The sequence below is a fragment of the Antechinus flavipes genome, chromosome 3 (genome assembly GCF_016432865.1).
Source record: "Antechinus flavipes isolate AdamAnt ecotype Samford, QLD, Australia chromosome 3, AdamAnt_v2, whole genome shotgun sequence".
Lineage (NCBI taxonomy): Eukaryota > Metazoa > Chordata > Mammalia > Dasyuromorphia > Dasyuridae > Antechinus > Antechinus flavipes.
The window spans coordinates 520,313,114-520,457,292 of NC_067400.1; the positions used below are offsets into that span (position 1 = coordinate 520,313,114).

Sequence of the window (144,179 nt, forward strand, 5' to 3'; positions counted from 1 at the left end):
ACTCCAATCACCCTCCCTCTGACTTTTCTGTCCAAAACATTCCTCCTTGGCCACCACTCCTCTGGTGCTCTTGTCTTCTTCCCCTGTTAGAATGTAAACTCCTTGAAGTTGGGGAACTCTTATTTGTTAGTAGTACATTTAGTAACAGTTCTTGGAACACAGTAAATGTTTAATAAATGCATCATTCAGTCATTCACTTTCTTTGTGGCAACTCTATGAAATAAGTAGCACAAGTGTTATTGTTCCCACTTTAAAAATCAGAAATTAGGACTGAGAAAAGTGAAGTGATTTGCATAGTGGTCCCACAATTAGTAAGTGTTAGACTGTGAATCCGGGTCTCCTTACTCTAAATCTAGCATATTTCCCATTGCTCCAAGCAACATCTTACAAGTCACAATGGGAAACCTTATGAGGCAAAGTGTCTTGCTCATTGTCATACAGACACAAAGCACTGGAGCTAGGACCCTGTCTGTAGATCTCAGATCTGGAGCTCCATCTAAGTGGCTACTTAGCAAGTATGCAGTGAGGAGCTTGATGTCAGAAAGACCTGAGTTCAAATCATGCTTCAGAAATGTACTAGGTGCCTGACCTAGGCAAGGAACTCAATCTTTCTTAGCTTCAGTTTTCTCATCCATATAATGAGGTGTTTACTCTCCATGGATTCTAAGGGGTGTGGTTTGGCTTTTTTTTTTAGCTCCAAAATCTATGATCCCACAAGTATTTGTTATTTTATTGGCAACTCAATAATGAAAAACCTATCATTCAACACGAGTTACCTATTGCTCCATCATAGTATCGAATAATAAAAATGATTTAAAAAAAAAAACCCAACCCTGGTATTTGTACAGAGCTTGGAAGTTAACCATTATACATATGAACATGGATCCACCCTGAATTTTTTCATGGTCCTTTAAGTTTCCTGTAGTTTTAATTCTTCTAAGGTCATAGTATTTTTTAAATAATAGCTTTTTGCTTTTCAAAATATATGCAAAGGCTAAAGCAAAAATTGACCTAATTAAAAGAGATAAGGAAGGACACTATATCTTGCTAAAGGGTAGCATGGATAATGAAGCACTATCTATATTAAACATATATGCACCAAGTGGGGTAGCATCTAAATTCTTAAAAGAGAAACTAAGAGAGCTGCAAGAAGAAATAGACAGTAAAACTATAATAGTGGGAGATCTCAACCTTGCACTCTCAGAATTAGATAAATCAAACCACAAAATAAATAAGAAAGAAGTCAAAGAGGTAAATAGAATACTAGAAAAGTTAGATATGATAGATCTCTGGAGAAAATGTAATGGAGACAGAAAGGAATACACTTTCTTTTCAGCAGTTCATGGAACCTATATAAAAATTGACCATATATTAGGACATAAAAACCTCAAACTCAAATGCAGTAAGGCAGAAATAGTAAATGCATCCTTTTCAGACCACGATGCAATGAAAATTACATTCAACAAAAAACCAGGGGGAAGTAGACCAAAAAATAATTGGAAACTAAATAATCTCATACTAAAGAATGATTGGGTGAAACAGCAAATCATAGACATAATTAATAACTTCACCCAAGAAAACGATAATAATGAGACATCATACCAAAATGTATGGGATGCTGCCAAAGCGGTAATAAGGGGAAATTTCATATCTCTAGAGGCCTATTTGTATAAAATAGAGAAAGAGAAGATCAATGAATTGGGTTTGCAATTAAAAATGCTAGAAAAGGAACAAATTAAAAACCCCCAGTCAAACACTAAACTTGAAATTCTAAAAATAAAAGGTGAGATCAATAAAATTGAAAGTAAAAAAACTATTGAATTGATTAATAAAACTAAGAGTTGGTTCTATGAAAAAACCAACAAAATAGACAAACCCTTAGTAAATCTGATTAAAAAAAGGAAAGAGGAAAATCAAATTGTTAGTCTTAAAAATGAAAAGGGAGAACTCGCCACTAACGAAGAGGAAATTAGAGCAATAATTAGGAGTTACTTTGCCCAACTTTATGCCAATAAATTCGACAATTTAAATGAAATAGAAAAATACCTCCAAAAATATAGCTTGCCCAAACTAACAGAGGAAGAAGTAAATATCCTAAACAGTCCCATCTCAGAAAAAGAAATAGAACAAACTATCAATCAACTCCCTAAGAAAAAATCCCCAGGACCAGATGGATTTACATGTGAATTCTACCAAACATTTAAAGAACAATTAATTCCAATGTTATATAAACTATTTGAAAAAATAGGGATTGAAGGAGTCCTACCAAACTCCTTTTATGACACAGACATGGTACTGATACCTAAACCAGGTAGGCTGAAAACAGAGAAAGAAAATTATAGACCAATCTCCCTAATGAATATTGATGCTAAAATCTTAAACAAAATATATGCAAAGATAGTTTTCAACTTGTGTTCCATATTTTTCTTCCTCCCTTTCTCCTTCCCCTCCGCCCTAGACAGCAAGTAATCCAATATAGGTTAAACATGTGTAATTCTTCTAAACATATTTCCACATTTATCATGTCTCACAAGAAAAATCAGATCAAAAGGGGGGAAAAATGAGAAAAAAAAAAGCAAATAAACAACTACAACAACAACAAAGGTGAAAATACCATGTTGCGATTGACAATTAGTCTCCACAGTCCTCTCTCTGGATGCAGATGGCTTTCTCCATCACAAGACTATTGGAACTGGCCTGAATTACCTTATTGTTAAAAAGAGCCAAGTCCATCACAGTTGATCATCTCATAATCTTATTGTTGCCATGTACAATGGTCTCCTGGTACTACCCACTTCACTCAATATCAGTTCATGTAAGTCTCTCCAGGCCTCTCTGAAATCATCCTACTGATCATTTCTTATAGAACAATAATATTCCATAGCATTCATATACCATAATTTATTCAGCCATTCTCCAGCTGATGGACATCCACTCAGCTTCCAGTTTCTTGACACTACAAAAAGGGCTGCTACAAATATTTTTACACATGTGAGTCCTTTTCCCTTTTTTATGATCTCTTTGGGATACAGAAAGTCATTTTTCATTAGTCTTACTATAGAATGTAATGTTTTAAAAACCTATTTTCTCACAGATCTTTAAGATTTAAAAAGCCCTTTCCTCATAACATTGCTACAATGTAGACACACAGTCATGTAAAGATAAACACTATCATGTTGAGGAAGAGAAAACTAAGGTTCTGATAGGGTAGGTATTTTGCCTAATGTCACAAAGGAAATAATCAGAGTAGGGATTCAAACTCTTCTGGTACTCAGGCCAGGGCTCTGCAGTATCAGGCTTTAAAGGGCTTCCAATTCCCTATTCACTAGGCCTTCTTGAGGGCAGATTAGAACCAGGGACTCTAAACAGGTAGTATAGAGTAGGGTAAAGAGTTCTGAACTTGATGTCAAAGAGACTCAAATTCAAATTTAGCTATTATAGTTACTATGTGAGCTTAGGCAAATCATTTAAATTAAAAATAAGAAGAGGACTCAGCCAAATCTTAATTTTGCAGCCATAGCACTAGCAGTAGCAGTAGCAACAGCAGCAGCAACAGTAGTAACAGTAGCAGTAGTGGCAGCAGGAGTAGCAACAGTAGCAGTAGCAGCAGCAAGAGTAGCAACAGTAGCAGTAGCAATAGTAGTGGTAGTAGTGGCAGCAGGAGTAGCAACAGTAGCACTAGCAGTAGTAGTGGTAGTAGTAGCAGCAGGAGTAGCAACAGTAGCACTAGCGGTAGTAGTAGTAGCAGCAGCAGCAGTACTAGCTGCAGCAGTAGTGGTAGCAGTAGTAACAGTAGCAGTAGTGGCAGCAGGAGTAGCAACAGTAGCACTAGCAGTAGTAGTAGTAGCAGCAGCAGCAGTACTAGCTGCAGCAGTAGTGGTAGCAGTAGTAACAGTAGCAGTAGTAGCAGCAGGAGTAGCAACAGTAGCACTAGCAGTAGTAGTAGCAGCAGCAGCAGTACTAGCTGCAGCAGTAGTGGTAGCAGTAGTAACAGTAGCAGTAGTGGCAGCAGGAGTAGCAACAGTAGCAGTAGCAGCAGCAGGAGTAGCAACAGTAGCAGTAGCAATAGTAGTGGTAATAGTAGCAGCAGGAGTAACAACAGTAGCACTAGCAGTAGTAGTAGTAGCAGCAGCAGCAGTACTAGTAGTGGTAGCAGTAGTAGCAGCAGGAGTAGCAACAGTAGCAGTAGCAGCAGCAAGAGTAGTAGTAGCAGCAGTACAGCAACAATAGTAGTAGTAGCAACAGTAATAGTAGTAGCAGCAGCAGCAGTAATAGTAATAACAAACACTAATAGCAGAAGCAGCAGCAGCGGTAGCAGCAGCAGCAGTAGCAGTAGTAGAGGCAGACTTTTCCAGGGTCACACAGCTATTAAGCATCTAAGGCTGAATTTGAACTCAGGTCTTCTTGATTCCAGGCTCTGTTCATTTTATCACTGCCTAGCTGCTTAATGTGGGAACTTATTTTTCCATTGATTTAACCTCAGAACTTTTTTTCTTTTGATAACTATTTCAATATAATTGGTTTCCTTTGCTACCCTATAAGTTTAATTTAATTTGATAATTAATAAATTATTTTGGTGAGGTGATTGGGCTTAAGTGACTTGTCCAGGGTCATATAGTTATTAAGCATTAAGTGTCTGAGGCCAGATTTAAACTCAGGTTCTCCTGACTTCAGGGCTGGTGCCCTACCCACTGTGCCATTTAGCTACCCTGAAGTTAAATTATTTAATGAGATTAAAAACATTATTCTGGGAAGGTATCCATAAGATTCCTCAGCTTGGACTCAATGACTTGTAAGGGCCCTTCCAGGCCTATAATCATCATATGATACTATAATCCTAAGCAGGCCTTGAAGAGGACTCCATTACAGTGATTCTTGGCAACACCATGATGGTAGCACTGGGCGTGGTATAGGCAAAAGGGTATAATAGAGAGGGTAGTAAGCTTGGAGTGGGGGAGGGAATATCAGGCTCAAATTCTAGCTCAGACTCTTTCCAGTTGTGTTGGCAATTTACTCTTAGTCCCAGTTTTCTCATCTGGAAAATAGAATTAGTAATACTTGCCTTACCTGCGTTTTTGGTGACAATGCTTTGTAAACCTTTCATAGCTATAGAAGCATGCTCCCTTGCCTGAGGTCACACAGAGAGTTTTGACAGAAATCAAACTCAATCTCTGAATCTTTCCAGAGGCTTTTTTGTGAGCTTTTTATAGATGACTGATGATTTGGGAGATCACAGCATGGGCTTGGGATTAAATGATCTAGAACACTGGTTCTCAAACTTTTTGTCCTCAGGACCTTTTTACACTCTTAAAAATTATTAAAGAACCTTCCCAAAGAGGTTTTGTTTCATATGTGTATATATATATATATATATACATTTATATATATACCATATTTAACATTAAAACTAAAAAAAATTAAATATATATTTATTAATTCATTTAGTAATAATAACCCCTTTGCATATTAAGATAAATAACATTTTTAAAGAAAAACAACTATATTTTTAAAAGAAATGAAATGAGAAGAGCAGCATCGTCTTACATATTTTTGCTAATCTCTTTAATGTCTGGCTTAATAGAAGACAGCTGGTTTCTCATATCTGCTTCACTTTCAGACTGTGTGGTTTGTTGTTTTGGTTGAAGTAAATGAAGAAAATCCAGTGTCACACAGATATATAGTTGGAAAGAAGAGTATTATTTTAATAGGCAAGTAACATTGTTATTAGGAATTATTATTATGAAAATAGTTTTGACCGCATAGATGCCCAACAAGGGTAACACCCATGGGTCCTCAGAAGACACTTTGAGAACAGCTGCTCTAAATTCCAACAGCAATGGGCACAATAGGCACAAGGGGGTTGAGTGACTTGAGTGACTAGTAGTAGCAGCAGCAGTAGCAGAAGCAGTAGCAGCAATGGTAGTAGTAGTAGTAGTTAGTAGTAATAGTAATAATTTAGCTTGTCCAAGATCACATAATACAATTTAATAAATTAATGTTAATAAGATATCCATTATGTATAAGGATTCATTCTAGAGGATGGATATACAAAGACTAAACAATAACAGTCCCTACTTTCAAGGAGCTTATAAATAAATACAAATAAAGAAGAAAGGACAAGATATAAGTATATATAAGAAACTGATTAAGGGAATTATCTGATTAGCTCAATGACTTTATTCGGTAGTGAGCCTTTGTTTGAAACTTCTGAAAGCATCTCCCTATGGAGGATACAAACACACCTATTTGCTCATTGACTCCCTGTGAGAAGACAAATGACATCTCCTAATGACGCCTCATTGACTAGGATTGTCTCCATCATCAATTGGTTGGAGCCATCCTTTGGTATTTCCTGAAGAGTAGCTTTTACCAGTAGTAGAAGCAACCCCAAAAATTAATCAGCTAATTCCTGGAAAGATGGAATGTTGCAAAAGTCCTCTTTGTGCTGATTGATAAAAGGGAACAGACAGACTTCCCTGACTTTTTCTGTTCACTTTTTTTTTTGTATGGAGAACTCCCAGGTGAGTCTTTAATAGCTTCCTTGCCACAGGGGCAGAAATGGATTTACTTATTTGGTCTTAGAGAAAAGTTCCCAGACAACGTTACAAAGAAATCAAGTCACAATATGGAGAGACAAGGAGTCTGGGCTTGGTACTTCACCATTGTAGTATTATTGGAATGGTGTGGTTTGATGAGAAGGGGGATAGGGTGCCTGTCTAGCAGTCCCAAGTTTTCCTTTTAGGAAATGATAATTTCTGTGGAGTAAGAGAAAGATTTCCCCAAATGCATTGGGAAAGGGAATAAGCATTTATATAGCACCTACTAGGTGCCAAGCAGTTTACAAATACTCTCATTTGATCCTGTTCAAGATTACCCAGCTGGAGTCTGAGTTCAAATTTGAATTCAGGCCCCAACTAGCTACTTCCAGCAATATTATCTATCTAGCAGCCCTAAATTGTATTTGTTTTCTAGGAAATAAGAATTTAGCTTTACAAGTACAGTCCCGGGACAGAATGAAAGGAAGATAGTGTGCAACCCTATGGGAAAGTAGACTTAGCAGAATATTGGGGATTGCCTTACTGTCAGCTTCAAATTCAGTTCCTTTCTGAGGGAATTACAAAACATGGGGTGATGTGTTATATGTTGAGGAGTTTAGGATCCTATAGAAAGGAAGAAACCACCAAAAAGAATAAAATTGTATTATTTCTGCTCTTGCTTGAGGATCACTGATGTGAATTCTGCATTTATTTATGGATTTCTGCCAGTCTTTTCCATTTTCTCTGAGGCAAAATAAAGGCTGTCCTGAAGGGGACATTTACAAGTACATTTAGTCCTTTTCAAGAACTCTGGAGAGATCCTCTTACACCTATCAGGGGGGATCTAGACATAGGAGATTTTCCAGAGTAAATTCTGAGTGGGAGCTTAAGGAAACAAGAAGATATGATATTTGAGGGCTTATCTCCCAGTCCATGTAAGCCTGGAGCTAAGTAATTCATTACAAGCAAATAAAATATAATGTGAGGAAAGAGAAAGCACTAAGGAAATAAGCAAGGCAATCCAAAGGACTTTTCTTTCACTTGAGTAGCTGTTGTTGTTGTTTGTCCTTCCTTCTCAATGGACTATGACATCAAGGAGATAATACAACAACATGCAAGTGAATTATATTTAAGGGAGGGAGGGATGTACAAGGTCACCTGCCTCACTTTTCCCTCCAGTGCCATCTGAGCCAGATAAACTTCAAGACGACTAGAGATGGCCCTGGATATAGAGGGAGATCTTGATCTTTTTAAGTTAAGGTTTTTGATAGGTCTCAATTTAAGGACTCTAAGAAGAAAAGGCCAAGTGAGCCATTGCTAATGGAAAGCTGAACTTAGAATTAGGAAAACCTGAATTCAAATCCAGCTTCAGGCACTGATCAGCCAAGCTATCTAACCTCTCTGTGATTCAGTCTCCTCATCTGTAAATGGTGATGAGGACAGAATGAGATAATATTTGTAAAGGGTTATGTAAAGGCTAGCAATTATCCCTATCATCATTATCATTACTCCAGGTATAGGAGATAGACTCTGTAAAGGCATAAAGGCTGGAGCAGCTGAACTTGACATTCTCTGATTCCAAAGCATAATAAGTGGCTTCTTCTGTCTCACTAACACTGCCTTCTCTTTGCAGGCCTCAGTTTCCCACTCTGTGAAATAACAGTAAAAACTCCAATTTCCATAGCATTTTAAAGTTCCCAAAGATGCTCTCCTCATGATTAAGGTGTAGAATATCATAATCCACATTTGACAAACAGGGAAACTGAGATTTTGAAATAGGAAGGTACTTGGTTAAAATCACATGGATATTAGTAATGTCCTGAAATATTAGGGTTAAACAAAAACACCTTTAAGGATTCTTCTGGCTCTGAAATTCTGTGATTAAGGTTTTTAAAAATTATCAATGTTATTCAGTCATGACTGATTCTTTGTGATGCTGTCTGGGGTTCATTTCACTGATGAAGAAACTGAGGCAGAGTTAAGTGGACTTGCCCAAGGTCACACAGCTACTAAATGTCTTAAGCTAGATTTAAATTCAGATCTTCTGGCTTCCTGGCTCAGCACACTATCCATTGCACTATCTGACTGCTCTAAAACTTATTCTCTTAGACATAGGAATTCTTAGCTTCATTTGGGTCACAGACCCCTTTGGCAATCTGGTAAAACTCTAAACCCTTTCTCAAAAGCATGTTTTTAAAAGCATTAAATTTAATACATAGGATAGGAATAGATAAGATCCCAACTATAATGATATCTAGTTATCTATAGGCAGGTGGGCAGATGAGAGATAGAGATAAATAGATAAAATTCTATTAATGGATAAATGGATCGATGGATCAATGCATGATAGGTAGATATTTCAAAAGTTCAAGAACTTGAGATTAAGGATCCTCTCCCTCTATCTACTTTGTAGATTTACTCTGTATCTATTTGTACAGACACTGTTGTCTCTCCCATTAGAACGTGAGCTCTTTGAAGGTAAGGGATTGCTTTTGCCTATTTTTACAGCCCCAGCCCTTAGCACAGTGTTTGACCCACTGTCACTCTTAATAAAAATTTGTTGCTTTGACTTGACTAGGGAGCTCTTTAGCAGAGAACGAGGAAGGTGTCCTTTCTAAGGTGTTGGCTTGATTTGGACAAGCCCAAATTTGCAAGATAGAAGTTCTCCACTGGGATTGTCCCTGCTACCTCTGGCTGCTCTGAATAAACAAAATAACAAAACCCTAATTCATGGGCCCCATGAGGCTGTCTCAGGAGTGAGAAGGCTGCTGGGGGTGAAAACTCCCACCCTCCCAGTCCCCCAAGGAATGACCTGGATCAGCAGAACTTGTGCCCAGCCACTCCAGCTGGCTTGTCTCAGGAGGCAGGTGTCACTGTGTCAGCTCTACTGCCAAGCTGACCCTTCACATCTGGCACCCTGGGGGGGAGGGGGGATTGAGGGGGGGAGAGATGTGTTGAAATGAGACAGTTACTGAAATGGGTGGATTGAGGAGAGCAGGAGTTGGCCCATGTCTCCGGGAATGACGCAAACCACAGAGGGACAGAGCTCTGGGGTGGAATGGAGAAAACAGATGGGCTTAAACTATAGGCAGGGCTCTATCCAAACAGCCCATACATCACTGAGGGAAGGGGCCTGAGAGAGCTTTCCTCGTGGACAGATAGTTATGTGGCTATTATCAAAGGAAAAGGGAAGGTAGACAAAGGTTCATTCTGAAAATTTTCCCTTCAACACTCAGAATTAACATTCAGACCACTGGCTCAAACTCCAAACTGTTTTTGAGTTAAAATTTAATTAAAGGAGAATATGAACTTAATACACCAAAGGAACATGACAGGTGATGAGCCAATGGGAAATCAGGGAATACAGCCCCAGTCTAAATGGCAACAGGCTTTGCTATAATCTGTCTGCTTTGATACTCAGGCTCTATTAGCACTTGGTTAGATGGGTCACTATGGCCTACTTCAAGGATTCTGACCTTACCCATCTTCCCCCAGATTGCAGATCCTTCCACACCTTGGTTGATTTAATAGAGTTGCTAGAGCCAAAAATAGTTCACGTTTTGGTGGCCATTCTTCTGGGGATTCAACTCTCTGCTTGGCTAGGCTGGTCTTTGGATGATAGATTTGTTGGATGCTACTCAAGGCTTTTCCATGTTAGTAGAATCTGCTGGAGCTTGTGTTTCCTTGGCCTCAGAAAACCCAGGATCACCTCCAAGCACTAATAACACAGTGCATCAAGACTGTTACAGGGAGACCTACCACTTAGGATACCCCGTACATCTCCATTAAGTCAATTTTGCAGTATCAGGAGGCAGCAAAGGGGCATAGAATCATGGATACTCAGAACTGGGACCCTCAGAAATACAGAGGATTAGAGGACCATAGGTCTGGAACTGGAAAGGTTCTCAGATATCTTCTGATTCAAACCCCTCAAAGGGAATACAGGCAAAGGGAGGTGATGTGATTTGCCCAAGATTATACATGGAATATCATAATAAAAATTTGAACCTTGCTCTTCCTATTTCACAGCCATCTACTTCAATCCTTATCACTTCAAAAAAAAAAAATAGATTTAAGAGTCAGGAGGAGTAGGTTCTAGTCCTGACTCAGATAGTTCGGTTAAGCCATCAGCTCATTCTGGGCCCAACTTTCCACCTCTGTAAAATGAGTAATAATATTCAGGGGTAGGTTGGCTAATGAGAATCGATTGCTAAATATTCAGTGTAATCATTTATATCTCAGATATTGGCAACTACTGATGTATCAAGGTTTGATTTATTGTCTCATGGATGATCCAGACAGGGATGTCAAACTCAAATACAAATAGACCCCTACTAAAAAAAACCACAAATTAACATTATCTGTGTTGTATTGCATTTTTATTTATTTTGCTAAACATTTCCCAAATATATTTTAATCTGGTTTGGGTCTTGGGAGTTTTGTGGCAAGATGAACTGTAAGTCTGAAACCTCTGGTCTAGGTCTAAGAAAATATGAAAAAACATGTTAATGGTTCAGATGAAACAAACTTTTTCTAAGAACTAGTTGCTAAACATTTACTAGCATATTCTTAAATAACATACACTTTAGAACTCTAAAAGCTTTTTTTGTGCTGACTCCATTAAACTACTTCAAATTCAAAATTTTATAATTTTTGCAATTTAAAAAATAGGATTCATTACATATTTCTTTCTTTAAGTGGTGCTGTACAGAACAAAATGAATTTTTTAAAAATCACTCAAGGTCAGTATTATGTGTGGTGCAGTTAAAGAGTTTGCCCACAGGAAGCATGTATGTAAAGAGCTTTTTGTTATTTCCTAAATAGCATTAGACTAGGTTTCTAGGGGACAGCTAGGTGGCATAATGGATAGAGCTGGATTTGACTTTCTGAGTTCAAATATGGTCTCAGACACTCACTAGCTATGATCCTAGGCAGGTCACTTAACCCTGTTTGCTTCAGTTCCCTTATCTGTAAGATGGACTGGAGAAGGAAATGGCAAATTACTCCAATATCTTTGCCAAGAAAACCCCAAATGGGGTCACAAAGAGTTGGACACAACTGAAAAAATCTCTGAACACAATCCAAGACTCAGTGTCTGAGGGAGAGAGGCAACTAAGGGTATGGTCATAGAGTGACTACTCTTGGGTGAATGCTGATGACTGAAATTGTGGTTCTAAAGGGCATTTGCTCGTAAGTCATGGGCTCTAGCAGAATCCCTAGGTGTGCGTCTATATCAAGTCTGGTCCAAAGCAACTTAGAGGAAGGTTAGTATGTTCTAGGACAAAACCAACACATGTTTGTATATGTATGTGAATACTTAGGGCTATAAGAGCCCTGGGGTCCCCATGACACATTTCCATTGGCTATTCCCCATGCCCAGAACTCTCTCACTCCTCATCTCCTCCTGAATTCTTTGGCTTCCTTCAAGCCCCAGATAAAGGTCTACCTTTTACAGGAACCGTTTTCTGAACCCGCATACTTCCAGTTAGTTTCCCTATGAGACTTGTCTCCAGTTGATTTTGTCCATATCTGTTTGTATGTAGTCATTTGCATGTTGTCTTATGTGAGTTCCTTGAGGGCAGGAAACATTTGGGAGGCATATCTTTGTATCCCCAGTGTTAACACTGTACCTAACACATAGAAGGTGCTTGCTGGCTTGACGTGATTTGAAACCATGTCATATAAGAATCAATTAAAGGAATTAAAGCTTAGCCTACAGAAAGGAATATTTAGAGAAAATAAAATGGCAGCCTTCCATCACTGAAGGACTGGCATAGAGAAGAGAGAACAGAATTATGCAGCAGTGTGGTGCAGTAGAAAGAACACTGGATATGGAGTCAGAGGACTTGGGTTCTAGTCTGAATTTTCCACTTGCTGTTTAGGTGATCTTAAGTGAGTCATTGTCTTTCTCTGGGTTTCAGTGTCTTCAATCTGTAAAATGAAGGGTTGGACAAGGGGACCTTTAATCCTATGATCCTATTTTATATAGGATATAAATTTATATAGGATATATTTTATATAGGATATAAAATTTTATATTTTATATAGAAGAGGAATCAGCAACAATCAAAGTTGTTCGAATCTGGAATATCCTTTTTCATAAAATAGTGAGTTTTACAAAATGGGAAATATTCAAGGAAAAGCACGATGGCAATTGTGCTCATTGAAATAATGTGAAAAAGGGCCAAGCATTAGGCAGGAAATTTGGATTAAAGATACCCTTCTGTCTCTAAGAAACTGACCACTTGTCAAGGATGATGGGATTCAAGCACTGAGGCAGAGTTTGGACTAGCCCAGGGATTTTTTTTTTACATTTTTTGTGCCATGACCCTTCTTGAAGATGGAAGGAATCTATGGAACCTTCTCAGAATATGTTTAAAAGCATAAAAGAAAAAACAACATTACAAAGAAAACCAAAGATTAGAAAAAAATAAAGATTGATTTTTTTTTCTTGTCCAAGTTTGTGGATCCCTGCCTCTAAATCTATCTGTGGATTCCAAATGAAGAACCTTTTGCATGAGATGATGTCAGACGTCCCTCCTAAATTCTGTGACTTGATGTGAATCCTCCTTTGAGCTGTGGAACCAATCCCAGTCTCCATGGTTTAACTGAGATTACAGCCAAGGCAGGAGCCAGATGGAACACTGGCTATGGGATGGTGCAGCAAAAGGCCATTTGTCATTGTCCCACATTTGTACTCATGCTCTATATTCCTCTAAGCAGAGCCTGGAGTCAGGAAGACCTGAGTTCAAATAAAACACTTAGAATCTCTATGTGATCCTGGGCAAGTTATGTAGCTGCTTTTTGCCTTAACTCACTGCAGAAGGAAATTGGCAAACCACACCAGTATCTTTACCAAGAAAAACCCATAGACAGGGTGGTCCAAAGAGTCATGAAGAGCCAGACACTACTGAATAACTGAACAATAATAAGTGTACATAATAGATAGAGTGCTAGGTTTGGAATCAAGAGGTCTTGAGTTTGACTCCTGTCTTACATATTTACTATTGTGTGCGCAAGTCATTTCATCTTTGTCATTGTTATTGCTGAGTTATGTCCAACTCCTTGTGATCTCATGGATTATAGTACTCCATACTCTTCTGTTCTTCATTATTTCCCAAAGTCTGTTCAAGCTCATGTTTGCTGCTTCCATGACACTATCTATTCATCTCATTCTGACATTCCCTTTTCCTTTTGTTTTCAATTTTTCCCAACATCAGGGTCTTTCTAATGAGTTCTATCTTCTCATGTGGTCAAAGAATTTAAGCTTCAGTTTCAATATTCAATTGGACCATACTTAAGAGGCCAACTCTCATAGCCATATATTGCTACTGGAAAAAAATACCTGGAAAAATTACTTTGATGTCCCTACTTTTTAATATATTGTCCAGATTTGCCATTGCTTTCCTTCCAAGGCACAAACATCTTATAATTTCATGACTGCAGTCACCATCTGTGGTGATCTTTGAGCCCAACAATATAAAATCTGACTCTACTTCCATTTCTTCTCCCTCTTTTTGACAGTAAATGATGGGATCAGTTGCCAAGATCTTAGGGGTTTTTTATGTTAAACTTCAAGCCAGTTTTGATACGCTCCTCTTTCACTCTCATCAAGAGATTTCTTAATTCTTATTATCTGCCATCGAGTGGATCTTCATATCTGTAATGTCAGTGATGAGAAGGGGCATATATATTGGAGAGATATGACAAAGGTGAAATTGATAGGCATTGGCAAGGGACTGGATTTGATGGGTGACAGGGAGGGGTAAGAAAGGCAGGTTGACTCCTAAGTTGGAAGCCTGAGAGACTGAGATGATGGGGTTACTTTCTACATTTCTACAGAAATGGGGGATTTGGGAGATATTAGAACTTGTTAAATTCAATTTTGGAAACAGTGAGTTTAAGATATCTACTGAACATCTGGAGATGTCTAAAAGGCAAATGCAGAAGTATGATTGGAGGTTAGCAGAAAGGTTGGAGTAGGATACACAAATTTAAGAAAAGTCAACATAGAGAAGGCAATTATAAACATCAAATGATGCAGTATAGAAGGAAAGGAGAAGAAAGCCCCGGGACATAACCCTGGACACCTTATGGGTAAAGAGTGTGGTTTTGATGAGGATTTAGCAAAGGAGACTGAAAAGTGATCAGACAGATAGGAGGAGAACTAGGAGAGAGTGGTATTCCAAAAAACCTAGAGAAAAGAGATCATCAAGGAGGAAGGGGTGATGAGCAGTGTCAAAAGCTGCCAGAAAGTAAAAAAGAATGAGGAACAAGGGGGAGAACAATATTAGATTTGGCAATTAAGAGATCATTGGTACCTTTGAAAAGAGTGGGTTTAGTGGAAAAGAACTGAGGGGTCAAGGAATTGGGAGTCATGGTGTGGATGAAGAGACAGAAGTAAAAAGCTAATAAATTATGATTGGATAAAGAGATTTCAGAATTCTTGTATATGGAGGTGGTTCATTTGTGGATGATGGCAAGATCAAAATATGACCATCTTTGCATATGGCTGAGATGGAGTGGAGGAGTAGGTCCTGGGAAGTGAGTACGTTGAGGAACTGAGTGGTTAAGATGTTTGAGGGAGAATCCCCCTCATATGAGAGCTTGGGAAGAGAAATTATAAACTCATTGAAGGAAGGAGAGTGACTTGAAAATCTGCAGACAACAACTACGAGGATTATGATTGGTAGTAGATATGAATAGTATGAGCTTCTAAGGAAGAAAATTACTGAGTAATAGAGGTAGGAAAAAAAACCTGTAAGCAGCAAAGGGGAGCAAGAAGTATTCTATGTCCCCTACCTTGACTGTGAGTCAAAGGAATAAGTTATAATGCTGGAAAGGGTGACAAAGGAGACCATGATTATTGGGGGAGCCAAGTTTTAATAAGAACTAGTTAATATAAGAACTTAGGAATCTATTTAAGATGTGGGGAAGTTTGTTGCCTATAGAACAGGAATTCTAGAGGGTAGAGTGAAAGAGGTGGGTGGTATTTGGTTGGAACGTTAAAGTAGGAGAATTGAGGGGGATAAGAATGAGGAATAGGGTAATGAAGCATAAGGATGGGATTTGGATGATGACTCATAAGTGTTTAAAAACACTAGATCATGAAGCGCCAATCAAATATGAAAATATTTATCCTTGAGGAGAGGACATCAGTCCTCCTCCCAAAGGAGCTAGGAGATGGAGAGAGAGGTAAGAGTAATACAAGTTGAGAAGCCGTCTTACCATTCTTCTCTCCAAAGGGCAGAGATTAGGGAGAAAAGGACAGAATCTGAGGCAATGAGGGGAAATTGGGAAAAGGCAAATGTAGGCTTGATGTCAGGACAAACATCCTAATAATTAGAGCTGCCTGAAAATGGAATAGACCAAATCAAATAGAGTACCTTGGGAGATGGCAGGTTCCTGCTTATCAAAGACCTTCAAGAAAAGACCAGATGACCAGCTGTCAGGTACATTATAATGATGAAATCCTTTTGACTATGACTTGGATTAATGAGCCAAGAATTACATCCCTCCCAACCCTATGATTCTTCATGAAGTTTGCCTTAAGGAGATGGAAATGTTAAGTAGTCTGGTGAAGACAGAACTTAGGAGAGGACCTAATTGTTTGATCAATAAAGAATAACTAAAGTAGATAAGGAGGGGAAGTTCCATGTAGTCTGATACATATCTTAGATTTGGAGAGAGCCAATTTTGAAAGATTCAGCATTACATCCCATGGTCTAAAATTCTGCGGAGGGAAGTTAGCTCAGAAGTAGTAGGAAGCTCTCAAAGTTTGACAAAACAGACACAGAGAAATGGGAGTAGTCTAGGCACAGGGAACTCACTGACCAAATCAATTTGGGTTTTTTTTTTTTAAGTTGAAGAAAGAAGAGCAAACAATTGAAGATGAAAACAATTGGCTTTTTAAGAATGTCAGGAATTCTGAAGTCCAAAATAAGTTAAAGTTTACAGTGAATGCTGTAGAACAGAAAAGGGTGGGTTTTTTTAGAGTTATGTTAAAGTTGACGTCTGCAGTAGAATGATGTCCCAGTTTCTCATCCTGTTTGTTCATTTTTTTTTAAAATCAGTACCTTGAATGAAGATCAGAAGGCATGCTTATCAAATTCTCCTCTGTAAAAATATACAAGTTGAATTTGATAATCTCTGAGGTCCCTTCCAGTTATAAAAAATAGTAGGCATCTATAGCTTTGCTGAATTACTATTGTACACATGCATAGGTACCTGGGAAGTCTACATGTATAATGTACTTTGAAGCAGTAGCTCATGGTTTAAAAATAGAGACTACCCAATGGCCTAAGGAAGGGCTGTTGCCATCTGGCAACAGAAAGCATCCTGAGGCCTCTTTTCCACCTGCAGGTCCATATCTTGGCATGGTAAAGAGTTGTGAGCTATGTGGCAATCTTGGGAGCTAAGTTTCACATAAGGGGTCAAGCAAAAGGCATTTTCAAAAAGTGGATTTCTTCCCCAATGAGAACTGCTCATCCTGATTCAGAAATTAAAAACTTAATCAACTGACTTGTACAGGGAGATGGGGCCCCCTCTAGTTACTAAATTTTCTGGTTAACTGAGAATTAATAAGATATTCTTGTGTTTCAAATCTTGCTAAAGTGATTTATAAAAACATAATACACTCAGGATGCCAGAGCTGAAAAAGACATTAGATTTTAAAACACAGAATGTCAAAGGTGGGAAAAACCTGGTTCTAGTACATTTTTCAGTTTACAAACGAGGAAACAGCCTCCTAGAAAAGGGAGGTGACTGGTCAGTGACTGGGCCGTCTCAAACTCCTACCTCCTAAATCCGGGTTCTTTGTAAACCTCCAAAGTGCTCTGCTAATCTGAACAACTGTTCTAGACGCAGTTTGTATGAGAAAAAGACCATCTTCTCTATCAATTGTTGGCCAAATAGCCCTCAACAGGGAAGGCAAGCCATCTCGGCTGAAGCAGCAAAGTACTGAGAGAGAGACTTGGAAAATTAGAGGACAGGGAGAAGAGAAGCAGCTTATCTCAGGCAAATCAAAGCATCATTACCACTTTTCCTGAGGCCCAAGTGGCGATGGCCTGAGACTCTGAACCCGAGAGCTTGGGAACAGCAATGTCCTTCAGACCACCAGTCCTACTTCCAGCTCAGGCACAGTGGGCATCAGGATGGGGAGAAATAACTGGGAAAAGAGATCCACCTTCCTTCACAGGACCACCAACTGAGGCCGGGAAGGTGAGCCCAAGAACTCTGGGAGGGGCAGCAATCCCCCGCACTGCTGGTCCTGCTACAGGCCATCCCTTGTTGATGTCAGCCTGGGAAGCAAACCCTGTAAATATGTGGTCCAGCAATCACTTCTGTGGGAACCACAGATCGGCTACAGAAGGCCTGGAAGGAGGGAAAAAGCTACCAACATCCTTAATATTGTCACATCAGAAACCGATGCTATCTGCCTCCAGAGAGAGAACTGAGGGACTGTGAGTTCAAATGGAAGCATACTTTTAAAATTTCATTTTTCTTGTTGTTTTGCGACATGGCTCATACGGAAATGCTTTATATAGCTTCACGTATAATTGCTTGCCTTCTCAAGCAGTTGAGGTGGCTCAAGTTTAAATCCTGGCTTTATGTAACTTTGGGTAAATCAATTCACCATTATAACCTTAAATTAGGTGGCAAAGTGGGGCAGAACACTGGGCTGGAGTAGGAAGATATGAGTTCATATCTAGCTGCAGACACTTTTTAGCTGTGTAATCTTGGGTCATATCTCCTCCTCTTTTAGTTATCCTCCTTGGGATAAGAATGGTACCTACCTCCTTGCATTATTGAAAGGCTGGGTGTAAAAAAAAAAAAAAAAAAAAAGGCTGAGTGTGTTGGGTATAGGGTGTTAGATTAATACCTCTGATTTAAGGGCTGCTTTCCTCCTTGGGGTTCATCTAATCTAACCTCTCATCTATGGCTACGAGAAGCCACACGTGGCCACACTGTGGTAAACAGATGGAATAAACCAGGTTTAGGATAACTGAGGGATCTCAAACCAGTGAATTAGTGGGATATCTTTGTCAATCATGTGAAGAATTCCCCAGGGGGAATGGACAGATGTGGACAAATTTTTCCAACAGCCATGAAGGCAGCTGAAGCAGGTGTTGTGGAGCACTTGGAGCTCATCAAAGAAGCCATAGGACATCAAGCCATTACCAATCTTTTTGACTCTGTCCTGCCACTGAACATCAGTTCAGACTCTGGAAGGGAAAGTGAAGCTGACAACTTTGTACACCTCTGCCTCACTTAAATCCAATTTATGCATGAGTCAAAAGATTACCTACACTATTCTACCATTTCTAACTATCCAAAGTTCTGTGGTGACAGGTAAGTGATGAAGTAACATGTATGGATACACTGGGAGCTGTAGTCACAACTCTACATATAAACAACTCAGGCCATAAACTCATCTTCCCACTGGAAGCAGCGGTGGGATTCAGCAGTCCTCTAAGTTCACCCAATCCTAGCCTGATTACCACAGCAGATGGGGATCCCACTTTGCAGTCAAAACCCCCAAAGGAGTCTCCAAAAACTTCTGCAAGATGATCTCACTCATCATCACTACCTGTGATATGCCCACACTTACAGACAACACACAAATCTAGTGGGCCTGAAAGATCAGGAGCTCTGGGTGCGAGAGAACTCGGTGAGCATTACATCCGAATGGAACAGCAGCCCCGAGTGAAACGAGGCTGGCAAATGAAGGCCAGCTTGCAGAAGTCAAGAGCTGGACACACATTCTTCTGGAGTGGCCACAAAGAGGGGGAGCCACGAAACTGGGGAAGGTTTTGAAATCCAATCTAGTCAACAAGCTTGAATGTCTTCCCAAAGTAGTGAATGACAGGTTATAACAAGGCGACTGCCACTTGGAAGGAAAGGCCACACCATCATCAGTGCCTAGGCTCCTAACATGACGAACCCTGGTGAGGTCAAAGAAAAATTTTATGAAGGGCTGGAGACCCTAATCATCAATGTGCCAAAGGAGGACAAACTTGTAATCTGGGGGACTAATGCTCCAGTAGGCTCAGACTATCAAGTACAGCAGGGAGTCCTTGAGAGGAATGGAGCTGGAAACAGCAACAGCAATGGTCACTTACTACTGAAGACTTGTGCCCCCCACAACCTTCTTGTGGAAAACATTGGCATTTAAGACTATGTGACTGTAAAGAAAAGAGACAGGATGTAAGTAAGAATGAGACAAAGGCAATGGACCTATCATAGACTTATCCTCTCCAAGCTAAATATTTGCATTTAGCACAAGTGCAGTCCCAAGACAAAAAACAAACAAAAAAAACTATTAGAAGAATTAATACCAACAGATTAGAACACTTCAATGAGCGAGACAGTTTGTTGCTAATCTGGAGGGAAAACTGAACCAACACACAATTGACAACACTGGAGCAGAGGAGTGGGAAGTTTTTGGAAATTTGGGAAATCAGCTCATCTGGGCCAGAAAAGCTGCAAACATTAAGGCTGGTTTGATGAAAATGATGGAGAAATTCGGAAGCTGCGAAATGAAAAATGAAAACTCCCTCAGGGAGAACTCCACAAACTCCTGCAGGATAGTTCATCCATTTCTAAAAAGACAACATTTAATTCCATCAAAAGTACAGTACAGGTGAAGCTTGGAGAGATGCAGGAATTCTTGGCTCAGTAAAAAGGCAAATGAAATTAATTTTTCATGCTTATAGTATCACTCAACAGTGCTTTTATGATGCCCTGAAAGCTATTTATGGGCCAAAGATCTGTGCTGCATGATCCTAGAAAGATGGGCTGAACACTTTCATAGTGTTTTCAGTACTCCTTGGTGGGGGGAGAGAGGGGGAAGGAGTGGGAAAGACTTGGGACAAGTTTGTGCCTTAGAAGTCGAACTCAATTTTTAAAAATGAACCAAAAAAGCAAAGAGCCCTGACCTTAGAAAGCTTTTATGGCAACAGGGAGGATCAGAACACAAACACAGACGAGGACAGCAATGGTAAAATGCCTATATGAGAAGTCTCAAAATATAAACTGCTCTTAAGCTCAAATATACACAGGCAAAAAATTTACATATTTTATGGAGAACTCATACAGGGCAAGAGCTCACAAGGTGGTCAGAAAAAGTGACACAAAGACACTCTCAAGGTCTCTCTTAACTTTAGAACTGATCGTATGACATGGGAAACACTGGCACAGGACTGCTCAGTATGGTGTGCCCTTATCAGAGAAGGTGCTGTGCTCTATGAGCAAAGTAAGATTGAATAAACTCAGAAGAAATGAGAGACACACAAAGCTAGAAGGTTCAACCTAAATGTCTATGGGATTACTTGTGCCTGACTTGTGGCAGAGCATTCCAAGCTCATATTGGTTTGATCAGCCACAGCCCGACGCACTGTAACTTAGCTCTACCATAATAATGTCATTTTGGTACTCTTCAAAAATGAAGGACAACAACCAACCGACTTAAAGGCCACAATGAGAGAATATTTATATAATGCATTGTAAACCTTAAAGCACCATATAAATGCTAGTTATTATTATTAAAGCTGTATGATCCAACATGACTGATATGGAAATGTTTTACATGATTGCATATATAAATTATATCAAACTATTAGGTCTTAGGGAGGGGGAGAGAACAGAAGGGGAGGAGAAAATTTGGAACACAATTTTTTTTAAATGAATGCTAAACATTGTCTTTATAAGTAATTGGAAAAAATAAAGCTCTGTAACTCTGGAAAAGTAATTTAACCTCTCTCTCACCCTCAATTTTCTTATCTATAAAATGAGGAAGTTGGATATGTTGGACTCTAAGGTATCTTCCAGCTTTAAATCTTATTTAGTTCAAGTGGGTCAGGCCCAAGAGACCTAGATATGTGGAGTTCTGGAGGTAGAGCCAAGATGGCAGACTAAAGCAAGGAAATTGCTCAAGCTCTCCCAGTTTCTGTTGAAAATCACATAAAACCAAGCCTCTGAATAGAATCTGACAGAATGAAACCCACTCTCTAGCTCAAGATAAATTAAAGGACTTCAAGAAAGGTCCAGTCTCACTGGAGTGAAAGGGGTACTCAGCTCAGTGCAGATTGTCTGGGAAAGCCAGTAAAAGGGTCTTAATCACAGCAGATCAGCAGTTGAAATCCTCAGTCATGGCTCAGTTACAGAGTAGACCAGTGGGGCAGCCTCCAGGGCCAGCTCAGAAGGCAAACTGCCAGCCTGGGACACCAGATGGTTGCCTGGAAAGAGCAGGTAGAGCTACTCCCTGCTGTGAGCAAGACACCAAACACTACGGGCCCCTGTACTCAAAGGTTAAGGCTCAGAGATGCACAAGAAACTTGGAATGACACCCTTCTTATCCTAGGAACAGAACTCAATTTATCTAGCAAGATAATACACCATGACCAAATGGGATTTATACCAGAAATGAAGGACTGGTTCAATACTGGCATAATTGACCACATCAATAACAAAACAGAAATCATATGATAATCTCAATAGATGTAGAAAAACTTTTGACAAAATATAGCACTCCTTCCTGTTTAAAAAAAAAAATAGAGAGCATCAGAATAAATGAAGTTTTCCTTAAAACGATAAGCAGCATTTATCTAAAACCATCAGCAAGCATTATTTGCAATAGGAAGAAGCTAAAAGCATTCCTAATAAGATTGGAGCAAAACAGGAATGTCCATTATCATTATTTAATATTGTAATAGAAATGTTGGTTTTAACAAAAAATAAAATAAATTAAAGGAATCAAAGTAGGCAATAGAGAGATAAAATATCACTCTTTACATATGATATGATGATATATTTAGAGAATCCTAAAGAATCATCCAAAAATTTACTTGAAATGAGAACTAGCCATTTGGAAGGCTGAAAGAATTAATGGGCATGTCTGCTGAGATGCGATCAGTTATCTCAGGGGATGAAGATGGGGGAAGATTATGCAGGTCAAAAAGAAAGGTCCTATAATACAACAAAATATTGATAGAATCTTTGTGGTAGCAAATAAAAGGAAATAGATGCCTATTAAGTGGAGAATGACTAAAGAACTTGTGGTACACAAATGAGGAAATACTACTAAACAACAAGAAATTATGTCTATGAAGAACTCAAAGAAGCATAGGAAGATTTATGTGAATTAATGGAAAGTAAACTAAGTAAAATAATGACATTATATACTGTCAAAGGAAAGAGCAAAAAAAACCCAATATTTTTCCATTATAATAATTAAATTTGGGCCCCCCAAAAGTTAAGAAAATATATCTCCTTCACTTTTGTGCAGAGTAGGGAATCAGAGGTATGAAATATTGCATAAACTGTCAGACTTGATTAATGTGCTGGTTAGTTTTGTAACTTTTTTTCCTTCTGTATGATTTGTTACAAGGTTTAGCATTCTGGGTAGGGGAGAGGAAGAAATGTATTTGGAAATGTCGGTGAAAAAAAAAAAAGACATAAGCAAATATATTAAGAAAATAGTGAAGAATGTGACTCGTAATCAGCAAATGCTGTCCTAACATTAAAAAGGGGAGAAGAATGTATTCTTTCAACTTCAACCTAGTGAGCGTGACTTCAATTACTGTCAGAATTCTGGAACCCTTGAATAAAGGCATGATTTGTAAGGAAAAAAATTATTTGTTTTTTCTTGGTTCTCCTCCAGACTGTCTTGACTGCATCAGTCTATTTGCTATGTTGGCTCTGCAGCTAAAACCAGTGTAGTTACTGTGGGTGAGTGTCCCCAAAGCTCCATCCAGGGCTCTCTTTTCTCCTTCTGTACTTTTTCCCAAGGTGATTTTTATCAACTCCAATGGATTCAATGATAATCTCTATGCAGATGTCTCTCAGATTTATTCAGGCCAAACCTCTTTCCTCCTCTCCTGTTTCAAACTTCCTTACACCAGAGTCAACAGGCAATATGGTAGCTGGGCACAGAATCTGGTCTCAGACACTGGGTGTGTGACTCTGAGCAAGTCATTTGACTTCTGTTTGCCTCAGTTTCCTCAACTGCAAATTGGGGTTCATAAAAGCGCTTTTCTTGCAGGGCTGTGGTGAGCATCAAACGAGGTCACATTTGTAAAGTGCACAGTGCCTGGCAGGTAGCAGGCCCTTACTAGCTTGCTGCATTGCTTTCCCTTCTACTGGCCATCTCAAAACAGATGTTCAGGAGACACTTCAAAGTCTGCATGTCCAAAAGTGAACTCACTTATCTCTACCAAAAACATCCTCTTCCTAATTTCCCTATGATCCCTAAGGGTATCACCACCCTCCCCATCACCCAGACTGTGGGTTATCCCTTACTCATGTCCCCGCTATCCAATCTGATGCTAGCTCCTTCTGAGTGCAACACCACACTCTATAGCCCAGTAATACTGGCCACTTTGCTCTTCTTCCACTGGACACTAATTGCCTCTCTCAACTTTGCATTTTCATTGGGTTCCCCCAGACCTGGAATTCTTTTCCTCTTTATTTGTCTCTTGGCTTCCTTGGCTTTCTTCATGTTTCAGAAAAAAAAAAAAAAGACCAACCTTCTACAAGCCATTCCAGAATCCCCTTTTATACTAGGACCTTTCCTTAGGCTTATCTTTATTTTATTTATATCTTTGTATATAATTGTTTTCATGTAGACTTTATTGTATTTAAGCTCCTTGAAAGCCGGAACTGTTTTTTGTTTGTTTGTTTATTCCACAGCTAAATTTAGTGTAGTTCCTGGAATATAATAAGCACATAAAAACGCTTGCTTGTTTGATTGATTTGTATAATTGATGATTACTACTAGCCATCATAGTTTTTTATCATCATTAACCTAATCTCTACTTTTGACCACACTGCTCTACTGGTATATTGGAGGAATGGTATTAGAGACTATCTAGGCTGTTCTAGTGAACATGCAAGAAAGATGCAAACTGAATAGATGAATTCAAAACTGGTTAAAGACAGCAAAGCAAGAAGGGGCAAAAGTATTTATTAGCACATGGATGTCAAGCTGGAAGGAAGTCACTAATGCAGTTTCAGGGAGTTCTTCCTGATCCCAATCTATTTAATCTATTAGGCATTCCTAATTTGAATGAAAGCATAGACGCTTATTATTAAACCTGTAGTTGACACAAAATTGAGAGCAATAACATGCTGAATGCATTATACAATTGGGATCCAAAAGGATCTTCCTGACAGATCAGAATTAAGGAGTCAATTTATCAAGATAATATAAATGTATTTTTAATGTACTCATTAACTCATTGCACGTGGATATTCCTCTCCAATGGTAAAAACAGCAACCAACCCACACTTTCTCACCCTGTGGAATCCTAGTCATAAATCTCTAATTTTTCATTCCATCTCTCCCTCTGCCTCAACTTTTTCTCTTTAACCTATCCTTTGCTCTCATTAAGACCTCCAATCCTCTAACTTTCAGGGTTTTCTTGGGCCAGATTGTTATGAATGAACATATTTAAAGTGTCCTATAATCCTAAAATGCGAATTTTTTGCTAGCTATCATTATTAGATACATTGTCAACATATATTCCTTTACAACATGCTATCTGTCATTGACAATGATTCATGAAGAACTGGCATAAGATGAAATCGAATATGGATAAATGTAAAGTCTGACATTGGGAGTCAAGTTTTAATCAACAAACATATTAAGTCACTGTACAAGATGCTGGGGATATAAATACAAATAAAAAGAATTCTTACCCTCAAAGAATGGCATGCAAATTCTACTGGGATACATGATGTATCCAGAGAAGAATAGTCAAAGTAAAACTGATGGAGAGAGAACAGCAAGTTTTGAAGGAAGACCAGGACTCTGGAAAAGCATCCCAGGCCTGAGGGACAGTTTGTGAGAATATAGCAGAGAGCGTCAAGTTTTAGGAACCGTTAGTATACTAGTTTGGCTGGAATGTAGTTGTTGAAGGAGAATCGTGTGAAATAAGGCTGAAAAACATTTTTAAAAAATCAACCATACAAGTACAGGATAAGGGAAATGTGGCTACATAACAGTTCTTGTGAAAAAGATCTTTAAGTATTCACAGAATTACAAGATTTTTTTTTTTTAAACCACAATATCTATCCAACTCAAACTCCCTAAAATACAATATAACCAATCACTGATTCTGTGGAATGTGCTTCTGTTGTGGTGGACTGAAACGTAAAAGAATCAACAATATAACAGAGAAGCCAAAATACAAAAGGAGATAAGGCTAGATAGATAATACAACCATAGAATGAAGGGATAATAAATTCCACTTAGTCTCCATCCTGGAATATTATATTCAGTTCTAGGTACCATATTTTAGAAAGGAACCTGTCCAAAGAAAGTGATCAGAATAATGAGGGAATTCAAACCATGTCACAGAAGGAACCACAGATATTTACACTGGAATGTTTAGGGGAAATTAAATGGAAAGATGAGGATCCTTCAAGTACTGGAAGAACTGTAATGTGTTTTGTTTGGACGGATTTCAGCTTGATATACAGAACGACTTTCTAACAATTAGTTTTCCAAAAGCAGAGTAAATGGACTGTCCCTGTTAGTGAGTTAGTTATTTGTGGAGACACAGTAGAATTCCAGACGATATGTAGAGTTTGGATCAAAGAACTGCTGAGGTTTCTTCCACTTCAGGGCACACAGCACCTCCCTGGATTTATCTGACTTTACTGTCTGTCCTACCTTATGTTTACTACCCATGTGATCTTGGACAAGTCACTTTTAATTTCCACAGACCTCAATTTACAAATGAAGATCTAAAAATGCAAGGTTTTGACAATGTGACCCCTGAGGTCCCTTCCAGTCTTACTTGTTATCACCTGCTTAACAAGACATCTTCATTTCCAAATATATCTCAAACTCAATCTGTCCAATTTATCACCTTTTCCTTTTAAACTCACCCCTCATTTTAACTTTCTAATTTCTCTTGAAGGTGCCACCTTCCTTCCAGTCACCCAGATCTGCAAGCACACACATCTTCAAATCTTCTCTTTCCCTTCATCATTTGCCCATCTTGGCCAATTCTACCATCCTAACATCTCACATTTGTCCCTTTCTCTCCGTTAACAAGGTGCCTCCTGGTTCAGGCCATCATCAGCTTCTGCCTGAAAAACTGCTTCTACCTAGACTGCTAGCTTTCGGGTTCTCTCCATCCTAATGTCCTTCACACAGTTGCCAAAGTAACCTTTCTAGTACGTACCTTTCTGCATCACTCCACTATTCAGAAACCTTTAGCATTTCCCTACAGCCTCTAGGACAAAGTACTAATTTTTCCTACTTTTCAGGGCTAATGGTACTCTATCTTCCAGTCCAAGCAGCCAACTTGCTGTTCCCCAAAATCATTGATCCAGCTCCTAGTACCTATGTGCCTCTCACAAGGCCTGGGATTAACTCTATCTCCTTAAATACACACTTCCTTCAAAGTTCAGTTCCTGTACCAGCACCTAGAGGAAGCCTTTCTATATCTTCTCAGTGGTTAGCACCTCCTCCCCCTTCTTCATGCTGTCACATACATGTACCTATCTCCACATCTCATCCACTCGGCAGAATGCGAGCTTCTTGAGGGCAGGGATGGATTTTTGTTGATTTTATATCCCACAGCTTAGCATAGCATTTTATAAGTAGTAAGTATTTAATAAAAATAGGAGGGTTGCTTCCTACTTTAATTCTGATTACATGAACTATCTGCACTCCCTGACTTTGCTCACACCAATTTCAAAGTCTAGAATGTCCCAGTGAACACAGAATAGGGCAGAAAAAGTTAGAGGAGGTCTAGCCATAAAGAGCTCTTGGGATAAAAGAGTAATATTTCAAGAAATGAGGAGACAACCAGGAGGGTGGGGGTGGGTGGGGAATAAGAAGTCTGAGAGCATTTGGGACTTGGAATGGAGGAGAAATTGAAGGGTCAAGGTGGGATTACGAGATGAAAAAAGTAGGAGGTCGGAAGCCTTACCAAGTTTCCCTGGCTAAGGACCATGGCAAGCAGTGTGTGGGTGGCCTACATGGTAGAACATTAGAACCTGGACACAGATACGAACGAAAGGCAATGTCATTTACCAGTGAGTAACCAGATCCAACCCGAAAGACCGACAGTTTGGGTACAACGTGCCCTTCAGAAAGGGCATGGTGACAGCCCTACCTAATTTATAAGACCTCCAGGGCAGTAACTCAGAAAGCAGTACTGCCTCTCACACGACAACGAGGCAGCCTCACTCTGTTCCATGGTGGTAAAAACTGTGTTACGGCATCCTCAGATCCCATAACCAATGAAAGGAGACAAGTTTACCCAAACGAGTCCTAACAGAGTACATTTCTGGCAAACACACTACCATGCACTCATTCTGCCTATGTCCTGAGGAAACTATTTAGCTTCCTTATATGGTCCTTCTGCTCAATGCTGTCCTGTATGGTAACGAACGTTCCTGCTGGAGGAATAAAGATTCCTCAGGAAGAACACGATTCTTCTGCCTTTTGTCACTAGAGAGAGGAGTACCAGCAGAAGAATGGAAAAATCATGGGAAGAGAGATCTGGGTTTGAATTCTGGCCCTGACACTTACTGGCTATGAGACCTTGGACTGACCAACTTCTTCTCTGTGAGCCTCATTATCCCTCATTTGTGAAAAGGGGGAAAAATTTTTGCGCTCCTTACTTTACAAGGTCATTTCAAGAAAGACACTCTATAAACCCAAGTGGTCTAAGTCCCTTTTTAAGATGGTGGAGTGTACAGAATACAGAGCCAATCTAAAACCAAAGGATCTGGGCCCAGTCACTTTCTTAGCTACATGGCTTCAGGTCAGGCAAGTCATTTCATTTTTCTGGGCTTCATTTTCCTCATCCACAAAATGGAACCCATAACACTTTTACTACCTCTCTCCTCTGGGTTGTTCTGAATAAAGCAGTTTATAAGTAGGGAAGTACTGCTGAAATATGAGCTGTGGTTAATGTTACTATGATTTATTTCACTAGAAAAATTGGCCACGTTAATGGAAAAATCAACAAAAACACTACAATCTTCTAGGCTGATTGCTGGCATAAAAATTAAAGTAGATAAGTTGTAAAACTTTCATTTAACCTCATTAAAATTTACAGTTTCATTTTCTCTACATATGATACACCTTTTAATATATTAAAGAGGCATTGTACAGACAACAGCCTTTCTGGAATATTTGCTATTCGTCAATATTTGTGTATATCCAGGACATAAAGTCATTTAAACGATGTCAAGAGGAGGGGGCAAAGGAGAAGACTTGACAAAAGTTTTCAATTGATAAAATGTGCAATACACACAAGGCCCAACTTAAATCAACGAAAATTCAAATAGCCACTGAGTAAAACAAAATCCAATACATTCTGCCAGTAAATATATACCTCTGAATTTCCTCCCCTTGTTTGAAATAGTAAAAACTCCCTCTGAAATGCATGCTGAACATCTCTAGCACTTGGATGTCTCACTATTCCCTCAAACTGTCACCAGTAAAATACTAGGATTACCTTGTGTGTCATCAGACACTTTGGCAGTCTGGTAAAACTTATGAACTGCTTCTCTGAATAAAATACAAAGGATTACAAATGAAATTGATTATAAGAGTACTGAAGCTTCACCCTCCTTCCATTCATCCCTCTATTCTGAAATCAATACATTCTTTCATAGATTCGAAAATATTCCCTAAATTTTACACATGACTAGACAAAGTCCCCAGACCAGCTTAATTATTTGCTCAAGGTCAAAAAGCAAGTCAGTAGCACAACCCATGTTTCTGATTCCAAATTCAATGTAAATCACAGCTTTCCATGGATACCAGGCTAATTTTCTCAGTGGATGGATTTGGCCCCGACTATTTCTTTAATGAGGGTCTATAACCACCCCTTATTTCTTAGCCTCACTTTTAGGAACCTCCACAATCCAGCACAGCTTTCTGAGTCCAATCTTAACTCATCCTACCAACTAGCACAGAATCTTGAACACAGAAGGCCCTTCATAAATGCTGCATCAAATACTAACTCCCTTCTTCCAGACTGTTTTTCCTCAAGCCAAAGTAGATCATTTACACACACACACACACACACACACACACACACACACACACACACACACACCCTTTGTATTTGCTGCCTTTCTGCCTCCATTCATGATAGTCACCAAACTTGAAATGTCTTCTTTTAACCTATTAAATTCTTCTCATCCTTTAAAATCTTAACTCAAATATCACCTCTTTTAGGAAGCCTTCCATGATTCCTGGTAGCTGGGAAATGGCCTCTCTCTGAAGTACTGTTTTCATACTTCTCAATGACAATTTTGTATTCATCATTTGTGTGATATAGATGGGATTATATCCTCTATAAGACCAAGATAGCAGAGTTTTTTCCTACACTTGCTTTCTTCCCCAATACCAAGCACAGTATTCTAGAAAGTATAAGTGCTCATTAAATATTTGTTGACTTAAAGACAAGGGCCAAAAATTCTTCCCTATTTAACCAATCTTTAGATTTCTAGATGAACAGCCAGTATAGTGCTTTAAAACAATGCAGCAACCAGCCAATGACCTTGGACATACTCCAGGCAGGGCTAACACAATGTCTGAGGACATGATTGCAAAGAGATGTTGTCCTAAATGAATTAAAACTGATGCTAGCTGGAACGAAGAGGCATCCAGCAGAGCCACAAAAAATGATGGAGGCGGCAAATAGCTTGTCTCTTAGACCACAGGGTGTACAGTTTTAACCTTTATAAACTGAAAACAAGTCTGCCTCCTGTTAAGAGTTTAAATAACTGCACACATTACTGCTGTCCTGTCAAATTAAAGAACACATTAGACAACTCAGTTTAAATCATTTTTTAAAAAACAACCCCTCAAATTTATCAAACTTGTATAAACAACATAGCACAGTATTACCTTAAAAAAAAAAACACACACACTAAGATTACTTGCTAAGCTGTTTTTACAAGGGGAACTTTTGCAGACAGTTCAATATTTAGGGAGCTCATTGACTATGTAGCAGAGATCACAGGATTTGTGTGATCCCAGCAAGACAGTGTCTTTAACAGAGTAGAGTTTTTCTATCAAGGATCAGCTTTTTCAGTGATCCCAGTACAATATCCAAATGACTAAGATCGCTGTTAGTGGTTTTTAATTCAATGTTACTGTTTAAAATAAACTTTCAACACTAATAATAAAAATAAACATCTTAACAGGCTTCTTTCTTCAGAGGTAATAGATTTTGTAAAGGCTCACTCAAGAGTCCAGGTTTCCCATACTTTCTGAACAAAGGCCCCATTCCCATTAAGAAACAGTTATGGAATAAGCCAACCCTTACTCAGCTTGCACCACAGGCCTCAATATACTAATATCCTTACACATAATGCCAAAATTCACCCTGAAAACCTCATCTTAATAGTGCCCCTCGGGGCTACTTTGGCTGGAAAGCCCTAGGTGAAGGTTATTAATGAAGCTCATTATGAAGGCTGGGGTCAGTTATAACCCTCACTTTAAATAGCAGACAGCTGATTACACTACCTACTACCTCAGCCACCGTAATGATTCCTTTTCAGGACGTAAGTGGCAAGTCAGACGTCTCCAAGGCTTTGTCTGTTACTCAAGATGGGGAAGACTACTTTGCCAGCACTGTGTACATGTCTCACTAAAGCTTATTGTTAGCAATTGCCACGCTTGGTTGAATCCATTCAGATCACTCCACTAGCCATAAGAAAAATCACTTTAAAAAAATACAATTACAATAAATGATTTACTGATTGTTTTAAAGGATTATTCCCTCAAAAGAACAAGTTAAAAATGTTCCCTTGCTTTTTTGACCTGCAATGTCCTTTTCTCCTTTAGGCTGCCTCCCTGTGACCCCTATATTCCCAGGCAAATACACAATGGTCCCAACTAAAGGTCCCAAAGGACAGTGTGTGCACCCAGCCTGGGGTAGCTCCCCAAGCTGTCCTGAGGTTGCATTTCCTTCAGAAGAATAAAAGGTTTTTCCATCCTTAATGCCTGTTGTGCACAGAAAGGCTGCACCTTAGTCAGACTGAACTTTGTAGGTGCTGAAAGAGGAGGGGGAAGAGAAAAAAATTAAAATCACCCGACAGAATATGAAGCACTAGCTGTGTCCAGAAAGATGACGACTTCAGCGTTCACTTTAACCACCTTCTTACAGAGTCAAATACAACCATAAAATGTTTTTGTGAGCTCTGCCTGGGGCCCTTCCCAAACTGTGGATTGTAGGCAAAGGTCTAGAGGGCTTTTGAGAAGAAGACCCAGTGCTAGTCATCTGTCTCCTGGTTGGGGGCCAGGGGTCAGGGTTCTTTCTAACAGGAAAAGAAGATGACAGGGAGACTTTTATTATAAGCCTTAGTGAGTCCAACCAGATTTAAAGGCAGAAAGAAAATGGCTAGTTTCTTCTTCTTTTAGGGAGGTCAGGCAAAGGAGAGTGGAAGAGGAGAAGGACCTAGGAAAGAAAGAGAATTCATCCAGTGAAGTTCAAGGGGATGCCCCAGACAAGAAGGAAGAAACAAAGGAAGCCATGGACATCCCCAGGGCAGGAGGGGGCAGACAGGTTGGGATGCAGCAGCCATAAAAGGACCTCCTAGACAAGTCTGTCACTCATCTCTTCCAATGGAGAGCAGATCCCACTCGGACAGCATGAAGGCATGCTATAAACAATATAAGAATGTCGCTAGAAGCAGGCAGGCTTTGGAATGCCCGCTGGTCTCTGTCTTCTGGGAGATGCTCTTTAAATCTGCACCAAAGAGCTTACTATGCTCACATACACAGTAAGCAAGCTGAAGTGGAGGTCCCTGTGATCGCTGGGTGGAAGAGTCTGCTCCTCCGCAGGAAGAGGCCGTTTACTTCTTCTGGAAGAAGCCTGTAATAGACACCTGTCTGTGAGCTTTGCCAAGAGCAGCAGCTCCCTTCTTGAGGCCCTTCCGTTCCTCCTTAAGCTCCTTCTTCACAGGCATGGAGGGGGGTCTTTGTAAGGATGTGGTCTTCCCTTTAAACTCTTCTTCACTGTCTGTGCAGGACTCACTCTCATAAGTCTTTTCTGTCACTGTTGTTGGAAAAAGAATACAAAAGGCATCACAAATGGGCATTTTTCAACAGAATGGGGTGGACTGGATGATCATGAACTCCCTTCTTACAGTTCTAAATCTTATGAGTCAGAAGTCAACCAATAAACATTTATTAAGCGCCCAGCATGTTCCCAGCACTAAATCAGCCCTGAGGATGTAGTACCCTCTCAAAGGGTTCACAGACTAATGGGGAAGACAACCTGCAAACAACAATGTATAGATATGCCATGACAGGACCAGAGAGAAGCACCAGCATCAGGGAAGTCAGGATAATCTTTCTGTAGAAGGGGAGGTTTTAGGCAGAACTTGAAAGAAACTGGGGAAACAAAGAGGCAGACATGGGCAGGGAGAGAGGACATGTCTGTGTGTGTGGTGAGGGTTAAGATGCAATAAAGCTTGGATGGGGGAGGGGGGGGAGGTAGAGCTTTAAAAAGTAAATAGCAGGCTTTAACCTTGATCTCCAAGGTAGGGATGGGTCAAAAGCTGACTGAGTAGGGGGCTGCCGTGGTCACACCTGCATCTTAGAAAGAGGTGGAGAGTTAGGCGGGAATGGGCCAAAAGGAAGGGAGGGTGCATATGGAGGAGATGCTAGGAAGGTAACATCGTCAGGCTTTGAGATATACAGGGTGAGAAAAAGTGAGGAGCTAAGGATGACTGGAAACATGTTGTGCCTTAGACAATAACAGGGAAATTGGAAAAAGGGATGGGTTTCCAGGGGAAATGTTTAGTTTTAGATAGGTTAGCGTTCAAGATAGGCAGGTGAAGATAAGGGAGAGCAGGTCAGCAAAAAGCCCGGGGTGGGAGAGGTGGATTTGAAAATTGTCTGTGTAGAAACAATATAAGTAAATCTATGGGAGCTGAAGTAAAGTATTAAGAAGAGAAGAAGGTCCAGAACAGGCCCCTAAGGGACACCCAGCTTGAGAGGGCAAACCTAGATGAAGATCCAAGGGGAAAAGGGGACTGAGAAGGAGCAGTCAGATGGGAGAACCAGTTAAAAGCACTGTCACAGAAACCAAAGAGAAAAAAATATCAAGGAAAAGAAGATGGTAAGACTGTGTCAGAGGCTGAAGGGAAATCAAGAAGAGTAAAGACTGAGAAAAGTCCATTACATTCGGCAAGTAAGAGGGTTATAAGTAACTTTGTAGAAAACCATTTTGAAAAAATTCACTCTCTACAGAGTGAAGAAATAAGAGGAAAAGAAGGGATTATACCTATTGTAGACAGAGATGCCTTCTCATAAAAAGGAGGTGAGATGTGGGATAATAAATAGCCAGAGAGGATGGGACAATTAAGGGACTTTTTCTGAGGATGAGAGATCTTCGAGTCAACTTATTCTATTTTTAAGCAGCTCTATCTATAAAGAGACTTTTCCTTCCAGGCCCAAATGTGCTTTTCAGCATTTCCCTCTTACTTCTTCAAGTTCTTCTCTATGGAGCCAAAAAGAACAAATCTATTGTTTCTTCTACATGGCAGCCCTTCAAAGAACTGAAGACAGCTATCTTGTTCCTAAATTTCCTCCTCTTCTTTTTCTTTTACAAATTAAACAATGTCAGCCCCTTTAATCTGAGCTCATATAATATGGTCCTTAAGTCTCCCACTAGACTGCTCACCTTCCTTTGGACTGGCTCCAAGTTGTCAATGTCCTTAAAATATAGGGCTCAGAAATAAATACAATCTTCTTAGAGATATGTTTAAAGTAGGACAGGAAACAGGAAGTCTATCAACTCCCTTGGTTTAGGCAGCATGCCTATATCAATCCATCCTAGAATCACAATAGTTTTATTCAGTTACTATGTCACATTTTCGGTATGGGGATCAGAGTAGATGATCTCTAAGGTCCCTCTAAATTCTAATGTTCTATGGAGTTTTTCTACTGAGATCAAAAGATAATTCAATAAACTGTTTAGTTTTTGGCTTAAACCAAGCTCAAAAGCACAAAAGTAGGAAGGTCACAGCTGGGATAGAACCCACATCTTCTGACTCCTATTTCACTCTATCTCTGCCTTTATTAAGACTCTTTGGGGAAGACCATTTGAGCACCCCCTGCCCTTAGCCCAATATTCCTCTTACAAGCAAGCTGACATGCTCATAATCCTAGAGATCATCCCAGAGAACAGGTTCTAAGTGTGTAAAGGTTGCTTGTTTTCAGAGAATCTCTTGTTTGTTCTCAAAAGCCCAAGCTCTTTTTCTGACTCCTGCTAAATGAGAGACCAGCACTCTGTGACAAGTCAATCCATTTTCAGGGGATTTCCACAGGGAAGCGTGCCTATGTGCTTAACAATTTTGATCCATCTCCCCCCTCTCAGTACCCCACACCTGCAGAAGCAGTATGATCATTCTGAAAACTGACCAGGGACTGTTTCTGTTAACTCTGCATCTCATATTAGGGAGCTTTTAAGTATATTATGAAGGGAAAAGAGGAGAAAATGCACTTATTAGTAGCAATCTCTAAGATAAAATTCTAAAATCTATAGTTTTACTCATCTCTGAGTACATGTGATTCTCTATTCAAATAGGGCACAGCTGACAGAAATTAATTATACTTTCTAGTCAATTAGCTCATGAATATATGGAATGAAAGAGCTTAAATGTGTTTCTGGCTGCCTTAATTGCCAACATGACTACAGTGCAGTGCCTAGGGCAATCTTAAACTAGTCAGGACAACCTCATTTTGTCAAGCTTTTATTCAACTGGAGTAATTCCTCCTTCCTCTAAACTTTTAGGGGATATGATACATCATGCCTAACATTGTACTTATTTGTCTTTGTATCTTCTGTAAAGTTGGGGAACACTAGGACAAGGGAGGCTGCCATCTATTTTTGTCCCTCTTTGTAAAGTACAGAAATTTCAAATTGAAGGGGACCTTAAAGACTGTCTAAGATGTTGTGAGAGGCAATTTGAAGCAGAATTCTAGACTTGGAGTCAAGAGACAAATCATCTCCTCTGAATGTCAATTCCTTCATCTTAACAGCAAAATGGCACCTGATTATCAAAGTCACTAAACCATTGCAGGGAAGTGCTTTATAAAAATCTTCAAGCATTTTATAAATGGGGATCACCATTATTAGATGCACTCTTCACTTTTACTTGAAGCATGAATCTCTTCTACAAAATCCCTGAAGGTGGTTAGGGCTACACAAAAATAACAGAATCATCTGTCATAAACAATTCTCTGCAGAGGATAGTATATGGCAAATCTTCACAAAGGAATCTGGAAGGTGGCCTCTCACCTCTAGTTTACTATGACTGGGATCATTCACATCATTTCTGCATGAATAGTTAGATCATGATCCATCACTAGAACTTATACATTCCCTTAAGAATTTGAAGGAACTTACTACCTTATAAAATGGCTGGTCTCATTGCCAGGGAACTCTATGTGTTAGGAAGCTTTTAGGATGCACTGGAATCTGTTTCCCTTCAGCTCCCATTCAAATATTCTTCCTCATTCTTCCTTTTGGGAAGAATACAGAATTATCTATCACTTCCACCTAGGCATCTGTATACAATGGAATATGGTGCTTTCTAAATGATGAAAAGGGTTCTCTGCAGCCAGGGCACACCTTCTCAATTATTTACTTCCAATACTAAGGAAAGCAAAAAGTGAAAAACTCTAATGAAAGTTCAGACCTTACAGATTCATTTGAGGAGGAAGAAAACAGATCATCAAGTTCAAATGAGGTTCAAAGAGGCCCAAGGTCACAGAAGTAGTAAGTAGCCAAGCCAGGATTTGAACCCAGGATCCTTAGGAGATTCAAATCCAGTGGTCTTTCCCTACACTCTGAAGATGAATCAATAATTTCTTTGAAGTCTTCATGCTCTCCTGTAGCATCCTACATATGCAGCTTTTCTGAGCGAGCATAACAAGGGATCGTTTGTGTGGATAACATCTGATTTCTCCTTCACTGATGGGTGTGCAGTTAGAAATCCACATACTTGGCCTTTCCCTTCATCCTAGGGGAGGGGAACTTTCCAAATACATCTCAGGGGGCTAAATTCCCTGCCTTTACTATTAAGTGAATTAAAAAGAAAAGTTTAGCCATTTAAAACCAGCAGGACAAACTCTGATCAGGCACAAGAAAGGACAAGCCTCCTTGTGTTGGTACATTTGGAACAGGCTGAGCAAAAGAAGAAAAGCAAAAGTCCTTTGTTGGTAACAAGAGCCAAGATACATTAGGTTAAGCTGTGGACTCAAACATTTCAGGAGGAAAAAAATCTCTATTGGAGGAGCAGAGTTTTCATTGTTGTATCCAAGGCTCTTAACAATCCTGTCTGGACTGAGGAGTGCAAAAAGGCCCACAGCATGCACCTGGCCAAAACTGAAGAGCTAGATTTTGAACAAAGCCACAAAGAATTAGCTACCAACCCCCAGTGAACTCATTTCCTTCACATGGCCATGTTTTATTTTGCTTCTCTTTTTGGCATGAAGAAAGAGAAGAAGTTTGGGCTGAGTGTGTGTCCTACTTCTATTCTCTTTTTTCTAAAGGGAGGGGGAGAAGACCAAAAAATTTAAACACACACACACACACACACACTCTCTCACTCACTCTCTCTCTCTCTCTCTCCATTAATGATGAAAAACCATAATGTTTAAAAAGGCACCGAAAGCCAAAGTCAAGAAACAGGACAAGTTTGGATAATTTAACAAAATACTACTTTCTAACAGTATACATTGCAATTAAGACTTAAAGGGCAAAAAAAAAAAAAAAAAAAAAAAGACTCAAAGGGCACTTTTCCAAAGAGCAAATAAGGCAGCAGGAAATGGATGTTGTTGGAAGACTTAGGATCATAGAATATAGAAATAGACAATAGGTCATTTAGTCCAGTCTCTTCATTTTACATAAGAAAAAAGTGAGCCCCCCCCCCCCAAAGTTAAATAACTTGGTTAAAGTAATGAATAATGAGCGTAGCTAATAACTTTCTGGGGAAAAAAGCCTTCTTTCCTATGAGAGGGCTCCACAGAAAATTGAATTTTAAAATGAAAACTAGAAGGCAGAAAGGAATTTTTCTGGTAAATTCAGTAATTAGTAAGAATACTAATCATGTTAACAAATTAGCTTATGTTTTACATGGCACCTTAGAGTTTATAAACCACTTTCTTCACAATAACATTTGCATTGCTTACTAATAGAATCATGATTTCCATCTGTCAGAAGAAACTAGTAGCTAATCTAGAATCACAGTGCTAGCTGAAGGCAGTCAGGCACCAAAGCTTCCATCCCCTGACTCTGGTGGCTCCAGGACTATATCACACTGATTGTATACACAGTCCCTGTCAAAACTAGGAAACCTAGGATACTTGGACCAAGAGCAGTGGAAGGGATAGGAGCAGATGCTACAACTCTCTGTGTGTAGAATGCTGGAATACAGGAAACTTCACTGGGTATCAGGCCATAAGGCTAAAAAGAGCATATTTTTTATGCTCATACTTGAGCCTTCTAGAAACATTTTTTTTTGCTATTTTGTCTCATAACCCCTCAAAATAAGAACATAAAACAAAAGGAAAACTGGATGATACAATGGAAAAAGTGCTAATTTTAGAGTTGAAACCAAATCTAGAATTCTGCCATTTATGACTTGTGTGACCATGAGCAAGTCACCAACTCTCTGGGCTTAAGTTTCTTTGCCTATAAAATAAGAGGGGTGGGCTAGCTGACCTCTAAGGTGCTTTCATGCTTTAAGGTTAAAATCCTCTGAAGGAAAAGTCCCCTCCTCAAAAGAACAAATGAAGTGGAAAAGCTGAAGGAGATTCCTTGCCACCCAATTTCTTCATTTCTTCTCACTCTTCTTGACTCACTAATAACTCAGTTAATCTCAATGATCTTTTTTTTTTTCTTTCCCCGTATTGAGGCAATTAGGGTTAAGTCACCTGCCCAGGATCACATAGCTAGGAAATGTTAAGTGTCTAAGGCCAGATTTGAACTCAAGTCCTCCTGACTTCAAGGCTGGTGCTCTATCAATGATCTGTTTAAAAATACAGATCATCCCATTTGAGTACCAGCCCTCTTTCCTGTATTTGGGGACATTATGCCTCTTACCTATGCAGCCCTCCTCATCCTCAAAGGTTCTGGATTTCAATACTCTCTTCCGTTTTCTTTTCTTTTCTCCACTCGTGGCCTGAAGGACCAAAAAAGACAAAGCAAACATAACTGACTGATAAACAGTTTAAAAAGAATGACATTTTACAAACTTAAGCCACCTACGACTTTAGAGCTGGAAAGAGAAGGAAGGAGTCTATGAGTCTACAGAAGGAAGGACAGCATGCAGTGCAGGTACAGGAGCAACAGGAATTGTCAGAAGAACGGCAAGAAGGCCAATCTGGCTAGACCACAGGACATGAAAAGAGAATGAGATTTAAAAGAGATTACAGAAATAGGGTGGGACCAGGTTGCAAAGGGTTTTAAAAGCCAAAGAGAAGAGACTTCTGTTTTGATCCTAGAAGAAAGAAGACCTTGGAGTTTGCTAAATAGGGAGGGGGATGGCCAGATACCTTTAGTACAGAGATTCTAATCTGGATGGAACTGACAAACAGATTTTGGGGAGGGGAGGGAGACAGACTGTAAATTTGAATACATCTTATTTCCCCTGACTTCTAACTGAAAATTAACATTTCTTTCAATTAAGAATTTCTGTAAAAACTGTTCATTTTAAGGAGTCAGTCCACAAGCTTCACCAGACTATCAAAGGAGGCCAGCCACAAAAAAAGATTTAGAACACCTGTTTTAATAGCTGGGTGAAGAATGAATGGGAGGGGCAAAGGATTCTGGTCTCAAAACTGTTATGCACCTGCTCCTCTGGATTTCCTCTTTTCTGAGGTTTTATGCCATTTCTCTCTCTTACTTCTTATCCCTTTCTAATGCTCCTTTCACCATCTTCTTCAAAAACTCATGATTTCTACTAGTATGACTCCTAACTGTGGGTGTTCCTTAAGGAAATTTAAGGACCTGCCTTTTTTTTTTTTTTTTTTTTTTAAGGACTTGTCTTAAATCCTTCACAACTTAACACTCTCAGAAACTTCATCTACTGCCATGAAATTAGCTGTCACCTCTATGCAGTTAACTCACAGATTCAGAGCTCCAGCCCCAGTCTCTGCCCTCAGCATCAGGCCCACATCACTAAACGACTATTGGATATTTCAAATGGATGTCTTATGATTGTTCAAACTCAATATGTCCAAAACTAAACTCATTATTCTTTCTTCAAAACCAAAGTGTCACCCTCCTTTCTAGTCTTCTAGGTTTGCCAACTTATCAGTATCTTTCTCCCCTCACTTTCCTTTCATCCCATATATCTAATTAATGGTCATGTCTTACCAGTTCTAGCTTTACAACATCTCTCTTAACTCATTCTACTTACACAGCTACCATCTTAAGTCAGGTCCTCAACTCTTTTTGCAAAAATTATTATAATACCTTCATAAGAGGTCTACTTGTTTCATGTCTCTACAGTGCTGCACACTGCTGCCAAAGAGATTTTCCTCAAGCATAAATATAACCAAGCCATTCCCCTACACAATCAACCCAATGGCTCCGTACTGCCCCAAGAATAAAATATACCTTCCTTTAAAAAATTTTTAAATTCTTCTCAATCCAGCCCTAACATTTTCAGGTTTATTGATTGCCATCAACCTTTCTTCCCTTCACACTTGCCTTTTTTCTGTTTCTCACCCATAGTACTTTGCACCATCTTTTACATGAAGCCCCTTTTAAGGACAAATGCTGTAGCCATCTTTCCCAAACTATTTTAATTATTCCATCTATTCTCACATGTGTCCCCATTAGAACTTCAATTGCTTGCTTGAGGGCACAATATTTGGCACATAGCAAAATACTTGTTGAATGATTGAGGGTAGGATCAGGGACCTAGAGACAACGGACTCTTAGCTGATGCAGAAAGGATTCAACAGTCCCATATTACTGTTGCATTCTGGGTGAAAGGTGATGAGGGCCTGGACTAGAGAGATCCTGGGAATACAGAAAAGGACAAATGCAAGATATATTGTGGAGGGAGAAAAAACAAAATTAGCGATTTATCAGAAATATGGGTGCCAAAAAGTGAGGAAGCAAGGATAATACGCAGGATCCAAACCTGAGTGATGGAAGTGTCCTTTGTAGAAATAGGAAAGGGGGGATTTTGGGAGGGTCAAAGATGATGAATTCTGTTTTGGGCAAATTAAGCTGGAGTGACATCCAGTTCAAAATGTGCAGCAGGAAGTTCCAGATGTAAAAGCTCAGGAGAGAAACGAAGCCTGAACATGTAGATTTGGGAATTATCTGCAGAAGAGGTTAATAAAACTCATGACAGCTGATAGGCAGACAGCCTAGGAAAATATACAGAGTGAGGAGATAATACTGCAAGATTACAAACCAAAAATGGATATCTAAACATCAGACTTGCGAATCAAAAGATCTGAGTCCAAATTTTGATTCCTGACAATTAATCATTGTGAGATTCTAGGTGTAAACTCACCTCCCTCAACCTCAGTTTACTCATTTATAAATTGAGAAGTCTGAATTCAACATTCTCTAAGGTCCTTTTTAGCTCTAAATCTATGATTCATGATCAATGAGGACTAAGAAAAAAGGCGAAGACAGAAGAGTAACATTAAACAAACTGTTAATCAGTGGCAGAATACAGCCTTAAATTCAGAGTCTAAAGTCCTGTGCTTTCTTGCTCCCATACTGATTTAATTCCTCTGGAAGTAGCTTCTCATGGTCCTTCTATCCCCAAGATACAACCTTTCGGGATTTTCACAGTTAGGGAATAGAATATTTTTGATCACATAAACATACATATTTTCCAATTTAAATTAACATGCATTTATTAAACACCTAATAAAGACAAAAAGAAAAACCATTTCTCCTCCTGTCGAAAGAGTACAACCCTTACTATAGTAGCTAGCATTTATGGAGCATTTTAAGATTTACAAAGAGTTTTATATATGTTATTTCAATCTTATCCCTAAAACCACTCTAGGTGATAATCATAGCTATGATTATCCTTATTTTACTGATGAGGAAACTGAGACAAAAAGGCTTAAGTGACTTGCCCAGAGTCACACAGCCAGTGTCTGAAGCAGGATCAAACTCCATTCTTCATGATTTTATGCTTATGTTCAGCACTTATTACTATTTTTTCTGGCACATAGTATGAAATTGTTTACTGATTAACTGATCCTAAAGGCAGGAGGGAGTCACTGAAGCATGTTCTTTACTGAAGTATCATCATCAAACATGTTCTTTAGGAAGGTCATTTTGAAAGCTGATGCAGGCTGAATTGGAAAGAAATGAGACTAGTAGCCAAGAGACCAAACAGAGAATACTGATGAACAAGTCCAAGTAAGACATAATGAATTTATTGAGAAAAGAGATAACACAGAGTAGAAAGTAGATACCCAAATTTTAGTCAAAAGATTTAGGTTGAAATTCCAGCTCTGCCAGTTACCAAGTGACTGAATGTTTAATTTTCTTTTTGGACATTCATCTTCCTCATTTGTCAAGTGGGGGATAAAAGTGGAATCTGCTCTGCTCTTCTAATAGACTAGTTGAAAAGATCAAATGAAACTATTTAAGTACTTTATAAATCCACAAAAGAAGAGGAGAAATCATAGAACAGTGAAAAAAGAGTCCTGATTTTAGCAGAAGATCTGGCTTTCAAATTCTTGCTTTATCGCTTATTAGATATATGACCCTGGATGAGTTACTTAATTATATGAGTCTTAGTTTATTCATCTGCAAAATGAAGAGGTTAAACTAGATGGCTGCTGAAGACTATTCTAGTTATAAATCTCTAAGCATATGATTTTTGGATCTGTTACATCATTATAAACTATTATTCTTTTCCTATTTGCTAAGCTATGGTACTTCTCAACCTTCCTACAAGAGAGCTGTCAGAATGCAGTAAAAATGAGCCAAGTGAATTTGGACTCTTTAGTCTCCCCACTATTCTGTTTTTGGGGCAAATGGTTACACATAGTAAAATGGCTACAAGAACTCATGTCCAAACCAACTCATTCTCTCTGGCCAAAAACCCCAATCTAAGAGAAGAGAAAAGGTATAGCACAATTCCTGGTATGGTGGGATGACAGCTATTTAAGAGCATGTGGGTAGATTAAAAAAAGACCTTCTTCAATTGAAGAAAAATTCACGACAATAGTTAAGAGGAGCAGTGACAACTTACTTATATGATGTTTAAATGTTCACAGAGCACTCTCCTCACAACCCTGTGGAGTCAATAGTGAAACTGTTCTCCCCATATTACAGATGAGGAAAGTGAGATTCACAGTGTTGATTTGTCCACAATTATCCAAATAGTATGTGTAGTATGGCAGAGAGAGGCCTGTGGAAATTTTAGAACATTGGATGATTGAGTAAGATTGAAAGGCAACAGCAAGTCCCAGACACAGACATTTACCTTAATGGAAGGAGGCTCTGGCTCAATCTTCAGGGCTGGCTCAGGAAGAGGAGAAGGAGGAGGACTTGAAGGTGGCAACTCAGTTTCATAAGCCCCTGGAGAATCTGGCACAACTACAATGAAAACCAATTAGACACATAAGAACTGGATGCACTCCCCATAAATATTCTTTTTCTGCTTACACCTGACTTTACCAGGTCCAATAATGTAATTTCTGGTCAATATCTCTTAAAAACTACATGTGTTAGAAATGATGAGGTAGCAGATTTTAGAAAAAGACAGAAAAACTTGCATGAAATAATGAAAAGTGAAATAAGCAAAACCAAGAGAACATTGTTACAGTTAACAGCAATATTGTTCTAAGAAAAAGTTGAATAAGTCATTTTGAGTATTGCAAATACTCAAATCAACTACAAAAGACCTATGAAGGAAGGTGCTATCCACCTCTAGAGAAAGAACCGATAAATAAACATATAGTCTGTTTTTATATATATGCACATCTTTGTATCTAACAATAAGTAGCCTTCTTTAGCAGGGCAGGTAGGGGGGAAAAAAGATGCACAGCAGAGAAGAAAAGAAAACTTAAAATGATGTATAGTTTTTATTACAAGTTCCCCCCAAAAAGTAAATGGAATGAAATGGAAATTCATGGTTTTATACTGAATCCTCTTTTCATGTTATGCTGTGTACACAAAAATGTTCTTTTTGTTTTTAAATTCAAAATTAATAAAAATTTTGAAAAAAAATTACATGTACTGTTGGCATCATACAAATAAAAATAAAACTACACAAGTTTTTTTTCCTTACCAATCAGAAAGTAAGCAGGAGAGTGTGTTTTTAAGTTGTTTTGTTTAAATGAAGGGAACATATAAATAGCAGAATATACTGAATGGTTCTCTGCCACTGGCAAATATAATGTCCTTCAAACAATGCCTATTTCAGATTTCTCCCCAACAGGGACATCGTCACATGTCTATGGTTGGAACTTGAGGCTTGTGTTTTTCTAGTACAACCACAAATTTATAGAATTTCAGAGGCAAATTAAAACATATATGACTATGGAAACACATCCAGAGGGTCAGAACTAGAAGGGACCTCACTATATAACATATGCAAAGCACTTTGTAAGAAGGTGCAACACAAATACCATCAATTATTATTACTGTGGTACCAAGGAAGGGAACTTAAGAGATCATCTAATTCAAATCCTCATTTTACAGAAGAGAAAACTAAGATTTATAGAAGGGCAGGACATGATCAAGGTTACTTTACTGGGAAGTAGCAGAATATAGCCTTGAATTCAGCTCTTCAAACTCTCAGCATTCACTTCCTTCCATATTGATTTTGCTCCTATGTGAGGAAGCTTTTCATTGTCCCTCTGTTATTCACACTCAAAAAATGTTCTACATTGAGATTAGCAAGAGGGAGAAGTTGTTACGGAAAGACATGGTTGATCAGCCAGTCAGTAAGCATCTAGTAAGTGCTTACTGTGTGCCATGCATTGGACTAAGCACGGGGGATAAAAAGAAAGGCAAAAACTGGTTCCCTGTTCTTAAGGAATTCACATTCTAATGGAGAAGGCAATATATAAATAATCAGATGTATATACTGTGTTTCCCCGATAATAAGACCTATCCCGAAAATAAGCCCTCCCCTTACTGTGTAAGATTCCTCTAAAATAAGCCCTCCCCCGAAAATAAGCCCTATTGAGATTGCTACTGTAGTGAAGGTGATCCCCTGTGCTACACGCTACATTACGGTACCCTCTGTATGCACCGTCCCCCATCCTCCCCCCCCTCCCCCCGGGGTGAAACGCATGCCACAGCCCAAGCTGCATCCAGAGCTGCAGCAGTGAGCATGTCATCCTGTTCTTCCCCAGTGATTTGCTTGCTGGCGCCATTGAGAGCAGTGCCGCGGAGGAGAGCTGAGGCAGGACAACATAAAAACCCGGTATGTAAGCGGGAGTGAAGGGGCATGATGGAGGATAAAAGGGGCATGATGGAGAATAAAAGAAGAACTCGGGGGCATGATGGAGGATAAAAGAAGAACTCAACCAGCACTCACCACGCTAAAGAAATGAAGAACTTCCTTGCAGAGAGAAGAATAGATCAAGTAATGATTCCTGCAGGAATGACTGTCTATCTCCAGACCCTTGATATTGCAATAAACAAGCCATTCAAAGACCATTTGCGCATGGAAGTCAATGACTACATTGAAAATAGAATGGAAAGAAATCAGCGTGGAAACTTTGTGAAGCCCTGTCTGCAAGAAGTTGTGACTTGGGTGAAGAAGTCATGGGATAAAATTACTGACAGCTGTGTTGCCAAGGCACTACGAGCAGGTTACCTGGACAAGACATGTTCATTTAAAGAGAGCTATATTGCTGGACATGACAGATTGGGTCCACTTCTTCTGAAGGAAATAGAGGCGCAAGACATCTAGGACGGAATTCAGGATATGGACACTTATGACGATGTTGTTGAAGATGACATGATCATTATTGAATAAAGGGACTTTTTTTTGTTCACATTTACCTGTTTATTAAAATTGCTGTCAATGTTCATTAAAATAAGCCCTCCCCTAAAAATAAGGCTTCTGGTGTTTTTCTATCCAAAAAAATTAATAAGACAGTGTCTTATTATCGGGGAAACATGGTAAGCTTTTCGCAGAGTAAAATCTAAGTAATCTCAGAAGGAAAGCATTAGCTTATGGAAGCCTTTCTATCAGAGGACAAGAAGGACAGTGTCACTGAGGAGATCCCATCTGTTAGCAAAAGTGCAAAGCCCATGAGTGGAGAGATCAAAAATCCTCAATTGACTTATTGCTCAATCAGCACATGAAATTTTTGGGCAGAGGTCTAAGTGGCTGTTTTACCTCACCTGCTCCCTGAATTTCATGCCTGGATTCAAATTAAACATAAAATCTGGATTACCATTCTCCCCACTAACTGGGTCTACCAGTATTAAAAATTATGACCATACAGGCACTAGGACAAACGACCTGCAAAGGTGAAGAAGAATGAGCAGCAGCCAGCACAAAATCATAAATTATCCACTGCAAGGATGAACTGAGATAGTAAACTTTGTAATAAAAGACACAGAATCACAATGGCTACCCAGAAGAATATTGGACTTTAAACTGATACATTAGAATAAGGAGTCCAAGTAGGAGAAAGAGAAAGCAGAAAAACAAACAACTTATAAATTGCTAAAGATGCTAAAAGGTAAAATATAGGTGCTAAAATGGACAAACTATAATATTTTTGGTTTTGTTTTTCCCCAAGGGGAAAGAAAATATGTTACATTACTCTTAACCAAACACTCCTCTTCTCAGAACTCGGATCACACTTTGGTTTTCATTTTTTCTAATGTATCCCTTATTAATGTACACTTAATAATGTATAATTATTAATGTACTATCCCTAGCACAGTTTTCCATACATAGTAGTTGCTTATATTTGCTGAGATCGTTTCTGGCCAAGACAGCTGCCTGAACAGGGAGGCGGACTCTGTGGTTCCCACAAACCTCTCCAGTCAAACCCTGAAGCTTTTTACTAGACTGAATAATGATCAGAAAATGTAATATGAAACGATAGTGACTTCTTGCATGCCCTAAAATGTCCAAGAAGTCAGTTAAAAGATCAAGGGCAATAGGAAATGGGACAATTGTTTAGGGTAATATCCCAGAACAAAGCACAGCCAAAGACAGGCTGGGGACACTAGGGGCTGGCAAAGTTCTGTGTGCATGGAGGCAGCATAACTGGACAGAAAATCCTAAAGTGAGGGCTTCCAAATAGAGTAGAGACAGATGGGGAACAACCCAATAGGGCAACACTGAGAAGGCGTTCCCTGAACACTAGAATAAACAACAATTGATTCTAAGAGACAGCAAAAAATAATAGAAAAGAATCCAAAAACATCTTTCTGAAATAGAAGAAAACATAAGATAACTGATATCAAAAAACAAACAACAACAACAACAACAACAAAAACTTACCTGGAAAACAGCTTATGGAGAGATTGTTTTAAAATCAATGGACTATCTTAAAGTCATGTCTAAAAAACTGAACATCAATCAATACATTCAAGAATAAAAGAAAACTGCTGATCTAAACTAGATCTAGATCCAGAAAGCAAAATAAAAATAAGAAGGAAGAACTCCATCTTCTCATGGAAGAAACCTCAAAAGAAAGTTCTAGAAATGTCATCTCCAAAAAAGGACCCACTTCATAGGAAAAAACACCATCATCTTTTGGAAAGAAGCAGCACCAAATACTAGGGAACTGTGGCTAGTAGCAAACAAAAGACTTCTACAAAAAGTCAATGCAGATCCTGAAATTAAAATATTCCAAAGGGTAAAAGAGATGTAGGCTGATAACCAAGAATAATTTAATCTGCATATCTACAGGGGAAAAAATGAGTCTTTAATGGAAAAGAGGATTTTAATGATGAAATGACCAAAAATGAGCAGGAACTTCAAGAAAATAAACAAATAAATACAATTAAGTGCACAAATAAAGAAATGAATAAATAATAAATACTTTATACGGCCCTTTAAGCTTTTAAAATTTTTACAAATTATGTCATTTGGTCATCAAAGCTATTATGAGATAGGTACTATAATTATTCCTATTGTATAAATACATTCTTTGCCTTCAGAGAACCATATATCAACTAACTTACTAGTTACATGTAACTAAATTACATGTAAGAATGTATAAATGAGGAAATTGAGACTGAGAAGTTAAAGGGACTTTCCTCTGTCACATGAATTTAAATACGAAGTCAGGTCTTTCTATCAATAAATCTTGCACTTAGAAACAAGAGTGTTCAGAGAAATCTAGAATGGTAAATTTAAGCAAATGGAAGGAAATGTGGGAAGATGGAAAACTAACATCCTAATTGTTCTTTGAAAACCTTAATATTTTCAAAGGATATTAAAGTCATGAACTCAAAAACAAACAAACAACCCAGAGTTCTAAAGTATACTTAGTTCTGTTCTGAGGATTTTAAATGGAGAAAGTAAAGGGGATTGAAAGAGGAAGAGAATAAACCTTTATATTATTTACTATGTGTTATTTACTGTGCTTTACTAAGAATTCTTCATAAATATTATCTCATCTGAATCCCATAACTCTGTAAGATAGGTGCTATTATTATCACTATTTTACATCTGAGGAAACTGTGGCAAATGGGGTTCCCCAGGATCACACAGCTAGGAAGTTTGAAACCATAATTGAACTCAGATCTTCCAGCTGCCTCTATGGAAGGTAAAAAAAAAAAAAAAAAAAAAAAAAATTACAGAGTACAGAAAAAAGGAAGAAGGGCATGGAACTTGCCATTTCTCATACTTGAGGGATATGAAAAGAGTACACAACTGTAGAAGACAAGAGAGGGCAGCAAAAGAACCTTACTCTTCTCTGAAATACTTCTGTTGAATACATCAAAAACAAGGCAGAGCCTGAAGTAGAGACAAATCAAATTTAACAGGGAGACAAGGTAGAGAAAAGGTATTAAGATGGAGGATAATGACTGGGAAAAAACAATCACAAGCAAAAGGAATTTCAAATTACCTTGGGTACTATGAACTGATGAGAAGTAAAGCAAACAGAACCAGGAGAACAATTATACAAAGACAGTAACACTGTAAAGAAAAACAGCTTTGAAAGACTTGCGAACTCTAATCAATGCCATGACCAATCATAACTCAGGAGTTCCTCAGAAGAATGGAGCATGTTATGTATTTTTAGATGGCTATAAGGCACAAAAAGAGTTCTTTTTTTTGGACATTTGTTTTTGCTTCACTATACTTCTTGAAAGGGTTTTGTTTTTCCTTTAAGTTTTTAAATGGGATTGAAGGGAAGAGGAATTAGCAATAGAGATACTTTAGGCTTCCTGACTCCATTTCTTAAATGTCTTGTGTGTTCATTCATTATTACCTTTTTGGAAGCTAGATCACATCCTGCAGAAGAGAGAAACTTTGTATTTATTGTTTTTGTTGTTGAAAAGGGATCTTGGGGCTTTGTTGTTACAAAGTAACTGTTTTTTCATTGTTTTGACTCTTATTCCAAAATAGTTTTTAGTCTTAGTTGCTAGTAAATCCCCTTTATCTTACTCTCATCTTTTATATTATTATTTACTGGAAAAGAGGAAAAGGAAGAGGAAAAGGAAGAGAAGCCACTGAAACAAATTTTTTAAATCCATAGAAGAGAAGGAATCTCAGAAGGAAGGCAGTTTTGAAAGTAATATATAGTATGCAAAAATATAAAATAGTTATGTAGAATTTATTATAGGCTTTTAAAAATGAAATATATGTATGAAATATATTCATGGTTTCATCTTTGTGTTCTGCTATAAATATGGAAATGCTATTATTTTTGGTGTTTTAGGTTCAAAAAAACAACTTACATACACATATCAAAATGACTAAAAAAGTTCTTTGCCTTCAGAGAACCATATATCATTAACCTAAATTACATGTAAGAAAAATAATAAAATAAGCCCACAGTCAAATCTCTCAAAAGAATTATGGCTTGTTAAAGGTTTTTCTCCCAGCAGCCCTCTCAGACCTCCTGGTCATCTTTTAGAGAGAGGAGTCCCTATAGAGGTCTTCTCCCATTCAGCCCCTACTGCATTTTAATCCACTGAACCAAATGCATCTGTACCTTTCCCTGAATGCTACTGTGTCAGGAAAATGAGTACTAGAAGCTATTAACAAATTTGTTTGGGGCTGGAGAATGAAGAAACTTAAAACATCTACAAGACAAATCAAGGGCTCTAGTATTTTTGAAAAATTCATCAAGACTGCTTATAAAACAAAAACATCAAAGTCATTTCTCAACTAGTGTCTGAGGCTCCTCATGGTGGTAACTTCGAGAGCAGAGGTGACTTTTCAATGATGTCCAACCTTTTATTCTCCAGATTTAGAGTTTAAAGAACATTTGGTTATTGTTATTTTTTTTACTGCTTATAAAACAAAAATAGGATCACCGGAGCCCAAGGTAGAAAGAATCTCAGGTGCTCTCTAATCAAACCATGCTAATCAAGATGTAAGAAGCTGAACCAGAATCATCTCACTTTTTGAAGTCATGATTCCAAGCCAAGAAAGAGCATGGCATTTTGTTTGGGACATCTCTTCTTCTGACATCACGCTTATTGGACCTCTTTGAAGTTCCCACTCACCATTCCTAGTGCTGTCCTCTTGAGCCAAGCAGAGTGAGTCTGTTCGCTCTTTCACATGTAAAAAGTTCAGATTTTTTATAAAACAGATAAATTTATCCAAGGATTATCTGGAGGAATTCTTTCAGAAGATAGCTCTCTGGCCACATTCAAAGCACTGGTATCAATTTTCTGCCACTGGAATTTAACACCCTGAATGAGCTGGCATGTAAATTCAAAGAGCTCCCAGTAATACCTATTCCAAGAATATGAATGGAAAATAAAACTCAATGATAAAATTTTAAAAATAATATTTGTTGAACTGAAGCAGTCAAAGAAAAGCTGTTTAATAGCTTAATGAAATGATTCATTCTTAGAATCTATTTCTAGGTTTTTTAAACTGACTTTTAAAAGACTAAATCAAGACACTTAACCAATCACTTTTCAAGTTAAAAACATCCTTATCAAGCATACAATCCATTCTATTAATTTATCAGCACTAAAAAAACAGAAATGTCTGCTAAGACTTCATTTAAGTTATTTGTATAAGTTTTTTTTAGCTCTGAGAAGCATAATAATGGCAAAAATTGTTAGAAGGGATTGGAAAATTCCAATATAAAGAATGAATTCTCTTTGACAATTTAAAATGAATTATCATCCAATCACAAAATAGAAATCTAGCCCCCACAGACTATCAAGATTCCCAAGTACTTCAGAGGTCATTTGGTTCAATACATTCTTGAAAAGGAATCTTTTCTAATATTCCTAATAATGACTCCCTAACTTCTACCTGAAATCCTTCACCAATAGGAAACTGACCCTTCTCAAGCTTGCCCATTTCATTTCTGAAGAGTTCAAATTCTCCCACCTTCCCTTTTTTCCCTTCCTTCCTTTTTGTTTAGAGCTTTTTGGTTTGTTTGTTTGTCAAGCCAAAATCTACATTTTTGCAGTTTTCTTCCACTGGTCTTCTTTCCACCCTTCTCTATCTCTACAGATATTTAAAAATAACTAAAATGTCATTTAAGTTTTCTTCTAGGTCAGGGGCTATACTAATGTGCTTAGAGAGTCCATGAAATCTGAGTTCTACATTTGCTTCTATCACTAACTAGCCACACTACCATAGGACGTCACTTTAACTCTTTAAGCCTCAGTTCATTCTTTTGTTAAATGAGAGGATTAGATTAGATGACCTCTAAGAGCCTTTCAACTTTTAAGATTCTGATCCTGTGACTACTGAGTATGTTCAGGACAAAGAAACCAACAGTTGGAGAACAATTACATAAAAGAGAACTAGGGAGGTGAGAATGTAAAGACAGCAAGGGTAGAGTCTAATGTGAACTAGTAGGGAATATTTACTAAGTTCCATTGCTTAATTTAGAGTTTTGCTGAGAATATACTGCATGAGGAAATATGAAATAAACACACATATAGCAAAACAATGAAAAAAAATCAAAGTTTGAGATCTTAAAAAGATAATTTTAAAATGGCTTCTAGAAAGAAGGAAGGAAGGGAAGGAAGGAAGGAAAGAAGGAAGGAAGGAAGAGAGGGAGGGAAGGAAGAAAGAAGAGAAGGAAGAGAAGGTGGGAGAAGCAAAGAAAGAGGAAAAAAACTTCATGCTAAAAAATACCTATGGATTATTTTAGATTCTTAAAAAATCATCTCTGATAGAAGAAATATGGAGCTTCTGCTCTATGGATTATGTTATCCATCCATATCTTTTGTACTTTTCACTTTTTCAAATTAGCCATTCTTTTAACCATTTTAATCTCTTGAGTAGTAGTCCTTTGATTCAATGATCAAAATCTATACTTGCGTGAGAAAAAAAGTGCTCAACACAATCAAAGCCATCACCTCATTTAGTTTATTCCTCTAAGAGTAGTGAAAAATAATTTTTTTAATGCATTATTACAGGAAATTGATACATAACTGATATAAGGAACACTGAATAAAGGAACAAAATCACTGATATCTAAGAACACAGTCATTCCCTAATAGACAAATGATTAATGAATAGTTTAATTCAGTAAGAAGGTAGTTCTGAAAAGAAATTCAAGCTAACCATAACTATATGAAAAAAATGCTTCTAATGACTAATGATAAAAATAAATACAAATAAAAACAGCATTGAGCTTCTATCTTACACCCATCAAATTAGCATAAATTTTTTTTAAAAAGGAAAATGATAATTGCTGGAGGGATTGTGGGGTTAGGCATGTTCACTGATGGAACTGAACTAATCCAATCTTTCTGGAAAGTAATCATAACTATAACTAAAAAAAAAAAAATCACTGAACTGTGACTTAACTAATTAACAACAACAGCATTTTATACAGAGCTTTAAGGTTTTAAAAGCACTTCACAAATATTCTTAATTTATCCTCATATAAATCCTGGGTGATAAGTCCTATTATTATTAGGCTTAGAGAAATCAAATGATTTGCTTAGTCAAATAACTAATAAGCATCTGAAATAAAACTTGAACTCAGATCTTCTTGTTGAAAATGAACCTTATTATGTTTCTTCCAAAAGCCACTCTCCTTGCTACCTTCTGTTTCTGTTGAGGGTGTTACTGACTCTCTGATCACCCACGTTTTCTCTCTTTCTTTCCTGATATCCAATAGGATCCTGGATTCTTTGTTTCCTCAGTATCTAAACCCTTTTCTCTATACCCACATCTGCCACCTGAGTTCAAGCCCTCACTGCTTTGTATGTAGACTATTGTAGTGACTTCCTAATAAGTCTGCCTCACCGGGCTGACGCATGCTCATATGAGGTTATGTTTGCTACGACCTAAAACTAGGCCTTCAGAGACTATGTGGATAGAGCTAAGCTACTTAACTCTGAGTTCCCTAGACCTGCATGCCATCATCTGTAACTCAATTAGGGCCACTATGCCAATACAAGTGTGCTCCCCTCTCTAATATGCTTCCCAATTCCTACTCTGATGAACATTAACATTCCCTTTGAAAAGTTACCTCTAAATGTATTCTCTATCTATTAAGAGTGCAAGGTCTCTTTCAAGTTTGCATCTGTATCCTCAGAGCTCAACACAGGGCTTGTCCCACTGGAAATATTGATAAGTAATCTATCCTTCTAGATAGGCAACTAACAGAGTTCAGTAAACTTAGGACATAAATCTATTAGAGGAGAAGGAATACCTCAGAAAGAATTGTCTAGGCTTCAACTATATGTGCTATCCTACCATTTAGCTAGGAGAATTTTGCTTCTTTGTTTTTCTTAACCAGAAGTTCAAAAGAATTTCCAATTATTTAAGTTTAAACAAGAATTTGCTTACCAAGGAAGGATTTTTAATTGTGTGCCCCTAATTAGAACAACCTTTCTTATTACATCTAAAATAAAGTCGCTTTTGGAGCCTAGATAACCATATAATAATTAAGCAAAAGATGAATGATCATAGCAAAGATTCAATCCCACAGACCAAGGATGAATAACTCTCACCTTCATCTTCACTGCTATCTGATTCCGGAAGTTTAATTCTTCTCCTCTTTTTCTTCAGATTTTCAGTTTCTTTTGCGTCATCATCTGAGAGTTCAGCCCGCTTTCCCCTGTTGCCATCCAAGAATAAAAATGAGCATGTTTCTTCTCACCATCTCCCTTGCACTTCTTCTCCCTGTCCCACTTACAACCATAGTGTCTTTTAGAAGAATAGCTGGTGGAAAGAGGGTCAGCCCAAGTGACTGGGATTGAGCTGCAAGAGAGTAGTGAGTAAGGGAACCACCTACCACTTAGCAGGTACACTGTGCTCAAGAGGAGTAGCAGGAGAACCCCAGAAAAGCCTGCAGTACCAGGCACCGAGTCACCTTGGTGATCTGTTCCCTCTACACGTGTGCCTCTCTACTAAGACAATCTGTAAGCAAGCTCTTTGTGTATTTTAGTGAGATAATATGTCTCAGGTTTATGGAAGAATATTTTGCTTGTTTGTTTGCATTTCAATAAGTGCCTCTGCTTTCTAAAACAGAAAAGGTTACATATGGCAAGAATTCATTTCAATTTGAAATGTTTCATCAGTTTTGCTTAATAAAGCTCACAAAATGATCATGAAAGAGGGAAGAGAAAACTGAGAGCAAGTGAACAAGACAAAGATTGAAAGAAGACTAGACGGGGCAGCTAGGTGGTGCAGTGGATAGAGCACCAGTCCTGAAGTCAGGAGGACCTGAGTTCAAATCTGGCCCCAGACACTTAACACTTCCTAGCTGTGTAACCCTAGGCAAGTCACTTAATCCTAACTGCCTCAGAAAAAATTAAAGAAAGAAGACTAGACAGTTATTTAAATGCAACCGGAACTGAATTGCATTGCCATTGCCACTGATCAGAGGAGTTTCCTCTCTTACTTAAGTGACCTTTCAAAACCTCTCTGGGATTACTTCTATGCATCCTGCCAGACTTCTCTTCATTCAATGAACAGTTGAGCAGTGACAGGCATTGTAAGGGACAAAAACATGTACAAGATAAGGGACTTTAAAAACCTCATAATCCTTTACATAAATGTGAAAAAACTTCCTTAGAGTTTGTTAGAAAAAAACAAAAAACAGGATTTATCTGGTTAGGTGCAACTGTGTCTGAAGATAAGTAGGTGGCTGAAGTGACCTCTTAACTGAAGTCCCTTCAGAGCATGATTCCCAAGGATCCCTTAAAAATTTCATGGGAATTAGAATTATCACTGTTAAACTGTACATATTTGCTCTTCTCTTTTTTCAAATGTCTTTCCATTATCACTAACAAGTGTGTCAAAACAACCAATTATGAATTCACAAGTCTGTTAAAAAGTAGATCTTTTTTGAGTATTTGGATGGAAGGGACAGATTAATATGAAGTAAAGAATACTGGATTTGGAGTCAGAAGACTTAACTTCAAATCCCAGCCTTGCCACTTACTACCCCTATGTCCATGACCCAGGTGATTTCCTCATCTGTAAAATGGAATGTTCTCTGACTTCACAGGATTGTTTTGAGGAAAATATTACATATACTGCACATAAATATTGATAGATATGCATATATCTATATACACACATATATATATATACATATCCACCTACCTATATGAGTGTATATGTGTATATAAAAATATAATATGGCTATTTTCATAAATATTACAATATATGATTCCATTATACTAAGTATATAATTAGTGTACCTTGAGGAGGGACATGTGTAATGACCCACTTAAAAGGAATAGACAGACCTCTGTTATTATAGATATAACTGTTGGTTCACAATCTCAGCAGACACAAGAGGTTCTAGAGAAGGGAAGGGGATAAGATTTAGATCTAGAAGGGACTTTAGAGATGACCTAATTATCCAGTCCCCTTATTTTATCGCTGAGGGAAATAGTTCCAAAAAGATTAAAAAAATTCCTGCTGGAACTCATGGAGTTAAAAGCTGAAATAAGAATGCCCTTATCTGAACTATCAGGAGCAAGATGGAAATACTATGTGATGATGAGCTTTAGTAGTACTTATTCTTTATGCTAGACTGAATAAATATGGACTTAAAAGGAAAGGAAGCTTCAAGGAAGATCATGGGATTCTATATTCAATAGTTTCTGAAATACTCTAAAGTAGATTTCTACCCTTTCCCTAACAATGTTAAACTATTGATAAGTCAATATCTGGCTTGGGTCAGTGGAGGGAAGGAAGCAAAAATGTGGCAATATATTCTAGTGGCATTGGGAATGAGTTTATAAAAGAACGCTAAATCCCAAAAGCCTTTTAAGAATGCTGACAGCATCCTTGAGAACATAAAAATATAGAATAGGTTGAACCACAGAAGTTCGACTTGGAATAAGACTTAGATTCTCTAGTCCCTAACTGGGAGGTAGCAGCCTGTCATTCACAAAGCTAAAGGACCAAGAAGTATAAAAACCACAAGTTCTGTACAGTATACTTTGTAAATTAGACATTCTACTAGTATACAATAGTTCTTCCCCACCTCCTGCCCCTGGAAACTCTGCCAGCCCCACTTACAGAGCCAGCAACAGTCATCACAGTGAGTAGTGTACCCATAGTTGGGAACATTTTAATCCATCCATATCACCTGTTCATGGCAAGGTGAAGTCCCTTGGATAGTGCTCCAGCTCAGCCTGAAACCTCAGGAGAACTGGCTGACATCCGTCTGGCAAATAAACAGGCCCAACCTCCCCACAAAAGTCAGACCTTTCTAGGGCCTATCGGTCCTGACGGAGTCGCTCAGAGGTTCTTTCAACAGACTTACTGCTACCAACTATGAGGTAGTGTCTCAAACTCCTGGACCCATTTTTAATAGCTTACGTGCTTTTTAGTTTCTCTTCTAATTACCTTTTACCACTTGAAAAATAAACTCATTGATAGAAAAAGTAAACACAGAAAGTCTTCTCTTAAACTTGACTGGAAACAGTATCCCTGAGTAAACCTTCAATTGGCAATTTGAAATTTAAAAAAGAAAAAGAAAGAAAAGAAAAAATAGGTGTACTTAGACGGTGACTATAAGATTAAAATAAAGGTGGGGAAACAATGATCCAGGCCTCAAAGGGTTGGCTTCGCAAAATACACTAGTACTGCTTGTTTTTTTTTTACTTCACTCTGGCCATATGGATTTATTCTATGGTTCTAGGGAGGGTTCATCACTCACCAAAAAACCACTGTTGTCAATGAGCTCAAGCTCAGACCTCCTGGCCCCCAACAGAGATACTTTTCCACCAAGCTCCACAAAACTTTCCTACCTTTTTTTCTCCTTTTGCTGCATTTTAACAGGCTCTACTTTCTTGTAGGGTTTCTTCAGGCTTCCACTGCATGCCAGCTTTGGTTCAGCGACAGAAACTGGAGGCTGTTCCAATGTTTTTTCTTCCTTTACTGCTTGTTCTGAATCCAAATTGACTTTAAGTTTATCTGTGAACACAGCAGGATAAGTTATATATATATAATTTAAGGGTAATATTATTCTGTCAAGCAATACTAAATTACCTTATTATCACCTTTTGAATCAAGCACACTGGTTAATACTTTCACCTCATAAATAATCAGTATTAGGGGTGTGTGTGTGTGTGTGTATGTATGTATGTATGTATGTATTTGAGTTTTAGTTCTTTTAGAAAAGAAATCTAATCACTATCACTTAGAATTTTATTATTTATAAACGTGAACCATTGCTCAGCTTTTTTCCTTCATTTTCTCTAGAGGGCATATAATACAATTCATAACCAAAGCTCTACAATTTTCCTAACAAGGGTTCATCCATTCCATTGGAGTTATTCCAGTAATGGGGAATCCATGACCTAAGAAGATAGGTTATTGCATTACTGCAAAGTTCTAAAATGAGCCTAAACTCACATCCCTTTATCTTCTAGTCAATGGGCCTAATTGTCCCTGATGAAACCACATAGATAAGACTAATTCCTTTTTCATATGATAGTCTTTAAAAATTTTTGAAGACAGGAATCAAATCACCCTTTTATTTTGTCTTCTTTTCTCTGACCTAATCTCCCCAGTCTTTGCCATCTTATCTTCTATGAAATGTTTTCAAGGGAGGAATCAAGTCACTCCTTTATTTTGTCTTCTCTTCTCTGGCCTAATCTCCCCAGTCCTTTCCATCTTATCTTCTAGGAAATGTTTTCAAGTCCCCTCCCCATCTTGGTTGCCTCTCCTAAACAGATATAGTTGATTTTGTTAATATTCCTTTTAAAATGTGGAAGTGAGAAGCTAAACAAAATACCCTTATTATGAAATAACCAGGGAAAAGGATAGTAAGACTATCGGGCTTCATACTTCTACCAGTGAAGCCTAAGATCATATTAGCTCTTTTGGCAATGACCCTACTAAGTCTTACTGAGCTTAAAGTAATTAAAATGTCTAAGTATTTTTTTTAATGCTATCTGACTACATCTCCATCATCCTTGTACAGTTGATTTCTTTTAACCTAAACAAAATTTTTTTTGTTTATTCAAATTAAACCTTCTCTTTTAAACATCCTTATTTTCTCTACTTTCTAAAACTGTCACTCCCAACTTCTATTCCGGATTTTTCCCATAGTAAATATTCAATAAAATGTCAGAAGACCATTAAAGATTGACAAAGGAATAAGAAAACAACCAAAAGAAAACAATATGAAGTTGTTTGTGAATTTGAAAGATGGAATGGTCCAGCATCACACTCCAGACCAAATTAAAAGAGGTGGTAGGGTCTCACCTTCTTTATGGCTGAGACCTGACACTAGCTCTCTTTTCTCTTTAAGGAATCTCATGTCACCAATGAAATACAATTAACATTAAATGGCAAAGCAAGATCATCCACACATAGATTCTAAAACAGAGCCCAAATACCAGTCCTGAAGCATAACCCATTACAATATAATTCCACTGGCTAGAAGATAAAAGAATATCCAAATAGCTATTGTGTAGTGCACCAAACTAGGGCAAATGCAAATTAAGATGGACAAGGGGGGTGGGGGGGAACTCTTAGGGATGCACCAAAGCACAAATTCAAACAATGAGGCCTAGCTGTGGGAAACCATCACAGCACACAGACTAGCCTGGCACACAGTGGTCAAAGACAGTTTGGGCTCGGTTAAAAAAAAAACAAAAAATCAATCTGCATATATAGTATAATATTGGGTTCAAAAAATTTGCTTTGGAACCAAAAGCTAGGCCAAAAGGAGAGACACATTTTCCAATTTATCAAATTGTATGTTTCAGTGATGTTGACACTTTACTGGATCACTAATTTCTATGCCTTTTTTCCCTCGAGCCCCCACAGGAGTCATCCAAAGTTTCTAGAAGAAAGTGTTTCTAATAATTCTCTCAGAAGTACCAAGGTAGCATTCAGACTATCCATCTTTTATCGCTCTATCTCCATGAATGAAACACCTATTTTCTAGTCATGTAGTGCTCAAGGATTTATCATTTTTCACATGGAAGTCATGGATATACCAAAGTCTATTCCTATCCATCTTCTATGAAGTTCTTCTCTATGAATAAGTTTGAGTTTTCTTTGAATGTAGACTCTTTGCCGTCCACAGGTTTCATTAGGAGAATACTAATTGGGGATCACCTAAAGTGTTATGCAGTTTTCTATTTTTTTAACATTATTATTATTATAGCTTTTTATTGGCAAAACATATGCATGGGTAATTTTTCAACACTAACCCTTGCAAAACCTTCTGTTACAACTTTTCCCCTGCTTCCACCCCCACCCCCCACCCCCCGATGGCAGATAGTCCAATACATGTTAAATATTTTAAAGTATATGTTAAATCCAACATATGTATACATATTCATATGGTTATCTTGCTGCATAAGAAAAATTGGATCTAGAAAGAAAGAAAGAAAACCTGAGAAGGAAAATAAAAATGCAAATAAACAATATGCAGTTTTCTAAATATAGGATTTACGGATGCTTGCCCCTTACTCAATTCTGGGCTCAGATCTTTGTCTGCCTGCATCAATTGTCTAAGACAACTAGGTGAGCTGCTGTCCAACTACATGGCACATTTCAACAAAGATGCAAAAAATATGTTATATTCTACAGATAAACATGTAGTGAACCTAATATTTTAACTTCAACATGAGTTGAACATTTTTTGTCTCATCTGGTTAGAGACTCCTCTACTGTTGAGACTACCATATGAAAAAATGGTGAGAGATCAGGGAGACAGATTACAAAGCAACAAAATGAAAACATGCCTAGTAATTAGCCTTCCAAAAGCAAAATGAACTGCATTGAGAGCTCATCTAAAAATGTGCAAGCAGAGATGAGAGTATTCTTAGGGGGAAGGGGGAGGAAGGTTTGGGAAAGTGAGGGAGAGAAAGGGATAGGATGTCCTAGAAGTGATTCAAGAATTTTTTTTTAAATTTTTAAAAGTTGGGAGGAGCTTCCCAACTTTAAAATTCTATCATAACTATATAAAAATATATATATATACACATACATGTATATATATTTTTTGCTGCAGCAATTGGTATTAAGAGACTTGCCCAGGGTCACACAACTAGGAAGTGTTAAGTGTCTGAGACCAGATTTGAACTCAGGTGACTTTAGGACTGGTGCTCTATCCATCACGCCCACCTAGGTGCCCCCATAACTATATTTTTAAAAGCTTTTTATTTTCAAAACATCTACTGTTTTCAGTATTCACCCCGGCAAAACCTTGTGTTCCAAATTTTTTTCTTCTTTCCTTTTTCCCCTCCCCTAGATGGCAAGTAATCTAATAATGTTAAAGATGTGCAATTCTTCTATATATATTTCCACAATTATCATGCTGCACAAGAAAAATCTAATAAAAAAAGGAAAAAATAAGAAAACAAAATGCAAACAACAAAAAACAAAAATACTGTATCATCACTACATTAATAAACAAAAATCACATTTCCATAGCATAAAATATGTGCTTTTCTCTACAACAATCCTAGAAAGTAGGAAGTACTATTATCTACTTATCCTTAAGTAAACCATTTTATGGCTAAGGGTAAGCGGTACTCCTAAAATTCCATGACTGATCTTTAAATCTAAATCTCACTCTAATGGGAGTTTTCTTTTTACTCCTCACCCTAATCAGGATTTCTCTTCTCTAAAAATGATATAGAAGATAGAATTACTGATAATGAAGACACTGCCCAACCTCTACCCACTTCAAGGCCTATTTAATATAGTCAGGCCACTTCTTTGGCAGAATAAACAACCCATCTGCCCTTTCCAAAAGTTCATTCTGAATACCAGGCACCATAGTAAAAAATGTTAGATGTTATGGTGGAACAGGGTTTACTGTCCCCTGGAATAAGACAAGGGGGAAACAATAAAAGCAGCACTAGATTTTGCAAATGATAGTTTCAGCTACACACTGGAAATTATACAGATGTAAATGTAGGGAAAAAACTGCTGGTTGCATACTTGTCTTTCCTGCTGTACCCAAAGACTAGTATTTAAAGATTATATACAAAAGAATGGCAGATTTGCCATTTATGTATGACCTCATTCAAAGCATAAGTATGATACAAAGTACCCTTCATCTGAAATCAGAAATGTAGGTTCAAAATGCATTTCTGACTTATCAGCCATGTGATCCTAAGAAAATGATTTCTTCTCTCTGAGACTCAGATTCCTCATCTATCAGATGGAATAATCCACTTGAAATAATTATCTTGTTGGATTACTATAAGCAAAGCACTACAGAAATCATAAAGGACTGAACAGTATAGAAGCATCGTTTTCCTTAAGACAGAAGGACTGGACTAGATCAGAGTTTTTCACGTGGGACCAGATGTGCAAGTTTGTGGATAGATTTCAGGAGTCTGTACTTGAATGGGGACAAAAATTACATCTTTATTTTTACTAACCTCTAACTAAAATTTAGGCCTCTTTTCAATTATAAATATTATAAGAAGTCTGTAGGATTGACCAAATTCCCAAAAGGGGTCTACTCTCCAAAAAGATAAAGAATCACTATCTAGAGGCTTTTAATCTATTCATTAACAGAAACATCTAGGAAGATAGACATGCTTACTCATAGCAGCTTTCCCAAAAAAGTTGCTCATCACATTCCCTTTTCCTTGTGGTTTGCTGTTTGCTGAAGATGCCTAAAAGAACAGAAAAGAGTTTTTCCATGATTCTGGTGTCAAATTCATCCCATCTATGCAAAAGTAGTCTTTACAAACATCAGTTGACATCATTCAGCATGGAAGAGTTCAAAAATCAGATTGGATCTCCATGGTTCAGACAAAAGACATATGAAGTGAAGCCAACTGACAATAACATCAAGAGATGGGAGAATATAAGTGGTTAACAATTACTAAAGATTTTAGAAAAACTTCCAAGTTCCTCTTAGTAACTCATTCTAGAGATATAATTAGCAAATGCATTTAAAGCCATTCTGAAACCTAGATTTAGAGTCAGAGGACCTGGACTTACGCTATAGTTCCACCATTTCCTAGTGGAGTTATTAAATGCAATCTATTAATCCACAGATCACACTAAAAGGGCTCCCATTTATTAAATATTTTACAAAATACTTCCTTAATAACCCCATGAGGCTGATAGTATACAATTTATGAATCCTGCAGGCTTTAGGAGATGAGAAAACTGAGTCCTACTCCATAACACAATTGCAAGATCAAACAAAATAATAAAGTGAATACCCTCTTTAGATGTTTCCCTGGTATCACTCTCAAAAAACAAGTACTATTAACTGTCATGTTTTTCAAGTTGTACCAGTGGAACACAGGATGTGTGTCCATCCAGTCCCCATCATGCCACAAAAGCCTTGAACAGAGGTCTAGCAGAAGACCCAATATTTCCCGGGTGAAGACTAGGTAATAGTTACTTGAAAAAAGCCTTATCACTGAGCATATCACTCTTAAAATTGTTTTTTAAGCCCCAGTAACTGATGAAGATAATCAGTAAAGTATAAAGGAATTATGGTCCATACTAGCAGAGATAACAGTCACAAAATGGAAACCTCAGACCTTTAGAAATATTTCTTTCATAAAATCTTCCTAGTTTGATAGAAATGCTGCTTTTAATTTTATGCAACCAAATTTCTCTTTAATGATGTTTAAAACATGTGAGCAAAATGTCATATAGTAGATGTGTACAAAACAAACAATTGAGACAATGAGAAAACACATCTAGGTAGACACCCAATTGATTTATGAACCTTATCACTATATCAATGCATCTAAAAGTCAATGCATTTATATAAACTAAAATGGAGAGAGAACAAAGAAAGAACATTTACAGGGTAAATCCATGAGCATTCCAACTTGATAGAAAGAGAAAAACTAGTCTGTCAGAGGATCACAGGTAAAGAGCAGAAAGATCATTGAGTCCAACTTCCTCATATTTTACAGAGAAGGAAATAGGCCAAGAAGTCAAAGGACTTGCTATGAAAGCTAACAAAGGGCAGATCAAGAATTCAAATTTAGGTCTCCCAATTCAAACTCAGCAAGCATTTCTTCCACTATATCATGCTCTTTCTCTCACTATGAGGTAAAAACTACAAGCATTACTAGACTCAAGCTGAAGTTATTAATGTTAAATTATCATCAAATATTAAAATATTAATTAAAATATTTTAAGTAGCAGGATGTTAAAAGACAAACTTACATCACCCAGGGAAGATGTGAGATTTAATGACTAACTTACATTTGTTGCCTCTTTTGACTCTGTTTTAGTCTCCTTATTAGCATCTTGGGATTTGGAAGCCATTTTGGAGGCAAACATTCCCATAATTCCTTTGGGATGTTGTGAGGTTTGTTTGGTAGCAGGAGGACCATGGCCATTGGTGGTAGGCCCACTGCTGGGTAGGGCTTCATTTGATGTATGAGGATCAGCCTGTCCAAGTTTCTCTGAAGAAGAAATCTCATCAGGAGTTCTGGGGACAGCAGCTGCACATCGGATGGCACTAAACCTGGAACAAGAAAGGATTCTATTAATTTCATGTCATGACACTATGAAGCCAATCTCAGTCTTCCTTTCCATCTTAACCTTCCCCCAAAAGAATACTTCTCAATTAATTCCAATTATTTATACCATCTTATGGAAAAGCAACCCAATCCAGAATGGAATATAAACCAGCAAATAACAACAACAAACCTTAGCACAGCCACTATTAATGTGAAACTGAATATCTTCACTAGACTTTTAATCCTAAATCCACAGTAACAAATTATTTTACAGATATTTAATAGTTAGTAAATATGAAGCTTCCAAGAGGCTTATACATTAAAATTATTGGCAAATTTCTTTGCTAGTGTTATTCATAATTTAGTACAAAGAAGTAGCTGGCAACTGAGTCATCCAGCTCCAAAAACCCATGGCTATATATCCCTTCATTACACTTAATTTTCCTTTATAGCAATACATGAGTAAGAATTCCAGGACAAGTGCAGGACAATGCTACAATATTTTATACAGACTAATCAAGAAACAATCTCATTTTTGTACATTTCTTTCTTTCTTTCTTTTTTTTTTATTTTTTTAAATTTTTTATTTAATAATTACTTTATATTGACACTCGTTTCTGTTCCGATTTTTTTTTTCCCCTCCCTCCCTCCACCCCCTCCCCTAGATGGCAAGCAGTCCTTTATATGTTGGATATGTTGCAGTATATCCTAGATACAATATATGTTTGCAGAACCGAACAGTTCTCTTGTTGCATAGGGAGAATTGGATTCAGAAGGTATAAATGACCCGGGAAGAAAAACAAAAATGCAGATAGTTCACATTCGTTTCCCAGTGTTCTTTCTTTGGGTGTAGCTGCTTTTGTCCGTCATTTATCAATTGAAACTCAGGTCTCTTTGTCAAAGAAATCCCCTTCCATCAAAATATGTCCTCATACAATATTGTTGTCGAAGTATATAATGATCTCCTGGTTCTGCTCATTTCACTTAGCATCAGTTCATGTAAGTCTCGCCAGTCCTCTCTGTATTCATCCTGCTGGTCATTTCTTATAGAACAATAATATTCCATAACATTCATATACCACAATTTACCCAGCCATTCTCCAATTGATGGGCATCCATTCATTTTCCAGTTTCTGGCCACTACAAACAGGGCTACTACAAACATTTTGGCACATACAGGTCCCTTTCCCTTCTTTAGTATTTCTTTGGGATATAAGCCCAATAGAAACACTGCTGGATCAAAGGGTATGCACAGTTTGATAATTTTTTGGGCATAATTCCAGATTGCTCTCCAGAATGGTTGGATTCGTTCACAGCTCCACCAACAATGCATTAGTGTCCCAGTTTTCCCGCATCCCCTCCAACATTCATCATTATTTTTTCCTGTCATCTTAGCCAATCTGACAGGTGTGTAGTGGTAGCTCAGAGTTGTCTTAATTTGCATTTCTCTGATCAATAATGATTTGGAACACTCTTTCATATGAGTGGTAATAGTTTCAATTTCATCCTCTGAAAATTGTCTGTTCATATCCTTTGACCATTTATCAATTGGAGAATGGCTTGATTTCTTATAAATTTGAGTCAGTTCTCTATATATTTTGGAAATGAGGCCTTTATCAGAACCTTTAACTGTGAAAATGTTTTCCCAGTTTGTTGCTTCCCTTCTAATCTTGTTTGCATTAGTTTTATTTGTACAAAGGCTTTTTAATTTGATGTAATCGAAATTTTCTATTTTGTGATCAGTAATGGTCTCTAGTTCATCTTTGGTCACAAATTTCTTTCTCCTCCACAAGTCTGAGAGATAAACTATTCTATGTTCCTCTAATTTATTTATAATCTCGTTCTTTATGTCTAGGTCATAGACCCATTTTGATCTTATCTTGGTATATGGTGTTAAGTGTGGGTCCATGCCTAATTTCTGCCATACTAATTTCCAATTATCCCAGCAGTTTTTATCAAATAATGAATTCTTTTCCCAGAAGTTAGGGGCTTTGGGTTTGTCAAACACTAGATTGCTATAGTTGACTATTCTGTCTTGTGAGCCTAGCCTTTTCCACTGATCCACTAATCTATTTCTTAGCCAATACCAAATGGTTTTGGTGACTGCTGCTTTATAATATAATTTTAGATCAGGTACAGCTAGGCCACCTTCATTTGATTTTTTTTTTTTCATTAATTCCCTTGAGATTCTCGACTTTTTATTGTTCCATATGAATTTTGTTGTTATTTTTTCTAGATCAATAAAATATTTTCTTGGAAGTGTGATTGGTATAGCACTAAATAAATAGATTAGTTTAGGGAGTATTGTCATCTTTATTATGTTCGCTCGGCCGATCCAAGAGCACTTAACATTTTTCCAATTATTTAAGTCTGACTTTATTTGTGTGGAGACTTTTTTATAATTTTGCTCATATAATTCCTGACTTTCCTTTGGTAGATAGATTCCCAAATATTTTATGGTATCAACAGTTATTCTGAATGGAATTTCTCTTTGTATCTCTTGCTGTTGGGTTTTGTTGGTGATGTATAAAAATGCTGAGGATTTATGGGGATTTATTTTGTAGCCAGCTACTTTGCTAAAATTATGAATTATTTCCAATAGCTTTTTGGTAGAATCTCTGGGGTTCTCTAGGTATACCATCATATCATCTGCAAAGAGTGATAGTTTGGTTTCCTCATTGCCTACTCTAATTCCTTTAATATCTTTCTCGACTCTTATTGCCGAGGCTAGTGTTTCTAATACGATATTAAATAATAATGGTGATAGTGGGCAACCTTGCTTCACTCCAGATCTTACTGGGAAAGGTTCTAGTTTTTCCCCATTGCATATGATGCTTACTGATGTTTTAAATATATGCTCCTGACTGTTTTAAGGAAAAGTCCATTTATTCCTATGCTCTCAAGTGTTTTTATTAGGAATGGATGTTGGATTTTATCAAATGCTTTTTCTGCATCTATTGAGATGATCATATGGTTTTTGTTTGTTTGGTTATTGATATAGTCAATTATGCTAATAGTTTTCCTAATATTGAACCAGCCCTGCATTCCTGGTATAAATCCTACTTGGTCATAGTGTATTATCCTGGTGACGATTTTCTGTAATCTTTTTGCTAATATTTTATTTAAGATTTTAGCATCAATATTCATTAGGGAGATTGGTCTATAATTTTCTTTCTCTGTTTTTAGCCTACCTGGTTTAGGTATCAGTACCATGTCTGTGTCATAAAAGGAGTTTGGTAGGACTCCTTCAATCCCTATTTTTTCAAATAGTTTATATAACATTGGAGTTAATTGTTCTTTAAATGTTTGGTAGAATTCACATGTAAATCCATCTGGTGCTGGGGATTTTTTCTTAGGGAGTTGATTGATAGTTTGTTCTATTTCTTTTTCTGAGATGGGACTGTTTAGGATATTTACTTCTTCCTCTGTTAGTTTGGGCAAGCTGTATTTTTGGAGGTATTTTTCTATTTCATTTAAGTTGTCGAATTTATTGGCATAAAGTTGGGCAAAGTAACTCCTAATTATTGCTCTAATTTCCTCTTCGTTAGTGGTGAGTTCTCCCTTTTCATTTTTAAGACTAACAATTTGATTTTCCTCTTTCCTTTTTTTAATCAGATTTACTAAGGGTTTATCTATTTTGTTGGTTTTTTCATAGAACCAACTCTTAGTTTTATTAATCAATTCAATAGTTTTTTTACTTTCAATTTTATTGATCTCACCTTTTATTTTTAGAATTTCAAGTTTAGTGTTTGACTGGGGGTTTTTAATTTGTTCTTTTTCTAGCATTTTTAATTGCAAACCCAATTCATTGACCTTCTCTTTCTCTATTTTATACAAATAGGCCTCTAGAGATATGAAATTTCCCCTTATTACCGCTTTGGCTGCATCCCATACATTTTGGTATGATGTCTCATTATTATCGTTTTCTTGGGTGAAGTTATTAATTATGTCTATGATTTGCTGTTTCACCCAATCATTCTTTAGTATGAGATTATTTAGTTTCCAATTATTTTTTGGTCTACTTCCCCCTGGTTTTTTGTTGAATGTAATTTTCATTGCATCGTGGTCTGAAAAGGATGCATTTACTATTTCTGCCTTACTACATTTGAGTTTGAGGTTTTTATGTCCTAACATATGGTCAATTTTTGTATAGGTTCCATGAACTGCTGAAAAGAAAGTGTATTCCTTTCTGTCTCCATTACATTTTCTCCAGAGATCTATCATATCTAACTTTTCTAGTATTCTATTTACCTCTTTGACTTCTTTCTTATTTATTTTGTGGTTTGATTTATCTAATTCTGAGAGTGCAAGGTTAAGATCTCCCACTATTATAGTTTTACTGTCTATTTCTTCTTGCAGCTCTCTTAGTTTCTCTTTTAAGAATTTAGATGCTACCCCACTTGGTGCATATATGTTTAATATAGATAGTGCTTCATTATCCATGCTACCCTTTAGCAAGATATAGTGCCCTTCCTTATCTCTTTTAATTAGATCAATTTTTGCTTTAGCTTGATCTGAGATCAGGATGGCTACCCCTGCTTTTTTGACTTCACCTGAAGCATAGTAGATTTTGCTCCAACCTTTTACCTTTAACCTGCATGTATCTCCCCGCTTCAGGTGTGTTTCCTGTAAACAACATATTGTAGGATTCTGGCTTTTAATCCATTCTGCTAACCGCTTCCTCTTTATGGGGGAATTTACCCCGTTCACGTTTATGGTTAGAATGACCAATTCTGTATTACTTGCCATCTTGTTAACCCCGGTTTATGCTTTTCTCCCTTCTTTCCCCTTTCTCCCCCTTCCCAGTATTAAGCTTGTGAGCAGCACTTGCTTCTCACAGCCCTCCCTTTTTAGTATCCCTCCCCCCGCCTTAGAGTTCCTCCCCCTATCTTACCCTTTTCCCTCCCAGTTCCCGTATTCCCTTCCGCTTAGCTTATTCCTTCCCTTTTCACTTTTCCCTTCTCACTTTTCAATGAGATGGGAGAAGTTTCACCATAGATTGAATATGTCTTAAGATTTTTCACTTAAAGCCAATTCTGAAGGCAGTAAGATACCCACTATATTCATCCCCCTCCATTCTTTCTCTCAGATATAATAGGTTTCCTATGCCTCTTCATGAGATGTACTACCCCCACTTTACCCTTTTTCTGGTACAATGTCCTTTCCACATCAATTTCTAGAACAAGGTATACATGTATTTTTTATACATCTATATAGTCAAAATATAGTTCCCAAGATTAATCTTTACCTTTTTAGATTTCTCTTGAGTTCTATATTTGTAGATCAAACTTTTTGTTAAGTTCTGGTTTTTTCATCAGAAATAGATGAAATTCGCTTACTTCGTTGAATGTCCATCTTCTTCCCTGGAAAAAGATGCTCATTCTCGCTGGGTAAGTTATTTTTGGTTGCATACCAAGTTCCTTAGCCTTTCGGAATATCATATTCCAGGCCCTTCGATCTTTTAATGTGGATGCTGCCAGATCCTGGGTGATCCTTATTGTGGCTCCTTGATACTTGAATTGGGTTTTTCTAGCCGCTTGCAATATTTTTTCTTTCATCTGAGGGTTCTGGCATTTGGCCACTATATTCCTTGGTGTTTTGATTTTAGGATCCCTTTCAGTGGGTGATCGATGAATCCTTTCAATGTTTATTTTTTCCTCTGTTCCTATGACTTCTGGGCAGTTCTCTTTGATAATTTCCTGGAAAATAGTGTCCAAGCTCTTTTTTTCATCATGTTTTTCTGGAAGTCCAATGATTCTCAGATTGTCTCTCCTGGATCTGTTTTCCAGGTCTGTTGTCTTCCCCAGAAGGTATTTCACATTTTTCTCCATTGTTTGATTTTTTTTGGATTTGCTTGACTAATTCTTCTTGTCTCCTCGAGTCATTCAATTCCACTTGTTCAATTCTGATTTTCAGTGAAGTATTTTCTTCACTCACTTTTTTAAGATCTTTATCTAATTGTCCAATTGAGTTCTTTTGTTCTGTGGAATTTTTTTCCATTTCGCCAATTTTGTTTTTTAGAGAGCTGTTTTCTGTTTCCAGTTCACTAATCCTATTTTTCAAGGATTTTACTTCTTTATCCACTCTCTCTTTAACTTTCTCCAGGCTCTTTTGCCAAGCCTCCCTCTCCTTTTCCCAAGCTTCCCTCTCCTTTTGCCAAGCCTCACTCTGCTTTCCCCATTTTTCTTCTAGCTCCCTTGTGAGAGCCTTTTTAATCACTTCTATGAGGTCCATCTGTGCTGAGGAACAGATGATCTCCTCCTTTGGGGATTCACCTGGGGACTGTCTGTTTTTAGTCTCCTCAGGATTTAGAGTCTGCTCTCTATCTGTATAGAAGCTGTCAAGGGTTAAAGTCCTTTTCAGCTTCTTGCTCATTCTGTCTAATAATCAAAGACAAACTACCAAAGAAAAACAGAAAAAACTGGAGTCTTTCTTTGGGGGGGGGGCTGGGTGTGTTATCGAGCTTCCTCTACAGACTGCAGGAGGCAGCAGTGAGGCACTAGCAGGACTGTGTTGCGCGTGCGCTCTGAGATCCCAAAGCGTGCTGAGTCACTGTGGGGGTTGGGGCGGCGGCCAGGTCCCGAGAGACTCCAGCTGTTTGGGGTTGTATTCTTCAGCCCTGGTGTTTTTAGCTTCTCTGCTGGGCTGCTGACTTGCTGCCGGAGCAAAGTATCCAAACCTGTAGCGAAGCTCTCCCCGCAGAGACGGCTGCGATCACTCCCCACCCCCTTTCCAGTCTGCTCCCGTGCTCTCACTGCCACTGCCTGCCGCCTGCGCCCGATCTAAAACTGCCCCAGCCCTCCAGTAAAGACAGACCTTTCTTGGTGGATCTCAAGGATGGCTTCTCTTGGTAACTATATGTGGGTTTTTCTCAGTCAAGCATTGATTCAGAGGCTTGTAATGAAGTGGATAGTGAGAGAAAGCGTGGAGCTTATGCAGCTGTGAGCCTCCTCTCCATCATCTTAACCGGAAGTCCTGTACATTTCTTTCTTATGGAATATTCAGTTCAATATTGCTGAACTAAATTAAATCAAGCATTTTATAATACATAGGTCTATATCTATATCTATATGCATCTCAGTAAATTAAAAGTGGGATATTTCAAATAATTTGAGGTTTATAAAAAATTAAATTGACATTGCAGCAGATGTTCTTTTGAATAGGATATCATACAACAACTTTGTTATATTCAAAAATCAATTTGACAAAACTTGAAATGTCTGCTATTTATAAAGTACAGTAGTAGGAGTTAGATATACAAATGCAAAAAAGAAAAAGCTCTTGTCCTAAAGACGTTTACGTTCAAATTGAGCAACAATGGAACAAATGGGGAAGAGACATATTAAATATAAATAAAAAGTCTTAAGGAAAATATAATCAAATATTCAAAAGGTCTTTGTTAGAAAAGTTTTGTTTTGCTTGGCCTTTAATGGTTAAAATAAGAGCAACAGGTTTATAATTAAAAAGGCAGATTTTAGCTCAATATAAAAAAACACTTTCTAATGAAAAGAATTATCCCAAAATACCTTGAGTTGCTTTGGTTAAGTAGTAGCCAAATCTAATCCTTCTTCCACAAGAAATGCTAAATTATCATACGTGACTGTACTAGAATATTACTGTTATTAAGAAACAATGATAATGATAAATGCAGAGAAGAATGAAAGACTCACATGAACTGATACAGAGTGAAGTAAGCAGAACCAAGAAAACATTATACAATGGAAATAACAAAGCCACTATAAACCAATTAAAAACAAAAGCTGAAAAATTACAAAAGAATAAATATTATTCTCAAAAAAATTGAGAAGACATTTCCTTCCATTCCTCGGAAGGGGTAGGAGATCCCATGGGTATGGAACACTATCTGTTTTGAGACTGTTTCAATGTATTGATCAAGTTTGCTCATTTTTTTTCCCTTCTTTTTCTTTCCTTTAAAAAAAATTGTTATATAGGATGGTAAGAAGTGGAAGGGAAACTTAAATGATATATAAACAAAAGATATCAATGAAAATTATTTAACCAAAACAAAAGATAGTTTCTCAAGTACTTTCATATCCTGCCTAAGTCTTCTTTTTGGAGGCAGCTAGTAATGTAGTGGACTTCAAATATATTCTCATATACTAGCTGGATGACCCTGATAAAGTCAATTGATCAGGTTCCTCATCTGCAAAACAAAGATAACAATAGTATCTATTTTCCAGCGTTGTTGTGAGGATTAAATGATGATACAGAAGTCATTAGGAAACACAATGGATGGTATGATGATAGCTGTTGATATATAAATGTTAATTCTCTCCATCCCTATACTCTTTTTAGGCTTGACCTCCCCATTTCCTTCACCTGATCCTCACAAATATGGACTTTCAGGTACTTCACCATTCTAACTACTCCTCTAGTCACACTCCAGAAGATAGTGTTGAAAACTAAACCTGACACTGCAAATGTGGTCTGATGAGGACAAAACACTGTGGAATGATCCCCTTCTCATATCCAGAACTTTTGCCCCACCTGATTCAAGATCACATGAGCTTTTTGGAAACAAGATCATACTGCTGCTTCCTAATGAACTCATAGTCCACTAAAACGCCCAGACTTCTTTCAAATTGTTATATGACCTTACCTCCCCATATTGTGGGTATGAAATCAAATTTCTGAATCCAAACATAAGCCTTTACATTTATATCTAATGAATTTCATCTTCTTACATTCAATCTAATGTTCTAATATTTTTGGATTCTGTGGTGCAATGTATTCACTCCTCCTCCTAACTAGACCTTCTCCAAATTAGATAAAGATGCCTCTATTTCTCTGCCTGAGACGTTAAGCAGCAAAGCTCCCTAGGGGACCCTCCACCAGAGCCATCCTTCCAAGCTGACATCCAGCCATTACCGACTTCTCTTGAGACTTGGCCAATTTGCTTTCTCACAGCTGTGAATACAGCCATTTGATTCCACTGGAAGATCATGTAGCTCAGAGCTTTCCACCTTTTCCATAAGAATAACTAACACGATACAAATCCTTTGCTAAAAAACGAAGCTAAAAAGAAAAAAAAAAAATCCTAGCTAAACTAAGTCTATAGAAATCCCCTGATCAGTTCAGGAACTTTCTTTAAAAAAAAAAAAAAAAAAAAGGGGGTACCCTTCATGAACTTAATCCTTACAAAAAGAAAACAAAAATAGAACTAAACAGAAATCAGAGGCTGTTTTTCTCCCAATATTTAGAACAAAGACCCAAGTTCATGCAAGTCCAGTTCAAATCTGTCACAGGAACTCCTATTCCGGAATTATCACTGCTGAGGATTAAAGAAAATGAAGTCATTAGGAGATATATTGGTCAGGCCTTCTGAAATGGTTGGCCCAAGTTAAGAGTCACCAGGTTTTTCTACATGAAAGAGTGTATGTGATTTCTTGCTCCCTAATGTTCTGCATCTTCCCAACTTTAGAGCACAGAAAGAATGAGAGTTGAAAGACTCAAAATTCTGCTGCCATTTATTATGTCATCTTGGAGAGTCAGTCAAGCTCTGAGTCTCAGTTTCTCATTTTGTAAAAGATTACCCTCATAAAAAAAAGGTTAATAGTACCTCCATCCAGAGGGGGGTTATAAAAAAAAGTCCTCTGTAAGCTTTCTGGTGCTATGCAGACCTAGCTGCCAGTGTTATGAAGATCCCTGGGAAGGGAGAGGGTAAAGAGTGAATAATGGCTTCAGAAGATAGTTCTGTGAGAGATATCCTCTTTGATTGACATTTTTCCATTTTTACTTGGACTTATATCAGTCACTCCAAAGTCATGGAGAAGATGGTAAGGTGGCAGCTGTCTAGGATATCAAGAAGATTCAGCTTCAAGATTTGCTGACATTGTAATTTATTAATTATTTATTAAGTTTTAAAAGACACCCCAAGCTATAGGGCAGCTGGATGGTACAGTGGATAGAATATTGTGCCCGGAGCAAGGAAGACCCAAGTTCAAATTCAACCTCAAGATACTTTATTAGCTGGTTGACCCTGGTTGAACCTGTTAGCCTCAGTTTTCTTATCTGTAAAATGGGGATGACAGTAACACCAACCTTTCAAAATGGCTGTGAATATTAAAGCTATTATTATTATTAGACTGGTATAAGTCTTCCAAGGACTACATAAATATAAATTTCCTATATGGAAATCATCTTTTAAGAACCTATAATACAAAACAATTCTTTCCAATTCAAACTAGAAATAGTCTTAATGGCAATGCTATTCATTATTCATTCTTTCTGGCTACTCTGCTCCCTTATACAAGTAAAAATGGAAAAATGTCAATCAAAAAAGCTATATCTCACAGAACTATCTTCCATTGAGTCAGTAATAATCTGTTCCCTTCTTAGTCTCTATCTCTCAACCTAAGGATTGGCTGGAAATGACAACAGGGCAAAGAGCAAGTTGGGCTGTAAATCAGAGCCAGGATACAAAAGCCCTCTGCTCAGTTCTAGTTTCAACTCTCTTGATTCCATAGCACTTCTTCAAACACATGTAACAATCCTAGAAATGAGTCAGTTCCCTGGTGACCCACAATTCTCAGAGCTAAATACAAACTTCTTTACTGAAGATAAATTTTTCATATTTCTACTGGGAATAGTGTTAAGTGAAATTTCATTAGAATGTTTCCTGTTACCAAGTTTTCCACTTGCCTTGTTTATTTTAGGGGGCCCTGAGCAAACTGCACTTTCAGATTGCTTGAGTTCCTTTTCTTCTTGCTTACTGACATGCTGTTTGCAATATGGGGACTGGTTTTTGAAAGCTAACATATCATTCCAAATTATAATACAAAACGTTTTTCAAAAACTAATAATCAACAGAATTGTCACCTACCAGAATTTAAAAAAAATTTTTTTTTTCAATTCTCACAAAACAAAGCGCACAAATTTCTAATTTTTACCTTATTAATTCCCAATGAGGCTGACTAAAAGTAAAATGTGAATCAAATGAGGCCAGGGACCGTGTTTTGTATAAACCATGAATCCTCCCCAGTGCCTAGTACAACTATTCTATACATAGTAGGTACTCAATCAATGTTTGCTGATTATTATAATGAAAGAATTGCTTTGTTCATTATTGAGCTCCCCATTACTAGAGATAGTCAAAGAGAGACTGCAAGACAACTTATTAGGAAGACAACTGAAACTTCTTGAAGGAATTATAGATTTTTAGCCCAAACTCACCCTTTCAAGCAAAGGGTGGATTGCCACTCCTCAGGGATGATACAAAGGGGATTCCTATTTTGGGGGAAGCCAGGTGACCTCCCAGAACTATTCCAAAACTGAGATTTTCTGAATCTGTGCTAGAGGGGATTCCAGCTTCAAGGAAAGGATTAAACTATATCATTTTTTTTTTTTAAAGATCTATGATAACTTTGAGGTTCTGTAAATAATCATTTTGTGGTATGCTATATTAAAACATTGGAGTTCTGAGAAAGGCATATAGGAATTCCACTGGGATTTCAGTATGGGAGGGCCTGGGGAAATCCAGTCTTCCTTTACACAGTTTTTGTTGTTTTTTCCCCCCAGTTCACAATGCACGAATAAACCTGGTACTGGCTGGCCTGTAAGGCAAAAGGGGTTTAACCATAGCTGACATTTCACTCTAAGAGGGAGCCACTATGCAAACAATTTACAAGACCAATTAGCCAAGAAGCCCACAGAGAAGGTTTAAAGCACTCACTTGCTGCAGCTCTGCAGGTTGGTTTTGAGGATGTCATAGTCGGTGTTGAACAGAGGCCCACTGTCCTTGAGCATTGCTTTCTGGACACTGTACACATGGATACTGGCAGTCACAGCAAGCCTGGATTTCACTGCTACAAGTCAACAGGAAGAGCACGCTGTTAATACATAGTCTTCATGGCACGAAGAGGAATATAACAAGAACCTCTTCTGCATTAAACCATTTACAGTCTGTGGTAGTCCAACAGCTTTAAAAGGCTAACAAGTCCCTCTGCAATAACATCAACTCATCTGTCTGCAAACAGGGACAGTTTGACAAGGTAGGTGGTAGTGAGTCAGGCAGTATAGAACCCACTATCATCTTACACATCCAGCAGCCACTCAATAAACAGTAACTGATGAGTGATGATGACAACCATGGGTTCTCTTTCCCTCAGTCACTGGAAGATTTATAGTCTAGCCTACTGCTGGGGAGGAACAAGGTTGCTGAAGGTCACATCTATCTGAATGAATACAAATTCATATCTATTCATCTCTGCACTGAGATACTATTTTCTTGGGAAGACATTTAGCATGATATAGCGGGAAATAAATCAGAACCAGAGACAGAAGACCTGGGAAATCTTCACCTCAGTTTCACCATCTGTGAAGTAGAACCACAATCCCCACAACTAATCTACAAAGTTATTCCTAGGATTACAGCATGATGGAGTAAAAAGAAGGGCTGGTTTCAAGGGGAAGTCATGACAAGCTCTATCACCTTAGGCAAAGCACTGAGCACCTGTGGTTTCTTTGTTCAATAAAAACAAAGGAAATGGAGTAGATAAACTCTAAGGTGCCTTATTGTAATATTCTCTTTAAAATATAATATTCTCTTGTTGGGGTTTTCTTGGGGTCTCTGGAGGGAGCCTTCCTTTCAGTTCAGTAATCACCACAAGTGCAGCCAGAGATTAAAGTCTAAATCCTTTATTATCTCTTTTCAAGGCTTGTCTCCTTTTCTGTGGCCCAGTTAACTTTCGTAATAGTCGAGATCCTTTTATTATCTCCTTCCTGAGGCTGGGTAGCTTTCTGGAGAGCCTTTCAGTCAGGCCTTGGTTCCAAGAGCTTGAGCTCCCGCCTGCCTTCTTTGGCTTCTGAATCTCCCCAACTGAATCCTGGCTGAGGCTCCGAGAGCTTCTAGTGCACTTGCGTTTCTGGCCCTGAGAGCTTCTTGCTTATATGCCCCACACTGAGTATACACCAATCATTATATTGTAGGATTAAATCAATGCTGAACTAGATTTAACCACTAGAAACTTCTAGTGTGCTTCTCTCTGGCCCTGACAGCTTCTCCTTATAGTGTGCTTCTCTCTGGCCCTGACAGCTTCTTCTTATATGTCCCGCTGAGTATACACCAATCATTATATCACTAGGAAACCATTATTTGTTGTAGGATTAAATCAATGCTAAACTAGATCTAACCATTGTCTCCTCAATTCCACTTAGTACCTTGTTTCAAGTTCTGGCCCCTTACAACTCCTTGTAGGATTAAATCAATCATATTGAACCACGCTAAATTAGATAACTATTGTCTATCAGTTCCACTGACTTAGCACCTTATTTCACGTTCTGGCCCATAACACCTTATAGCTGTAAAATTTAAGAGCCTAATCATTTGGAAACAAAAAGTTTCAGAATCTTTTTTTTTAATTTAAATTTCATTTTTATTATAAATCTAACAATGATCAATAGGTGTAATATTCTTCTCTAAAATGTAATCTTTTCTTGTTGAGGTTTGCTTGTGGTTTCTGGAGGCTGCCTTCCTTTCAGTTCAGTAATCACCACAAGTGCAGCCAGGGATTAAAGTCCAAATCCTTTTCCTGTGGCCCGGTTAGCTTACTTAGAGGCCTTCTATAGTCTTGGTTCTGAGAGCTTGAGCTCTGGCTTCTGAATCTCCCTGACTTCCAAGGGTTTGTGCTTAAGCCTCCAGCCACAACAAAAGTGAAAGATGGAATGAATTTGTCTCAGTCTCCGAGAGCTTCTATTGCGCTTCTTCTCTCTGGCCCTGACAGCTTCTCCTTATATGCTCCCCTGAGTATACACCAATCATTATATCACTAGGAAAGCATTATTTGTTGTAGGATTAAATCAATGCTAGACTAGATCTAACCATTGTCTCCTCAATTCCACTTAGTACCTTGTTTCAAGTTCTGGCCCATAACATCTCCTTGTAGGATTAAATCAATCACACTGAACCATGCTAAATTAGATAACTATTGTCTCTATCAATTCCACTGACTTAGCACCTTATAAGAATCCTTTATTTCAAGTTCAGAGTTCTGGCCCATAACAAATAGGCATGTCAAAATTATGAAAGATACTGAGCCCAGCACTGAGGAATGATGAAATAAGTCTTGCCTGAGGAGAGAGCAGGGTATAGAGTCAGAAAGTCTGAGGTCAAATCCAACTCTTCTACCTATTATTTTCTAGCCTTGAGCAAGTCACAATCTCACTGAGCTTCAGTATCACCTGTAAAAGAAGGGGCTGGACTTGGAGATCTCTATGGTTTTCTCCAGTTCTAAATCTATGACTCTATTACTTTCAGATTAATAAAAGATATTGTTGCAAATCAGATACAACTACACATACCTATCACATAAAGAAAAAACAGAAGAAAATGATCTACTTAGGTTACAGCAAATGACCTCAACCCTCATCAACTTGCTTTAGTTACAAGAATGTCAGTGTAAGCAAAGTCATAAAGGAAAAAGTAACTACCATCATTACACATCAAATTTGTTAGCCAAACTTTGGCTAACAATGGAAAATTTAGTATTTACACAAGTTTTTACATGCAAAGACAATCTCCAATGCTGTGGCAGAAAACAGAGATCTCACTGTTAATAGAGACTCCTGGCTATTGGGGGGTGTTTTTTGTTTTAAAAAGGAAATAAAACAGAAAAGTCTTATTATGGTGCTCAAACATTTAATTTGGAAGTGACATGAAGCCCTTTGGGATTTCCAGAGAAATTCTATTCATTTCCTTCCCAAACATCTGTCAAAGAGCACAGACAGTGCACTGATGAAAGGCTACTGTCTCTCTATGATTGGTAAGAAAATCCATCGAGCTTCAGTAGGTTGGAATGTCCATCAGAAGTTTTGAGGTCTTCTGATGAAAAGTGCTATATAAATGTCAGTTGTTATTAAGTTATAAGAGGTTGAGGTTAGGCAGATGGAGTATCATATTTTAAAAGGTTTGAGAAGCTGGTAATAAAAGGAATACAGAACTCTTCAGTTAAACAGCTGAAAGTATTATGTGCAGATGTTAAAGTAGCTTTTTATGATACCTACATTTTGGTACCTTAAGAGGAAAAACTTGCTTAACAACTCAAACACTTACCCTCCAGTTTATCTTCTCTCACTACTGCAACCTTGTGGCACTGAAAGAAATAACATTTTATCTCCCATTAGAATTTTAAGACTCTCAATAGTTCAAAAGCACTTGAAAGAACTATTAGGACAGCAATGAAAACCTCAAAAATGTGATAAGCTCTATGTTCAGGACTGAGAATAAAAAGATAAATATGGCATAAGGTTTGCTGTGAAAGAACTCAAGGAAAGAACACATTAGTTCCTGCTTCATGGAGGAGGCAGCACCTGAAATGGAGACTTAAAAGGGAGGAACTTCAACAGATATTGGTCCTGATGTAGGGGTAGAAGTTAAGGAGAGGGAATCCATTCTAATAAGGGACAAGAAGGAAGAATAGTAGGTAACAAAGAGTAATCTAGTTTGGCTTGAATATAAAATGCATGATGGGGACTAGCACAAGTTAAAAAAGCTTGGAGACAGACTAGAAAAACCTAAATGACACAATAAGGTTTAAAAAAAAAAAAAAAAACCCTTCTAAATTAGGTTAAGGATAAGTTACAAGGCTTATTTCAATATTGCAAATATTTTAAAAACCATAACTAAATCATTCTAAATTGCATTCTGAACCTAACAAGAATTTTCATATATATATATATATATATATGTGTATATATATATATATATATGTAGACAAATACAAAAACTTAAAGTAGACTATATGAGAAACTGTAAATCTCTATATTCTTTTTTAAGTCTTCAATAAATTTAACATATAACTTTCAAATCTATCCTGTTTAGCTGTAATTTTTTCTGGCCTGTTCTGTTCTCTTTTTGACCTCTTTCTTTTTGAGGGGAGAAGAGAAGAGGATACCTAACTCATAATCCTCTTTCTCATATCCCCAGTGGGGAAAAAAAAGAAAAATAAAAACGCCTCTTGTAATAAAAATAGATGGTTAAGAAAAACAAATTCCTGAATTGGCAATGTCTGTCAGGAGGTGGGTAGTAAGCATCATCATGACAAAGTTGAGATTGGTCGTAAAGCTTTTCAAAGTTATTATTCTTTACAATGCTGTTATTATTTAAATTGCACTAGTTCTGTTCACTTCAGCATCAGTTCAGCATCAGTTAATAAAAATTTTCCCAACAAATCATTCTTTCTATGATTTCTGACAAAATAATAACCTAACTACATGTATAATATATACAGCCATTCTCTAATCCATGTACACTCCCCTTTATTTCCAGTTCTTTGCCTTTGGAAAAAGTACTACCATAAATATTAAATATTAAAACATTTGGGCTTTTCACTCTTTGGTAACTGTGTCATTGTATCACAGTTAAGTTATTTTTTAAAAGAAATTGTTCCAAACTGCTTTTTAGAATGTCTCTACCAACTCACAGTTATTAGTATGCATGTTTTCCCACATCCCCTCTAGAACTTTCATTTTTCTTTGTTGTTAAACTTGCTATAGATATGAGATAGAACCTCAGTGTTATATTTCTTTAATTTTCAGTGATTTGGAGCATTATTTTCATATTAATGCCTGAATTTCTTCTTTTGACAACTGTTTGTTCATATCCTTTACCCAGTTCTCTATTATGGTATAGTTGCAATTATTATATACACACACAATATCAAGATAACAAAATTCTTTTCTATCAAAATTACCAAATAAGTACAGGAAACTTTCAGAAAAGTCAGCTATAAAATTTCCCCTCCATTTACCTGTTCCCCTTCTAGTTTTCACCATACTAATTGGGTTTGCGCAAGATTTTTAATATTAGGTAATCAAAATTGTCCATTTTTTTTTCATCTGTGATAGTCTCTATTCCATGGTTTCTCCATCCATAGCCATGAAATGTATATTTTTCCTTATCCATCTAATTTGTTTATAATATTACCTTTCAAAACTAAGATACATATACATACACTCATGGAGCTTATAGGCCCATGCTTAATTTCTGCATGTGTATTTTCCCAGAAATTTTTGTTAAATATTAAGTCTTTACCTTAGTAGCAGTGATCTTTGGATTTAAAGAGCAGGATACTACTATGTTCATTTGCTTCTACATGCTATTTACCAAATGTGATCCACTCAGACTTCAGTTTTAACTAACACCAAGTTGTTTGAATGTTACTGAATTGTAGTACAGTTTGAGATCTGAAATTCCTAGGGTTCTTTCCTTTCCACCTTTTAAAATTATTTCCCAAGAGATTCTTTACCTTTTCTCTTCCAGATGAACTTCATTAATATTTTTCTAGCTCTATATAAAGTAATTCTTTGGTACTGTACTAAATAAGCATATTTATTTAAATAGTATTTTAATTTTTGTTATACCGGAATGGTCTACCCATATGCTCAATTAATATCTAATTATTTAGGCCCGTCTTTATTCTGTAAAGAATGCTTTAGATATATTGCTATAATTCCTGTGCATATCTTGGCAGATAGATCCACAAATGTTTTACATATTCTGTAGTTATTTTGAATGGGATTTCCCTATTCTTGCTAATGGGTTTATGTGGATTTCTTTTATAACACACAAATTTGCTTTAGTTATTATTTCAATTAATTTTTTAGCTGACTCATTTTCTAAATGGACTATCATCACATGCAATAAGTGATAGTTTTGTTTCCTCTCTGGCTTTGCTTATTCTCTCAATTTCTTTTTCTTGTTATGTTGCTATAGGTAGCATCTCTAGAACTGTATCAAATAGTAGTGGTGATAATGAACATCTGTGCTTTAAATTGATCTTTCATTGAAAAGGCAACATTTTAGTGTTCATTTGGATTTTTTTGTTACTTTCCTAAGTTTTTTTTTTGTGTGTGTGTTTTGTTACATATTAAATTCATTAATCTTCTTTCTATTCTTCACTGATGAAAGCACTTATGGAGACATAAATTTTGGTATATTGTCTCACTATTAACATTTTCTTTAATGAAACAGATGGTCGTTTCAATGATTTGTACTTTGATAATTACTTGAAATTAAAGTAATCTCTAATTTTTTAAAATTCATACTTCAAAGAACCTTTAATGAATATATTTTTATTGTACAATGGTCAGTTAAAGGATGCTTAATATTTCCATTTTTCTTCATTGGTTTGTGAGGTTTTTAATCCCCTAATACATGATTATTTTTTGTGAAGGTATCATGCTCTGTTGAGAAATACATAAATCCCTTTCTTTTCCTATTTTGTTCCTATTCTGTTTTCTAAGTTCTGGCTCTAATCACAACAGATCCAGCAGATCTAACTTTTCTAAAATTCTATTCAAGTCATTAATGTCTTTCTAGTTTACCTGTAAGATTTGTACAAGTTTAAAAGGAATACAATGAGGTACCCATATTATAATTTTACTCTTTTCCCCTCCAATTCAATTAACTTGTCTTTAAATATTTATGCTACACAATTAGAGCATATAGGAAATAGATTTACTAAAGTATAATGCAATTTCTGTACTTATGTGTTCATATTAACCATTGTACGTTCTGACAATGTAGTCGCAACCCCTGCCTTTTTTTTTACAAGTTGACTTGAAGCATAAGACTGCTCCAATCCTCTTTCTAATTTCTGGGCAAGTTTTTATTTTTCAAATACTTTTCTTGTAAATAACAAATGTTGGATCCTGTTTTGTAATGCATGATATCCTCTTTCTTTTTCATGAGTGAGTTTGTAACATTCATATTGTTATGACTATTAACTGTATTTCTCTTCATCTTATCCTCTTGTACTTTTTCTCTTCCTCTCTCCGTCATATTCACTTTTTATAAAGAAGAGGAATGAGAAGTTTGCTTATCACTAGTAACCCACAACTGAAGAGATCTAATCCATTATCCCTTCTCTTTATTTTAAAGTTTCTAAATCTTTCTATTCTTAGAGTTGTTTTGACTGCCTCCCTCACCAATCCTGACCTTCTTAACCTCCTCTCCTCTCCTTGCTCTATTTCTTTATAGAGTTTAAGCTATTTCTGCACAAAGTTCTATATGTATCATGAATGTATTCAACCTTCCTTGTCTAATTCAGATGAAAGTGAGATTCATAAAATGCATATTCTTTTTATCCCTCCTTCAAAGTTTATATATTCTTCTCCTAAGAGGCATTAGCAAAAACTAATTTTAAATTTCCTTCTCAAAAGACTATCAAAGAAGAACTAAACAACCCCCAGGCTTTTTGCCTACCTTAATAAACACTTTGCAAAACTCCAGAAGACATTAGGGTTTTTTGTGTTTTCTCCCCCCTTGGAATATAAATAGCTCATTGTTATGTAAGCTCTACTAAATGATCAAAAATACTTCTTTTAATTCATGCAATTGCCTTTCCCAATTCCTATTCTCTTCTAACAGGAGGAATGTTTTTAATTCTAGTTTTGTTAAAAAAAATTTTCCCCACTGTAAGATTATACTCAGTTTTGATAAATATGTTACTCTTTGTTGTACACCTTATCTTTTTTGTCTCTTGTATTTCCAGTTTCCTCCTCACAAGTCTTGAGTGATCCCAATTACAGCTTCTTGGTACTTGGCTATTTGTAATATTTTTTTCTCTTATATAAAAGTTCAAGATTTTTGACTAGATTGTATGTGTGTTTATTTTTTTGGATTATAATCTTACTGGAAATATTTATCTGGAGGATAATTTCAAGAGGTGAATGACAAATTCTTTTATTTTCACTTAACCCTCTGATTCTAATAAATCTGGACAGATTTATATTTTCTTGAAATATGGTAACCAGGCTTTTTAAAGTCATGAGTTGGGCATAATCCAAAAAGTCTTGGAATTATTTGACTTATTTTCCAGATCAGCTGGTGACATTTTCGTCTGTTTTCCCCAACTTTTAATTTTGTTTTAGTATTTTCTATTGCCCAAGGAAGTTGTTGCTCTGTTTGGCTCATTCTTGTTTTCAGTGTTCAATTCCTAGATAAGGTTTATCACTTTTCATTCTAAACTACTGATTTTTCTTGCCATTTTGCTCTCTATTGGCCATTTTGTTTAGCATCAGCTTTGTATTTCATCCTTCTATCTGTCTTTCAGGCCCTCCTCAGTGTTGTAGCCAGATCTTACTTTCTCAGAGGCTCTACTTGCACTTACTACAATGTTACTCTCCTCTTCTGTATTTACTCCTTGGGGCTTCTCTAAATTTATTCTATCTCTTCACTGTTTTCAGCATTTTCTTCTTTTTTTTCACTCTTAATCTTAGCCTTAGGCTCTCATTTAAGGCCTTACTTGAATCACTGTTTATTCTGTCTTCTGGCTTGGCCTGGGTACTTGCCCTGTTTGGTCCTGGTTGAGGTGGCTCAAATTAAACCCTGGAGAATTCCTAGATTCTGGCTCAGTCCCCTAGTGGCTCAGCTTTGGTGTTGGCCCTTTCTGGGTTCTTGCCCAGGACACAGAAGTAGAGTTGTCTCCATCCCTTACTATGACTCAGTTAGACTACAGTTAGTCTAGTATAGTTATGACAACTGTACTAGTTCTAGGCCTCCTACAAGACCTCAAGTGCTTTCCTTCACAGATGCTGCCCTGGCCCTTTCTCCTTTTGATGTTTGGCTATAGATTCTCTGGGCTGATTTCCCATTACGTCTTAGACAGGACTCCTAATTACTGCCCCACTGAGTCGCTCATGTCCTGAGTGAGGCTACCTGCTTGCTACCTACTCCTCCTTTTCCTTTTCCTCCTCCTCCTCCTCCTCTTCCTCCTACTATACTATACAAACCGTCTTGCTTACAGTTTTTGCATCCATCTGCCTACCTGGCTGATTGCCACTCAGAGCTTTTACAAAATTCTAGCAGTCTTGTGTGGTCCTGGATTGAATAAAAGAGATTATAGCCGCTTTCCTTTGGCCTTCTGTCTGATTCTTTCTGGTGACTTTTTAGAGCTTTACTACAGTGTAAAAGGATGTCAACACTGCTAGATCCTAATACACCTTCTTTCCACGATTCCTAATTAATTTTACCACTGTTACCTATGTATGTTTAGACTTTGTCTTGGTGCTTGTATTTAAAAAAAAAAAGTACTAAACCACTTTTATGTTTACATAAAAATTTCACAGGTTTTGTTTTGTTTTAATGAGGGGAGTTTGATAAGAAAGTGACACATTTACAAATTGCTTATGCCTTACCATGAAAAGGCAATAATGTAGAATTCTACACCACTACAAATGAAAGATATCGATAATTTGCCCAATCATGTGAGGCAGAAATGTAACATTACATAGTAGTCTTACCTCTGTCGGCTATTAGTCATGTGACACTGAACTAGGTCCAAGGACTCTAGCATTATCTCTACCATTAATCTACTCTGCAGGCTTTAGTGTGTAGTTAACTTCTGGAGGCCTCAGTGACTTTCCTTCTAATACCACTAGCCCCACCTACTTTTTAGAGATACTGTGACACCCAAATGGGCTAACAGATTTAAAATAATTTTGTAACCTATAAAGACCATACAAATGTGTCGGTAGTCATCTTTCTGGAGGTCATATCTCTAGAGGGAAACATGAATTTATTTCATGGTTCCTAAGGTAGACCATGCCATAAACAACTAATGAATAGAGCAATCTTAAAAAGAATAAGAAATCAAATTACAAACAGAACTGACTTTTATTTTTATGAGAATGATCTAATTCTCCTGGTTTTAAGAAAAAAGAAGTCTAAAGGACAAAGGTGAACTGAAAACTGTAGAAGCAGCCACCTGACTGTCTGCTCTGGAGAACAGGGACTGGCCCAGTGATTTCAGATACATGGAACTGCCTGACAAGGAAATTCTCTCCTGCCAGTTTGGTACTTTCTTTGCAAATGACAGACTTAAAGAATTGCCTGAAGCATGGAGAAGTTAAGGGACTCGCTCATTCATGCAGTCAATAAGTTTGTGTCAGAGGTGAGACCTGAAGTCAAGTCTTCCTGGCTCTAATGCCAGTCTTCTCCCCACTCTGACATAATCTTGACCTCTCTATTTCAGAAAACAACAGCAGCAAATCATGAAACAAAATGGCAAAGATTTCAGCTTTAAAATGTTCATTATATCAAATCATTATGGTGAGATGCTCTGTAATAGAAAAAGCACTAGGCTTGGAATTAGGTTTAATCTCAGCTAAATGGAACAGGGGATGGAGCATTAGACTTCTAGTCAGGAACCCCTGAATTCAGATTTGATATCAGGGATGTACCAGCTGTAAGATTCTGGGCAAGTCATTTCACCTACCTCGCTTTCCTCAACTGTAAAATGGGGATAATAATACATCTATCTCCTGGGGTGATATGAGAACCAAACGAGAATTGTGAAGACATAGTGCTTGGCATCTACTAAGTGCCTACTAAGTGCTTGTCATGACTCCTTACCTTGCCATTTTCTAACTACAGAGAGGAGGGCAAGTCGTGTAACTTCTCTAGGTCTCAGCTTCTTCATCAATAGCAATGATGCAATCCAACCTATTAATACTGGGGTAAAGGCTCACTTGAGAACATATATGTGAAGCACTCTGCAAATAAGTTACTATGATTAATAATAAATCAAATTTACTAGAAATCCAAGCCATTCATCACCCTGACATGTGAAGAATGCTTCTGTGCATGAGAACCAGTGCAGCCCCATGTAAGAGCACCAGCTTCCTGGCTCTGTGTCTAGGAGCTGGGCCAGTCTGCTGAGCTCCTTCTCCTCTCTTATTCCTTTACCTGTAGTCATACCTTGATTAAACAGCTGCAATGTTCAAGGCCCTAGTCTCCATGCTGCAGATACAAGATCAAGGACAAGAATCTCTTCTCTCAAGGAGTTTATAATTTAGCAAAGAGAGGGAGAAAACATACAATTCAGTAGGAAACAAGAAATTATTTAGTGACAGCCAAGTAAGGATCTAAACAAAGTAATAAGGGAGATATGAAAACCAAGAAATCAAATAAATAAGTTGGATCTGTTAATCTTTCAGTCACTTTGTGTTCTAGTAGGCAATCTTATAATATGTACCATAAATTACAGATTATCCATAGTTCAGCTACATATGGTGTGGTAGAGTTGAGCCTAGAGTCTGGATCACTTGACTTAAAATTCATCCTAAGACTTACAAACTGTGATCCAGAGCAAGTCATCACTCAACCCAGCTTGCCTCAATTTCCTCATCTTTTAAATGAGCTAGAAAAAGAAATGGCAAACCATGGCAAGAAAACCCCAAATGGGATCGTGAACAATCAGATATCGCTGAAAGACTAAACAACACCCATAGTTCAAGAATATCTCAACTAACTAAAATATTTTAATTACTTACAGAGTTTCCATTCTGTACAAGATTCCCCGACACTAAGTAAGTGACATGTAGCTGGGCTCCTGAATTTTCCTTTCTCTTCCTTTCAACATAATCATACAGCATCCTGATTCAAACAAACAAAAGATAAGGAACAAGTAAATTAGGAGCTTGTTTTCCTGCCTATTTGTTACTTTTTTTGTAATTCAAAAAAAATTTTAATAAGTTTTTTTATTTTCAAAATACATGCAAAGATAGTCTTTAACCTTGCAAAACTTCATGTTCCAAATTTTTCTCTCCCACTTTCCTCCACTCTCCTTCCTCATACAGCAATCAATCAATATAAACATGTGCAATTCTTCTAAACATATTTCCACATTTGTCATGTTGCACCAGAACAATCAGATCAAAAAGGAAAAAAAAATAGGAAAGAAAAAAAAGCAAGCAAACAACAACAAAAAAAATACTATGTAGTAATGCACATTCAGTCTCCATAGTCCTCTCCAGATGCAGATGGCTCTCTTCATCACAAGTCTATTGAAATTGGTCTGAATCACCTCATTGTGAAAAAGGGCCAAGTTGACTGCCTTTTGGTTACAAGGATTTTGTTTTCCCCCCTTCCCTGATGTGTGGAGGAGGTAGGAAGCAAACCAAATTAAAAAAAAAAAAAATTAGAAAAAAATTTTTTAAAACATCAGTGGAACCTAGAAGAATCATTTTTCTAAAACTATTAAATCCAGCTTTGATCACTCCCTCTAAAGATCCTCTTTTCAGGGATAAAAGGTGAACTCAAGAGATAATTCCATTAACTGAAATAATCAAAACGTTATCTTAATCTGATCATTATTACCCTAATGCAGTCCAGGTAAGGAGAAACAGAGTATCAATTCAGAGTCTCCTAATTCTATTCCCAGAGAGTACAAAGTGTTCCCTGGAACTTTTTAGCCAATTTCCTCAAAGAAAATGGCTGGGCCTTTGATAAGAAGGAAAAAGAATAAAGAGCTGGTATTATTTCAGTTGACAATCAAAGAAAAACTGATAGGAATTTCTAATACAGATTAGAATAATACACTTCAGACTTTGGAAAAAATAAAACAACATGAAATGAAAACATTACAGGAAAACATGGAAAAGAAAATTAAACCAAACCAATGCAGTTAAAATTGGAAGGAAAACTGGTGATTGGAGGAAAAATTTTGAGATAACTACATATGATAAAAGTCTTACATCAAAACATATAAGGAATAAATTTAAATTTATAAGAACAAGAATAACTCCCCAATAGATAGTCAAAGAATATGAATAAGCAGTTTTCAAAGAAAGAAATCAAGTTATTATGAAAATTCCTTCAAACTACTAATAATTCAAGAAATGCAAATTAAAGGAACTGGGAGGTTGCACCTCACATTCATCAGGTGATTAAAAAAAAAGGAAAAAGACAATTGTTGAAAGGGCTAAGAAAACTGGAATACTAATGTACTACTGATAAAGCTGTGAATCGGTCCAGCAATTCCAGGAAACAAGTCCAAAAAAAAATCACTGAATGTGTTACTAAACTTTGACCCAACAGGTATTACTATGGGGCCTTTAATACAAAAGAGTTTTAAAGATCCTAAGATACAAAAATATTTATAGCAATTCTTTCTGTAGCAGTGAAGAGCTAGAAACCAAGGGATGCCTATCAAATGAGGTACGGTCAAACAAACTATGGAATATAAATGTAATGAACTTTTATTCTCCTGCAACAACAAAAAAAGGCAGGTTGATCAAATCAAGGACAAGCATAAGTCCATGTTGGAGGAAAACAATGATAAAATGCATTGAGGGATCAAATTTCTTAAATATCTGAAAAAAGAAAAGATAACAGATGACTAGAAAAAAAATATAAATCAATATTCCCCTAAAAATGAATAGGATAACATCATTAATTATTGACCCATAAGTCAAATTCTACTAACTATAGAATTTTACAATAAATATCTATACACACAACAAGGGTATCTTTGAGGCAAATTAAAAGTGAATAAACTTCTAGATATCTTCAAATTCCAATTGCCTGAAAGATATAGGAAATAAAAGATCCCATTATTTGTTGGTTATTTTAAAAAATAAAATAAAAAGATATTTAATTCAGTAGACAAAATGAGTATCAAACACTCTCCTTTAACAAACTGTCTCTCACAAAAATGTTAAGATTATATAAGATTTTTTGAGAAATGAAACAAGAAAATGAACATTGGTCAATAATCCTCTGACAAGCTCTAAGAGAGAGGTATTTGCTTGCCAACACTCACATTCATCTCTGATACAGAAGATGCTTTCCACCGAATCCAAGAAGAAGAAATATTGGTCCACCTATGCTCATTTGAAACCAACCCCCACAAACCTCCTCAAAGAATTCCAAGAAACTCTCAAAGAGAAAAGCTGAATAATCCACAGAGGACAACCCAAATATAAGGAAGACCTGATGTATAAACAATGAATTGCATCTAGCTGGCAATTACACTGAGGTAGTTCACCAATACATCTATCTTGGAGGACCACTGCAGATGGACAATGAGTTGGGTCCAGAACCAAAAGAAGAAAGAAAGCTGAGTTGAATTCAATAATCCTAACGTACTACTTGTCACAAAATCCCATCTTTTTTTAAAACATCAATAGTCTTCTGGTCATGGTATTTAGTTACAAAATCATGAAACAATCTCCAATCAAAATTTGGAGTTAGCCAAAAGATAATGGAAATGTATATACAATGATATCAATAACTTATAGAAGCTATCAAGTAGAATAAAAGATATCCAGGAAATGTATGATTTGAGAAATAGGGAATGTCAAAGAAAAAGTGCTGAACTTGAAGTCAGGAAAACTGGGTTCAAATCCCATCTCAAACATTTACAACCTGTGAGATACTTCAGCAAATCAATTAATCATTCTAAGTCTCAGTCTCCTCATAAGGAAAAATATAGTTAATGCCTGTACTAGCTATACCTTACCTAATTATTGTGAGAGTCAAATGAGAAAATCTATGTAAACATCAAGTAATCTGCAAACTGTATAGAGCCACATAAATGTCAGACATATTATTATTGCAGAAAGACTAACAATAACATGTAGAAAATTTACAGGGAAAAAAGGACAAAAGGCACAGAGAATAAGAAAGCAGGGATAGATGGGTGACAATTCACAGCGTTAGAGAAGACACTGACAATTGATGAGTTTATTCCTTCACTTATGTATTGTTATAGTCCAGGAACTAGAAATAGAAGGGGTGTTAGGGAAAAAAAAAAGGCAATAAAGTAATCAGCAAATGTTCTTTTTCACCAAATAAATAAGTTACAATTCATAACAGTAACTGTTTGTAGTTTTTTTTTTTTTTTAAATGGGAAAGAAACCTGGAGCTTATTTAAAAAAAAAAAATAGGAAGTAATTATAATCAGTAAAGTTTTTGAGCAATCTGGTTACTTACTGTTTGGCCTGGTTGACATGGACACCTAGTGTGTAGCTAAGCCATTTGTAGGTCACCTAGAAGAGAAAGCAATTTTCAAAATGTTATCATGTGCAGACAGCAGAACATTGGTTAGCCCCAAGAATCAGCTCCTATGAACTCTACAAGTAGAAGCAAAAAGAAAATCTGTCTTTGCCCTCCAAGAGCTCCCATTCTAGGTGGCATATTGGACAAAATGTTAGAATTAAAGGCAGAAAGACTTGAGTTCCAGCTAGTCTGACACACTTACTAGTTACTGAAAGAAGCTGAAGGTAAATGGGAAAATGGCTCACAATCATTTGTGGGAGAGGCCAAGAAAAGAGAAAGAGTACTGGGCTATATCACAGTTGGGCGATGCTTTGGACAGTGCCATGCTTGGAATTAAGGCCAAAATTGAAATTCTACCTCAGACATTGACCTGCTGTGTGAACCTCAGTGAGTCACCTAAACCTGCTAAGGCCACCTTACTTGTAAAAAGGATATAACTACCTCTACCTCACAGGGTTGTTTTAAAGAATGAAATGAGATAATAGTCAAAAAATACTGCATAAATGTTAGCTATAATTATTATTTTATACCCCAAAGCTACAAGGAATATTATTTCTTGGATCTTACAGTCATCATGTATTACATTACTAATGACGAGTATTTGCAAAAAGCCAAGGAAGAAAATAATTGCAGTTTTTGCATCAACATCAATCACTAAGGAAGAAGTGGTAGAGAAATTTTTTGAAGAACTTGATCTTCCAAATTGAATCAACACACACTCTGATACTTGATGACTTCAATGCAAAGGCAAGAAAAGATAAGAAAGGGGAAAAATATATAATAAAGCATGGTTCAGGAGAAAGAAATAAGAGAGGTCAAAGAATTTCAGATTACAGAGAAGTTTCCTACCTCTATCATGAAATCTTTCTTAAGAAAAAGAAATGATAGCATCTGAACATGAAAAGCACCAAATACCACAAAGAATGGAACTGAATACATTTTAAAAGAGAAAAAGATTTATTATGGATGTGGACATTACTCTCATCAGCTGTCTGTGCACAAGCAGACCATCTTCCTGTAAGAACTAAAATGAGAATTTATATTAAAAATAAAGACTATTAAAATAATAATAATAGCTAGAATGTCTATAACATGAGCTAAGTGCTAGGGACTGCAATAAGCACTTCACAAATATTATCTTACCCGATTAAAAAACCACATACATTTAAGATTTAACTGTGAATTATTTAAATATGCTATTGAAAATCTGTAGGAAAAAGAAATCAGAAATGATAAGACCTATCATAATTATTTCTGTGATGAAATCACTCACTTTCTGTCCATCCATCCACACTAAAAAGTCCAAATGAATGAAGAATGTCTACTTAGATTTCAATAGTCATCTACCGATACCTATATAGTACTAATACAAAAGAGAAAATGAGGAGAGCTTCCAGTAAATTGGGTGGATGCCCTCTGATGAACTTTTTAAAGGACAGTAACAAGACAGAATGGGAAGGCACAGATGGATTATAATATGCCTTGTTTAAACTTCGAAATGAGATAAAGATAACAGATCAATTTCAAGATTTAAAAATATATGAACTACTATAAAACAAAATCAATTGATAAACATTTATTAAATGTCTACTATGTGCTAAGCACTGTGCTTAATTACTAGGAAAACAGAAAAAGGGAAAAGATAGTCTTTGCCTTCAAAGAACTTATACTCTAAAAGAGTTAGAGAAAGCATGATAAATATTACATTTTGGGTAAATAGGAATATACATAATCTACATATATATGTATATTTACACACACACACACACACACACACACACACACACACACACACACACCCTAGATACCCTCCATAGTAGGGAAGCTAGATGGCACAGTTATTCTGATAGAATGCAGGATCTGGAGTCAAGAATTCTCATCTTCCTGAGTTGAAATCCCACCTCAGATACCTACTAGCTGTGTGGCCCTGGCCATGTCACTTTACCCTATTTATCTCAATTCCCTCATCTGTAAAATAAGTTGAAGAAGGAAAGGCAAGCCATTCCAAAATCTCTGCCAAGAAAACTCCAAATACAGCCAAGAGTTAGACAACTGAAATGTTGTTCTGAACAACAACAAAATATTCAGGATATATACCCAACCATATTCAGAAAAAAATAAATAACTTAAAAGGGTAAGTAATATTAGAATTAAGAGAGGCTGGGAATGGCTTCTACAGGTGAGATTTTAATTGGGATTTCAAGGAAACCAGAGACTCCTTCAGATTGACAGAGACGAGGAGAAAACATTCCAGGCCAAAGAAAATGCCTGGGGCCTGGAGATGGACACAGGAGGCCAGTGTTATTAGATGGAAGAATATGTGATGGGGAAGGAAGGAGGTAACCAGGTTTGAAGGATTTTGAGTAGAGGATTTGATTGTGAAGGCAATAACAAGCAACTGAAGTTTATGAGTGGGAGCTGTAATATGGATAAAACTGAGCTCTAGAGAAATCTCTTTAATATGTGAATGAATTGGAATGGAAAAGAATTAAGGTAGACAGATCCACCTATCAGGCTACTGCAATAGTCCAAGTGACGAAGGCTTCTATCCCGGTGGTGGACATGTCAGAGGAGACAAAGGAGAACAAGCAAGAGATGTTGTTAAGGTCAAAGTGATAGGTCTTGACAAGAGCTAGACGAGAGATTGAGGAATCCCAGAAGAGAGCTAGATTGTGAGCCAGAAGTATTACAAAGATATTACTGCCTTGTATGATAACAGGGAAGATAAGTGAAGGACTTGAGGGGAAGATCATAAATTCTGTTTCGGATGAGTTGAATTTAAGATATCTGCTACATATCCACTTCAAGATGTCTGAAAACTATTTGAAGATGTGAGATTGGAGGTTAGCAGAAAGATTGGGGTGGAAAAGACAAATTTGAAAATTGTTAACCTAGACATAGTACTTAAGCTAATGAGATCATCAAGAGAAGTAGTACAGAGGAAGAAGAGATGGGGGCCTTACTTAAGGGCTTACTTACCTAACACTTAAGATTAAAGAGCATGGATATGAAAGAAGATCTAGCAACCGAGGAAAAAAAAGGAGCTGAAAGGAGAAAATAGAGTCATTAAAGAGGAGAGGATGATCAACAGTGTTATAGGCTGAAAAAAAGTCAAGAAGGATGAAGACTGAGAAAAGCATATTGGATTTGGTAATTAAGAAATCATTAGTAACTTTGGAGAAAATTCTGGTAGAACAATAAGGTCAAAAGTCAGATTGTGAGACAGGAAGAAGAGAAAAAGTGACAGCCTTTATAAAGGACAAAAGAAATAACACTGACAGAGGATGGAATGCTCAAGCAAGGAGTTTTTGAGGAGGGGGAAGCATGGACATATTTGCAATCAATAGGGAAGGAAATAGTAGAAAGAGAAAAATTGAAAATAAGTGAAAGAATGGGGATGACAAACAGAAATCTTTTGGTGAAGGTAGGATGGAATGGTATTATTTGAGTAGGTACAGAGATTAACCTCGGTGAGGGGTAAAGTCATTTTATCATGTGAAATGGTTCATGAAGGAGCAGACAGTGGCCAAAGTCATCTGAGTGACAGGAGATGAGGAAAAGAGGAGAAGGAATTCATTGTGCATGGGCCTCAATTTTTTTGGTAAAATATGAGGCAAGAATTTCAGCTGATGGAGGGTGAGGGGTGCTGCATGCAAGAGAGAGGCAGGGAAACTTGGAGGAGGGATATAAAAGTTTGGAATAACTGATGTGTAGAGTGGGATGGTGAGTAAAACGGCCCATATCGAAGGATTACCTAGCAGCAGTGAGGGCTCAGCAGTAGTGAGGTTATATTAGACACAAAATAGTTATATGTAATTTGTTACTCAGTCTGAAGTGATATGCCATTTCCTTCTCCAGCTTATTTTACAAACAAAAAACCTGAAGCAAACAGGGTTAAGTAATTTGCCCAGGGCTGCACAGCTGGTAAATGTCCAACTCAGGTCTTCCTAACTTTAGGCCCAGAATTCTATCCACTATACCAATTAGCTGGCTATTACTATAATTACTATATTACATATAATTACTATACCAACTATATACATTCCAAAATTTACATTAAAATAAATTTTTTTTAAATGAGATAAAGATATGATCCTAGAGTCAGAACTGTACATTAAAAATATCAATTTGGCAGCTATGGGAAGATGAACTGAAATAACGAGAGTTGAGGTAGTGAGACCAATTAGGAGGCTATTGAAATTGTTCAAAAGACAAGAGATAAGGAACTGAACAAGAGTAATGACTGTGGCAGTAAAGACAGATATATATATATACACACCCACACAAAGACACACCCACACACATATGAGAAGGGATCAAATTCAAAAGTATTAGAGGATAATAGTGAAGTGGTGGTAGGGTTGATGAAAGAAAAATACCGAGGTTAACTATTACAGAAAGCAGTAGGATACAACTCATTTTTCTAGGTTATCCCTTGGAGCTGTGTCTAGTCCAGAAAGTGTGGATTTCTCCAATTTTGGAGGCCATTCCCCCCTCAGAAACAAAAGTATGAATTCTCAGGATCCACCCAAGTTCCCTATCCTACCCCACTACTCCTTTATGTCCCTCACTTCCTTCCCTCATTAGTTGAAGTAAATGAATTCATAAGTCATGAGTAGTAACCTCAAGATATAAATTAATGGACTGAAGGGCACTATACTGGACTTTGGTATAACAAAATTTATATCCCTGCTTTCAATTACACTCAACACATATTCTTTATCATTACTTTTGATTCTCTCTTTCACACAAACTTCCTTTGTCTTTCCTTTTGAAATACTCAATCACATTTCAATTCACCAAAATTAAGTTATAACAGTATTATTTTCATACTGGAATATGTACTGGAAATAGAAAGTTAAAACTAACAAGCATTGCTAGAATGTGATAAAGTCAAGGAACTATCCAAAGTATCCAGGAGACGTGGGAAAAGAAGATTGACATTTACCTAGATTAGGAAACAAAGGCTATTAGACTAAGAACATCCCAAATAGTAAAAGGTTCTTAACCAAAAGACATACTAATTTTGAATGTTCTACTCAGTGTACTGATTGAAAAATCCCCTGATTTTAGGCAAATGCTACCCAGTTTTGGTTGTTTCAGAGAAATTAAATGTTTAATCACAAGTTTTTGTTTCTTAAAATGTGACTATTTTAATGTCTTATAAAAACAGTGCTCCAGCAAGACCTTTCAGGAAATTCACAGTCAAAACTATTTTCATAATAATGCTAAGACATTGTCTATTAAAATACTCCTTCCTCTTCCAACCACCTAGATGTATGAAGCCAGATTTTCTTCATGTATTTTAACAAAAATAACAAACTGTAACAGACTGAATACAAAAGTAGATGTGAGAATCCAGCTGTCTTCTATTAAACATCAAAGAGATTTGCAAAAATATGTGACAACACTTTTCTCACTAATTTTTTTTGTTTTGAAAAAATTATTTTTCTATAAAAGTGTTATTAAAGTATAAGAGGCTTATTGCTATTATTTGTTAGTGAATACATATTTTTAAATTTTAAACATCCATTAAAATTTCTACTATGGTAAGTTTCAATAAATATAACCCATACATAAACAAAAGCTCTTTGGGAGACTGTCAATAATTTTTAGGAGTAAAGGGATCCTGAGACCAAAAGTTTGAGAAATATTGTATTAGAGAAATAACTCACCCTAAATTCAGGTACTAATAATAGCTTTGAAAGCAACATGAACTGACTTGAATTTTGTTTATATTTATTAAACTGTAATCATTTGGTGCTTTTTGTCATTTTTTTAAAAATGTAAGTATGTGTGTATTTATAAACTATAAGTGTGTGGTTATAGACTTCTTTTATTTTTATTGTAGTATGTTGGCTTTGAATATCAGCTGAATTCTGCTTTCTCTTCAAAATCCATTCCACAAAGACTCAGTATCAGGCAGTCTTTTATGACAGCCCCAGGCAAAACAAACAAGCCCAATTATGCTCTTTCCCCCTTATTCCCTCAATTTCATTACTAGATTCTAGAATCTCCTCTGAGCTGATTACCTCCAACGTATGCTTTCTACATACTGTTTGTATGTTGTCTTCCCCATCAGACTGAGCTCTCAGAGTAAGGATGCCTTTTTGCCTTTCTTCGAAGACCCAGCGCTTAGCAAGTCTGGCCTATGACAGGCGCTTAATATATGCGTGGTGACTGTTGACCTGAGGTAGTATTTGAGTCGGGACGAGATGATTATCCAAAATGTTCCAGGAGACAAGGAGCAAAGATGGGAGAGCATTTTAGACACGAGGGACAGGCCGTGCAAAGGTTGTTTGCAGGGAGGGTAAGTCACTAGAGAAGCCACGGGGATGACACATTAAGCAAGCCTGAAGTTAGACTAGACTACAAAGGCCTTAAGAAGACAAACGCGAATTTCATTAGAGAGGTAACAGATTAAGAGCCTCTGATTCCCCTTTCCCACCCCTCCCCCTGTCATAGCCTCCAGGTGGAGGATTCCAAGCTTCTCGGCTCCACTTCCTCCACTCTCCATCCCAGCGTGCCGGCGAAGGCCCCGCATGCGCCCGCCCGACGGCACCAAAACGCAAACGCCCCCTCCCCCCCCAAACCTTCGGTACGCTATCCTCCACCCTCTACCTCCCCAGTCCCTTCCCGGCAGAGGTGCCAGCGCACCTCCCTAGGGCAGAAGTTCCTCCCCCTCCCTTCGTCCGCTGCCCCAGGCTCCTCACGATCTTGTTCTGGTCCGTGACGAACTCGTCAATGTTCTCCAGGTAGAGCTGGTCCGCCATGGCGCGGGGCTGGACAGTTCCCAACTCTCTCCCTTCACGCCACAGCAGCCGCCGCCACGACTGCTACAGCTCCCGCCGGCGGGAAACGGGTCTCCCCGCACAGCGAGCCAGAACTAGTGCTTCCGGCGGGGGTCAGAGTTTCCCTGGCAACGACGAGGAAGCACTACGGCGGCCGCCGAGGGGTCAAACCGGAGACAGGGTTGATTGACTGTTACTGGCAAGGAAACGTGTGCACGTGACTTGAAAGAGGCGGAGCGAAGGAGTAGGAAGGTAGAAGGGAACTGCCCGAGGTCAGAGGTTATGGCCCAAAACTTCTAAAAGAAAATGATTTTAGACGTTGTGGAGTCCATTCTCGTTTTACAGAGGAAAGAGCTAGGGCACACAAGTATTAGATGGACCGAGTCACTTCAAATAGAAGTCCTCCGACCGAAAATTGAGGCCCGGGGTGATCCTTCCCTTTTTTCTTGCATCCCTTTTCCACTTTGCTGCCAGAATGTCAGTTTCTCTTCTGTAAAAATAGAAAAATTTCAGCCATGAGGTTCCTCTTCCACAACAGTAGCTAATATTTCTATAAGCATTGTTTTATCCTGACAACGTGCTATTATACCCATTTTACAGATGAGGAAATTAAGGTCAATAGAGATTAAGTGACTTGTTCAGGATCACACAGCTAGTTAGTATCTGCATCAAGATTTGAATTCCTACTTTCCTGATTTCAGGTCCAGTCCACTTTGAGATCTAGCCCTCTGATTCAAGTGCAAAATGTGGAAACCCCATCCTGTATTCAGTCAGAACACAGACTTTAATTCCTTATCTCTGAAATTATAAAATTGGACTAAAGAGTAGAAAAATAGCTATTAAAAGTATATTAACGTATTTGGAGCCATAGAACATGGTTTCAATCCTGGTTACTTAATATCGGTGACTTTGAGCAAGTCATCACACTTGTCTTGGGCCTCAGGTTCTGCACCCATAAAATGAGGAGGTTGGCCTAAAGGTAACTTTCAACCCTGAATCTATGATTCTTCAATCTGTCATTCAGTGTTCTAAGCTTCCTTCCTACTTTCTAAAATTGGATGCTCCAAAAAGTAATGAGTTCCCCTTCATCAAGGTTTTTAAATAAATGTTATATGACCATTCAATGGGTATATTGTAGAGGATATTATAGGATTGGATTTCCTGGCCACTGAAATACATTCTAAATCTGATTCCATTATCCCATTCTCTAACAAGTAACCCATATCCTCTAGACATTTACAAGAATGACATACATCTTCCATAGCCTGGGACAGCTGCTGAAGAATTTCCTCTGTGTCTTTGCGTATTTCATGAATCAATCCATCCAAAAACATTTATTAAGCACTGACTGTGTGCTGCAGATACCAAAGCTACCTTTAAGCTGTCTAACTGTTATTCCTCATGACCTCTATACATACAGAATGATTTCATTTACTTTACTTCTTGCAATCAAGCCATCGTTGGTTATATGCTGAGTCAGATTCATTATTAACGAATACAGTTCAGGTCTAGCCAATGGGAGTTTGTTGGCAGTCCAGTACCAGATAGATTTCCATCTTGGGTGAAACATGTTCAAGTTTTCGTGTTAGTGGTTACTTAGAATACAATCTTGGGCAATTGCACTCATAATCAGTTTATTTGATTTTATATTAAAAATGGTAGCCTAGTACATAACAGTCATTTAATAAATGCTTACTGATTGATTGTAGAATCACAAGGACCTCAGTAGCCATATGATATAACTTGATCTAAATAAAATTCCTCCTATAAAACTGGTAGGGGCGTGGATGGCTGAATTGTTGGATACAATATGGCGCAGTGGATAGAGCACCAGTCCTAAAGTTAGGAAACCTGAGTCCAAATGTGGCCTCAGACACTTAATATTTCCTACCTGTGTGACCCTGGGCAAGTCACTTAACCCCAACTGCCTCAGCAAAAAAAAAAAAAAAAAAAAAAAAAAATTATACATATACATATACACATTTCCTATATTGTGAAAAGAATCAAAATAAAAGGGGAAAACCATAAGAAAGGAAAAAAAAATGAAAATAGCATGCTTTGATTTGCATTCAGACTCCATAATTCTTTCTCTGAATGTAGATAGCATTTTCTATCATGAGTATTTTGGAATTGTCTTGGATCATTATATTGATGCGGAGAGCTAAGTCTATCATAGCTGATCATTGCACAGTGTTACTGTTATTGTGTACAATGTTCTCCTGGTTCTGCTCATTTAACTCAGCATCAGTTCATGTAAGTTTTTCAGTTTTCTGAAGTCCATTGCTCTTCATTTCTTATACCATAATAGTATTTCATTACATTCATATAGCACAGCTTGTTTAGCCCTTCCCCAATTGATGGGTATCCCCTAAATCTGCAATTCTTTGCTGTCACAAAAACTCTCCAGTAGCCACTGGCAGGTGGCTCCCATATCACAACATATGGCGCCCGAACGTGGGACATAAGAAACACAAGAAACAAAGAAGCAGCAGCACTTGAAGAGCTGTTTGTAAGTAGGATCCTCCCAGAGTTCCTTCAGTAACCTGGGGGAAGGACTTTTTTAGTCAGGGTAATTAAATGGGCCAACACATCAAAGAGTCAAGCCAAGAGACTGATGAAAGACTTATGAAAAATGCTTGTTCTGATTATAGTCCTCCTCTCTGTTTGATATTTTGCCTCCATGACATCTCACAAAATTCAATACCTGCTATAGTGCTGTTTGCATTCTCTAGCATGCAGACTCTGATATCTTAGCATGTGGACTTAGATAATAGCTAATGCATAAAGTAACTAACACTCCCATAAAACAAAAAAGGGAATTGGTAAAGACCATACCTAAGTGAAGGGGTAGGTCAATTCTCCTACAGAGCCTCCACAGCTGTGGATCATAAACTTGAAGAAGCTGCAAAGCAGCCTTCACAGATGTTCCTTGTAGATTGGGAATGAAATAAATTGGAGGGAAGAGGAGAGAGGTCAGAGAACAGCAACTGCCTCTCAGTCTCCTTGTATCATCATCATCCTCTCACATAAAGAAAACCATTCTACAGATCCCAGTTAGATCTCCAGCAGCCACTGGCAGGTGGCTCCCATATTACAACAAAAAACAACCACTATAAACATTTGTGTGTGGATGTCAATAGTGATTTAGAACATTTTTCATATGATTATGGATAACTAATTTCTTCATCAATAAACTTCCTATTCATATGTTTGACCATTTATTAATTGGTGAATGACTTGTATTCTTATAAATTTGACTTAGTTCTATATATATTTGGAAAATTAAGCTTTTATCAGATGACTGTAAAATTGTTTCCCAGTTTGCTACTTTCCATATAATTTTGGTTGCACTGATTTTGTCTGTTCAAAATCTTTTTTACTTTAATATAATCAAAATCATCCATTTTACATTTCACAATGTTCTCTATTTCCTATTTGTTCATAAATTGTGGTGTTCTTTTTTTCTTTAAAATATAAGATCGTTCTCTCTGGGTGAGAGCAGGTTTCTCAGGGAGGTTTTCTGGAGGCGGCCTTAGTTTCACTTAAGAGTAATAATCACCCAAAATGCAGCCAGCTGGTAAAAATGCAAACATTTATTTTCTCCTTCCAAAATAGCCCAGTTAGTTGAGGGCTATCTCTCTGCTTGGTTCCAAAAGCCCTTGCAGATTGTCCTTTGCTTCTACCTCTGCTTTCTTCAGCCACCAGCCAGCCAAGAGGAAAATGGAATGAATCTCTCTTGCCTCTGAGAGAGGGCTTCTGGCTCTCAATCTTCCAGAATGCTCTGCGTCTGTCCCAGCGTGCTCCTCTCCAATCGAATTCAGCTGAACTCTCCTGACTGGGCTCACTGAAGCTCTATTTATGTTCCTTCGAGAGAGAAGGATTGTGGGATGTGAGAGAGAAGGATTATGGGTTTCTCCCATAGTGCTCTCTGGCCCTAAGAGCTTCAAGGGAGGTGTGAATTAAAAAAGTTACACAGTTAACTTTGTGAATCTCCCATACTTGTGAACTCCAATGAGTACTTAAATACTTCTTGCTTATATGAGCTCTCTAAAAGTGTGAATACAAGCATTATTGTCTATCAGTTCTACTTAATACCTTGTTTCTTCTGGCCCATAACACCTCCTTGTAGGATCAGATCACTCATACTGAACCATGCTAAATTAGATAATTATTGTCTCTATCAACTCTAATGACTTTACAATTTGTAAAGATTCCAACAATAAATTCTTCCCTTTCTCACAAATCTAACAGGTAAATTATTCTTTGTTTTCCTAATTTTCTTATGATATAACCCTTTATGCCATACTATTTTCCAGTTTTCCTAAAAGTTTTTGTCAAATAGTGAGTTCTTATCCCAGAAATTGGAGTCTTTGGATTTATCAAGTAGTAGATAACTATAATTATTTGCTACTGTGACTTGGGTACCTAACCTATTCAACTGATCCAACAGTATATTTTTTAGCTAGTACCAAACAGTTTGCCACCTTATAATACAGTTTATATTTAGTATGGCTAGACCATCTTCCTTTGCATTTTTTAAAAAAGCAATTCCCTTGAAATTTTTTATCTTTTGTTCTTCTAAATGAATTTTGTTATTTTTCCTAGCCCTATAAAATAATTTTTGGTAGTTTGATTGATATGGCACTGAATAAGTAAATTGATTTTGGTAAAATTGTTATTTTAATTATATAAAGTTGGCCTATCTATGAGCAATTTATATTTTTCTAATTGTTTAGATCTGATTTTACTTGTGTGAAAAGTATTTTATAATTGTGTTCAAATAGTTCCTGTGTTCGTCTTGGCAGGTAGATTCCCAAATATTTTATATTTGTATAATTCATTTCTTAAATGTGAGTATGGTATAAGACTAAATTTCTCTCTACTAAATAAAATCTTATTATTAAGATTTGGTTCATCATTATACCCTACTAAGATCTTTTTGGATTCTAATTCTGTTGGTCATCTGTGGTAGCTATCCTACTCCCTACTTCGTGCATTTTCAAATTTGATATGCATTTTATCTAGACTTTCATGCTAACAAAAAAACCCAACAATAATAATAATAGCTAGTATTTGTATAGTGCTTACTATGTGCCAGACACTATGCTAACTAAGCACTTTTTAATTATTTATCTCATTTGTTCCTCATGACAACCCTGAGAAGTAGGTGCTACTGTGTTATTGATCAAATGTTTTTAGAACTAAGTTCAACTCTCTAGAGTTGAGTTCCACTAGAAACTTTTCTTTATCTAACTATATTTTCATCTAATTTACATCAATCTACTTTTTTAGAGAACATTATGAGAAACTCTGTGAAATAGAATTGCAAAATATCAGAATTAGAATATCAGACACATGTAACCAGACCAATTCTCTCCAGCCCGATTTTCCATTCAGACAAAAAAGGACAGGTGAGTAGCTTGGAGAATAGAATGCCAAACTCAGACACTAGCTGTTAATCTTGGATAAGTCAGTTAACCCTATTTGTCTCAACTTCTCCATCTGTAAAATGAGCTAGAGAAAGAAATGGCAAACCATTCCAGTATCTTTTCCAGGAAAACCCCAAATGGAGTCATGAGGAGTAGAACATAACTGAACAATGTTAAAATAAAATGCATCTGAAAGAAATAAGATAGGTATTTTTTTAAATGTAAGTTCAGAAATCATCATAACCCCCTTAAAAGGTAATACTAAAGTTCTAAACCATATCAATGTAGGCTACAGCCAGGAAGGGGAGAGGAAAAGGGAGATGGTAATTATATCCTTCTTCCAGCTAGCTCTGTGCAGGAGAGTAAAGACTTATTAGGAGATTAGGACAAATAAGTGAGAGCAGGAGTACTGTCTCATAGAAAGCTCTAGGGAAAATCCCCTGTATCAGTCTCATCAAAAGATACCAGATACAAACAAATCTGATCAAAGCTAAGTGTCTTTTGGTTGTTCCCAGCTGTCCACACAGTATTTCTACACTCAATAAATCTCTAGGCTTAGTCAAGTGGGAAGTTACAGCTTTTGACCTAATTTCAATCTCAAAATTTGAAAATCCCACACCTCTCCTTTTTGTCTTTTTAAAAATTATTTTTTAAACACTTTTAAAATTTTGAATTCCTAATTCTTATCCTCCTTCCCACCTTTTTCTAATCCACTGAAAAAAAAGCAATATTTTATATATATGAAATCATGTAAAACATTTCAATAACCATATTACCAAAAAAATAAAGAAATTATGAAAGAAAATGATCTTTCCTATAACATTTATCATTGCTGATAGTCATTACATGGTACCTCAGAGTTATTTTATTTTGCATTTCTCTATCAGTAGTGATTTAGACCATTTTTTCATTTGATTCTAGAGAGCTTTAATTTTTTTTCTTCTGAAAACTGCCTATTCATATCCTTTGACCATTTTTCTATGGGCAATGGCTCTTATTTTTATAAAATTTTAACCAATTCCCTATATATTTGGGAAATGAATTCTTTATCAGAAACTTTCAATAAAAAAGTTTTTTATACTGCTTCATTGTTTATGGTGCTTTTTAGCAAAATGTAGTTTCCCTGATTATCTCTTTTAATTGGGTCATTTTTTGCTTTTGTTTTATCTGAGATCATGATTGCTACTTCTGCCTGTTTTACTTCAGCTGAAGCATATTAGATTATGTTCCAGACCTTTAACTCTCTTGGTGTCTTTCTATTTCAAGCATGTCTCTTATAAACAACATATTATTGGATTCTGGTTTCTAATCCATTCTTTTATATGGATGAGCTCATTCCATTCACATTCACAGTTATGATTTCTATGAAATACAGTTACTATTGCTATGAAACTGCATGTTTCTTTTTATCCCATTTTCTTCTGTTTCTTCTCTCTTTTATTGTGTTCCTCCTCAAAGTCAATTTTGCTTCTGTCTTCCATATTTTTGCACTGTCTCCCTTAATTTACTATCTCTTTTGTCATTCCCTTCCCCTTTTCTCTTGTCCTCTTCCTCTCCTATTTCCCTATTGGGTAAGATAGATTTCTATATACAATTGATTGTGTATGTGTGTGTGTATGTTTTCCCTCTCTTTGAACTAATTCTGATGAGACTGAGGTTTAAGCATGTCTGTCACCATCACCCCTATTTCCTCCTCCATTGCAAAAACTCATCCTTTTATTTGAGAAAAAAGCTTACCCTTTTATGTGAGAAAAACTTTCCTATTCTACTATTCCCTCTCTTCATTAAAAACAACAACAACAATAACAACAACAGCAAATTTTTGCAGATCTTTCCTATATAACCCATTCATACCATGCTCTCTATTTATGCAAACTCCTTCTTGTAGAGAGCCACAGACAGTGGGGGAACTCTGGGTGAGGTATAAAACCTTCCAGCCCAGAGGGAATCTGCTGACAATGTCTGTTTCACCCTCATCTCTTCTTGGGGGTATCTCAGGCTTGATGAGAAGTCAGGGAGCATGACAACCTATGTTCTATTTGAAGCAGAAATTTTTACTCAACAGAGAGGCATCTACATAATAAAAGCAGGGTGCTTATAGTTAGCACATGCACAATGGGCTATAGTGATATAATTGTACTAAGGTATTTAAGGCTGAGAGAATGTGAAATAAATGAACTCCATTTTTGACCCTCCACATGGGTTCCTGCCTCTTCACTCCTCTTTTAAGACTAAGGACTTGGGCTGGTACCAAGATCCTCCAGAGAGCTAATCCGGATGATACATTTGGAATTTAATGGCACCCTAGAAAGCAGAACACAAAGGAGCTTGACTGACAACTTTGCAAGTTCATCTGAGAAGTCCTCATGACCCAGGAACAGGGTAAGTATAAAAACAGGCAAGCAGGAAGATTCAGTAAGGGCTAAATTAGTCACTTTAGTTTTTTAGCCGAAATGGGGCAAATACTAACAAAAGAGCCTCCTTCTCAAGAGAAGTATAAAGAAGACAGGTTAATAGAGAAGCAAGGTTTGTTGGTAACTCAGAAGCAGATCAATGAGTTCTTAAATATATTAGAGTGCATGTCTCCTTGGCTCTCTAAGGAAGAAAGATTAGAGCCAGATTTGTGGAAAATAGTGGGAGAGCAACTAATTGGATATTACAAAGCTATGGGTCCTGATTCAATTCCTGAGGAAACATTCCTTATGTACAATATAATAAAATTGGCTTTAAAAACCCCACATGTTTTAAAACAAGGAAAGATTTTAATGTGGACAGCCAGAAAAGGAAGTGTGAAGAGAAAAAGCAGCAGGAGAATGGTACTGACAACACCAGAGGGCATGGCGAGTTGGGCCTTAGCATATTTTCCATCTTCTGATCCTCCTCCCTCAACTCAGCCTTTGTGGGCAGGAGGAGCAGGAGCAGGAGGGGCAATGACACCATCAGCACCACCCATGAAGCAGTTTTGTCTACCCCCTATGACAAAATTACAAAAGTCATTAGTTAAAACAAAAGAAGAAGGACAGATATATCTGATTTGAGAATAGAAGCATACCCTGTGTTTGAAGAGCCTGATTCTTCAGGTCAAATCAGGAGAAGATACACTCTTTTTAATCTGGAAATTATCAAAAATCTGAAAAAGGGTTGCACTCTTTATGGGTCTACATCGTCTTATGTTAAGATGCTGTTAGAAAATTTTACTTATGAAATTTTAACCCCTAGTGATTGAAAATTTATAGCAAAAACATACTTAGAACCTGAACAAACCTTATTGTGGCTTTCTAAGTACAGTGAACTCTGTAGGCTACAAGCCCAATGAAATAGGCAAACTGGAATTAATATGCCAATCACCTTTGATCAATTAGTAGGTGTAGGTCCTTATGCAGACACTTTAACACAGATTAATTACTCTTTGACAGTGTATGAGCAAATTGTTTCTGCTGCTACCAAAGCATGGCGTACCCTCCCAGGAAAACAAGATAGAGGGGAAGTCTTCATGAAAATAGCGCAAGGTGCAAATGAATCCTTTGCTGATTTTGTGGGACGTCTGCAGACGGCTGTCATACGAACTATTGGTGAAAATGCAGCAACAGAAATTATGATAAGACAAGTTGCTAAAGAAAATGCTAATGAGGTTTGTAGAAGAATTATATTAGGACTACACAAGGATGCTCCTTTAAAGGAGATCATAAGACACTGTGCCACAGTGGGCACAAATACCTTTTCTACCCAGACTATGATGCAGACTTTTCAAGATCTAAGACAGGGTCTTAGAGAAGACAGGGTCCCTCTTAGGAAGGGACTTCCAAAGAGATTCATCAGTGCTTTCAATGTGCAGGGCATTTAAAAGCTTAACGTTGGCAAAAAGATAAAGTGAAAGAACACTTGGGGCATGATGGCAGCTGCTGTTACACCCAGAGAGTCTTTATAAGTTCAGTACTCTGACATGACCAATCAGCCAAGAAGCAATATGATGGGAGAAAGGGATTACAATTGGGGAGAACAGAGTTGTATGCTGCTGGGACTACTGAGATATACCCTGGAGAGGTGAAATCTGCTCCTCTCCAGCCTATGGATCCCTTGCCTCCAGGCACAGTAGACTTGACCATTTCACCTCCTGAGAGTAAGTACAAAACAGTGTCCATGTGTACACTGATGGGGGAAACTGGGGGATGTGTAGATAATATCCCAGTCACTAATACAGGTAGACAATGTGTGATCAATCATCCAGGAGAAGTAGTAGCATTGGGTTTACTGATACAGACTCCTAAAAGGCAATCTGGTGATATTTCCCAGATTTAGACTCCCAACAACAGAATTCAGGAATATCCTGGACTACAGCTGTGACAGCTGACCAATCTAAGCTCACGATCTATATAAATGGCATACCATTGAAAGGGTTGGTAGACACAAGTGCAGTTATTAGAGGGGCCATTTGGCCCAGTCACTGGCCAAAGATTTTGGCAAACACCTATATGTCTGGCATAGGTGGATCAATAGCAGCTGAAATTAGTGCTACCCCTTTGAGATGGACATTTGAAGATAAAACAGGAGTTTTTACTCCTTTTGTAGTTTAAAAAAATAACCCCCATCAATCTGTGGAGAAGAGATATTTTACAATAGTTAGGATTATAATCAAGTACTTTGGCTTTTTAGGCAGGACTCACTGTGGAAGGTCTGCTAGCATTCTCACCTGCTCCCATTCAATGGAAAACTGATACACCAGTGTGGGTGGAATAGTGGGCCCTTAGCCGGTGAAAAAATTCAGGCTTTATTAGATATAGTATAGGAGCAACTTGACCAAGGACACTTACAACCTTCTCTAAGTCCTTGGAATTCCCCTGTATTTGATATAAAAAAGAAATCTAGAAAATGGAAGCTGTTGAGTAATTTAAGAAAAGTGAATGAACAAATGGAAATTATGGGAACTCTTCAGCCTGAACTTCTATCTCCTACTCAATTGCCTAGGGAATGGCCTCTTTGGGTTATAGACATTAAAGATTGTTTCTATTTTATCCCTCTGGATAAGGAGGATATGACAAGATTCACCTTTTCAGTGCCCAGTGTTAACTTAGCTTAACTTAGCATTAACTTTAGTAAAAGATTTGAATGTTTTGTCATAGGGAATGGAAAATTACCAAATGACTTTGTCAAATGTATGTGGCTGCTGCTCTTATTCCAGTAAGAAAAGCATTTCCAAAAGTTGTTTTTACGTTACATGGATGATATCTTGGGTGTGTACCTGAGGAACAAATGTTAGAAGCATGTCTACAAAAGACTATAGAAACACTAAGGAACTACCAATTGTATATAGCCCCAGAAAAAAATTCAAAGGCACACTCCTTTTCAATATGTAGGATATGAAGTATATCCTAAGGTATTTACAATACAAAAACTTTCTTTAAGAATAGAGAAGTTGAACAACTTAAATGACTTTCAGAAATTGAGAGGAGATATTCAATGGATGTATCCAGTGTTAGGCTTAATTACCTATCAATTACAACCATTATATAACATTTTAAGTGGAGACACTGCTTTAGCCTCACCCCACCAGCTTATGAAAAAAGCTCCAAGAGGCTCTGAGAAAAATTAAAGTGGCTTTATCTAATGTGGATGAAAGGGTCACTCAAAAACACAACCATATCAAAGCCTTATTCCTTACCCAGTGCTTGTGGCTAGAATCTTATTGAAGACCATTAAGTGAGTAATACAATTATCTTGGATAATATTTGACAAAATATGCATCTTTTATACTAATGCACAAATCAATGTATGCTGTGAAACTATTCTAGAGTGGCAAATTTTATTGTCCACAATTCCAAATTTTACACACAGGTTTTCCTTAAAGACAACCTGGCTATTACATAATTGGCCATGGATTTTTGAAGAAAAGGTTTCTAAGATCCCTCTTAAAGGACTAACTATTTTTACATATGTGTCCAAACATAACATTTGTGCTGTATACTCTCATGACTTAGGTATGAAAAGAGTAATCAGAACTTCCTTTCTGCCACTCAGCAGAATAAGTTATAGGCAATTATGCTAGCTCTTACTTATTATCCAGGAGATGGAAATATAATATCTGATTTGGCTTATTCAGTTGGTCTGGTAAAAAGAATTGCCACAGTCCAAATAAAATTTATAGCCTCTAACATATATCAGCTTTTTAAGGAATTTTAGGAGCAAGTGAGAAAATGTCCAGGTAAGTATTATATCTTGCATAGCTACTCTCATACAGGACTTTCAGGTCCTGTTTTTTATGGAAACTCAAATGCAGATTGCCTTCTCACCATGTTAGCCAACACTCTTTTATTTCAGGCAACCCAAGAACATTGGGTGATTCCATCTCTGACTATGTCTACCACTGAAAGTGGTAGTTAACCTTATGTGTATGGCAATAGACTCATGAACATCAAAAATAATTGCTAATGAGACTGATGCAGAACTTCAAAACCTGCAGGAATCATTGGATTCCCTGAAACATAATGAGATGGATGCAAGTCTTCAAAACCTGCAGAAATCATTGGATTCCCTGACACATGGAGTGAAGGACAATAGATTGGTTTTGGACTATCTCTTGGCTGCCAGAGGAGGTGTATGTCTGATTGTTATTTATATACCCTCCTTCTAGGACTGATGGAAGTCTTCTATAATATGTAAATTCATATTGTTTGTTACATTACTACTTGCTTGTGTGATTCCTTGCTGATGGATTTATGTATACCTGCTTTAATTAAAAGAAAGTGGGACATGTAGAGGAACACAGATTGTGGGGGAACTCTGGGTGAGGTATAAGATCCTTCAGCCTAGAGGTAACCTGCTGATGATGTCTGGTTCAGTTCTCATCTCCCATTGGAGGCATCTCAGGCTTCCTGAGAAGTTGGGGCGTAGGACAACCCGTGTTTTACTTGAAGCAGAGATTCTTACAACAAAGAGGCATCTACATAAAAATAGTAAGGTGTTTATAGTTAGCACATGCACAATGTGCTGTAGTGATGCTATTGTACTAAAGTATTTAAGACTGAGAGAACTTGAAATAAACAGACTCCACTTTTGACCCTGCATATGGGTTGCTGTCTCTTCACTCCTCTTCTAAGACCAAGGACTCGGGCTGATACCAAGATCCTCCAGAGAGCTAGGCCAGATGATACATCTTCTAATTGTCCTAGTAAAAGTTCTTAGGAATTACAGTATCATTTTTATACATAATAATGTAAACAGTTTAATCTTATTAATTCCCTTATGATTTTTCTTTCATTTTTACCTTTTTATACTTCTCTTGAGTCATGTATTTGAATGTTAAATTTTCTATTCAGCTCTGTTCTTTTCATTGGGAATGCTTGAAAATCCTCTGTTTTATTAAATATCCATTCCTTCCCTTTCCCCCCCCCCCCAGCCTAAAGGATTATACTTAGTTTTTCTTGATAGGTTATTCTTGATCTAAGATCTAAGATCTTGGGGCAATTTTCCTTTGTACTTTCTTAAAATATTATACTTAAGCTCTTTTTTTTAAAAAAATCATGAATTTAAAGTAGTGCAGCAATTTTTAAATTTTCTCTTCTTAATTTATTTTTCAGGTCATTTGTTTTTCTGATGAGATATTTTCTTCTATTTTTTTCATCCTTTTGACTTTGTTTGTTTTATTGTTCCTTGATGTCTCATGGAGTCATTAGCTTCCAGTTGGAGCAGTTTTTCTTTGTACTTTCTTGAAATATTATGCCTAAAAAAAAAAAAAAAGAAAGAAATATTATGCCTAAGCTCTTTTTTTTTTAAATCATGAATTTAAAGTAATCCAGTAATTTTTACATTTTCTCTCCTTGATTTATTTTCCAGGTCATTTGTTTTTCTGATGAGGTATTTTGCATTTTCTTCTTTTTTTTTTCATTCTTTTGACTTTGTTTTTATTGTTCCTTGATATTTCATGAAGTCATTAGCTTCCAGTTGCCCAATTCTAATTTTTTAAAAATTATTTTCTTCAGAGAACTTTTGTACTTCTTTTTCTGTTCAACCAGTTCTGCTTTTTAAGGAGTTCTTTTCTTCAGTGAGGTTTTTGTGCCTCTTTTATAATTAGATCAATACTGTATTTTAAGGTATCATTTTTATCAGTTTTTTGTGCTTCTTTTAGAACACTTAATTCTTTTTTAAAAAGAAAATAATTTTCCTGTATCATTTTCTTTTTTTTCCCCAATTTTTCTCTACCACTCATCTCTTTCTTTAATTCTTCTAGGAATTCTTTATGGCTTTGAGTCCAATTAGTGTTTGTCTTTGCAGCTTTGCTTGAAACTGTTTTCACATTATTGTCTTCTTCTGAATTTGTGTCTTGGTCTTCTCTGCCGCCATAGCTTTTTGTGATCAAATTCTTTTTTTGTTGTTTGCTCATTTTCCAATTTATTTCTTGACTTTGAACTTTTTATTAAAGTTGAACTCTGCTCACCTGGAGGTGTGGAAGCTATCCTGAGCTTCAGGCTTTTTCATGTTGCTGTTTTCAGATTTAAATTCTAGGGATCTGCAAATTTTCATTGCTTCCAAGGTGGTATGATATGGGGAAAAGTATGGTCATTGCCCTCCTAGTTTGTGTTCTAGTCTTTCCTCAGAAAGGTCCCCTGCTTTCCTGTAGGCACAAGCATGAGTGTTCCTCTTAATCCTGGAATTGTCAGCAGATCCTCTGTTCCCTTGTGACTAATAACAAGTGCGCTTCTGTGCTCTGGAACTGCAACCCAGAACTGTGTATGGACAATAGAGTTTCCAATCAGTTCTGGCTATACTCAGTGCCAGAACAGGTCTTCTGTAATCTCTTTCTAATTGTCCAATACCCTTACCATCTCTGAGCTGAGAACTCTTGAAGCTGGTACTACTGTTCCTGTGATCAGTCTTTCTGATATCACATGTGGGTGCTCTGGACAGGCCTCAATTGTGTTGTCACAGAATTCTCCTGCCAAAGTCCTAATTTTTCTTAGGATAGAAAAATTTCTCACTCTGACCTTTTGTTGACTCTGCCTGTTAGAATCCTTACAAAGTGATGTCAGTTGCTAATTTAACAAGGTACTTAGCAAATTCTCTAGCTCACTAATGTATTTAAGTACTCATTGGAGTTCATGCTTTTGGGAGATTCACAAGTCAGTATTCAGTATGAGATTTACAAGTCATAAACCCATAATCCCACTCTCAGAGGAGGAGTCAACCTTTGAGAGAGCATCAGTCAGCAGAGTCAATTGAAAAGATTCAGAGTGGAGGAGCATCAGTTCAGAAGAAGCCCATTCTTGGAGGTGGAGTCGGATTCATTTCATTTTCCACCTTTGTGCTGGCTGGAGGCTGAAGGACAAACCTTTGGATTTGGAGACATTCAGAGGGAGCTCTTAGAACCAAGGAGAGAGATAGGTGTCTATTAAAGCTAACAGGGCCCAAGGAAAGAGACGCGTTTGGAAGAAGAAAATAAATGTTTGTATTTTATCAGCTGGCTGCATTTGAAATGATTATTGATCTGAACTGAAACTAAGGCTGGCTCCCAAAAACCTCCCCAAGAAACCTGCTCTCAGAAAGAACCATTATATTATACAAAAGAAAAGAACATCACATCTGCCACTCCAAAATTTGATTTGAGTCTTATTTTAAAGTTTTTTGTATAAATGGGTTCATGACCTAGGCATAAAGAATGAGATTATAAATAAATTGGAAGAGCATAGGATAGTTTACTTCTCAGACCTGTGGAAGAGGAAGGAACTTATGACCAAAGAAGAATTAGAGATCACTATTGACTACAAAATAAAAAATTTTGATTATATCAAATTGAAAAGTTTTTGTACAAACAAAACTAATGCAGACAAAATTAGAAGGGAAACAATAAACTGAGAAAACATTTTTACAGTCAAAGGATATGATAAAGGCCTCATTTCCAAAATATATAGAGAATTGAATATATAAGAAATCAAGCCATTCACCAACTGATAAATAGTCAAAGGCTATGAACAGACAATTCTCAGACGAAGAAATTGAAACTATTTCTAGCCATATGAAAATATGTTCCAAGTCATTATTAATCAGAGAAATGCAAATTAAGACAACTCTGAGATACCACTACATACCTGTCAGACTGGCTAGAATGACAGGGAAAGATAATGCGGAATGTTGAAGGGGATGTGGGAAAACTGGGACACTGAGACATTATTGGTGGAATTGTGAACACATCCAGCCATTCTGGAGAACAATTTGGAACAATGCTCAAAAAGTTATCAAACTGTGCATACCCTTTGATCCAGCAGTGTTTCTATTGGGCTTATACCCCAAAGAGATACTAAAGAAGGGAAAGGGACCTGTATGTGCCAAAATGTTTGTGGCAGCCCTGTTTGTAGTGGCTAGAAACTGGAAATTGAATGGATAACCATCAATTGGAGAATGGTTGAGTAAATTGTGGTATATGAATGTTATGGAATATTATTGTTCTGTAAGAAATGACCAGCAGGACGAATGCAGAGAGCATTGGCAAGACTTACATGAACTGATGCTGAGTGAAATGAGCAGAACCAGGAGATCATTATATACCTCAACAATGATACTGTATGAGGATGTATTCTGATGGAAGTGGATCTCTTTGACAAAGATTCAATTGATCAAGGATGGACAGAAGCAGTTACACCCAAAGAAAGAACACTGGGAAATGAATGTAAACTGCTTGCATTTTTGTCTTTCTTCCCAGATTATTTTTACCTTCTGAATCCAATTCTTCCTGTGCAACAAGAGAACTGTTGGGTTCTGCAAACATATATTGTATCTAGGATTCACTGTGACATATTTAACTTGTATAGGACTGCTTGCCATCTGGGGGAGGGGGTGAAAGGAGGGAGGGGAAAAGTCAGAACAGAAGTGAGTGCAAGGGATAATGTAAAAAAAAAAAAATTACCCAGGCATGGGTTCTGTCAATAAAAAGTTATAAAAAGAAAAAAGAAAAAAAATAAAGTTGTTTGTATGATTATATTGAGATAATTCAGCTGTGTAATCTGCCCACTTTTTCCTTCTCCTCAGTTTCAAACTTTCTGCACTGTTTTTTGCTCCCATAAATCCAAAGATGGAGACGTTGAGAATCAAGATCAGTCCACTGTGCCAACCGTAGCAGTACTTCATTCCAAGTCTCTTGAAACACTTTCCCTTGTGAGTATGGCCAAAAGGCCTATTACAGTAATAAAATCTTATTTCCAACACCTCTCTGCCCTGTCTAAGAAGCTATTATGCCCATAAATTATTGCCCATTGAATTAACTCCAAACTCTTCAATTTAAGACCTTTCATAATTTAAATTACAGTTGCCCACACAGTTGGTTTGTGATATCATAATTCAAGACACCACTGTTCACCTACCACAATTATAGGTACAATTCCTGGGAGCAAGTATTTTGACTGAACTATACAGAGTTTCAAATGCAAACTTTAAGCTCCATCCATGTAGTACTTATCAAAGGACTGGGCACATAATATACACTCAATAAACATTCTAGAAATAGAAATGAATGAAATCTGTGTTTTGCCTAATAACTGTATTAAAGGATCTAAAAGGTACTTTTTGCTTAGCAAAAAGGCTTATAAAGAACATTATTAGTTCAAAGACTTGACTGATCTCCCATCCAATACTCTGACTATTATATCAATGGTCAAGGTTTATAGCATTGATAAGATAATTCAGTAAAGTTCAGGTTCAAAGAATGAGGCTCAGCTGTGGCAGCTTTCAGGGAAATATACTGCCTGGCATTCAGAGATTAAAAATTAGGGTGAGGGCAGGGAATACATTTTGAGCTAAAGCTCAGAATCTAAGAAGTAAAATTGCCAACAAGTTCAGGTCTGAAAAATAATTCTGTACATCTATGTAGATGGCAGAATGGATGGCGTGCTGAGTCTAAAGTCAGGAAAACTTATCTTCCTGAGTTCAAATCTGGTCTCAGATACTTACTCCTTTTGTGACCCTGGACAAGTTATTTAACCCTGTTAAATCTGTAAAATGAGCTGGAGAAGGAAATGGCAAACCATTCCAGTCTCTTTGCCAAGAAAACCCCAAATGGAGTTACAAAGAATTGAACATGATCAAAACCAACTCAACAACAACACACATTCTGTGAACAAACAAAATTCTGTACCCATGACCTCCTTTGTCTTTGTCATACCTGTACCTTGCTCTCCTCCAACACGTTAAGCACCCTGATTTAGATCCTCTTCACCACTGCTGCTAATATCTCCTTTTTCATTTAGCTTCTACAATACTTTTCATAAAAAACTACCCTGTTACCTATTGAATTGAATGTCACATTTTTGACTTGTATTGAATTTTTGGTCAACTAAACTCTCCACATCTCTTTCATATAAAAGTACTCTAAACCCACTTCTTCCTAAACCTTTACACAACTTGCTGACTTTTTAAATCTGAGCATTGGACTTTACATTTTTATTCTGGTTTCCAATTTGATACAATAAAACTCTCACCTTAGCATTCAAGGCTCTCCTTACTTTGGTTTTAGCCTATTGGCTCCTGCCTTATCTCATCCACATGCCCTTTTTCATATGTAGTATATTCTAATCACATTGAACTATTCTATATCCCTCTTCAAAAGTCCTGTTTTCATCACTCTCTCTTTTATCTCTGTACTTTTGCTATCACAGTTCTCCATGTTTCTGAGAGTCTTTCATTCCCCCATTAATGAATGAAAAATCACTAGGCACTGGACCTGGGATTTAAAATTTTGAGAATTAAAAAAAAAACAAAAAACACCAAAAACCAAGCAAAACAGTTCCTGCCCACAAGGAATTTCCATTCTAACATGGGAAGAGAACACATATAGAAAAGTGGAAATCAGAATCTGCTTTGTAACTTTGGGAGTTGCCTGGGACACTGAGGACTTCACTGAATTGCTTATGCACACAGCCAGAGTGTATCAAAGACCATACTCGAACCCAAATCTTTCTATTATGCCCCTGCTCCATCCACTACTCCATTCTGCCTCCACCATTTTCTAGTGCAAAATTCATTTCCTTCTGTAACAATAAAATAATTATCATTCCTCTTCTCTGAGGCAGAGTATTTGCAGAAGCTTCAGGAAGGAGATAGGTCTTGAGCTGCCCCTTGATGAGAAGAGGGTAGAAGTGAAGGGGAGAATAGAAAGTATCCTTGTATTCTCCAATATACTTTGTGACTGCCAGCTTCTTCCCCATACTTACCATGTTCCTAGCCTTTGCTCATGCTTTTTTTCCCCCTGATTTTACTCTCATAGCTGAATATGTCAGGATCATGCAACCAAAAAAGCTAATGAGATAATAATAATAAGCTCACGAGCTGATTAGGCAGCTAGATGATATAGTGGCTAGAACACTAGAATTGGAGTTAAGAAAATCTAAGTTTAAATCTGGCTTTGGACTCTGGATAAATCACTTAACCTCTCTCTGCCTCAGTTTCTTCAATTATAAAACAACACCTATCTTGCAGGGTTGTTGTGAGGCTCAAATGAGATATTTGTAAAGTACTTATCATAATGCCTGGCACATAGTACATGTTATATAAATGCTTATTCCTTTCCCCTCTATCTTAAGGTTAGCCAATAAAATTACAGTGTCCAGAGTGAGAGAGTTGGTAGTCCCCCTTTCCTCTGCCCTAATCTGACCATGTCTAAAGGATTTCATTCCATTCTGAGCACTGTAACACTGTAGTATTATGTGGCTTGACCACCCTTCTCTGTGGACTGAAAACTGGAAGCAAACTGCTTAGATGAGTAGCACTAAACAACTTCTGCACAGTTCTCACAGAGTTTTGGTTCCCATTAGGTGGCAGTCTTTTTTTATGTGGATATTTTTATTTGATGAAAGTGTTTTTTAAAAAAGACATTTTTTTGTGAGAAAAGTAGACTTGGGAGTGGGACAGAGATATTGAGTTCTGAGAATCTGAGAGAGGGTAGCCCCTCAGATAAAAGTCCTGAAAAGGAAATGTTGCAAATATGGAAACATGGTATAACTGAAAGCCAAATTTCTCCATCCAACACACACACACACACACACACACACACACACACGTGCATATGCACATGCACACATATTTACACACACACACCCACTAGTAAAGTTCCCAGGAATAAACTAGAAAGAACAATTAAGAAGAAAACCAAAAAGAAACAGTTCTAAGCTCTTTCATCCTATCCAGGACTTCAGAAAAAGACTGACAAGCTCTAGCAGAGGCTCCAAACAAAGACAAGCCAGAGCAGGGGGAAAGCAAAATAGCAGCCAAAACCACAGCTGGACACAGGGCCAGAACAGCACCCTGCACATGGCCCATACAGCATAGGCTCTAGCCACAGAAGGAGACAGGGGCTAACCCAATGCCCAGGCAACCCATGCCCAATCCAGTGACCAAGCAGCCCATGCCAAACCTAGAGCATAGGCAATACACATGCAAGCCAGTAAAGGAGACAGGGCCAAGCCAACATTTAGGCAGCCCACCCTGAAGCCACATCAGGAATTACAGTGAGAAAAAGGACCAGAGCAGCTCCAGGGAAGAAAAGTATCTGGGGCCTTGCAAGAGCAATGCTACCAGATCCATCAGCAACATCTGATTGGGGTCTGACAGGGTCACAGAAAGAAGTGGAGCCAAATTCAGGTTTTAGACTGTGGAAGGAGGAGGAGAGAAAAGGGCCAAGACCAAAATTTTAGTCAAGCCACCAAGAGATCCAGCCAAGCCCCAGAAATTCCTGAAGAAGGTGGAGGCTTAGTCTTAGCCATCCCATCCAGGTCTAAACAGAACTTGTCCATTCCATCCAATAGTACAGGAAGAAATCGAATGTGACCTAAGCAGAAAGCCCCCAAAACCAGAAACTGAGGATAGAGATAGGAGTATACAGAAAAACTGCCAAATAGAATGATGAAACACTATGGATTAAGAAAAGCCCAAAAAGAGAAAGTGATTCTGTAAATCCAAGTAGAAACTCAGTGAAAAGAAAGCAATCATCACAATGACTATAAGAGTACTTGGAAGAATGAAATGCTAAATAAAATGACAAGTAGGGAAGACAAAGTCAAGAAGAATTATTAGCTTAGAACAAATGATGGCAAACTTGATCCAAGAATTAGTCTTCCTGAAAATTAGAAAAAGCGAAACAAAAAGCAGTCTCTCTGTGAGACAACAAGAATTTTTTTAAAAAATCCATAACTTTTAAAAGAAGAAAATATAAGGAATATATCATAATAAATAACTAACCTGGAAAATAGAGCAAGGAGATGTAATCTAGAAGTCATTGGATTATCTAAATATCATAGTTGAAAAAAAAAGCCTATGCTAGATAAATTAGAAACAGAGGACAAAGTGAAAAAATCACCTAAATCAGCACCTGAATCAAACTCAAAAAGGAAAATGTTCCAAGAACATTATAAGTAAAATCCAAAATATTTAGATTACATAAGAAATAATGAAAGTATCTAAAAAGAAGAGTTCAAGTACCAGTGAGACACAATCAGTATCACACAAGACTTGGCAATTGACATTTAAATAAGAGAAAAGCTTGGAATACAATATACGAAAAGGAAGAGGATGATAAAAATTCACAACCAAGAATAACATATTTGGCAAAACTGAGTATCATTCTACAGACAGAAAATAGATCTTTAGATCAAATAGAAGACTTTCAAGAAAAGACCAGAACTGAGTAAAATCTTTGAAAAACACATGCAGTAACCAGGAGAAACATAAAAAGGGAAGTACATTTATTTGGCCAATTGGAAAGAACTAGATTACAGTCTAGTAGTAGAAGAATAAGCAAATGCCTTCCTGGAATTCTAATCTTCAAAGAATATAATGAGTATTAAATAAGACAGAACCCTGGGACAAGGTGGGGCAGATTCTGTTCTGTTTTGGTGGTCTTGGGAGAAAAAAATAGGAAATAAAGGAGAAAATATTAGGGAGGGGAAAAAAGGAAGAAAAATATAATAGGTATACATGAAATCTAGAATACACACGTGGAATAAGGAGTGGGAGAAACAGAATTCCATGAATCTAATTTTAATTTGAACCACACAAAGGAATATTCAATAATTTCTGTCTCTGTCTCTCTGTCTCTGTCTCATTCCTTCTTTCTCTCCTTCCCTTTTCCTTTCCCTTTCTCCTTTTCTCCTCTTTCTTTTTTCCCTTACACTCTTCCATTCCCATCACCCCCAATATGGTTTGGTGTAGAAATTCATTAATTTCAGCAAGGAAGTAGAGATAGGGAGAAAAGAAAAAAAGGAAAGTTTAAGAAGGAAAATAGGGTCGGTTAAAGATATTGTGATAAGCAAAACAAATTCCACTTTCAGAGGATAAGCATGATGGAGAAATTAAAAGAAAGGATAAAGTGAAAACTCATGATTAGGAACTGGGGAAAGAGAAGAGAAGAGGGGAAAGGAAAAATATCTCTTCAACTATACTCACTAGTATTAAGCACAATACTTCTCTCATCAACCCTTTCTTAATCATGAAAAGGAACACTTCTCCTGTCCTTGGACATGACTTTCTATCCAAAGATGACTTGAAGCAACATTTATAGGAAACTTGAACAAAGAAAATGTCATCACAAATTAAAATACAAAGTAAGCAGAACCAGAGCATTGTATATGGTAACAGCAATAGAATAACTTAGCTATTCGTAACAGTACAAGGATCCAAGACAATTCTGAAGGACCCAGATGAAAAATATTATCCACCTCCAGAGAAAGAACAACTGTTGGAATTTGAATGCAGACTGCAGCATAGTGCAGTCTTTTTCTTTTTTTCTTCATTTTTCTTGAGGTTTTTTGGTCAGTTGTCTTTCTCTATATGACTAAAATGGAAATAGATTTCACATATCTGCACAAGTATAATCTACATCAAATTGCTTGACTTCTCAATGAAGAGAGAAAGGGGAGTAGAAGGGAAGTAAAGAATTTGGAACTTAAAATTGGAAGGAGAAGGAGGAACATCAGCAAGAGTAGCAGGTGGTTAAAATTGTTTTTACATATAATTGGGGGAAAGTCAAATATTGAAACTTTAAAACAAGTTTTTCCTAGGAAGCTGCCTTAGAGCCCAGACAAAGAAGTACCCCTAAATAACTCTGCAGACCCTTTTCTAAGGTGTCTGCTTTCACTAAAGTAGTCCAAGAAAAACAATCATCAGAGAATCAGTCTCTACATGCAGGAGAGTAGAGAGACCCAAAAGAGAAATGGGCCTGTTCAATAGGTGATGCTTCATATATACATCAGTTTCTGTTCAGATCATCAAAGACTGTAAATCTTCTTTAGGGATCATTCAGTCTAACAACAAACCCTTACTTTTAAGAAATTCACAGTCTAGTTGGGGAAGGGAGATGGGGAACATCAAAATTCACCTTGCAGGAGATAATCTTGATCCATCAACTCTGGGTTCTAAGCTTACCTTATTTCCATTATGAAACTATCCTGGACCTGGCTATCATCACATGGACCAGTTTCCACATTATCCTGAAATTAATTGCAAATAAGTGCTGGATTAATATATAACCTGAATGAACAGCAGATGGCAGAATTGCATAACCTATTTATCTTCTTGAGTCTTAAGCAAACTCTGCCTTAGTATAATGATAATAATATGGAAATAATCTCAGATCTAGAAGAGATCTTAGAATACAAAATACAGGTTTTTCAGAACTGAAAAGAAGGTTAAAATATAGGATCCACAATATTAGAGTGAAAAGGGTCTCTTGAATGTAGAACAGATAAAGTCAAAATCGGAAGATGGCTACAAGGGCATCAAAGTCTAATCCCAATCCCCCATTTTTGTCTTTTTTCTTTTTATTTACGTGTTTTCTTGATACTGTTAGGATTTTTTTTAACCTAATGATCACTTCTTAACAAACTTTATTCCACCACTGTATCTTACCTTTTTTTTTTTTTTTTTTTTTTAAGTTAAGCATCAGGGCCAACAATTGACTATAAGTAAAATTCCTCACCTATAACCTACCAGGCAACACCAGTTACCTGGAGCCAGCATTGGTCATTGCCTTTGATATTATATGAATTCTATTGTCTTTTGATATTGTTATTGTCTTCTATTACATTATTGTAGTCTGCGTATTATTTTCCCAATTCTGATTTCTTTACTCTGAATCAGTCCATATTTCCCATACTTCTCTGAATATATCATACCCATCATTTCTAATAGCACAATAATTCCAGTCCATTCAAATACAACAATTTCTTCAGCAATTCTTCATATGATGATTTCATATGATTCCCAATGTTTTGCTACTATAAAAATATAGCAATGTATATTTATATAGACATGAGTTTTCTTTCTGCCACTGATCTCTTCAGATTATACACAATAGAGGAATTTCTCTTTTAAAGAATATGATCAATTTAGTAATTTTTCTTGAATAATTCCAAATTGTTTTTCAAAATAGTTGATTCAGTTCATAGCTCCCAACAATCATTAGTGTACCTATCTTCCCAAAGGTCTCCCAATATTAACTATGATATTTATGGGTTGTTTTAATTTTCATTTTTCTCATTTTTAGTTATTTGGGACACTTTTTCATTTGATTTTTGTAGTTTGAATTTATTGTTTTGAAATTTGTTTGATCATAACTTTTGAACATTTTATTTAAATATAGAATGGACTCTAGTCTTCTTATACTGGTATCAGTTTCTCTGTCATGTTTTAGATCCAATTTTTAACAGAAATACTTGAGGATTTCCCCCCTAATTCATGACTTAAATGTTTATTCTATTTTATATTCATTTTATGTTGGTTTTGTTTGTGAAAAAGCTTTTTACTATTATATGATTTGAACTGTTTTGTCTTTTATAATCTCCTCCATCCCTTGCCCAATTATGGGTTCTCCCTATAACCATAATTTTAAAAGATATAATCTTTCTTTTTTTATAATTTAAAAAATTATATTACATTTAATATTTAGATCTTGTAACTATATATTATGGGTATAGCATATAAGGTGCTTGTCTAAATCATTATTTTGGTCAAACTTCTTTCCAAGTTTTCTAGGAGTTCTTGCCAAATAGGAAGATAGTCCCCTTGTAATGTATGGTCTTACAATTCTTCTCTAACTGCATTTCAGGGAAGGAAAATGATTGATTCATTCTGCAGATAAAGTCTATACAGAATCTGAATGAAGTATTTGGCAGAAATATTGATAAGTTTTCATGAAAGAGAAACATTTCAAATACAATTTCAAACACTAAGGAAGGAATTCCTGGACCACAAGGAATCCCAAAGCTGGAGATGGTTGAAAGGTCAAGGGAAGGGAAGGATGAGGAATGAAGTAGAGACATCACAAATGAATGATGATTGTTTAAGAACTTAGGAAATGCCAAACCAGTAAACTCTGTAGTCCAGTAAAATGTATCTCCTCAGAAAGTCTGGGTCAAGTCACTGGCTTATTCATCCCTGAAAGACAGTGTCAATGATAAATTCATAGGCCTAATTTTTTTTTCATTTTACAAAAACACTATCTTTTATATTGGTGATTAAGATATTCCCATACATTTTGATTTTGTGCTTTGTGCTTTATTTTTTTTTCTTTTTTTTCATTTTTTTTCATTTTTATTTAATAATTACTTTATATTGACAGAATCCATGCCAGGGTAATTTTTGTGCTTTATTTTAATAAAAGAAGAATTCAGCCTTGTGGACCCAAACAACTTGACCCCATTAAATTAATGTTTTGATTCTTAGGCAGTGGTGCTTCCATAGATAATAACTTCATATCAAGACAGAGGAGAATGAAAGCATTGCATGCAGAGGAGTTCTCAGAAGCCCATTTATAATATTGGATTGGGGAAGAAACAGGAGCGGGGCTGACAACAGAAAAAGTCTTAAAAATATAGAACATGAAATAGGAGAAGGAAAAATTTCCTGACAAGTAGAGATTTTTAAAAGAGGAAGGGATGATTCAGAGAATCAACTCCAGCAGCTCCCTATTTATGCTTAAGATCAAAAATAAACCCCTCTGTTTAATGTTTAAAGTCCTTTATATCCTAATTTCAATCTACCTTTCTAACCTTATGATACATTATTCCCTTTCCTGCACTCTACAATTCAGCCAAATTGGCTTTCTTAATTCTTCCTCACCTGAAACTCCATCTTCTGTCTCTCTGACCGGCCATTGCACGACTGATTTCATGTCTAGAAATGCATTTTCACTTCTCCTCCACCACTTAGAATTCCTTATTTTCTTTAAAAATCTAATCAAGTGCCATCTTCCGCAACAAAACTTTGCTGTTGTTAGTGCCTTCTTCACTATCCAACCCCCCTCTCTCCCTGCAGCCACACGCAAAAATTTACCTTATGCTTATTTGGAATATATTTGGATATTTTTGGATGAATGAATATTTGGATATTGAATAATATATTAGGAATATATTATCCCACATAAAGTTCTTGAAATACTCATTCCAACTCCAAGATGAGTCAGGCTCCCCTGAATAAGGTTACATATTCTCTTTGGGTTTCTAGGGATATCACTGAGGGGTCAGGTGATGTCTTCTCATTTGCTTTCAGCTTAAGCTTCATTCCCATGTGTTCTTCCCAATATCAATTACCAGTAACTAGCACTTCATTTTCATATTGCCAATTAATATTTATTAGCTTTTATAAAGGAATATTGACTGAGAAGATATAGCAACATCAAAATTAAACATATCTCCCGCCCCCATCATCTGGAGGTACATTTTATTCTATATCATATATCTCAGTTCCTGGGCACACTGGGCTCAAATTCAAAAAAGTTTCTACAAAGCACTTGCCCTAACTAGTTCCTTCCCAATGTGACATGGTGGGTGAGCCCCTCTTTCTCTAGGACCCTGCCTCTTGGCTTCAGCATCCTATACACTGTGGTCTAAATCATAGTCTGTTCTTGGGGGTGAGCTAGAGGACTACAACCTGGGTTCTGAGTCCTGCACTTCATTTCTCAGACCCCTGAATACCCAATCTCCCAACCTATTGAAAGTCACTAGGTTACAGGCTAGTCCAATACTCTTTCACCTAAGATCAGGAAAGAAAAGGCGAAATAAAGACACAAACTACAGTGAGGCTATGGGCTTACAAGTCACAGAATGATAACCTTGGTCTAGAAAAAAGGTCTGAGATGCCTCATCTGAAGGTTCCTGAGATTCTTCTCTCCTCACCTGAGTGAATCCAGGCAAGAAAGAGAGAGTGGCTGGGCCAATTGAATGCATTCTCAAGTCCAAGTGACCTGCCAATCTAAAGACTCCTCTTCTTTGTGTGGAAAGCAGACCAGATACAATAAATGAGCAAGCTCCAAGTTGGGGAGCAGAACTTTTCTGTTGCATGCCATCAGCTCATTAAAGGAGCAGGCTCAGTCAGTCTCTTTTGTATAAGGACATTGGTACAAAGCACGTTGCATATGCTCATAAAGATGGGCCTTGGTTTGTTCCTTTTTACATATATTTTGCACAGAGCTGTTCCTGTACGTACGCTCTCCCCTCATAGAATGTAAGCTCTTTGAGGGCAGGGGCTGTTATTTTTTGTCTCTATCCCTACCATCTATCCCTAGAGTGTCTAGGATATAGTAGATGCTTAATAAATGCTTATTGATTAATCAATTCACAGGTTATCAGTAGCTCAAAGTTTTCTAGCAAAAGATGGACAAACACTTGATGTCATAGATGGAATTTTTTTAGGACAAGTTGAACTAAAAGGCCTTTTATGGACCTTTCATCTCTGACATCCAGTCTTCCAAGATCAGAAAGTCAAAGGATGCTAATATTCCATGTGATTCTAGAAGATAGAGACAGGAACAGTAGGAGGAATCAAGAGGGGAAATTTTGGCTCAAGATATGAAAGAATTTTAGAATAATCAGAGTTGTAATCAGCTTTCTCCTGAATAATAATAATAATAATAATAATAATAAATAGGAGCAGCTAACATTTATATAATGCTTACTGTGTGTCAGGTACTGTCAGTTTACAAATATTTTAATTGATTCTCACAACAACCTTGGGAGGAAGGTACTGTTTTTATCCCCACTTTATAGTTGAGGAAACTGAGGCAAACAGGGGTCAAGTGACTTTCCCACAGATATTAAGTGTCTGAGATTGGATTTGAACACAGGTCTTCCTCACATAAGCTTGGTATTCTGAGATTCCAAGGAGAATAAGCTAAGGAAAAATCTCATGCCAGGATGATTGGGGATTTCTGAAAATGCCATCACAAATTTAGGCCTTTAAAAGAGAAAAAGTTGTCTAAGTTGGGGAGCAGGACTTTCTACTATATGTCATCACCCATTAAGGAAGCAGGTTCAGCTAGTCCCTTCTAATTTTTGTCCAACTTTTGCCAGAAGACCTTTAGTTAATGGTAGATCTGGCTTCTAGCAAAAACCTCTAGTTACTGATAGACTCCTCTTCTTCATGTGGAAAGCAGACCAGATACAATAAACGGACAGAACCTTTCTGTTACATGCCATCAGCTCATTAAGGAAGCAGGCTCATTTATTGTATCTGGTCTGCTTTCCACATGAAGAAGAGGAGTCTTTAGATTGGCTGCTCACTTGGACTTGAAAATGCATTCAAGAGGCATTAACTAGCCCAGCCATTCTCTCTTTCTTGCATGGATTTATTCCAGTGAGAAGAGAAAAGTTGCTGGAAACCTTCAGTTGAGAGAGAGAAATCTCAGACCTTTTCTCTCTAGACTTAGTGGAGATAGATAGAGTGGAGAGATAGAGTTAAGCGCAGCTCGGACTCCTGTCCTTGCCCTGCCTCCCATCCCTACCTTCTCCTTCCAGGAGGGAACCCCCTATTGCATGTGACTGAGCAGAATCTGGCAGGTCCTCTATTAGGGAGACTGAAAGATAAACTCTGAGGTCCTTTCTAGCTCATAGATGTTAAGGACCATGCTTAAGTAAGGGGTAGGTTAATTTTCCAAGAGCCTCTGAAGCTGTGGATCATAACACTTGAAGAAGTTGCAAAGCAGCCTTTACTTATGCAGATGTTCCTTGTGGATTGGGAATAAAATAAATTGAAGGCAGAGAGAAGAGGGAAGAGGTCAGAGAACAGCAACTGCCTCTCAGTCTCCTTGTATCATTATCATCCTCTCACATGAAGAGATCCATTCTACAGGTCTGAGTTAGACCTCCAGCAACCACTGGCACATGGCTTCCATATCACAATACATAGAATCTGGGGCTATATAAGAATCAGGTACAGAACAGTAGAAAGATAGGTGCAGGAGATGCTGAGCATTTCCCAGCCCTGCCCTCTCCTCTTGAAGAGGTAATACATATTTGTCGTTTTCTTTCCTTCTCACCCGGCATTCCATCTCTTAGAAGCAATTTATTCTTGACAAGTATATGTTGGAGTCTTGCCAGGGGAGAGGAGACAGAGCACTTAGTGGGTACAGAATGTAAGCTATTCCTGCCCCTAAAAATGTTTTTATCATTTAATTCTTACAGCAATTCTGTGAAGCAGCTATTCTTGGTATTATTATTCCCATTTTACAGATGAGAGAGTTGAGGCTCAATGAGGTCTATTTCATAGAAAAAAATTGCAAGGAAAGGGCTTTAATAAACCTTTAAAAACCTTGGACATAGGTGCTATATTTGTATTTGTTTTAGTTGTTCAGCAAATTCAAACTCCCTTTCATATAGTCAAAGTCTCATTTTTTAAATTTTTATTGTTGTTGGTTTTTGTAGGGGGGTTGGGGGGCAAAGAAGGGGAAGGGAGGGATGTCACACATCCTTTTCTTGCCCCAAAGCTCACAATATTTCTATCCTCTTGCATATCATTCAAAATCCTTCTGGCTTCCTAGAAAAATCCTGGGGATGTGGCATATGTGAGTGTGTGTGTGTGTGTGTGTGTGTGTGTGTGTGAGTTGGAGGCACATGGGCCAAAGGAATCCTCAAGCCCAAGGTGTTGCTGGTGACTTGAAAGCAGGAGGCCTTCCTGAAGGTTTCATCCTTTGTTTTTTCCTCTTAGGCCTTCCTGGCCCCTGGGGGGCCACACAGGGGACTTCCTGTCTTGGATAAACAAACAGCATCCGTGTACGTCGGCAAGGCTTCCAGGATGGATGGGTGGACGGAAGCAGAGATAGCAATGCAGTCTAGAAAGGAAGCTCAACCAGGAACCACAGCTCTGTCACTAACTCACTGTTTGACCTTGGGCAAGTCAATTTGCCTTCTGCCCTCTCCCAGATCATCCTTTTATATATATATTTTTTCATTTATAAAATATCTTATTGGAATAAATTATTTCTAGCTTGAATATTCTGTGTTTTATCTTCTCACATCCCTTCCAGTTCTGACATCCTTTTAAGCCCAGCGTTCTTTGTTTGATGTTTTAAAGCCCTTTGCAACTCTGGTATTCTATGTTCTGAAGACCTTCCTGAGGTAGACTGGCATAACAACTAGAGTCAGAACGACATGATTTTCTCAGTCCAGTCTTTGATACATCCTAGTTATAGGACCCTGGCTATAATACCTCTTATTGCCTCAAGCAAATCTCTGAGATCAGAAGTTGTCCCCATAGATGTTGAGATACATTAGGAGGATTCCCAATACCAGTGAAATCCTAGTTCTGAGCAAAATACGGAACCAAAAAGGAGGTCTCTTACAGTTTTGAAGTCCCTTCTCCAACTATGACATTTCTTGTTTTGTGTGAAGGACCCTTCTAATTCAGATGTTCTGTGTTCTACAGGGCCATCCTGCTCTAACAGGAGAGAGAGAGAGTCCCACTGGCCCAGGTCGGATAGGGGTACTCTCTCCGCCTAAGAGGTTTTACTATCAAAGGGTCCATATTCAATCCTGGGGGAACATGATCTCTAAAGAAAGAGGTCAGACTCTGCTTATCTCTGACTCTTTAAGGACCTACCCCACAGTCCCAAGGAAGGGTGAAAAATCATTAAAGTTTAAATATGGCTCCTCTCTAGAGCTTCCCTGAAAAAAACTTTTAAAAATACTCAATAAACAATATACATGGTGCATAGGATAGATTCTTATTTTCTCCTCACTAAAGGTCATTAAACTTCTTAATCTAGATCCAGGTTTCTACTTATTCCTCCAAATCTACATAGATGATAGCTAGCGTCTCCTCTCCTCCACTAAGCACCTTCAAAACATCCATTACAGATTTTCTCAACTAAAATGAGGAAATTAATAGCACCAATATCGCAACATTGTTGTGAATATCAAATGAAAACCCTGTTTAAAAACTCCTAGCTCAGTATTTAGCACATAGCAGGCACCATATAAATGCTTATTCTTTTTTACCTTCCTGCATTGGTAGACATTGACAGGTATTGAAAACATAAAACAATAGCCCATAATTCCTATTTTACTACCAGGAAGTTGACATTTAAACATAAAATGGCACAATGGGGCTATTGACCAACCATTTCACCTTTACTTTACTCTCCACAATTCCTTTAAATCCATATCTTTTTAAGAAAGGGCATGGGCACACCTTCTTGACCCCTGCAGTAGAGCTGGCACCAACTGATAGGAGCTCCTAACTTCTCAAACTCACTAAGTTGCTTCCAAAGTTGGGAAGACCTACCACAGGATTTCTATTCAATTATCTGTTCAGAGAAAAAAACCTAAAGCAGTTTGAGATCCATTCTCAGGGTCACATATACTTGATGTCACATGTGAATAGCTACCATTGCTAGAATTAGGAAGAAGAAATCCCCTCTTGCCTTCATGGGAAGACAGAGAGAGAGAGAGAGAGAGAGAGAGAGAGAGACAAAGAGATAGAGAGAGATAAAGAGAGAGACAGAGTCAGAGACAGCGAGACAGAGACAGAGAGAGACAGAGAGACAGAGAGGAGAGAGGGAGAAGAAGAGAGTAAAAAAAAATTGTCCCACTTTAAAGTCTTCTGAGTAAATTGCTCTACCTTGCTCAGTGGCCAGTCCTTTTTGGATGCAGCTCCTCTCAGGGACCAAGGGATCATTATGACATCCCCAAATCCTTCAGGACTGAACATATGGATCTATCCCCAAAAATGACCTAGGGAAGTTCAGCTTAGCTTTATGCATGGTCTGTGGAATGTGATCTATCCTCATTATATAGGATATGAGTAAAGTTGGATTCAGGTTCATGACAAAATTATCTGGCCAATAAGTTGACTAATCCCAATAAGTATTCTGCAAACCAGAATTTTGATTAGATAGGCTGGTCTGGTTCATTATAGTAATTTTGAGGATTTAGAAGTCTTTCCTTAAATAGCCAAATAGGACAATGATGCAAAAAATAACAGACAAAGAACAATTTGCTCATTTTAATTCACTGGAGGTAAAATTTGAGACTTAAGAGGGAATGAGAAGAAAACACAGGAGGGAAAGCAAGGGCAACAAGAAAGGGATCTAACCAAGGTATGCTTATCTATGGGCCAACCAGAAGAAAGAAAAGGAATCAAGGATGATTATACTCTTAGCCTAGATTCAGGTTTCTACTTATTCCTCCAAATCTACAAAAATGATCTCTGGGGTCTCCTCTCCTCCTCCAAGGCAGCACATTAATCCCTATGAAAGAAATGAGAGCCTAGATTTCCAATACTGTGACAGTGCACTAAGTCCATGGGTCTGGGATTTTCACATCCTTCCTCATTCATATACTTGTATCTGAATACACCCAAGCCTAAAACAGCAATATATTGTTTAGGCAAAGAAAGATCAAAGACAAAATGGAAGTAATAATGGCACTTACCTCACAGAGTTGTTGTGAATATCCAACAAGATAATATATGTAAAATCCTTTTCAAACCCTAAAACATTATACAAATGTTAGCTATTGCAAAAAAGGTTAGGTCCAAAAAGTGATAGGGAAATTTAAGGGATGCCCAAAATGTTCCAATATTGAGTCTTGTGTTTGGTTTGCCTGGGGCAGGTAATATAAATATTGTCATCATTTTCCAGATTAAGGAAATTGAGGTTTTTAGAGGTGGATTTTCCAATTAAATTATAAACCTCTTCAAAGTAGAGATAATTTTTTTTTAAAATTTTATATCAACAACACCTAGGACAATGTCTTATAGAGTACATAGCAGGGAAAGAAAAAGGGACTGGACCTATGATTTTATTGGTGTGAGGAATTTCTTCCACCAATGAAGCTGCATATCTTCTCTGGAACTACTCATCCTAGAGATTTGCCAAAATAGACTACTAAGGGCAACAAACAGGTACTTAAATGTCTGTTGAATTGTTCAAGGTCATATAGTGAGTAAAATAGTTGAGCACAGACTTAAACCCAATTCTTTGACTCAATGGTTAATATATTTTCTATTATACCCCAGGAAGAAAAGAAAAATTGCTAATTATCTTTATGATCTCATCTGATTCTTACAACATCTTTGTGAAATAGGTTCACATTATGTCTCAACTATTCACTAGCAGTGTGATCTTAGGCAAGTCTTCTAATCTCTTTATCTTCAAATGTTAAATGAAGAGTTGGAATAGAAGGCCTCTAAGGTCACTTTCTGGTCTAAATTGATGTTCTTATGAGCTATTATCATCCTCATTTTACAGAAGAAAAAAATTGAAATTCAGAAAAAGGTCAAGGGATTTGGAAAATAAGCATCTCTCTCATTCTCTAGCTGAGCAAATTAAGGCTCCTAGAATTTAGTTGACTTTACCAAGTGTGCAAGGCTCATGGATCACAGAGCTAGAACAAAAACCAATTCAGATCTCAAGTTCAGCTTAGGTTATCGAACGTACACATTGTGCTGCCTGCTAAAATCAGAATGGGTTGTGTTCAGGCTCCAACAGTGCAAGCTGAGTCACATCAAGGGCCCCCCTGTTCTCCTAACGAAGCCAGTCATCAAAATCATTTGCTACTCTTTCCTGCCTTCATTCTGAGACAATGATTCTCTCAAACCACAGGAGGATGGAGTTGAAACCTAGGAGATTTTTTTTATATATATAGTTCTCATAGTCTTTTTTTTTTTTTTTTTTTTTTTTTTTTTTTTGCTGAGGCAGTTGGGGTTAAATGACTTGCTCAGAGTCACACAGCTAGGGAGTATTAAGTGTTTGAGGTAAGAGTTGAACTCAGGTCCTGCTGACTTCAGGGCTAGTACTCTATCCACTCAGCCACCTACCTGCCCCCCCTCCCCTTTTTTAAACAGATGCTTCACTTGGGATTTTAACAAAAAAAATTCAAATTGTGTTAAAATTAAATGATCACAAGTCCACTTACAATGAAATGATTTAAAAAGAAAAAAAAAAAAACAACCTGAGAATGAAGATAATGGTAAAATTATTGCTTCCTTAGTTCAGAGTTGGCACAAATCACATGCAGTATATTTACATTAAAAAGAAACCTCAGAAAATTACAGACTAACTCTTTATTTTTTGAAACTCCATGTTTTCAAAGCTACTATTTCATAGGCTTTACATCCAAGTAACATCACATGATTATTAATATTTATCCATTTTTACATACAGTGCTAAGGAAAAAATCCAAAGCATAGAGACACAGGTATGACTCAAAACTTGCAAGATAAATAGTGGGAAAATTAATCTAATTCCCCTACCCCATTTTTTCAGGGGAGAAAACTGAGGCTGAGAAGGGAGAAAGGACTTGCCCAATGTCACATAGGTCAGAAAGAGGCAACCCAACCAAAATCTCCCAATTTAAAGCCAAGTTTTATTTCTACTATACCAGATCATAACCAGGAAGTCAGGACTTTTTGGCCCTAGAAGAACCCTAGTCTGTGATAAAGTAATGGGTCTTGATAACTAGCTGGAAAGTATATTTAAAGTGGTGGAGAGAAGCAAAGAAAAACAAGGAAATCCACACTTCTGGCCAACCTACACAATTCAACCACTCCAGGGAATTTCCTTAACGACTTCCTCCAGGCAGCCCCTTGTGCACAGAGCTGGAAGAGAAGGCCAAAAAGTGGACTTCCTCTTTTCTCTTTGCTTCCGTCACTGTCACCATGATAATGGGAATATCCTTCAGACATCCCCAAGGTTCTTGGGCACAGAGAATTGGCTAAGCATAAGATATAGGACCTAGGGCTGAGAAAGACCTTAGGGATGATCAAGGGAAGGGGTTCTTAATCTTTTTTGTGTCCAAAACCCCTCTGGCAATCTGGTGAAGCACATGGACCTCTCTTGAGAATCATATTGCTAAATGAATAAAATAAAATGCATAGCATGACAAAAGAAACTAATTATATTGAAATATACTTATCAAAGTATATATTTTTAAAGTTGACAGATTCCTTAGATTAAGACTCATCTCTCTTCAACCCACTTATTTCCATCTTTTTATATATAAGGAAGAAAAATGAACAATGCTAGGATTCAAATTTAGACTCTGACTCAACTCCACCAGTCCTTGTAAATACAATTCCCAATAAATGAAATGCTTTTTTTTTGCCATCACAGCTCCTTTCCAATTATCTAATTTCTACACATTCATGAAAGCCCAGATTAAATCTCAATTCTTTCATTATCTCCCTGTTTGTTCTAGCCCACACAATTCAGATTTAGCATCTGAATTTCAATCTGGATCATTCATATGATCCTGGTATATGCTACCTTTTTTTTTTTAATTTTTTATTATTATAACTTTTTATTGACAGAACATATGTCTGGGTAATTTTTTACAACATTATCCCTTGCACTCACTTCTGTTCCGACGTTTTCCTTCCCTCCTTCCACCCCCTCCCCTAGATGGCAGGCAGTTTTAAACATGTTAAACATGTTATAGTATATCCTAGATATAATATATGTGCTTAGCACAGAATCTTAAGAGCTGTAAGACTTCCTAGAAGGTTCCAGTCCAATCTATATCTGAAGTAATAATCTCTGACACAATAAGTAATTGTCTGTCCTTTACCTGAATACCTCCAATGAGAGAACATATTTCTCTAGCTTCCATTTGAATACTCATGTGTTTGTAGAGTTCTTTCCTACTAACACAGCTCAGGTTATATTTCAGAGGGAAGCATGGTATCACTGCAAAACTTTTGGAGTTCAAGAAGCCTGAGACTAAGTATCATCATTGAATTCACTATGTATCCTTGGCCAAATCCCCTAAGTTCTCCAAATTTCAATTTTATCATCAATTTTATCATTTCTCTTCATTCAAGATGGTGTCCTTCATGAAGTTACTTTCCCCCAAATTATTTTGTGTTTACTTTGTATAGATCTTGTATTTACTTTTCTTTATATCCATTATTTCCCTCAATAGACTTCAGTAATTGTTTTGATTTTTGTTTTTATCAGGCAGTTAGGGATGGCAGTGGATAGAATATTGGACCAGGAATCAGGACAACCTGAATTTAAATCTAGCCTCAGATGCTTCCTAGCAATATGACCCTGGGTAAGTCACTTAACTCTGCCTCAGTTTCTTCGTCTCTGAGAGGCTAATAATGGCATCTCCTTCCCAGGACTGTGGTGAGGATTAAATAAGATGATATTTATAAAAGACTTTGCAAATATTGAAAGTACTATGGAAATGCTTGCCATTATTATATCACCAGGATGCTGGAGTCTGCCAAAAAAAAATCTTGAGCTCAAAATCTGAGTCAAATTTGGCCTCAGACATTTTCTTAGCTATGTCCGAGCAAGTCATTTAACCCTGTTTGCCTCAGTTTCCTTACCTGTAAAATGAAATGGAGGCTGAATAAATTATGGCATATGAATGTTATGGAATATTATTCTGTAAGAAACAACTAACAGGATGATTTCAGAGAACCTGGAGAGACTTACATGAACTGATGCTAAATGAAATGAGCAGAACCAGGAGATCATTATACTTGGCAACAGCAAGATAATATGATGATCAAATCTGGTGGATGTGGCTCTCTTCAACAATGAGATGATTCAAATCAGTTCCAATTATTCAGTGATGAAGAGAGTCATCTTGTCATGCCAAAGTTCCCTTTTAATGTTGTGACCCAGTTTCTCCAGTTGTCCTATTTAGTTATTCTGCCTTAGGTTATAACCTTTCCCTCTTTATGTTTGAGATAAAGGTTTTATAGACATTCCTTCTTAATGTTTGACAAGATAAAGCTTTATCCATTTTAGATGTCATTAGAATGTCAGTAACCTCCCTCTATTACGTTATCCCCACCTAGGTACCTCCATTATATCATTGTTTTTGTTATTCTATGAAAAGCTTGTTGTCCCGATACTCAACTCTTTGAGATGATAGTCCCTGGGATCAAACATGGATCCATTGGTCCCAGTATTTTTCTCCATTTAATAAACTATTGAATTGGTTTCTAATCTCTGTCTTGCTCAGTTTCTTTGACATTACAATCTACACCCAAAGAGAGGACAGTGGAACTGAGTGTGGTTCACAACATAGCATTCTCACTCTTTCTGTTGTTGTTTCCTTACATTTTATTTTCTTTCTCAGGTTTTTTTCCCCTTCTTGATCTGATTTTTCTTATGCAGCAAGATAACTGTATAACTATGTATACATATATTGGATTTAATACATATTTTAACATATTTAACATGTATAGGACTGCCTACCATCTAGGGGAGAGAGTGAAGGGAAGGAGGGAATAATTTGGAACAGAAGGCTTTATAAGGGTCAATATTTAATTATCCATGCATATGTTTTATAAATAAAAAGAAATGAAATGGAGAAAGAAATGGCAAAACACTCCATTATCTTAGCCTAGAAAACTCCAAATGGAGTCATCAAGAGTTGAATATGATTGAAATACAACTCAACAACAACACTATATCAGGTTGATGTAAGTAAGCATATGGCAAACATAGTGCCAGGGAACAGTTTCCTGTGGAACTGAAGTGTTTCTCTCAGAGGTTTGTTTAAGAACATTGAAGATGTTAAAGAAATGTGAGGTACAATATTAATATATTGGGCAGCTTTGATTCCAAGGTTCTCTCCCTACAACTTATTACATTGGTCCTTGTTTGACTTTCTGGAGTCACACAGAACAAATACGCTCCTTCAGTGGCCTTGGAATCAAAACCAATAATCTGTACGTGGCCTGATAGGGCAAGTGCCAATCTAGACATTTCTATTATTGCAGTCTAAAATATACTTAGTTGTTACATCATACTATTGATCCTCCAAGTAGATTATCAACTTCTTGAGAAGGGGAACTCTATCATATGCTTATGTATATGCATGTGTGTAAATGTATATGTACATATATATGTGTGTATATATACACCCACATACATACACATATATTCTAGTCCTTAGCATACACTTGCTTTCCTCCTGATGCATATTAGTAGTGGTATTTGCTTTTTTCCTCAGTAACTTCATTGATAATATCCTTTGGGCAACTTCTTGTGCAAAAATCATTGTTGATCTCACATGAATATACCCACCACACACTCTTCCATTGATCTATGGATCATCTGTAATTGGGATTCTTCCCAGATTAGGGTATTCCAAGATTGAGAGACACATAATATCAACACTGAGGAGAAGGCTTCCAGCTCTGCCATTCTTTGTTCCATATTCTACAGTCTTTTCCATTTCTGACAATCCATATTCTGTGTCCAAATTTCCCTTCTAACTCCAACATTCTGTATTTTGTATTCAAAAGTGTCTTCCATCTCTGACATTTTTTGATAATGTTTCCAGATCCCTTTAGACTCAACATTCTATATCTGAATGTATTTTTCCAACTTTAACCTTCTGTGTACGAGTCCCTTTCATCTGTGACATTTCATGTCCTGTGTTCTAAGATTCTTGCCACATTTTATATTCTGTGTTCTCCTTCTAAGAGCCATGCATTCTAATTATGGCATTCTGTGTTTTAAAATCTTTTTCAGCTCTGGCATTCTGTGTTCTGCATCTTATATTCTTTTGCAATGATGACATTACATGTTCTATGTTCTAATGTTCCTTTCAACCGTATTCTATGTTTAACAGTCCCAAATGACTCTGAGACACTTTGTTCTATATCTTAAGATCCTTACTCTGACATTTGGTTTTATAAGATCCCTTCCAGTTCCAGCTCTGGCATTCTGTGTGCTGTGTTCCTTCCAACTTCCAAATTCTATATCCAATTTGCTAATGTCTCTTCTACTCCTGTCTTCTTAGATTCTAAGTTCTAAATTACTTTCTAGCCCTGATATTCTATGTTCTAAGATTCCTTTGATTTTCTTTACTTTATATTCTAAGTTTTCCTCCAACACTGACATTCTGTATTCTAAGGACCCTCCCAGCTCTAACATTCGATACAGACTATATGCTATGGTGCTTTCTAGCTTTGTGTTTTTAGGACTGTAAGGGTCTCTTTCCAGTTTATCATCATCTTTCCCAGCTACTCCTGCTTTTGGCCAGGGGTTCCTCCAGGGAGAACAAAGATCTCTTGTGACCTAAGTACCATAGTGTTTGGGGAACATATCTCACAGTTTCTCACGGTTCTCCAAATGGTGGCAAGGTGCCCACGGGCGGGCAAGGTATTACTCATAATTGAAAAGAAAAAAAAAAAAAAGGCAATGTCCGCTCCGGTGTGTAATCTCCCGTTGGCAGCTGGATTCTAAAATCCCTTTGTTTTTTTCGTTCTGCTCACGTCGCCCTTGGCGGATCTGAGCAAGAGGGCTGGGTGACGGGCATTTCATTTTTCATTTTTATTTTAGGGAAGGAGCTCAGAAGAATTTGTTTTGGCAACATGAGAGTATATAAATGTTCTTTGTCCTCCTCAACTCTACTCCCCCCCTTCCCTCCACTTGGCTTAATTTAGACTCCTAACCTCTCTCTCATGGCCAGAAGCATCAGTGTCCTTCCTGACCCCCAACTTCCTTCTTCCTCCCTGGTGAAAGGGGCTGTTGGCCCCCACCTGTGCAGCCTTCCCAAAAGGTCATCCTGGCCTTGACCTCTCCCCTGCCAGATCCTCATTCAAGGTTTAATCACTTCCCCTCTTAACTCCTCATCCTGCTCTTTCTGAATTTATCCTGCCTATCTCCAGGGACCCCAGCATAGATGAATGAGGTCTGAACTACGAAAGCAAGGGGAGTGGATGGTAGGAGGTAGTAGGCTGGCACGTGTGACTTTCAACAAAAAACAAGAGGGAGAACAGAACCTTCTTCAGAAGGAATGTGACAATAGAAAGCAAGTTGGATTTGGAATCAAGAGTATTAAAATTGGAATCCCATCTCTGCTATTTTACTATCTTATAATTCTCTCTCAGTCTCAGTTTACTCATCTATGAGAATCTCAAGAGCTACTTCTCACACTCATGTTCTCATTGGCCCAACACCTCTTCAGAGGGTAGTTTGACAATTAGGGGCAACTTAGGGTTTCTTGTCCTGTTACCCATGAACCCCCAATAGTATGCTTCTCACTGACGGTTGGCAAGAAATAATTAGATTTTAGAAAGGTATTCACCAAGATAGTATAGTAAAAAGGAGTTTGTACACTAAGAACACTAACACTAGTATACAAAAAATCCAGGGGAACAATAGGCTTAAACTTGGAGCATTTGATGGCAGTGAGGCACTCATATAGAAAATATATGTGGCCAAGGCTAAATTCCCATTTCTTGGTTATTGAAAGTCCTTTTTTGAGTTCATAGTTGGCATTCTTCTGTGGTATGTGCAATAATGCCTCTTAAAGCTGTTTTTTCCCTTGAGTGTCTATCTTTCCACATCTGTTTACATTGTTCTTGTTCTCAGGGAGTCTTTCTTTGTTCCCAGGTTCCTTTTGGGGGTCTGTTTGCTTTAATATGGGTCTCTGTTCTCAATTAGATGCTTTGTCTCTTACTGGCTTCTTCTCTCCAATGACATGTTCAATGGAGAATGAGCAAAGGAAAAGAAACTCTGCTTTCTTCTCCCAACAATAATTCCTTCTCAGAAGCCTGGACCTGAAGTTTGTCATCAATGAACTGCTTCTCAACTAGATTCAACAACTGCTAAAATCTTCATGTTGTTTAAAATCCCTAGAGATACAATTAGCGTTTTGATTTGCTAAAAACTCTATTAAATTAAAGAGAAGTTCACACTTGATAAAGGGAACACAGAGTATAGATATATTGGTATCAGTCCAATTTTTGGAGGGTTTTCTTGGCAAAGATACTAGAGTGCCATTTCCTTGTCTGATTCACTTTATAGAACTGAGGAAAACAGGGTTAAGTGACTTGGCCAGGATCACCCAGCTAGTGTCTGAAGCCAGATTTGAACTCAATATGATGTCTTGAGCTCTATCCACTGTGCCATCTAGCTGCCTTAGTATAGGTATAGAAACATAAAATTTTTTAAACCTAATCTTGTCTGTCAATCGATTGAAATGGGTGTGTTGAGCCTTCTCTTTTATGTAAGAATCATAGAATCATAGTACTTTATGTTACACTGACCAAAATGTTTAAATACTCTAGACCAGGGCTTCTTAAACTTTTTCTCCCAGCAACTGCTTTTCACTTGAGAAATTTTTATGTGATCCTGAGTATATAGGTATATAAATAAAATTTTACTGATAATAAATCAGTTTTGTGACCTCCACATTCAGTTATGAGAGTCCAGATAGGGTTGTGACCCACAGTTTATGAAGCTAGTGTCTAAAGAGCTGAGGTGGGCAAAATGTGCGTGACCAAAGTCTGGCCCAGGTCAGAGCACATCAAGTCAGATGATACTTACATCATATTACTTACTATCTCCAGAGGGGTTGGGTGGAAAGGAGTTAGAAGAGGGAGAAGTAGAATTTGGAACTCAAAAACGTTTTTAAATGATAAAAATTGTTTTTATATGTAATTGGGGAAAATGAAATATGATTAAAAAAATAAAATCAGATTATAGACCTGTTTTTTGAGAGAAGCAGAAAGGAATATTCTGTTCTCTCCCCTATAATTCTTGTCAGGAGAGACAGATTAATTTCTGGTTATCAGAGATTAGAACAGACTAGACTAGTGAGATGAGTATAGCTATTGGTAAAGTTCTGGCTAAAACAAATTTGTATAAAAGAATGATAATTAGAGGAATTATACCTACTGCTTAGAGATAAAAGAAAATTGGACTCTGGGGAAAGGGAGAAAGTAGAGAGGAAGTCTATACTTTGTCACTCAATTCATAAGTTGGGGCTTGGGTAGGAATTTAAAAGCTGGAGCAATAGAAGATTCAATAGGAAAGACAGAGTAGAATTATAGGAAATGAAAAAGTGGGAGCAATAGAAACTTCTGCAGAGAGGAAGAGTCCTAGGCTTTCCTGAATGTGAAATGGGTTGATATGATAAAATGTTCTGGCACTCTAAGGAATAGAATACACTGATTATGTTAGATGCTTTGCCCAGGGAAAATGCTCCCACACAAACACTCAGCTTTTATTTTTATTTTTTTATAGGATCTTTGGGATTTTATTTTTTTTATTATATAGCTTTTAATTTACAAGATATATGCATGGGTAATTTTTCAGCATTGACAATTGTAAAACCTTTTGTTCCAATTTTTCCCTTCCTTCCCCCCACCTCCTCCCCCAGATGTCAGGTTGACCAATACACGTTAAATATGTTAAAGTGTAAGTCAAATACAATATATGTATACATGTCCATACAGTTATTTTCCTGTACAAAAAGAATCGGACTTTGAAATAGTGTACAATTAACCTGTGAAGGAAATCAAAAGTGCAGGTGGACAAAAATAGAGGGATTGGAAATTCTATATAGTGGTTCATAGTCATCCCAGAGTTTTTTTGCTGGGTGATGCTGGTTCAGTTCATTACGGCTCTAGTGGAACTGACTTGGTTCATCTCATTGTTGAAGAGGGCCACATCCATCAGAATTGATCATCATATAGTATTGTTGTTGAAGTATATAATGATCTTCTGGTCCGGCTCGTTTCACTCAGCATCAATTCATGTAAGTCTATCCAGGCCTTTCTGAAATCATCCTGTTGGTCATTTCTTACAGAACAATAATATTCCATAACATTCATATACCACAATTTATTCAGCCATTCTCTAATTGATGGGCAAACACTCAGTTTTCAGTTTCTGGCCACTACAAAGAGGGCTGCCACAAACATTCTTGCACATATGGGTCCCTTTCCCTTCTTTAGTATCTCTTTGGGGTATAAGCCCAGTAGAAATACTGCTGGATCAAAGGGTATGCACAGTTTGATAACTTTTTGAGCATAGTTCCAAATCGCTCTCTAGAATGGCTGGATGTACTCACAATTCTACCAACAATGTATCAGTGTCCCTATTTTCCCACATCCCCTCCAACATTCCGCATTATCTTTTCTTGTCACTCTAGCCAGTCTGGCAGGTGTGTAGTGGTATCTCAGAGTTGTCTCAATTTGCATTTCTCTGATTAATAATGACTTGGAGCATTTTTTCATATTGCTAGAAATAGTTTCAATTTCTTCGTCTGAGAATTGTCTGTTCATATCCTTTGACCATTTATCAATTGGAGAATGGCTTGATTTCTTATATATTCAATTCTCTATATATTTTGGAAATGAGGCCTTTATCAGAACCTTTGACTGTAAAAATGTTTTCCCAGTTTATTGCTTCCCTTCTAATCTTGTCTGCATTAGTTTTGTTTGTACAAAAACTTTTCAATTTGATATAATCAAAATTTTTTATTTTGTAATCAATAATGATCTCTAGTTCTTCTTTGGTCATAAATTCCTTCCTCTTCCACAGGTCTGAGAGGTAAACTATCCTATGTTTTTCTAATTTATTTATAATCTCATTCTTTATACCTAGGTCATGAACCCATTTTGACCTTATCTTGGTATACGGTGTTAAGTGTGGGTCAATGCCTAGTTTCTGCCATACTAGTTTCCAATTTTCCCAACAATTTTTGTCAAACAGTGAGTTCTTATCCCAAAAGTTGGGGTCTTTGGGTTTGTCAAACACTAGAGTATTAAAGTTATTGACTGTCCTTTGAACCTAACCTATTCCACTGATCAACTAGTTTATTTCTTAGCCAATACCAAATGGTTTTGGTAACTGCTGCTTTATAATATAATTTTAAATCTGGTAGAGCTAGGCCATCTTCATTTGATTTTTGTTCATTAATTTTCTTGAAATTCTTGACCTTTTCTTTTTCTATATGAACTTTGTTGTTATTTTTCCTAGGTCATTAAAATAGTTTTTTGGGAGTCTGATTGGTATAGGACTAAATAAATAGATTAGTTTAGATAGTGTTGTCATCTTTATTATATTTGTTCGCCCTATCCAAGAGCATTTGATATTTTTCCAATTGTTTAGATCTGACTTTATTTGTGTGGAAAGTGTTTTGTAGTTTTGCTCCTATAGATCCTGATTTTCCCTTGTCAGATAGAGTCCTAAATAGTTTATACTATCAGTAGTTACTTTAAATGGAATTTCTCTTTGTAACTCTAAGTGTTGGATTTTGTTAATGATATATAAGAATGCTGATGACTTATGTGGGTTTATTTTGTATCCTGCAAATACTCAGCTTTTAGAACTGAATCTTAGCTGGTCTGGTTATTTTCAAGATGACCTAAAGTTATGATTATGGTCAGTAGCTATTATATCTGAGAAACATAAAATTTTAGAAAAAAAAAATAATGTTTCAGTGCAAGGAATCCTAGAGTAATGAAATTTTAGAATCACAGATCCATATGTAATGAGTATTCTGTAGCTCCCTCTCCTAAAGTTAAGCATGTTACAAGTCCTACCCACAGGGTCTTCCCAAATGACAAGACGATGTCTTACTCCTTCCCTCCCTTCCCACTCAGGCCTCCTGCAATTTATTGCTTTCTGGTGAATTGTTGGTTTGTATCAAAGGAAATTTCTACATTGAGTGTTCTATATACTTTGAATGAAGTCACAGATCCAAAATTCTCTATTGACCCACCCTAACAAAAAATCTTGCAACATGATACGGTGAATAGGGCTTTAGACTTAAAGGAAGGAAACAAATTCTTATTAAGTATCTATTGTGTGCCAAGCACCATATAAATATTATCTCATTTAATCCTCACAATAACCCCGGGGAGTAGGTGTTATTATTTTCCCCAATTTACAGTTGGAGAAACTGAGGCAGATAGAGATTAAATGATTTATCTGGGGTCACACAACTAGGAACTATCTGAGTCTATATCTGAACCAATTCTTCCTAACTCTAGTCCTACAACTTTATCATTGTTCTGCCTCTAACCTGAGTTCAAATTCTGCTTCTAACAGTAATTGTTTGATTTCACAAGGGAAGCTACTTAATCTTTTAGTTTCCAACTATGTAAAATGAAGGAGTTAAAACTGCATGATCTCTAAGGTCCTTCCAAGTTTTAAATCTATGATGCTCTGATCCATTGTTTTTTGTTTTGTTTTGTTTTTTTCTTTCAGTAGACTGCAAGTTTTTCTTTTTTTTTTTTTTAGTTTTCACTTCTTTTTTTATTATTTTTATTTTTTTATTTTATAATAACTTTTTATTGACAGAACCCATGCCATGTTTTTACAACATTATCCTTTGCACTCACTTCTGTTCCGATTTTTCCCCTCCCTCCCGCCACCCCCTCCCCTAGATGGCAAGTAGTCCTATATATGTTAAATATATTGCAGTATATCCTAGATACAATATATGTATGCAGAACCTAACAATTCTCTTGTTGCACAGGGAGAATTGGATTCAGAAAGTAAAAATAACCCGGGAAGAAAAACAAAAATGCAAATAGTTTACATTCATTTCCCAGTGTTTTTTCTTTGGGTGTAGCTGCTTCTGTCCATCATTGATCAATTGAAACTGAGTTAGGTCTCTTTGTCAAAGAAATCCACTTTCATCAGAATACATCTTCATACAGTATAATTACTGAAGTATATAATGATCTCTTGGTTCTGCTCATTTCACTTAGCATCAGTTCATGTAAGTCTCTCCAAACCTCTCTGTATTCATCCTGCTGGTCATTTCTTACAGAACAATAATATTCCATAACATCCATATACCACAATTTACCCAACCATTCTCCAATTGATGGGCATCCATTCATTTTCCAGTTTCTAGCCACTACAACAGGGCTGCCACAAACATTTTGGCACATACAGGTCCCTTTCCCTTCTTTAGTATTTCTTTGGGGTATAAGCCCAGTAGTAGCACTGCTGGATCAAAGGGTATGTACAGTTTGATAACTTTGGGGGCATAATTCCAGATTGCTCTTCAGGATGGTTGGATTCGTTCACAACTCCACCAACAATGCATCGGTGTCCCAGTTTTCCTTTCCCACCTCCAACATTCATCATTATTTTTTCCTGTCGTCTTAGCCAATCTGACAGGCATGTAGTGATATCTCAGAGTTGTCTTAATTTGCATTTCTCTGATCAATAGTGATTTGGAATTAGTGATTTCATATGAGTGGTAATAGTTTCAATTTCACCATCTGAAAATTGTCTGTTCATATCCTTTGACCATTTATCAATTGGAGAATGGCTTGATTTCTTATAAATTAGAGTCAATTTTCTATATATTTTGGAAATGAGGCCTTTATCTGATCCATTGTTATTATGAGTCATGAAACACAATCGTCTCTGAAGTCTTGAAAATGATCACACAAATGGCAATGGATAGATGACTGGAAGAAATGGTATAAAGCATATAATCAAAGAAATATATGAATGCAAAAGAAGGGGAGCTAGTTACATATTGAAGGTAAGGGATAATCGTGGATAGCCCATGTGCCTCATTAGTTTCCTCATAAAGTTAAGAGAAAACAAAAAAATTCCCCAGAATGGTGGCTTAACTTCTACTAAGAACTTATGGCAGTACATGGGCAAGAATGGCACAGGATAGGTAAGAAGGGATAAATTGTGACTGTCAGAGGGAGTAACCATATGGATGGGATCTGTTGTTAGAGTTGAGTCTCCTTGCTACCCTAGGGTAATCCACTTTTTGTTACTGCTAGTTACGGCTTTGCTCAAAACCTTAGCCACACTTGTGATTCTTCTCTCCTTCATCCCTACCCTCAACACACACACACACACACACACACACACACACACACACACACACACACACATCTAGAATCACAGTCTTATTGATCATGCCTTCAAACATCTCTGACATCTGCCCCATTCTCTCTTTTAACATTGCATTCCAATTCAGGCTGTTATCCCCTCTCACCAGATCTCCTAGTTAGTCTTCCTCTCTCCAACTGAGAGGAAGCCATCACACATTTGACAAAGTATCCATTCTAAAGCATGGGTCTGACTATGGGACTCAACTGCTCAAAAAGCTTCACTGGCTCTCTACTGTCTATAAACTATAATAGTTGGGCTTTTAAGGCTTTATGTGCTCTGACTGTACCTTAGCTGGTTTGCTTTATTTCTCATTAGTGCTCTTCACTCTTCCTTTGTTCTAGCCAAGCAGAATTTAGCATAATATCTCCTATGATCTCACTTTTGGCCTTCCATTCCAGGCTTGCCTTGCCTTTTTCTCTCCTCTTTTCCTGATAGGATCAAGTCAATGTACTCTACTCAGTAAAACAGTCCCTGATCCTCCCAGCTGATCCTCCCCCTTCTGATCCTATAGTTCTGGGGACACTTGATCTGGATCTTCCCTTCATCCCTAGAACATTCTATTTTGTACCACAATTGTCTGTGTACTATTTTTTTCTTTTCTTTGAAGGAAAACAGGGTCATAGGCAGCAAGTGATTGGTCAAATCTGGAAGAAGATGCATAATTAAAACATTTTATTTGCCTATTTGTTGTTTTTCAGTTCATTGAGTTTCACCTCATTAA

The 144,179-nt window shown here is 37.2% G+C and overlaps 1 protein-coding gene across 2 annotated transcripts; it reads right to left on the bottom strand.

Moving 5' to 3' along the window:
- Positions 1-30,345: 30,345 nt before the first annotated feature.
- On the bottom strand, positions 30,346-97,232 carry POLD3 (DNA polymerase delta 3, accessory subunit). 2 transcript variants are annotated; one of them, XM_051987116.1, is made up of 12 exons: positions 97,070-97,232; positions 90,291-90,346; positions 86,849-86,951; positions 78,627-78,666; positions 75,249-75,381; positions 63,297-63,561; positions 61,660-61,732; positions 56,888-57,053; positions 53,627-53,733; positions 43,011-43,123; positions 38,636-38,714; positions 30,346-32,575 (listed from the first exon to the last, which is right to left on the bottom strand). In XM_051987116.1, the coding sequence occupies exons 1-12, from the start codon at positions 97,127-97,129 to the stop codon at positions 32,373-32,375; spliced, it is 1,398 nt and encodes a 465-aa protein (XP_051843076.1). In that variant the 5' UTR covers positions 97,130-97,232; the 3' UTR covers positions 30,346-32,372. The 2 variants fall into 2 exon arrangements, with proteins under 2 accessions (XP_051843076.1, XP_051843077.1); XM_051987117.1 differs by having other exon boundaries at positions 97,014-97,075.
- Positions 97,233-144,179: the final 46,947 nt, after the last annotated feature.

Coding starts and splice junctions, on each gene's coding strand:
- POLD3 (XM_051987116.1), bottom strand. CDS start 97,129: ATGGCGGACCAGCTCTACCTGGAGAACATTGACGAGTTCGTCACGGAC. Junction 90,347..97,069: donor TCACGGACCAGAACAAGATC/GTGAGGAGCCTG, acceptor TTTCTCTTCTAG/GTGACCTACAAATGGCTTAG. Junction 86,952..90,290: donor CATGTCAACCAGGCCAAACA/GTAAGTAACCAG, acceptor TGTTTGAATCAG/GATGCTGTATGATTATGTTG.